The following is a 144,179-nucleotide window of genomic DNA, read 5'->3' on the forward strand; positions in this document are numbered from 1 at the left end:
TATAACTTCTAGCTCTAACCCTTAAACAAATTGCTATAAAGAATAGTATATAAAAATTATATGTTATTGCAAAGTAGAACTTAACCATTTTTAAAAATATTTATTCATTTTTAGAGAGAAAGAGAGTGTGTGCCAGGATGGGCAGAGGGAGAAGGAGAGAATATCCAGCCGACTCACTGCTGAGCCCAATGTGAGGCTCAATCTCATGACCCTGAGATCATGACCTGAGCTGAAACCAAATGTCAGGCACTCAACCAAATGAGCTACCCAGGTGCCCTTATGCCATTTTTAAAATACGAACAGAATGGAGAGATAACAGGGAGAGTAGAATATGTTCCTTATTGTTGTATAAGCAAATGACAGAATTCAGTTTATTGCAGATTTGTTAAATAGAATAGTCAAAATATAAATGAAGTAGACTGAAGAGATTATATAAAGCACTAGTGTAAATTTTTTCTCTACTAATTTACACTTCTTAAATACCAAAAGCAACAAACTGATTACATACAAAGGAGAAAGGAACAATACTAATAATTACATATATATATGTTACATATACATATAAAATATGTATGAGGTGTGTGGGGGTTATTTTGATTAAAAATAAAATTTTAGTTAAAAAGTGTCAGGAAAGTGATGCTTGGGTGGCTAAGTAGGTTCAGCGGCTGCCTTAAGCTCATGTCATGATCCCAGGGTACTGGGATCGAGTCCCGCAACAAGCTCCTTGTTCAGCTGGGAGTCTGCTTCTCCCTCTGCCTGTTGTTCCCCCTGCTTGTGCTCTCTCTTTCTCTGACAAATAAATAAATAAAATCTTTTTAAAAAATGTTGGGAAAAATAATCTAAAAAGCTGAAAATGGTTTCTTATAGGGATTGAGTTGGAATGAGGTTGAAAGGATGGGATTTATTTACTTATTTATTTATTTATTTTTAAAGATTTTATTTATTTATTTATTTATTTATTTATTTATTTATTGAGAGAGGGAGAGCATGAGTGGTGGGAGAGGGACAGAAGGAGAGGGAGCAGCAGACTACCCACTGAGCAGGGAGCCTAATGCAGGGTTTGATTACAGGACCCCAAAATTACAGCATGAGCTGAAGGCAGATGCTTAACCGACTGAGTCACATATTCAGCCCTGAAAGGATGGGAATTTTAGTGAAACATCCCCAAATATATCTTTTTTATGTAGTTTTTATATTTGAAACATCAAAATGTTTTATAAACTCAAAACTGAAATTAATGAAAATGAAAGATCAAAATTTCTACAGACAGAAACAAATAAACCTAACTATGTATCAAACTGATAAGAACTAATTTAAGAAACTTCTGGATAAAATACTCTGATCATCTTCTGGGGTTTTAGTTTAAGAACTAAAAATCTGCAAAAAATCTTGAATTTTACTATTAGATTTGCTGTTGAAAGTGGTGTTGGTAATTTGTGTAATGTAAGAGAGCATATGAAAAGTATATTGAGTTCTCACTGTGGGAGATTGGAGAAGTAAATGTGGAGTGACAGAAGATGCAGAAGAACCCAGGAGTATTGGATGTAAAATATAATTTTGAACACAAAATTTTAAAATGTTATATATATATTCCATATATATGGCCATTGATGCAATCACTAGTGTCCATGTTTACTAAAACAAAACAAAGAAACAAAACCCCACAAGGTTTTTGAGAAATGTTTGAGTTCAGATCTGGAGTAGAATAATCCTGAGCACCTTATTGTGCTAAAAACAAAAGAAATACTCAGATTGATAGGGACAACCCAAAAGAACACAAAATCGGCTTGAAGGGCCCCAACTTGCCAAATTTGGGACAATTTGAGCACTAAAAAGAATAATGATGTAATGTATATTGTCATATTGAATAAAAAGAAAATCCATGATTCCGTATTAATTCTAAAGAAAAATGGTGGGTAGGAGGAAAGCTCTTCTTTACTAAAAAATATAGCTAATAGATGTAAAAGGAATGGAGGGAGAATTGTTGTACAACCACCAGTGTAATGTTCATTCAGACAATAATCACACATAGATACAAAAACGAGTAGGTAAAATGTGAAATATTTATTCAATTCTCAAAGCACCACTACTCAAATTACTTATTAAGGACAACAAACATTTAGAATGGGGAAATCTAGCATTAACCAAGTAGTAAAACTTAGCATTACCAATAATACAACAAACTACTAAATGTGCCCGCTTTGGTGATGCAAAGAGTATGTAACATCACCTATATATCAGTTCCAAAAATATATAATGTGAATCTCATCATGAGGAAACAATCAGATGAATGAGAGTGAGGATTCCTATAAAACTAGTGCTCTGATATCTTTAAAGAATCAAGGTCATAAAAGAAAAAAAATGTTATGCATGGTTTCTAGATAAATAAGGACTAAAGAAACATGAAAACTAAATGTGTGTTATTTAATTGGGTCTTATCAGAGAAAGACAAATGCCAAACGGTTTCATTCATATGTGGAATTTAAGAAACAAAATAAATGAACAAAGGAAAAAACAGACAAACAAATGAAAAAGACAACTATAGAGAACAAACTGATGATTACAAGATGGGTGGTGGGTATGGGGACAGGTGAAATAGATGAAGGGGATTAAGAGTACACTTATCATGATGAGCACTGAGTTAATTGTGGAATCAGTATGTTGTACACCTAAAACTAATATAACACTGTATATTAACTATACTTGAAAAAAAACATAAAAATCTATAAGCAATATTATTGGAAAAATTGGGGAAACCTGAATATGGATTGCATATTAGATAATATTATTTGGTCAATGTTAAATATTATATGGTGTTCTGGTAATATATAAGAATGCCTGGGGCACCTGGGTGGTTCAGACAGTTAAGTGCCTGCCTTCGGCTCGGGTCATTGTCCCAGGGTCCTGGGATCAAGTCCAACATCAAGCTCCCTACTCAGTGGGGAGCCTGCTTCTCCCTTTCCCTCTGGCTTGTGCTCCCCCTGCTTGTGTTCTCTCGCTCTCTGTCAAATAAATAAATAAAATTAAAAAAAAAAAAGAATGCTGGTGTTCTTAGGAAAAATATGCTGAGATATGTAAGAGTAGTGTCATGACGTCTGTAATTTGTGTCAAATGGTTCCACAGAGATAATAAATAATTGAGCAAATATAGCAAAATATAAGCTATTGTGAAATCTAGGTAACAGAAATGTGTGTGTTGACTGCACTATTCTTTAAGCTTTTCTTTAGTGTTAAATAATGACTAGAAAATGGGGAAGTAAGAGCAAGTATGGTATGTTTCATATGAGAAACATTTGACGTGAAAGAGAAATAGAAAAGTTACTGGGAGCTAGTGAGTAGGTGTCCCAAGTTTGAGAGGTCTGAAGAAGTTCAGACTGTACGTAGCAGAAAAAAACTTCTGGATGAGAGGAGATTACAAACATTTAGGTAATAGAGTATAATATTGTTGGTACTCAGTGCTAACTGTGAGAAGTGCCACAAAAACATGGCAATGAAGGAATATAAGATTGCCTTTTGAGTGTTACACTTTTGGATTAGCCACATACTGGGCCAGAGGGCATAGGCTGGCATAAGTCACTTTTTAAAAAAGGAAATTGGTTTCCAGGCCTGCAAGACATAACTGAAATGTGACATTTCTAAAGAAGGGGGCCAGTCATCGGTGGAAAAATCGAATAGAGTCAGACTAGGAAATGCTGGCTATAACTTTCTTCAGGGACATTGGCCAATGAGCTCAAATATTCTCATTCTTCTGTCAAGATGATTCTTTGGGGGGGGCACAAAGCAGTAGAGGGAGAGGGAGAGAGAAAGAGAAAATCTTAAGCAGGCTCTCCATGCCTAGCACAGAGCCTGACATGGGGCTTGATCTCACAACTCTGGAATCATGACCTAAGCTAAAATCAAGAGTTGGATGCTTAACCGACTGAGCCACCCAGGTCAAGATGATTCTTAATGGAAGTCAAGCTTCATAAGCAAGTTGCTGTTATTGAGGACTCTGTATGTCTTCTTATAGGGAAAGAATACTCTATTCATATGCACTGCCAGTATTCCAGTCCCTGTAATAGTTATTTCTCAATTTAAATCAATAAACTGGCATTATAATTTTAAAATTCCATCTCTTCAGCTTAGTTAATGTTAATTTAGTTGGTGAACTGCTCACATAGGCTTCTAAACCTGCAACCATGAGGGCCATCTGAATGTGGTAAATGCATCAAATTTGGCTCATTTGTCCCTTTATTTGTGCATTTATTCGTGTAACAGATGCTGTTGGAGACCTGGGTCTTATCAATGTAGTACATGCCAGTTCTAGTTCCAATTGACAGCATTTGCCCCCCCCCCTTTTTTTTTTTTGCTTTGGGCACTCTCCGACCAGCTGGAACTGCCATGCCCCTACCACAGCAAGCCAGCAGTGTGAGTACTCACTGGGATAGTCAGTGCACAGTAACAGCTCCCTCTCCTTACTGACAGGATAATTGAAGTAAATATTCTACACTTTCTCCCAGAGGTCCTTAGCAGAATTAAGTACTAGTTGCCCACAGTGGATACTTGATTGATAACGCACACTTTATTGTTTGTCCTCCTCCTCTAACTTACTTCCTTTCTCCCTTACCAAAGTTTTTGGGATCACCTCCCAAAGAAACTACTTGTACTCAAATTATTGTCTCAAATCTGCTTCTGAGGAATTCCAAATTAAGACCATTTCATCTACTCACCCATTCATTCATTAACATTTACTGAGCATTTATCATGTGCCAGGCACTGAGTCAACTCCTTAGCAATGCATGGTCTCTTTCATCGTTATTCATATCAACCTCTTTACAAAAGAAGAAATTGATGCTTAAAGAAGTTAAGCAGCTGGTCCAACATCACAAAATAGGACTGAGTGATGGAAGGGAATGGTGGCAGGTCAGGTTGGCTGAGGCTCAGAATCCGAGTTTTTAGTTGAACAGTATGGAAAAGGAGGTTTCTGTTGGGGTAACAAGTTGAGAATATTTTCTGGTATTTTTCTGCTTTTGGAAGCTCATATTACACCACTTTGCTTTTATGAAAGACGCACATTAGCACATACCTAATTTTACTGACTGAAAGAAATCTGAAGATTTTTGCTTTTACAAAGAATGGTGAAGAGTGAAAATAGTGTTCAGTATTTGTTTTGCAGCTAGCCATGATAGAAGCAGCACACACCCAGAGCAGTGACAGTGTCACCACCCAGCTTCTTCTTCAGGAACTACACTCAGCATCTCAGCATCAAGCTGCCATAACTTTGAACTGTGCCTATGTGTTTTAACTCCATTCATTGTGTGCATCCATCGGCAAGATGTGTCCTAAGGTATCAGAAAAGAGAGGTTCTTTTTTGGGGTCTGGGAATGCTAAAAAAATTTTCCATGTAAATTCATGGTATTTCCTTTTTTGCTTTCTGTCATTTCAGCTAATGAAAGATTTCATGGAAACATTCTACTTTTGAAAAGCAGGGAAAACCTGTAATACTGTTAGGGATGACTGACTTAAAAAGCACTTCAGTGAAACATTTGAAATTCAAAAAAAATATTTTCTAGGAAAGCAGCAACAAGACAGACAGTCGCGCGCGCGCGCACACACACACACACACACACACACACGCACACACACACACATCTGGATTTAAATCCTACATCTACTAGGTTTCAGCTGTAAGACATAGACAAGTTACTTATTCTAAGCTTAATTTCCTAATCTGTAAAATGTGTAATACTCGAAATTGTTGTAAGAATTAATGGGATTTATTCAGGCAACTAGCACCTAATGGGTGCACAAATGTAATCTGTGGAAATAATCTGTCATTTCAGAAAGTCTATGTTAAGTACTAAAATATAGATGCAGTTGGTACCATGTTCAACCAAACCAAAAAATAAATAAATAAAACATGAATAATATCTACATTGTTATCTTTAAAAACCTTTATCTTTCTATATCATGATGATGGTTTACTGTCACGAAGCAAAACTAAAAACAAACAAAAAACAGGCAAGCGTTAGGTATAAAATTGTTTGAAGCAATTTCAAAGAGCCCAACAGTAAATTTTATCATTTTGATAATTCTGTATTATTTGTTACTGCCAAGCAAGAATAAAAAAATGAAATATTATCAGTTGAAAACTATACTCATGATTCTGCCCTAGCCAGATGTTTTCTTTTGTCGAGATATTCTGAAGAAAAAAAGTGTAGTCTGCACCATTTTAAATGAATTAATCACTTTTTTATTATTTTTTAAAGATTTTTATTTATGTAAGAGAGACAGAGCACAAGCAGGGGCAGTGGCAGGCAGAGCAGGCAGAGGGAGAAGCAGTCTCCCTGCTGAGCAAGGAGTCTGATGTGGGACTTGATCCAAGGACTTGGAGATCATGACCTGAGCTGAAGGCAGACGCTTAACCGACTGAGCCACCCAGGCTTCCCTGCACGATTTTTAATAATTGATTTTATTTAACCAATGCACTTTCTTAGATTTAAAGAAGTATTTTGTTAGAATTCCTGTTAGAATGAGTATAAGTATTAAAAATAGTATTAGACATATGAATGCAATGTGAATGATTTCAAAGAACTAAAAGACGCACCTGTCAGAAGGCAAGATTTCTAAGGATGGCTTCATTGGTTTCAGTCGAACTGTTTTATTCAGAACAGTTCAGACTAGCAGCAATAGCAGCAGCTGGTAGTCAATGAAACCTTTTCCACCTACTCTCCTGCTGGGTTTAAGGTAGGCACAAAGAGACTGAAATGACCAAGGTCAAAGTATGATACACTTCCAGGTTTTTTGCTTGAATGACTTTTTTTTTTTAAATTCCAGTATAGTTAACATACAGTGTTATATATTAGTTTCAGTTGTACAGTATAGTGATTCAACAATTCCATACATCACCCTGTACTCATCACAAGTACCCTCCTTAATACCCATCATCTATTTCACCCATCTGCCCACCAACCTACCCTCTGGTAACCATCAGTTTGTTCTCTATAGTTGAGTCTGTTTCTTGGTTTGTCCCTTTTCCCCCACTTGTTTTGTTTCTTAAAGTCCATATATGTGTGAAATCATATGGTATTTGTCTTTCTTTGACTTATTTTGCTTAGCATTATACCCTTTAGCTCCATCCATGTCATTGCAAATGGCATGATTTCATTCTTTTTTATGGATGAATAATATTCTATAGATATATAATCACCTCTTATCTCTTCGTTTATCCATGGACTCTTGTGCTTCCATAATTTGGCTATTGTAAATAATGCTGCAATAAACATAGGGGTGCATGTATCCCTTTGAATTAGCGTTCTTCTATTTTTTTGGTAAATAGTAATGCAATTACTGGATCGTAGGGTAATTTTAACTTTCTGAGGAAACTCCATACTGCTTCCCACAGTAGCTGCACAGTTTGCATTCCCACCAGCAGCACAGGAGGGTTTCTTTCTCTCCACATTCTTGCCAACACTTGTTTCTTATGTTGTTAATTTTAGCCATTCTGACAGGTGTAAGGTCGTATCTTCTTGTGGTTTTCAGTTGCAGTTCCCTGATGAGTGAAGTTGAACATCTTTTCAGTGTCTATTGTCCATCTGTAGGTCTTCTTTGGAGAAATGTCTGTTCATGTCTTCTGCCCATTTGTTTATTAGACTGTTTTTTTGGTATTGAGTTGTAGAAGTTCTTTGTGTATTTTGGATACTAACCCTTTATCAGATATGTCATTTGTAAATATCTTCTTCCATACTTTAGGTTGTCTTTAGTTTTGGTGTTGAAGGGGATTAAGAGTACACCTATCTTGATGAGCACTGAGTAATTATATTGTAATTGTACTATATTGTATACCTGAAACCAATATAACAGTTAACTACACTGTAATTGGAAAATTAAGAAAAAAAAAATGAAATTGCATGCAAAGAGCTCCAAATGACTTGTTAGTGTTTAAAGTACTTCTCCAGCAATGGATTCATGTGGGGAGTGGAAGGAGTTGGGGCTGGAAGGGATGTAGGGCCTACATCCAATGGGGGTTGGTCTTGGAGTCTATACATTATCCAGAAAGCTATAAAGAACCAGTGATAGAGTTAAGCAAGGATGCAATGAAACCATATTTGTTTCTTTTAAAAACATTCTGCAATGAGATTCAGTAGCAAAGTACTGTAATATGGACCAGCACTGTGTTGGGTGTAGGGGATATAGTAATGAATACAGTAGTATGACCCTGCCTTTCCGGAGCTTACATTTGAGTTCAAGTAAGAAGAACAAAGGATCTAAATTAAGGTAGTATCAGTGGGATCACATAGAAGGAAATGGATGTTACAATAATAATGAACATAATAGCTAATTAATAATAGTATTTCTTACCACTTATTGAACATTTCCCATATGTCAGGCACTAAACACTTCACATGTGCTGTCCATTCTCCACACAACAGCCAGAATGATTCCCATGGGTTGAATTTGTCATATCTCTCTCAAACACTTCTAGGGACTTTCCACCTCATTCTGTGCAAATACTCATGTCCTCAGGATGAGGTACAAAGCCCTTGCTGTGGCCCACCCTGACTTCCCTGAGCTCATCTCAACGCCTTCTCTTATTGCGTTCCAGCCACCATGGGTGGTCCAAATTTCCTAGGGGATCCTAGACTGCTGTAGGAACCTTTCCGCTTCAGGGTCCTCTCTGTCTTGAATGCTCTTTCCCTTATATTCCACATCTTATCCTGTCTCTTCTGTCAAGCCCCTGCTTAAATATCATCTTTTCAATGACACCTCTCTGGCCAACCTGCATGATATAACACTTGTGGCATTCTCTATCCTCTTCACCTCATTTTATATTTCTCCTTAACATTTATCACTTTCTAACACACCAGATTTGTTTTGTTTTGGTTTTTTTCTCTACTAGTACTTAAACCCCATGAGGGCAGGCTTTGTTCACTGCTGTATTCTTGACACCTAAAACAGTGCTGGTACATATCTACCTAATAAATATGTATTGAATGGATGAATGAAGGCTTACGGTGGCCCTATGAGGTCAATGCGACCATTTTTTCCCACTTCATTGATGAGGAAACAGAGACATCAATTGAAGGTTTATTTAATTGAAGGTTCTGTATCTGGTGTCAGAACTGGGATTTGCATGGAATTAAAAAAAAAAAAGCTCACTTTAATTATTACTTGCCCAGCACTATTATAAGAGCTTTACATATATTAACACTTAATCCTCACAATAACCCCATTTACAGATGAGAAAAATAAATCCAAGAGGGATTTATGATTTTGCCTGGCATTTTTGCACTTGCTAATAAATTGGGAGCCTATACTCTTAACCATTTTGCTATGTTACCTAATTTTAAAACCGGTGCTTTAAGGAATATGTGACTTTGCCTCCTAATTGCCAGGAGAGTGAGACAGAGGAAGAAATCTGGGATTACTAACATTATTATGATTGAGGACCGCCACAGATGGAAGAGTCATCAAGTCAGGGAATGTAGGATGAGCTGGTTTCATTCTCCCTTAACTCCAGACACCCACATCCAAATGCCTCCTTGATTTCCTCACTTGGATATTAGGATACAAGGTCAGCTTCAGTAAAAAGTGTCTAGAATAACCATACAGGTTATAGTAGTTAGCCATCTCACACCAAAGCTCAACCTGGTACACAAGCTCTGACTCATGAAGTCTTCAGGGACCCACCTTGTTGTAACTCCAAAATAGCTCACAACCCCTCTCACATTCTGATCATCAGAAAGGGAGAAAGGGAAAGAGTCATCCTATTATTTTAGAGTATCATCTGGAAATTGCTTACATAATTTTTTCTCACATCCCACTGGCCAGAACCTTACCGACATGGCCGTATTTAGAGAATTAATTATAGGCAACCATGTATCTGGCTACAGAACTCCATTATCATGGATGAAGAGGAGAATGCATAGTAGAGGTCAACTAGCAGTCAATCTCTATTACAGATATCCACTACAGAGATATAGGTGTCTGTAATTTAACATTTGCAAAACCCAATTCCTGCTTGTTCTTCCAAAACTTGCTCTTCTCCAAAATTATTCCCACTCAGTTAATGGTGGAAAATGGAACAAAGGAGTTCAATTTTAGACATGCTGAGTTTTAAGGTGCTGTAGAACATCTAGTACAAATTTTTAATAAGGGGTTGAAGATATGTCTGTTTTTGAGTGAGATCAGTGTTCAAGATTCAGCCTTGATCCCTGACTGAAATAAATGATAGAGGAAGAGTGTGTGTATATGGTACTGTCAGAGACTATATAATACAGTAGGCAAAAAGAACCAAGGATGGAGAAGAACATGCTGCAAAGTAGACTTGAAGAAGAGGGCCCAATACACAGGAACCAAGGGAGCAGTTTCCAGGAGGCAATAGTTAGCAGTGCAGAAACTTGAAAAAGTTCAGATACCATGAAAATTGAGAAGTGACTTTTAGATGTGGCCAATGTGCTATTACAGACGTTAATACAAGCAGTGTATATACTAAAATGGGGGCAAATGCTAAAATTTCAGTAAAGAGGGACTTAGAAATGACAATCCAAGCACAGACAACTCTTCTAAATAGAAGGGACAGAGTTAGTAGAGGAAGAATTTATGAACAAGAGAGGGAACAACCAAGGGACTGAGTCTTGAGGGTCCTACCACTCACCTGCCAGCCCCCAACCCCCCCCCCCCAAAAAAAAAGCCTAGAAAGAATGGCTCATTCTTTAAGACAGGAGATCAGGGTGAATGCAAATTTAGGTAGATCTGTAGGTATTAAGGGTGGAGGTGTGAAGGAGTTCATGAAATGTGTAATGCTAAACAGTGGTATTGATAATACTAATACTACTATTACTAAACCCTAACATTTACTAGGCACTTATGCCATCAATGTGCTAGTAATTTTTATCAGCAAACATCACAAAATTTGAAAATGGGTTAAGACGAAGAGCACAGTGGAGTCTTGAATCAGGTCTGACACTAATGTCACACAGAATACCTATTAATGAACTAAAAAGGCCTATGTGTAATTTCTCCATATTCAAAGGAGGAGCTGGGATCCTTCTTGATTTTAGTAAAGACCTGGATAGTCATTCTGACATTTAACTGAGAGCAGATTTATTTCTCTTCAGTCTTTAATTTTTTTGGTAAATACTCAGGAATTTGTTCCATTTTGATGCACCAGGTTATATAAAATTAATTTCATTTATTCAGGCAATTTCTACTTGAGAATAGTTAAAAGTATCTTCACAGGCTAGATACTGCAGTAAAATTTTGCTTTGATTATAAAAAAATCTTTAAAGATTTTCATTCTCATTTGCCTATTTTGATAATATGGAAAAAAAAAATCCTTAGAAGATTACGATTTTAACTAGCCTCTTCTATAATATATAACTACAAATTGTTTCCAAATGAGGATCTGTAATGGGGGAAAATGAGAAAAAGAATGAGGAACTAAGTTAAATTGGACATGATTTAATACTGTCATTTATCATAAATTGTCCTGGGATGATTTAAATTCCACTAGCTTATTTTTTACAGTTTAAGTTTTTTACAGTTGGTTATAACTGGGAAGCAGTATACATAAATATATCCTTGCCTTACAATGTTCTAAGAATGGCAGCTAAATACACTGCTATGTAAGATTGTTGATTTGAAAAAAATTCTTTGAATACTAGATGAACGGGATCTCATATAGTAGTATTTTAGGGCTTAGCAGAGTTGCAAGCCGTTAAGACTATAACTTGTCAGTGATTCCACTGTATTTTCTAGTTAAGTATCGCAGAGCCCTAAAAAAAAACCTTTTAAATAAAATGATGACCTTGATACTAAATATGAAGACGCATGGCTTTAATTGGGTTCAGTTGTCATATGGATCAAAATTAACATTCATCCAACTGGTGTTAACCAAGAGGTCACAATCTCTTTAACAACTAACAACCCACCGAACGTCAGAACTGCGAGACGGGCTTTCATCTTCTAGTGAACTAACGACATGGTATTGGAAAGAGGCCTAAGCAAATGACCTTGGTCCCCTGAAAGATGTCTCATACTCTCGGGGTACCTCTGCAGTATTTACAAAGGCAGCACTGGACCGAAACGGGTTGGGGTCGGAGCCTGGTATCCGGAGGCTGCAGCCTTGCGGTAGCGCTGGGAGCTATCAAAGCCACCCCCCTCCCTCGCCGCATTTTCAGAGCCGATTCGTCTCCCTAAATTCGGGGGCGTTTAAGTCCTAGAAAGTTCCTCGACTTGGGTATACCAGGGGGTCTCCAACACTCCTGGGGGCTCCAGGGGGCTTCCGGCGTGTACCCTCTTCTTTCGGTGGGGCCACAGACAGTCGTGGCTCAACAGAAACACTGAGCCTCTGCCAGATCCCAAAATGGCGACCAACCCTGCTAGGACTCCAGGGAGCCGCGAGCAACTTCCCCTTCCCAACAGCCCCTGCGCTGGCGACGACGGCAAGCAGGAAGGGGGAGGAGCCGGCAAGAGAGGGCGGGGCACAACGCTGCGCCCTCCCGCGCGCACCCCGGCCCCTCCCCACGTCTCTGCGTCCCGGCCCGGAGCTCTCGCCCGACCGGGCGGCCCGCGCTGCCTGCTGGGATACTCGGCCCGCCCAGCCAGTCCTCCCGGCTTGCGCTGCGGCCGCGAGATCCGCGTTTTTCCCAAGATGGTGGCGCTGGGTTCGGGGTGACTGCAGGAGACGACAGAGCCTGAATCCCCTTCGCCAGAACCTCGACACACCGCCTTCCTCCCGCTCGCGCACCCCGCTGCCACTTAGCCATCCGCTGGCCTGGGCGCTCGCCTTCCGCTGCCGCCTCCGACTTGAGCTTCATCTCTGCGGACCCAACGATTACGGCCGCGGGCAGCGGCGCCTCCCTCGGCTCCTCCTTGGGGTCGCGCTCGGAGCAGCTCGCAGCCTAGCCCCGGCTCGGCGGGCCCCGCAGCTCCCCAGTGGGGACAGGCAGCGGCGGAGCAGCGGCTGGCGACGAGCGCGGGGTTTTCTGCGGCCCCGGCGCCCCCTTTCCCGGCCTTAGTCTCCGGAGAAGGAAGCGCGGGTCCCGCATGAGCCCCGGCGGTGGAGGCAGCGAAAGGGAACGAGGCGGTGGCGGGCGGAGGCGGCGAGCGAGGGCGACTGCGACCAGTGAGGCAGCCGCTGCTGCGAGGGCCACAGCCCAGGCGCGGGGGCGACAGCAGGTCAGTTTGGCCGAGAACCGGGCCTGGGCCGGGGAGGCTGGGCGGCATTTCCCTTCTGTCTGTCGCCCAAACCACCCTTCGGGGCTGGCTCTGGACAAGGTAGGGACGCTCCCAACCCGCGCCACGGAGAGTGTTTGGGGGCGCATGGTTTGGAGGGGTCGGTGCCAGAAGTAGGCCTCTGGTAGCAGCGGGTGCTGCTACCGTAACTGTCAGTCCTGGCTGAGGGCCGGAGGGAGGGTTTTGTCGCCTAAGGGGACGCGAGCGGGCCCGGGGCGGGGCGTGCAGGGCGTCGAGAGTTGGCCCTCCTTGGAGCGGAGCTCGCGGAGCAGGCCTGGGCCCAGGCAGGGTAGGGCTGGCCTTTTCCTTCCAAGGGGAGCTCTTTTTTCGAGGTTTTGGCCCTGTTGGTGAAAAATGCTTAGACGTGTGCTTTGGTGGATTGGGGTTTTGGGGGTAGACTGGTGGGGAGGGAGGACGGATGAAGTGGGAAATCAAGCCCAAGGGTTGTGTTCACAGATTATCGGCCTTTTCAAATTAAACGTGAGCTACCGGGTTTGCCAGAGATTCTTTTAAATGCAAACCTGCAAACAGTTGGCATTTTATTATTTTCCCTTTTCAGTTGAGAAAATGAAAAGGACTCTTTCTTCGTTATGGCGTGGAGGTTTTGTTGGTAAAGTCAGAATTGAATGTTGGCTAATGCTTTAGTCCATAAAATTGTTAGAAATAATTTTAACATAGACACTGAGCTTAGAATCTTTCAAAGATAATTTAGTCTCTGAATTTTTAAAAACGTCCTATGGTAATACTAAAATAGAAGCATTACTAAATCTGTCTGGGATATTTATTAAGTGGTTAGGGTGCTTTTGAAAATGTAAACGAATAGCAAAATGAGATTTACAATCCAGAGTTACCCTCCGTAAATCATGAGGGAATATAGATATGACCCATAATTTTGGAGAATTCCACTGCCTGCAGTATTGAAAGAAGCAGGAAATTATTCCAGAATATTCTGGGGGGTGGTGGTGGAAGGGGGCTTGAAATGGAAATGACCTAAAGTTTGGAAGTGTAACTGTTAAAAAGTTACCTGTCAGAGTCACAGTAGATACCCAGTAAATCTTGAGTGAATTAGACAAGAGGGATGAGAAGTATTTACTTCATAACCTCTTCATAACCTCTGAGTAGTGAGTACTCTTAGTTAGTAGATTACTGTGTAAACCAGGTAAAAAAGTTTAGAATCTAGGAAGATAAAAAATAAAATTTTTGCCATGGTATGTGTAGTGGAAATAGTTTTAGAATTAGATCTTGCTTATAAATCTGAGTTACTTACCACATTTGTAATAAAATGAATACAGTATTAATGATGGTGCTGATAAGCCCAAAGAATGACCCAAAAGCCCTCTAAAGAAAGTAGTAATCACAACAAAAGCAAGAAACAGATTCAAGAAATAATGACCCTCTCTTTACAAAATTAGAATTGGAAACTAAGAAAGTCTTTTTGTATCAATATTTATTAACTAGCATTAGTATGCTAAGTGTTATGTACACTGTTGTCTGGACATTGCCTAGTTCCTGAGGAGTTTAACTTTACACAGAGATACAACTTACAGTGCTTTGATTTCTTTGTAGAGATTTTGTAAGCCGTTTTTATTTTACCTCTCTTAAATTGTACATTTTTTTTTCATGGCTTAAAAAATATCTTAAGTATACTTACTAGAAGTGTGAGGAAGACACATTCTCATCCCACTTGTTCAGTTCATCTAATAAGAGTTATTGGGTACTTAGAGTATCTTGGATATTTAACCTTTAATCAGTTGTATTTCTTAAACTTTAAGTCATTTTAAAAATGATCTTTCTTAACTGAGGGCTTTAGAGGGGAGGGGTGTGGGGGATTGGGATAGGCCGGTGATGGGTATTAAGGAGGGCACATATTGCATGGTGCACTGGGTGTTACATGCAAGTAATGAATCATGGAACTTTACATAAAAAACTAGGGATGTACTGTATGGTGACTAACATAATATAATAAAAAATTATTATTAAAAAAATGATCTTCTCTCCCCTCCAACCCCCTCCCCCCCAGTGTGAAGAAATTTGCTGTTTCAAATAAGCAGTCAGTAGGATAATCCAAAACTGTGGATCATATCTAAATTTTTCAACCCAAGCACTTGAAATATTTACAGATGTTTATTTTCTTAAATGATTGCTGGTTATGGTCTTCTCGTGTTGCACATTTTTGTTTAGACCTAAACTTGTATTGGTCAAAACATGAAGACATTACGTTAAATACACATGGAGCTGTTAAAAAGTTTTTTGATTTTTATGAGTGAAGACAAATTTTCTCTTTTCAGGATAATTCAGGATAACAGGATTTTGGCTGATTTTGACTCCCCCCACTGCAAATGTAAAGATAAATTCAAAAACATTGCAGTATGTGCAGTGAAAATAGCTTTGGAATTAGATCCCATTTTTAATTCTGGGCTCACCTTAGTTGTCTGATCTTGGCAAGTTGCTTAGTCTTGGTGAGCTGCAGTTTTGTCATCTGTAAAATGGGATAGTGAAACTAACTCAGAGTTGTTTTGAGGATTAGAGTTTGTAAATGTCTAACACATAGGCCCTTAATAAGTATTATCATTTGAAGTCTTCCTACCCTGTTATTTATTTTGTTCTCAAAGCACCTTACATTCAGTGAACTCTAGCATGTTATCCTTTACATTGTTTTCATTCTCACTAGCTGTGAACGAACTCTTCAAGGGCATGGACGGACTCCTAGTGTTTACCAGAAAGTGTGTTGCCAGCATATGGATGAATTAGTTATCAGTAAATAGTCAACATTTATTGGGTACCTACTGTGACTGCTATGAGCTGGGTTAGGTGTAGGAGCTACAAAGACAAGAATCATGTCTGTTGTTTGGAAGCTTATAATCTAGTGACTTTCTCAACACCATTTTTTGTGAAATCCTGTCACGTAATGGAACCTCATTTTTCTGTGCTCTTCCAGTCTTAGGGAAGTTCTGTGGACTCAACACTCCCCACCTGCGGCTGCTATTCTAAAAAATGTTGTTTTTACCTCTTTATACAACTATTTGGCATATGTGAAATACTTTATATTTTTACCTTGGTCCTACTCTAATCCAAAATCTGGCACATAGTGTGTGTGTGTGTGTGTGTGTGTGTGAATGGGTATGAAAAAAAAAATTACTTGGCAGTTTCCTATAAATACTTTGATGTTTTTCTGGGGTGATTATCATTCTGTCATCTGGTTCTAGATTTATAGAAGTTTCAAACCTGAGTAGGACTGTTCCTGAGGCCAGTCGCTCCATTCATTTTACACATGAAGAAATTGAAGTACAAAGCTTTAAAATGATTTTCTTAAAGTCATCCAGGTGGCAGAGCCAGAACCACAGTCTGAGTCTCTGGACTAGAGTTCAGGACTCTTTGTATACAATGGCGCGTGTTTTGTCCTACCTGTTGAGAGTAGTAGTTTGCTTCATTTGAATGTTTTCTACGCTAGGAGGCAGACTTTACAAGATGCCATCATTGTGCCTTTTCTGAGCATAACAGTTAGTGCAGGAAATGGGGCTTTTTCTTCTAATAAAGGAAGTCAAGTAAAATTACAGTAAATAGAAATGGTGTTAATTTACATATTCTATGTCCAGAACAGATGTATAAAATACTTAAAGATGCTATATAATTTCTTAAGTGAAATAACTTACTAATAGAGATAATAAATTTCTTTGCCAACTTTAATTTTCATTTACTCTCAGAAATGTTACCTGTAGTGTGCTTTGATCTAAGTTATCATAAATAAGTAAACATCATTATGGATAATAAGTCAAAATGAAGTTTTTTTTAAAGTTTGAGGACAATCTGAGAATGAAATAAAGCTAATACCTTTTTTTTTAATATTCCTTTTTCTAAGTGAGATTTAGCTGGCATTTGTTTCTAAGCTTCATGACTGTGAACTCCCTAAAATTATATATAAATTTTAAGTTTCAGACTCTCAACAGGTTCAGTGAACAAAAGCCACCAAGAACTACTGATGAGGAAGCACTAACTTTGGTGTCAGAAGATCATGGGTTCATCCTTCCAATCTAGCTTCCTAGCTGGTCATGAGCAGGTCATTTATCTTTCAAAGCCTGTGTTCTGTTAACTTCTGTTAAATGAAGGTGATACTTACTTGGTCTGTTTCAAAGGGTTGTTTTTCAGATGTGTTTATTCTCAAAAAAGTAGAATAATACTGTATAAAATGACCTTATATGTGACTTAGTGACTTGTTCAAGAAAAGTTAGTTAGTGGTAAACAAGTGATTGGAACCTTGGTATATTTTCATGCTTTTCTCTATAAACATTTTTAACCTTTTCATACTTTCAGAAGTATTGTTTTGGGAAATATTTAATGTGTGAGTTTATTTTAAATTTGTTAACTACATTTGAAATAAACAATAGATCTTGATAATTAGTGATGCTCTATTCAGTATTATTAATCCTTAGACCCCTTCTGTAATTTGCTTTACTTTTTTTTTTTTTTAAGATTTTATTTATTTATTTGAGAGAGAGAGTGCAAAAGAAAGCACGAGGCGGGGGAGGGTCAGAGGGAGAAGCAGACTCCCCGCTGAGCAGAGAGCCCCGCACAGGACTCAATTCCAGGACTCCAGGATCATGACCTGAGCTGAAGGCACACGCTTAACCGACTAAACCACCCTGGCACCCTAATTTGCTTTACTTTTGACCTCTCCTGTTAATTTGATAAATGGCAGGTTAATCATAAGGTTGACCTGAAAGGAAAAGGGGTTTTGGAGACGTAGATTCTTATTGGATAAGATTATTCCAGAAGTTCCATCCTAGGAAGTCTGCTAGAATCTATAAGATATCACGTGTGGATCATAGAAAAGAATCCTGTATAAGACTTTACTGAAGTCAGCATCTATGCCACAAATAAAAAGCATAGAAGTTGCATTTGAGCCCTGAACACTTACTATACAAGTAGGATGAAATGTTCCTTAAATGAAACTCTTGGCTGGCCAATATGGAGCTTAATATGGTGACTCTTAACAGTTAAGTGTGTTATAGAAGTTGACCATCTGTACCCTTCCGGGCTAATTGAGGTTAGTCAAGCACATATCCTTTTATATTACAGAAATAAAACATGAAAAAATTTTTTGACCTGTGTCTTTGTGGTATGCAGGCTTGTAACTCTTTGTTCTTAATGTGATGACTTTCTCCTTGTATCAAAAGCAATACCTTATCCGTTTCCAGCTTCTAATATAATAGACTTCTATTCTTGGATGTGAGAAGGTAGTCTTAGAATTGCTTTTGTGGCCTGTAACTACTATCCTAACCTATTTACTTTATATTCTTTGTGATGCAGAATAAATTCTGAATTTTCCCTCTAAAATATGCAGACAGTCCAGAGAATAATGTAATAATCATGTATCTACCATTCAGTATGGACAAATGTCACATTTTGTCATCTCCTTGCACTCTTTAGCTCCATCTTTAAAACTGGTGCTCTTTATTTTCTTCTGAGATGATAATTCTAGCCCTGCAGCTACCACTATGGGAATTTCTTCATATGGCCAACAAACACTTCCTTTCTCTTACCAGATGTAAAGCATAATCCTGTTCTTTGGAAGGGAAAAGATGAAATGCCCACCAGTGTTTTCTATATAAAGCTAATGGGTCATAGGGTGAAATATGGGTATTTCCAGCTTATTAATTATTTTAGTATTTTTTCTTATGAATTCTATTTATTGTGTCTCTGTGTGTTTATGTGCTAATATTGATACCTTATAGTGTGCCATAAATAAGAATGTTAAGTATTTACCTTTGTTAAATAAAGTTTTTGTTTGGGGGGAAATACATGTCTTTTGAGCACCTATTGTATGTGATGTGTATACTGATCAATAAATCCCATTTCACACAAAAAATAATTGGGTAACATTTTTCTTTTCTAGTTTTCTGAAGTGGGCTTGGGCTGACCAGTGCATCATATTCCATGTTGGTGATAGAAACTATGCTGTTTAAGATATTCTAAATTTAGAGCTTCTAAGAAATGGAAAATTTCCCTGATTACTTAAGCTGCTTCATTCATATTCAATTTCTTACACATTTTGCTATGTCGGTGACATACTGCTATAGAGTGAATGATTATGGCCTCTCAAAATTCATGTTTGGAATTGTAACACCCATTGTAATGGTATTAGGAAGTGGGGCCTTCCTGAGGTGATTAAATCATGAGAGTAGAGTCCTCATGAATGGGATTAGTGCCTTATTAAAGATTTCAGAGTTCCCTTGACTCTTCTGCCATATGAGGACCCAGCCAGAAGACAGCTGTCTGTGAACCAGGAGGCTGGTTCTTGCCAGACACCGAATCTGCCAGCACCTTGATACTCGGCTTCTTAGGCTCCAGATATTTGAAAAATAAGTTTCTGTTTATAAGCCACCCAGTCTGTGGTATTTTGTTTTAGCAGCCTGAAATGGACTAGGACACATTAAACATGCTTAAAGAACAGAGAGGGAAAATAGAAAATTAAACGGATAAAGTTTGGTAGCTAAAGTAGGAATACACTGTGCCTGAGAGAATGGAAGTGCTTAAAAGTTGACCATAGTGTTTAAATGAGAACACTTAAGGAAGATGTATTAGAAAAAACAAGCTAACTTTAGTCTTTTAAACACACAAAACTAAATTTCTGCATTCCATATATTATTGTATATTTCTTTAATTACTGCCCAGTGTACTGTATTTCAAATGAAAAAGTGAAGTGTTATGGTCTCATCTAACTCAGTAGGGAGTCAGTTCACCCCACCTAAAACTCCTCTTCCATCTTTTGGACTAAATGAAAGGCAAGGAGGGGTGAACTTAAAAATAGTTGGATCTCAACTGGAAGATAGGTAAGTCACTTACCTCAACTGAAATTAAATCCTTCTTCCTAGATTGAAGATTCAGTGAGAATAATTTCTGTGTGTCTCTTTTTTTTTCTTCTCACGTGCAGTTTTATGTATTTGTAAGTGCCTGATGAATGAACTGCTTTCCAGTTCGGGACTACTTTTAGGTGTCTGCTGTGGGCTGATAAATAAGAATCATCAGGAACAAAATCCTCTAGGCTTCAGAACTTTTAACTAATTTTAAGTAGATAAAGGACTAGGAGTCAGCCTGGATAGTGGGCCAAAGACATACCTGTATTACAGCCCCACTTTGCTGCCTCTGCCTGTGCTGAATTTGATAAGGCTTTCCTAGGAGGGGTGTGTTTGTTGTGTTCTCCATATTTCTAGCTGACATCAGATTTTGAGAAATTGAGGCTGATCACTGTGGCCTACAAGTCTCTTAAGTGATCAAGATTTAATTCCCCTAAGTGCTATTTTGCTATTTTAGACATTGTAGCATATGTTTAAAACTGCCGTGAGTACAATAGTATTCATTCTATATTCTTACTCTGATGTGTTTTCTTTAATAAAGTAAGTACGTTGGGTTAGATGATCTCCAAGGTAATATTCAGTTTATATAATATATATTCATTTTTTTCTTTTTGAATATATGTATATATCTTAATTATAAAATATTTAAAACTTACAGTAAATAATATAGGAAAAACACACCATCCAGAGCTATAAATTCTGCTACTTTTGATTCTTTGGTAAGTAAATGCAGTCTTAGGTATTCACTTACAGCAATGTCCTCCCAATCTTTCCCAGTCCTGTCACCCTCTTTAAGGTAATAACTATCCTGAGGCTCTTGAGTATACATCGTATTCTTGTTTATACTTTTACTGTGTCCCTGTACAAGTAGCCATAAGTGATAAGTGTTTGTGTTTTAAATTTTTACAAAATGGTACTATATTGTACATAATTTTTCATCAGATTCCTTTTTTTAAAAAACTTAGCATTTTTTTAAGATAATACGATATATGTATTGTTCATTCAATTTGTTGTATGGTACTCCATTGTATGGATATATAAAATGTATGTATTTCACTATTGATTGATATTTTGAGTTATCTCCTTTTTTGTTACCATAAATAATGCTGCAGTGGTTGCTTTTACACATATTTTGGTGTAGGTGTTTAGGAAGATTCATGAAAGTGAATTGTCTGGGAATAGGTTGTGAATAACTTTGACTTTACTATATATTTCTAAATTCTTTAAAATCATTATGCTAGTGTATACTTTATATGCGCACTTTGTTTTCCAGCATCCTAGCCCTCGCTTGGGATTGTCCTATTTGAAAATTTTTGCAAACTTGATGCATGTGAAATGATAACTTTTTTTTAATATGCCTCATTTTAATTTACATTAAATGGTGTAAATGGTGGGTAAATGGATTTTATTATTTTGGCATCTTTTAAGTGTTTATAAATTAAAGAATTGTTTTAAAAAGAATGAGACATTAACATACAGTATTTATGTTGTAAAGGACCTTGACTCATCTCATCCAACCTTCTTTTATAATGCAGCCATGGAAGTTATCAGAATACGGATAAAATACTGCTGTTTGCCTATTATGGTATTTCTCTTTTGGGATATAGAATCTCAACGTTCAGTGTTGAAATCATGAGACTTTTCCTTTATGATGTGAATTTTTTGTTCAAAAATTCTTCATATTGTCCGCTAATAGTTGAGAGGTTTATGTTTTTTGTTTTTGTTTTTGCATTTAGGGAGGGAGTTGGGAATCGGATTTTTTTTTCATATGATAAGTGACTTGTCCCAACATTAAGTATTGAATTCTTCCCCCATTATTGTATTATTTTGTAATTGTCATCTGTATTATCTGCCATGTGCTTGGGTTTGATTTTAGTTTCTTTGGTGTTTTTGGTTTTTTTTTTTTTTTGTCTTTCTCTTTTTTAAAAAACACCAGTACTACGTTGTTTTATTTTAAATAAGCTTTTTATATTAAGCTTTGAAATCTGAGCGTACAGGCCTCCCCTTTATTCATTTTCAGAACTGTCTTGGCTCTTAGACTTTTATTCTTTCATAATAATTTAAAACCAGTTTATCAAATTCCTTTGGGGATATTATTTGGAATTGCATTGAATATATAAATTGAGAACTGATATGGCTTATCTTGCTATTTATTTGATTCTTCAGTATTTTGCCGTTTTCTTCATAAATGCCTTTTATACATACTTTATTAAATTTATTCTTAGATATTTGATTAATTTTTTTGCATTGTAAATAGCATCCCTTTTTAATGACATTTGATCATTGCTGGTATTGATTTTGTATCCATCAGTTTGGGTGAACTCCATCATTTCTAATAGTTTGTAATTATTTTGGATTGTGAACAAATACTTGTCTTTTCAAGTGATCTTTTAAAAATAGAATTCTAACCTTGTAACTTTCTATTTAAAATTCTTCTTTGGTTTTCCATTGCTTTTAGAGTAAAATTCAGAATCCTTTATTAGTTTATAAAGTCCCACATGATCTAGATTTTGTACTATTTCAGCCTTACCTTTCTCCACACTCCTCATTGAGCAGAACCATCTAACAGTATTGGCCTTTTCAGTTTTTTGAGCTTTCTAACCTCTTTCTGTGCCAAACCCTTTGCCAGTGTGTTTCAGGTTGCTTGGAATACAGCTAAACAACAAATTTCACCCATCCTTTAGGTCTCAGGATGTTGCTAAATATTCCCAAATATTACTTAGGGAAGCCTTCCCTGAGAATCTCCTTGCACTCATTGGTTTTAGTGCTTCCTTGTATTATGCTGTTAATGAATTTTGCTTTTCCTGAGTAAGTATATAATTTCAACTGCAATTAAATAATTTCTTTACTCCTGAGTTGAAGATTCTATGAGAAAGGTAAATGCTTGCCTCTATTTTATTTATTTAAAGATTTTTTTAAAGTAGTCTCTGTACCCAGCATTGGGGCTCACCCCAAGATCAAGAGTCTCATGTTCCACCTTACTGAGCCAGCCAGGCACCCTCTCTCTCCTTTTTAATGTGCAGTTTCAGGCATTTGTGAGTGCTGGGTGAATGAATGAATGTTCGTCTACTGATTGATCTAGAAATACTATTCCAGTTGGTAACTGCTCAAAAGAATATAATCAGGCTACTTTGAGGTATTTTACTAGACATTCATAGAAAATTAAATGCCCTCAATTTTTATTATTTAAGGCCTTCAAGTATGGCTGGTCTTTAGAACAACAATTTTCTGTCTTTTAATAGAGGCAGTCTAGTTGACTTAAAATTATATGTAGTAAGTTTTCTTAAGAGCATTTTGAAGTTAAATTAGAAGCCAGTCTCTTGTTATCCTTAAATCAGATTTTACGAGTTTAGATACTACATTTGATACACAGATGAAATATAATAAACCTGAAAATAAGTGTTCATGATTATTTCAAGGAAAACCCACCTACCTTTAGTTATTTTAGTATCTTCTACTATACATCTTTATTTGTGTGTATAACACAGGCTGAAAGCTAGCGTAATTCTAGGTTTAATTTTAGGTTAGGCACTATATAAGATTGAACTCAGGTGAACTGTAAGTGCAAAAAGAACCCAGGGGAAAATTTCACAATAGTAAGCCCTTGGAACTATGTATAGCACATTTGTTTCTGTTTTCAGATCATAGAATTGTTGACCAGAATGAGTGGTTTATCATTAAAGCCAGGAAATTGAAATAATTCTGGTAATTTAGAATTTCTAAAGGATCTCCATAGATGACATTTGATCTACAAGTAGATAAGATACTCCTAGTGCTAGTGCTAGTGCTAGTGCTAGTAAGCCATGTAGTAAAACACTTAAATAAAGATAGCTTATGGGGGGAAGAGAGCATTTTAATATTGGCCAATCATGAGTGTACTTTCTGTAGTTATTCAGGTAGGTAAATAAGCATAACTTATTTAATTTCTGAACTGTTCACAGAACCCAGAGGGAGGGCCGGGCCAGTTGTCATTTGGAGCGTTCAGTTCTTTTCCAGTGCACAGTGGTTGTGATCCCAGAGTTCTTTTCCTATATATAACTGATTGTACAACCTAGATTTGCAGCACAGCCTCAATTTTAAATATTAGGTTATTCTCATAAATCATAAAACCAAGAATTTTAGCATTTTCATATTTCCAGAGAGCCTCTTATATTTCCTGTTGTATTTCCTGGTTGGTCCCTCTCCCTGCCTTAAATATTGGTATGTAGAATTATTTTTGAGTGAGGAAATACAGGTAGATAGCTTTATATTTTTAAGCACAAAAATAAATGATAGTTTCCTTTTCCTTTCTTAGCTAATTCTAAAACAACAGTTGTTAAATACAAGTGTAGAAAAGCATGAAATTGCCTGGCAAATACCAAATAAGTGTTATCTGTGTAACTACAGATACATGTAGCTTTTTTCCTTTTTTGAGAGGTTTAAAAAAAAAATCGCAGCATAGTTTTTACAGTTTCCAACTTTATTGAGATATAATTCACATACCGTAAAATTCACCCTTTTAAAGCATACAATTAATTTTTAGTGTATTTGTATTTAGTATATTTGGGTTTTCGTATATTTACCACCACTAATTTTAGAACATTTCATCATCTCATAAAGAAACTCTATACCTATTAGTAGTCATTCCCTATTTTTCTGTCCTCCAGCCTCTGACAACCACTAATCTGCTTGCTTTCTATATGGATTTGCCTATTCTATGTACATTTCATATACATGGAATTATAAAATATGTGCCCTTTTGTGTATGGCGGCTTTTACATAGTATTGTATTTTCAGGGTTTGCTTGTAGCATATAACAGCATTTTATTTTTTTTGTGGCTGAATATTACACTATGAATATATGCACTGTTCATTCAGTCATCAGTTGATAACTATTTGGATTGTTTCCATTTTTTGGTTATGAATCACGTTGCTATGAACATTCATATACAAGCTTTTGTGTGAACATATATATTCAGCTCTTGGATATATCTAGGAGTGAAACTGCTGGGTCATAGGGTATTTTTGTTTAACATTTTGAGGAGCTGCCAGAATCCTCCCAGTGGCTGTACCATTTTACAGTTGCATCAGCAATGTATGAAAGTTGTTTCTGACAGCTCTACTTCTATGCCAAAGTTGATCGTCTCTTTATTTTAGTAATTTTTACGGTGTGAAGGTATCTCTTTGTGGTTTTGGTTTGCATTTGCTTAATGATTAATGATGATAACAACATTTCATGTGCTGATTGGTGCTCTTTGGAGAAGATCTATCCAAATCCTTTGCTGTACTTTAATTTTTTTTTTTTTTCTTATTGAGTTTTAAGCATTCTTTATATGTTCTGGTTACAAGTCCCTTATCAGATAGATGATTACCACACATTTCTCCCCATTCTGTAGGGTTATCTTTTCACTTTCATGATTGTGTTTCCTTGAAGCACCCAAGTTTTAATTTTTGGTGAAGTCCAACTTATGTATTTTTCTTTCGTTGCCTTTGGTGGTGTTATTTAAGAAACCATTGCCTAATCTAAGGTCATAAAGGTTTATGCCTATTTTCTTCTAAGAATTTTGTAGTTTTAGTTCTAAATTTAGGTCTCTCATCTGTTTTAATTTTTGCATAGGTATGATTTAGGTTTAGATCTGGATTGCATTCGGCATGTTTTTGGATATGGCATACAAATAGCTACCTTTTATTTTTTTCCACTTGGGTAGCTAATTCTCTAGACCACTTGAGGGATCCTTTCCTCACTGACTTAAAATGGCACCTTTTTCTTTTATTCAAAGATTATTTATTTTAGGGAGAGAGAGGGAGTACCTGTGTGTGTGAGCAGGGGAGGGGCAGAGAGAGAGGGAGAGAGAATCTCAAGCAGACTCTGTGCTGAGCACCCAGCCCGACTTAGGGCTCAGTCCCACAACCCTGAGATCATGACCTAAACTGAAACAAAGTGTTGGGTGTTTAACCAACTGAGCCACCCAGGTGCCCCAAAATGCCACCTTTTTATATATTAAGTTTTCATAAACTAAAAAAATGAAGTTTTTTGAGGTATAATTTATATCCTATAAAGTGTACCCGTTTTTAAGTGTACAGTTTGATGTATTTTGATGCATATATGTATACCGTAGCAACTACCACAATTAAGAGTAGTAATGGTCTTTTCTCCCTTTTGGCTCTGGGCAACCACTGATGTTTTGCGTCTTCTAGAATTGCATATAAATAATATCATAAGTTATATGCTCTTCTTTTGGCTTTGTTCCTTTAGCATGTATTTGAGATTTTTCCATTTTGTGTTTATTACTTTTTTTAAAAATACAGTATGGCTATGCCACATTTTTCTTCTCATTTTTTTGGTGAACGTTAGATTTTTTTTCCAGAATTAGGCTGTTGTGAATAAAGGTACTCTTTGCATGTGTCTCTGTGTGAACATATTTTCATTTCTCCAGGGTAAACACCTTAAGTTGTAATTACTGGATCACATGACAAGTTTATGTTCAAATTTATAAGGTATTATTTTCCAGATACAGAGTTTTGCATTCCCATGAGTAATGTATGAAAGTTCCAGCTCTTCCAAATCCTTGTCAGCATTTGATACTCTCAAATTGCAGACATTCTGATTGGTGTGTGGTGGTATCCCATTAGTTTCTTTTTCTTTAACTGTAGTAAAATACACATAACATAAAATCCATAATTTTTTTTTTTTAAAGATTTTATTTATTCATTTGACAGAGTGAGAGAGAGACAGCCAGCGAGAGAGGGAACACAAGCAGGGGAAGTAGGAGAGGAAGAAGCAGGCTCCCAGCGGAGGAGCCTGACGTGGGGCTTGATCCCAGAACGCCAGGATCACGCCCTGAGCCAAAGGCAGACGCCTAACAACTGAGCCACCCAGGCGCCCCAAAATCCATAATTTTAACTCTTTTAAGTGTACATTTCAGTGGCATAAAGAACATTCATGTTTTTGTGCAGCCATCACTTACTCATCTCTGGAACTTTTTCATCATCCCAAACTCAAATTCTGTACTCATTAAACAGTAACATTCCCTTACCCCTGTTATCTTCCCCCTCCTTCCAGCCTCTAGTGACCACTGTTCTACTTTCTGTCTCTAAGAATTTGATTATTCCAGCTACTTAATATAAGTAGCTGATGCTCAAGTGACTGAGCCATCAAGGTGCCCCTCCTTTTAAAGGCTGCATAGTATTTCATTGTGTGCAAAAATACCACATTTTGTTTAACCATTCATTCACTGGATGCTTCTTCCTTTTGGGTATGGTGAATAGGCTGCTGTGAACATGGGTGTACAAATAACCGAAGTCTTTAAGTCCTTGCTTTCAGCTCTTGGCATGTTTGTTCTTGGGTATATATACCTAGGAATGGTATTGCTGGGTCATATGGTAATTCTGTTTAATTTTTGGGGGGGGGGGGATCAACATCCCATTTTCCACAGTAACCGTACCCATTTTACATTCCTGCCAGCAATCACAAGGTTCCAGTTTCTCCACATCCTTGCTAACACTTGTTATTTTGTTATTTTAAAAAAATAATTTTCCCACTAAAGGGTGTGAAGTGTCATGGTTTTTACGTTTCCCTGATGAAGAATGATGTTGAGAAGTTTTCATGTGTTTATTGGCCATGTGTATGTCTTTTTTGAGTGTCCATATGCTTTGCTTATTCTTTTCAGGATACAAACTCTTTATTAGATATATGTATTTCTTCTGTTATATTATAGGTTTTTTGGTTTATTATTTTATTAATTACCAAGAGAGAAGTATTGAAACCTTCACTGTAATTATGAGCTTGCTGTCTTTTCTTTGAGGTCTGTCCATTTTTGCCTCGTATTTTGAAGCTGTAGCTATTAGGTGCATTCACATTTAGGACTGTTAGATCTCTTTGATGAATTGATTCTTTATTGTTACGAAATATCTCTGTGATTCTCTGGTAATGTTCTTTGTCCTAAAGTCTACTTTGTCTGGTGTTAGTATTACCGCTCCTCCTTTGTTATGATTCATGTTTGAATATTGTATCTTTCCCAACTTACCTGTATACTGTCTTTCTTTTAGTTTGACAGTGCATAGTTGCATCTTGCTTTTTGATTGATTTTTACAGTTTCCTGTTTTCTGAGTGTTCAGTGCATGCATTTATTATAATTGACTGTATGGTTGGGTTTAAGACTACCAAGTTTCTGTTTGTACCATCTGTCTTCTTTCTCCCCTTTCCTGTTTTCTTTTGGATTGAGCATTTTTACAGAAGTTTGTTTGATCTTTGCTATTACCTTATACCTTATTCTTCCTCTGACACGAGTGGTTGTGCTAGTACTTACAGTATCCCTTACTTTATATCCGTCTACTTTGAGAAATATACCTCTTAGAGTATATTGTGAGAATTCTAATACAGTATAAATTTGTTTACCGTCTGTCATCCTTTTTGGTATTGTAGTCTTATATTTTACTTCTGTATAAGTTATAAACTCCACAGTCTTATTTGTAATTATTTCTTTTAAACGGCCAATTTTTTGTAAAGAAATTTAAAAACCAAGAAATACCAAACCAAGGGGCGCCTGGGTGGCACAGCGGTTAAGCGTCTGCCTTCGGCTCAGGGCGTGATCCCGGCGTTCTGGGATCGAGCCCCACATCAGGCTCCTCCGCTATGAGCCTGCTTCTTCCTCTCCCACTCCCCCTGCTTGTGTTCCCTTTCTCGCTGACTGTCTCTATCCTGTCGAATAAATAAATAAAATCTTAAAAAAAAAAAAAAAAAAAAAAGAAATACCAAACCAAGTTATTAAACCAAATTTATCAACATTTTTTGATATTTATGCTCATACTTACCATTTTCACTTTACTTTGTGTAGATTTGTATAGATTTCTTTATGTAGACCCAGGTTTGAAGAATTTAGACATTTTTGAAGTGCAAATCTGTTGGCCAAAAAACTTTCAGGTTTTATTTGCATGAAAATGCCTCTATTTCACTTTTATTATTTTATTAGGAAAAAATACTCAGATTCACACAGGTGTGAAATAACTGTAGAATGTAATTCCACAATTAGCATTTGCTTTGTGTCATATCTATCCATCTATTAATTTGTTTTATTTTTTTGATGCTTTTCAAAGTAAGTCGTAGTTATTAGTATTCCACATCCTTCAGCATGTGTCTTGTCAACTAAAACTTAGTAATTTATTATTAATTAACTTTCGTATATTGAATTTAACTGATTTTAGTATATTGTTCCAGTTATTTATTTCCATGTGACAAATCACCCTTAAATGTCAGCATTTAGTTTGCTTATGAATCTGTGCTTTGTGCAGAGACTGGAAAGCATAGCTTGTTTTGGCTTCAGACTTGTCAGAGTGGCTTGATAACTGTTGTAACTTGATAATTGGAGGCTGGATCCATCTGAAGGATGGCTCACAAATCTGGAGATTGATGCTGACTGTCAGGACTTCATCTAGAGTTCAGGTCTAGAACACTTACATGTTGCCTTTATACGTATGTCGTTGCTTGGCTTCCTTGCCAAGTGGCTGACTTGCTCAATATGTGGTGGCTAAATTCTAAGAGTATCTCAAAAGAGCAAGGCGGAAGTACATGGAGTTTTTATGACCTAGCGTTAAGTAAGTCACAGAGCACCATACTGTCTTGACTGAAAGAATCACAGAGGCCACTCAAAGGAGAAGAGACATAGACCCCACCACCTGATGGAGAATGCCGTGTTGACCTTGTAAAAAGAGCATGTGTGATGGATTATATTGTGGTGGCAATCTTTGGAAAATAAAATCTGCCACATACATCATTCCATGAGTTTTGAGAAATGTATACATTTTTGCAGCACTTAAGTCCTATCAAGTTATAGAACCTATACCCATTCCTAGACAGTTCCTGTTCCCACATGACTTCTTTAAATCAATCCTTGTTTTGATCACTTTCATCCTATGTTAGTTTACCTTGCAGAATTTGTATGAGATTTGTTTTACTCAACAAAATATTTTTCAGATTCATTCATGTTACTGCCTGTATCAGTTGTTTGTAACTTCATTGTTGTACTGTTTGCAGTTCCTAGCTGTTACGAATAAAGCTAAAATGAACAATTATTTGAAAGTCTGTGTGGCTATATATGATTTCTTTTGGATAAATGCCTAGGAGTGTGATTTTTGGGTTATAGGGTAGTTATAATACCAGATCTTTTCTCCAGATTGGTTTGTCTTGTTTTACACTCCTGCCAGCAGTATATGAGATTTCAAGTTGCCCAATGTCCTTGTCAACATTCAGAGCTGTTAGTTATTTGCATCTAGCTATTCTGGTAGATTTATAGTAGTTTCTCTTCATATTTTGAAGGGTATTTTCACTTGATATATAATTCTAGATTGACCTGTTTTTCTTTCAGTCTTTGTTGTTTTTTTTTTAAGATTCTATTTATTTATATATATATATTTTCAAAGATTTTATTTTAGTGTGCACACGTGTGTGAATAGGGGCAGGAACAGAGGAGGAGGAAGAGGGATGGGGAATGAATCTCAACACACTGTGCTGGGCATGGAACCCAATGCAGGGCTTGATCCCATGACCCCAAGATCATGACCTGAGCCGAAACCAAGAGTCTGATGCTTACCCAGCTGAGCCACCCAGGTGCCCCATTTTAGCTTTTGTTTCTGATGAGAAGTCTATGGTTATACTTATCTTCCTTCCCCTGTACCTAAAGTCTTTTCTCTCTGGCCCCCTTTTAAGATTTTCTCATGATCACTGGTTTCCTTTGTGATTATCCTGCTTAGGATTTATTCAGTTTTTCTGTTTTTGTTTTTGTTTTTTTCATCTGTGCATTTATGGTTTCATCAAATTTGAAATAAGTGTCAGCCATTATTCTATGTATTTTTTAAATCACTTCCCTTCCTCTTACGTGGTCTGTTTTTCCTGGGACACTAGTTACATGTGTGTTAGACCATTTGATCTTGTCTTCAGGTCATTAACATATTATTTTTAGTCTTTTGGTCTCTCTGTGCTTCAGTTTGCTTTGTTTTCTGTGTCATTGTTCCTTTTTATCTTCCTATAGTGTCAAATACTTTCAGATATCTTAGTTTGTATTTCTGAAACTTCGATTTGATTTGTTTTTGTGTTTTCCATTTCTTAACTCAAATAGCCTTTGAATTTTTCAGCATATATGTAAGAGTATTTGAAAGCCCTTATCTACTGGTCGCATCAGTTCCTTCATTTCAGGGTCCATTGATTGGTTTTTCTTTTGATCCTGGGTCATATTTCCCTGTTTGCATATTTAGTAATTTCTTATTGGTTGCTGCACATCATAATAGTCTGTTGTTGAGTGACTAGATTTTGTTTTCTTTTTAGAGTATTAAACTTTGTTTTGGCAGCCAGCTAAGTAACTTGCTGGTCACTTTGATCCCTCAAGGCTGTATTAGGGTGTGTCTACTAAAGTCTTTATTTAAGGCTAATATCTTCTACAAAGGCATGGTCCTTCTTAGTTTTCTACAAAATATCCCCAGTGTCAGTATATTCTCTTCACTCTGGTTGGGGAGAGTTTAGGGATTTCCCAGTCCTGTATGAGCACGGGGAATATTTTAACACACTACTCCTCTTTCTCTAGCTTCAAGGAGTCTCTTACCTTACGGTTTAGGAGCAGAATCAAAGGACTGCCAAGTGGCGGATTTCTGGAGCCTTTTCTCTGCATAGCTGCCTTCCTCTCATTCTGTTTTACAAATTCTGCCATTCAGCCTCTGGAACTCTTGAGTTCTTGGTTTTCCCTTTAGTGATACTGTTGTCCTCTGATTAGATTTCCCCTTCTTTGGCTACAGACTGGAAAGTGCCTCCAGACAGAAATCTGAGCATTGGGGGGGCTCACTTCATTTCTGTTGGTTCTCTCATGGATCACAGTCCTGCACTGCCTGTTATCCAGATCTGAAAACAGCTGTTTCATATATTTTTTTTTCTTTTTTTTTGACAAGAAGCAACGGTTAACATACTTTGGATCTCTGGGCTTACCTTTTGTTTCGCTTACCTATCTATCTAATGCTTATACCTTGCCTTAAAATAAACTTGATTGAAATATAATATACATACAGAAGAGTGCACATAAGATGTACATAGCTTGTAAACCTTTCTCACACTGAGCACATGTTTAGCCAGCCGTCAGATCAAGAAACAGCAGCAGCAGCAACTCTGATGCCCCTTATACTCTTTGTTACTACTTCTCTTCTCCCAAGAGTAGCCACTATCCTGACTTCTAACAGCATAGATTAGATTTTTCTTGTTTTTATGCTTTATATAAGTAGAATCCATCATATTTAGTTGTGTCTGTCTTCTCTCACTTAACATATTTATGACATTCATCCATGTTGTTGGTTGTAGTCATCGATAGTTTATGATAGTTTTTGTATAGTATTCCACTTTAGGAATATACCACAATTTACTCATTGTGCTGTTGATGGACAGATAATTTAGTTATTTTTGGATTGGGACTACTTAGAATATTGCTGTTCTAAACATGCCACTAAATAGGTACTCATTTCTGTTTGATGTATACTTAGGAGTGGAAGTTTTAAGTCCTAGGGTATGCATGCATTTAGTTTTAAGTAAATACTGTCAGATTTTTGAGAGTTGTACTGATTTTAATTATACTGTTTAATATTCTGTGGTTTAATCTCTGGTAGAACAAGTTTCTTGGGAGAGAGAGACATTATTCTTCCATTAAAAAGTGAAATTTTCTTGGTTATTTTGGTATGCTTGGTCTTCAAACTTTTTATTAAGTTGGCATTGGATTAAATTTGTGTTAATTGGGCAAAAATGATACCCTTGTTTGTTTATACATGAATTCCATTTGGAACTAGCCCAAAATGCTTTGTCAGGATGCTGATTTTTTTTTCTTCCTTTTTTTTTTTTTTGGTAGAGGGGATATGTGTGGTATCAAGAGAACATAGTCTCCATTACTATGGGAATAAAAATATGGATATGATGAGCCATACCATGAACCAGTTTACAGCTAGAAGCACTGATAAATGTATACAGATAGCTATAAGGTAGAAAATAATAAATACGGGGTAGAAATTAATAAGTGTATTGTGTTAGTAACATATCATAAGACCCAAAAGACAGTGGTTATTTACAGAAGATCTTAGAGAACCCTGTGAGATACAGCCTTTAGAATGAACAGAGTTTTTAATAGGGTATGGTAGATTGTTGGGAGATGGAGTTTAGTTAGCAAAGGATAGGGAAGTATTTCTGAGTGAAGTGACCTGAGAAACAAAACACTGAAGTCAGAAATACTGATGGCCAGCATGTAGTAACCAAAAATCCAGTGATGGGACTAGATCATCAAGTACCTGGTAGTAATATTATGTAGTGGGCAGTAAGGCTTGTATAAATGGGTAGGGAGGGATCAGTGACAAGGACCTCATATGATCGTGGAGTTTGAAATTTATCCTGTAGGCATTGGGGAAGCATAGAATATCTTGAGCTTGAGAGTGATATGACCAAAGTCGGGAAGATAATTCTAGCACAGGAAGTAAAGAATAAAGGCAAATGGGAAACCAGGTGAAGTAACGAGGGTCTGTACTATTTTGGTCTGGATGGAGGAAAAAAAAGAAGCAAGAGGTGTTTCAAAGGTAAAATTTATAGAATTTGATTATGAATTAGAAGTGTGGTACAATGAAATGAGCATGGCCTTTAGAATCAGACAACTTGTGTTTGAATCATAACCTTTATTTACTAGTTAAATGACCTAAATTAAATGACCTAAGAGAAAACTCTCCTCTCTATGAGCATCTTCAAGCATTAGAAGTATAAAAATGAATGATCCAGAGTCTGGACTGGCAGGTTTGGGCCAAATTGTGTATGAGCTGAAATGTTTGGGAGATTTGGTTTTATTCTGAAAGCAACTAAAAGTCAACAAAGGAAGAATTGGGGGTAGTGTTGGAATATGGGGGATTTCTGAGATAGAATTGGTAGCACTGGGTGAGCAATTAGCTGTATGGGAAAGAGGGGGCCTTCTAGAATATGACTCAAAAATTTCCAATTTGGGCAAATGGACTGATAGAGCCATTTTTACCTCACAGAGTTTTTCTTATGTGTGATAAGTCTTGCTCATGCCTCAGAGCTTAGTTTATATGTCACTTCATGAAGAATGCCTTTCCTGTTTTCCCAGATTAAGTCAGAACTCTCTATACACTTACCATATCCTGTGTTTCTCTCTCATAACACTGAATTATGCATTGCAATTGCATAATTTATTGTGGTTTTTATTATTTGTGCCCATTTTGCTTATTACACGAGGACAAGAGATTATGTCTAATTTCTTTAACTGTGTTTTTATCCACTTCATAGGCACTCAAAATCTATTACACTTTTTTTGAGATATAATTGATGTATAACATTGTATTAGTTTCAACTAGTAGACATTTTTTTGAATGAATGAATAAGAATTTGAAGGTTAGGAAGTATCAACCCGCATAGTGGTTAGGCTAAATAAAAAGGAGGGAGAGGGAGAAAATAAAGAATGGCAACAATTTTTTCAGTCTTTAACTAGAAGAACAGCAAGGTGAGACACATTTAAGGTGGAGTGAGTTTTTTGGGAGTTTGATTTTAGATGCTAAAGATACATCAAGTGTATGTGTACCATTGGTAATTGAGAGTAGCAGGCTTAAAGATGTAGAGTTAGGTAGGGATCCTAAGTGTAGAGGTGCTATAGAAATGGGTGGAATTGCACAGATAATTTAGGTTAAGAAAAGGGACTAGTGCAAGAAACTTGAGTGACCAGGAATGAGAGCTAGGAAGATGAACTAGCAGAAGACTTAGTTGCTGTCAGGGGTAGAAGAATGTAGGTAGGTACCACATTATGGAAGTGAGAGGAGGTGAGGAACGATTAGTGGTGTGAAATGCTACAGAAATAGAGTAGGATTAGGGGCCACAGGACTTAGAATACACAGGGATGATGACTTCTGTAAGAACAATGTCAGTAGGTGGAAGGTTTTGTATGTCAGCTGCTGAGCTAATGGTTTTCAGGTCTTTCAGCAGTTAAAGGAGGGAAAATAAGGAGCTGGTACTCAGGGGTTAATGGAGTTGAGGGGATTATGTGGGGAATACTATTTGAAAGCAATATTTAAACATTTTAGTCTGACTACAGAATGGATGAGAACTGTCTTTGGTCAGTTGTGAAATTTATAAATGTACAGAATTTAAGAGTTTCAACAGGTAGCTTTACCCGTAAATTTAAGACATAACCATGGTGCAAAGGAGAAGAGAAGTGCTAAGGGAACACAACAAAAAATTGATAGAAAAAGTAGTCTGTGAAATTAAGTTTTGACCTAGGTTTAGAATGTGAAGGAAATAGGCTATTGGAGAGGAGATGAAGCACATACCAGATGTAGTAATAATAACATAGAGACACATGTATATACGTGTTATGTATACATTGAGTGAGTGAGAGTTGGAAGATGGACCATTTTAAGAATAATGAAAAGGTTAGAGGGGCAGATAAATGTAGACCAATAAAGGCATTTATTAGATTGCATTTCTCGTTCTTAGATTATTATTAGACTGAGCCCTCTGTTGGAGAGGGACACAGAAATAAAGGCCCCAGGTCCACTCTCGGTGCTAATGGTAAATTTGCAGAGATTACCTAACATTTCTGGTTCTTACAGTTCATCTTACTTATCCTGTATCATTCTTGATTTGGTATATTTCCCTGTGATTGTGTGTTCCTAATCTTCTAAGGCAAAGTTTCTCAAATTGGGATCTATGCATTGCCTGAAATGTATGTTAAAAATACACATTCATGTTCCCCCACTTTGTGCACTAAAAGTAGAGATCAAGTATCCATTTTTTATAGATTTTCCCAGCTGATTCTGTTATTGAATAGTTTGAGACTTGGTCCTCCAAGGTCTTAAAACTTGGTTATTTAAAAAAAAAAATATATATATATGTATATTTATATATATATATATTTATATATATATTTTTTATATATATATATATAAAAATATATATATATATATATTGAGCATTCATTTTCTACCATCAACCTGTAGGGCACTGGGTTGGTTTCTTAATCTTTGGGAATTGGTTTCTTCGTATATGATGAGAGGAAATGGATTAAAAGATTGCAGTTCTTATTCCACTGAGAAATGCTCTGATCATATACAAATGAGTTAAGAATTTACAGTGATTATTTGGGTGCATGCTTCAAGCTCAGAATTTGGTTTTTGGTGAGTTAAATTTTAATAGAAATGTTAAATATTTGATTTAAGAAATAGTCATTTCTGCCATGTATTGAGCTCGTGTTATGTACCAGGAAGCATTGTCCTATATACTTTGAAAACATTTTCTCTAAAACTCGCAATGACCTGATGCCTGAGACTCAGAGATGAAAGGACCTGCCCAAGGCTGCTAATCTAGGGGGTGGTGGACAAGTGGCTGTAAAATGTACCTCACTAACATAGCAGATGCTCAGCATAGAGAATTTAATTAAAAGCTAAACTGTTACAGGTATCTGAAGGAATTAGAGGCATATAGTCAAATAGTTTTCAAACACTTTCTGCCCTTTTGGAGGGAGGGAAGGGTAAAGAAATGGCAGGCTCTAAGCTCTGTGGATGAGTATGGGAAATATGGCTGTGCCCTCTGAAAGCACTTGAGGCAACAGTGGTGGTGGTGTCTAACCACCCTTGCATGCATCCTGGCAGCAGCATTAGGGACACTTGTCTGTATGTTTTTGGATATTCATAAATATTAACAAAATGAATTTCCTTTTAATGGATTTGGGGAAAATTTCTTTTGAGTTTATCCAGTTGTTTATGTGAAAAGAATTGAGTGAGGTGTTTTATATTTTAGGTTAAAAATCTGTAAGAACCTGATTTTAGAATTCACCAGCTCCTCAGAAGTTTGGCGAAATATGGTATGTTTCTGTTTTTATTTTTTGGAATTCAAAATTGCATGTATATCTTAATGTCATAGTTAGAATAATGACAAACATTTTCAGCAAATTCAGGTGCTTGCCATTTTTAAAGCATTGTGCTAGGTGCTAAATCACTGTGCTACCAGGTAGACTATGAGGTACATAAGTGGGATTCTGAAAGAAATCAGAAGACGTTAGTGTGTCTTGAGAAGTGAAATCTTATGCATGGACGGGGCAGGTTTGGCTGTTAGACTATATGAGTTAATAATAGCTTCCATTTGTTGAGCTCTTACTATGTGCCAGGCACTGTTCTGAGCAATTTATATGTTGGTTTGTTCATCCTCAGGACAGCCCTCTGAAAAAGACACTACTATCGTCTTAGTTCTCCCTGTGAATGAAACGAGGCTTGGAATGGTTAAGGGACTTGCCCAAGAGTTGCCATCTAGTAAGTGACCAAACATGGACTTGAATCCTGATTGGCTCTGGAGCTTGTTTGTGCTCTGTTGAGCACTGGACCTTATAAAAAAGGAGACTAGTAGAGAGAACTTGACTCAGTAGTTTTCAGAATACATGTAGCTCTTTAATGACTTAATTTACTTCAGTTGATTAGTTAAGAGGTATTTTAACTTTATTATTTTTATGTTGATAGATTAGAAAGTTAGACTTCTTTGGATTTTCTAAATTTACATACACATTTAGTCTTGTGAAAGAGAACCCAAGAGGGAACATTGTTCATTTCAGGGACGTCATTGCCTCTTCCTCATGTGGCCTCTGGAATGTCCTAGACTCTTACTAAGAGACATGTAGCTGTGATAGGGAAATTGTATTATTTCTTCCAGGGATTATAAGTCACATTTATTGAAGTCACCTAAAGTTATTTATATATACTAAGGCCAACCTTCACCCTTATTTGAACTTGAAGCCCAAGTTTATAGGCTGCTGCAGAGGTATGGGCCTAAGCACTGGTATTTAAACTCTTCTCTTGGTATTCTCAGATACCTTACTATTTTATATTGAGTTCTGGGTCCATGCTGGTAACTACCATCTATAGTTGTCTCTTGTCACTCTGGAAGTGCTAACTATCAAGGGTATTTTTTTTTTCTCCCTCTTAATTTTCTCATTTTTCTTTAGTTCACTTTCCAGATTTGGCCTGGATATACAGTTTGGTAGGGAAATAATTAAGGGGAAAAACTAGCTACACAAAATGAGTTCTCAATACTGGGATAGTTCAGATGTGTATCTTTGACAGAACTATATAGGATTAGGATGCGTGATAAATTTAACCGTGACAATCAAGAACGTTCAGCTAAGGCCAAGTAAGGGAATCAAAAGATACTAGATTGAGGGAGGAGGACATACTTTTTTATATTTTGCCAATCTCTCTCATAAAATTGAGTATTAGTAGATTTATGGCTGAGAAAGAATAGAACACATTTTCATGAAGTACCCAAGAGGTTTGGGCCAGTGTTAGATTACCCTACTTAAATATAGAATAAATAGGACTAGATTTGAGTGTATGTATGTGTGTGTGTATGTATGTGTATGTATATAATTATCTCTTAAGCATTTGGCTACTTGGAAAACCCTATGACTGTTAGTCTCATTTAAACAGTTGCCATAATAGTGGGATCTCAATCCATATTCTAAATCTTTGCTCAATTGCATATACTTAACTTATGAATCTCTCGTACAGTAAAACTAAGACCAAAAAATTCTAACCCTGGATAGGAAATCAGTAGATCTGAGTTTTAATCTTACCTTTAACACTAATCTAAAATCTTGGGCAAGTCAGTTAATCACTCTAAGTCTGCTTAATTTGTTTTTTGTTTGTTTTCTTAAATTCTTACTGTAGTATCTGCCCTGATTAGGTAGAGCCAAAGTTGTCATGAGATTCAAGCAAGATACTATTGACCAAAGTGCTTTGTAAACTGTAACACTCCATAAAAGTACAAGAGAATATCACCACATTTTCTCAAGAGGAGAGATCATTTAAGGGGAAAAAATAATGCTGGAAAATAGTCCTTAAAAGCATTTATATAATAATTACTTTTCTGATGAATGTTGCATTGACACCTAATTTGAAGCTTTGAAGATTATTTTTTGAACAATGGATTGGATTTATATATTAAAGTGTTCTAACTAAAGATTTGTTTAATTTATTAGAGTTATTAAACCTACGCTCAGATCAAGTTAGCAGCTAGACTGGTGTGACAGCCTGTTTTTAATCAGTGACTCAAAGCTGTGATCACCCTGATGTCACCGAATGGCCACAGCTTGTAAAAGGTAATTTTGAATGTTATTTTACAGCCTTTAAAAGGCTGTTACTGTAAAGTAAAATACGTGCTGTAAAAAATGAAGAAAATGTATAGTTGGCAGGAATAATGTGAATAGTTTACCTAAGTGTTAATGTGCTTCTCTATTTAATATCCTTCCTAAAATATTTTATGCTTTCCCTCTGCCCCAGATCTATGTATATAATAAGTAAGCAGGAAAGTTATTTCTCAAAAATTTCAAGTTTTTAAATAAATAAGTTATTATGAACATTATAAAAACCATGAAAATTCTCAGTGTGCATTTTATGTGGTGAGAGTTTTAATTAAAATGCTTCTCTAGAAATTTTTACAACTTTAATAAAACTGGTATAATTTTCTTTCCTAAAGAGTTTCAGTGAAGGTAAAAGGAGTGGCTTGCAGGCTGGACAAGCTGCACCCGTTATTTTTGGAAGTGAGCCTCCATTTGAATGTTCTGGCTCATGCTGCAGTATTTAGATTAGGAGGCATTTTGTGATCACTTTTCTGTGTTCCAAGTCAAGACCTAAAATAGAGACTTCCAAGATTTATTTTCTTTTTTCTAATGTTACTTATTGTTTGTTTTAAAATTTCTTTTCTGGTTTGTTGTCACAAATTTAGGTTAAGCTAAGTCAGTACTTTCTGTTTTGTTTTTTTTTTCCCCCCTTTGATTATGTCCTGAATTTGGTAAAGTTACAAGCACGTACTAGATCCTTACGTCCCAAAACTGGGCAGTAATGAATAAAGAGACTCTTTAGTGGCCAAAGTAAATCTTGGAAACAATTGCTAGATGTTTGATAATTTCATAGTTTTGGAAAGGAATGCTAACTTAGGGTATTTTTTGGTAAGTTATTTACAATATTACAGAAATATAAGCAGAATGACTAGAAATTTATTCAGACATGTACTATTATTACTGCAAGAAAAGTGTTTGTTCTTTGTATATTCACTTTTCTTTTAATTAGAAACAGTTTCCAGTTTGAGTAGAAAACAACTTGGGCTAATAACCATGTTTAAGAGATCCAGGATAGACCTGTTTTAGGGTAATACTCTTTCAATTCTTTCTTATTCTTTTGTCCTTCTGTTAGACTGAATTGGTTTAAATTACTTGGTTTGACAAATAAATGGTTTTTTGTAGCTCACTTGAATATATGTTAATATTAAATGATAATTACTATATTTATAATAATTTGGTGACAGTTTGATGCTAATGTTTACATATTCTCTTGTTTAGGGAACAGAAATTAGAAAACAGTGTAGTTACCATTTGATGATGTATTTAACTTCTATCCCATTTCTCAAAACTTTGTAGCAGTTATATATTGTGCTTCTAAGACTGGGATTTGTTTTCCTTCTGCTTGTGTCTTACCTTTTTGCAGTAGTATTTTAATTTTCCTGTCATTGTGTCCTCATTTTTTTCCCTCTCTCTTTCTCTTTCCCTGTTAATTTTGAAAGTTTTGCCGCCTGCGTGTTTGAAAGCTTCTAATCTGCCTCTCTTCCCTTAGTGCCAGCAGGTTTATTTTTTGTTTTGCAAGCCTGCTCTGCCTCCTTACAGTATGACATCTGATGCTGGAGGGTCGCACTTTCAAAAATGAGTCAGCTGGTACATGGGGTTATCATCAGTTTTTAGCTCTTCTGTCTGAGACATACAAACAAGTTTGGAAGCAATCTTGGGGTACTTACCCACAAGGCTGGTGGAGACCAGGTGTGTCACAAAGGTGATTTGCTTGCTCCCTGGGGGAGAGGGTGGAGTGAAATTTTTGCATTTGTGTCAGTGCCAAGTCACTGCCACCTCCAGCATGCCCCAATTTTTAGTTCTAATATAACTTCATGCAAAATTTAAAGTGTAAATATACTGCAAAGAGGATCTATAATATTTGAGCTGCTGGAGTCTCTCTCTCTCTTTTTTTTTTTTTTTTTTTTTGGCATTCTTGCCCTTGGACTCTGAATGAACTGCAATGAGGGGTAATTTTGAAAGTCTAATAAAGAAGTAAGATTTTTAAAAGCTAAGAAATGTGGAAAACAGTTTGTTTTTGTTTTTGTTTTTTTATTTTTTTGCTGGTGGCTCTGATTTTAAGATTCTTTTATTAAAGTTGTTCAGAATTAGAAGTCCCAGGTCAGTGATGAATTTACAGGTCAGGTCGTTGTAATGTCATTTAGAAAATTTAGTTTTTGATATCTAAAAAAATTTTGAGAATTGGAGTGTTAGCAATCAATATTGTTGATTTAACTTAGTATACATTGACTGATGCTGTTTATAAAACTGAATAGGGTAACAGGGATTTATTTTTTTAACACCATGGTAGGAACAGGCAAAATTCATTCATACCCCAAAATGAAAATAAGAGTTTTTAATGTCTTAGAATTTTGAATATTTCTATGCAAGAGAGTAAAAGTATATTTAAAAATAATAGACAACAACTGGCAAAAATTTATAACTGAAATCAGTTCACAGTTATCCATAGTAAAATTTTAATACCCCAGCTTGGTACACTTTTGATAGGTAGTGCATCTTGCCAGTACATTTTCAGGGAAGGTTAATTTATTGTTGAACCAAGACAATCATGATTAGAATGGTAAATCTGACTTTTATTAAAGTGTCTTAAAATTCACTAAGGCTCTTAGATTAAAATTGGAATTATCTAGAGCAGAAGTTAGCAAACTTTTTCTCAGTGGGCCAGACAATAACTACTTTAGGCTTTGTGGGGCATATGTCTCTGTCGGAGTTTTTCAGCTCTGCTCTTGTAGTGTCAAAGCAGCCATAGATGATACACGTAAATGAATGAGTTGTGGCTGTATTCTAATAATACTACAAAAATAGATGCCTGACCCAGGCCTTAGTTTGTTGTCCCAGGAAATAGTTTGCTGACCCCTGATCTAAATGTAGTTTGGGACTGTGAATACCAGTGAATACTTTTGATATTTTGGATAACCAATAGTTGGCTGTAGAAAGTTTCATAGTTGTATGTTTTTATTATAAATATTTGAATTTGTGAATAATTATGATTTATTATACATTTTACTGTTTTGTATGTTGGTATCTAAATACAGTGTTTACAGTTTCCTTTCCTTAAAAAAATGCACTGACGTTTTTATTAGTCCAGCTTTTATAATAAACGTGTTGAATGGCAATCTGATTTGATCACTTTTTTCTTCTGTTGAAATCTTTAGTTACTTTAAAAACTGTTAACGATTAAATCTTGTTTTCAAATTTGTCTACTAATATAACATGTCTGCCCCTTTTCGGAGTATGGAATATTTTGCTTAACTTTCCTCAATTGCATTTTACAGATCGCCAGGAGAACCTCAGTCTGACGACATCGAAGCTAGCCGAATGTAAGTGTAACTTGGTTGCGGCTGTGGTGTCTTTTAAGTTACTCTAGATTGCTTTAAAGGTATTAAATTATTTGAAAATAATTTCTAGTTATGAGAGTAATACTTTAAAAAATAACTTGGGAGAGAGGAGTGTGCGTACTGTTTTTCCTACCAAGTGAATACCTCTGAACTTTGGTACCATGTCACTGGATTTCTGCTTTTAGGTAGATAGTTGTATACTCCTGGATTCTAATGTGTTTTTGGTACCTAGCAGTTGTGGGGAAATAGGGGAAAGAGTTCAGGTTAACAATCATTTATTAAATATTCACTATTCAGCTGGTAATGTGTTATGGATACAAAGATGCGTAATAATTAGTTCCTAACCCACAGAATTTTATAGTCTACTCAGTGTGAAAGACAGAGAAGCAAATTAGTCATTGTGGTAGAAGGATACCCAGGATGCAACAGGAACATAAAGGAGTACTGGGCTACCTAGGTATACAGTAGGAGCCTAATCCATGTGGCAGGGAAGTAGGGGTGGCAAGGTAGGCCAGATTAAATCTTGAAGTGTAAATGGGAGTTAGGTAGCAGAAAGCATCGGCAGGGTTGTTCTAGGTGGAAGTATGGGTGAAGTTATAAAGTGGCATAGTGAGCATAGGGAACAGTAGGCAGTTGAGGATTTTTAGATCATGAGCTGACTGAAAGGCAGGAAAATGAAGACGCTAAGACTTGACAGAAAGGGCTAGAGCCTTGAATGCTATGTGAAAGACCTAGGCCTGTCTCATAGGTATTTGGGAGTCAATAAAGAATTTACTAAGGAACGGGCAGTAACCTTGTTAGACATAAAATTTTAATAGTTTTGGCAGCAGAGAAACTGAATCGAAGAGAAGTGTGTGGTGGTAGGGTGACCAGGGCTTCAGCAGTTCAGTCAGTGAAAGGCTTAAGGGCAGTGACATAATGGGAATTCAAGACAGCATTCTCTGGATGTAAGAAAAATATTTGGAAAGTGAAATACGTAAGACTTTAGTGATTGCTTGTAAGAATTTAAGAAGTTTAAGATAATGGGAAGGTGGTAATTATTGAGGCAAAGTTTTTGAGGTAGTTAGGGTTGGAAAGAAGAGATAGGTATAGGGATTGCTCTTGAATAAGAGCAAAGACCCCATCTTGTGAAACTAGGAGGTAAAGATGGATATGTGATGTTAACTGTGTTTGTAGGTGAGAATGGGGAAGTCAAGGTCATTTTTACCTGAAGTATTTTTCTCAGTAAATTCGTTTAGGTCTGCTACACACACTGTTTCTGTCTCCTTTGAGATGATACTAGACTCTTCTTGTAAAGGAGGTTCAATTGTTGAGTAAGTTTGGCAACTGCAGAGTTAAACAGGTTTCTTTACTGGAAATAATAGAAATGTACTTTGAAGTGCTGATACACATTGTGAGTCTCCAAGAAGGGACTATGAGATTTATTTCTCAAATTTATGTATCTATGTAACTTTCCTTTTTTTTTTTTTTCCAAAAATTTTATTGTGGTAAAATACACGTAACAAAGTTTACCATTTTTATTATTTTTAACTGTGTAATTCAGTTATGTTAATATTGTTGTGCAACCGTTGCCACCATCATCTCTACAGCTCTTCATCTTGCAATACTGAAACTATATCCTTTAAACAATAACTCCCGATTCCCCCTTCTCCCCATCCTCTGGCAACCATCATTCTACTTTCTAGGTCTATGATTTTGACTACTCTGTCTCATATAAATGGAATCATTTATATTTGTCTTTTTGTGATGGCTTATTTCACTTAGCATAATGTTCTCAGGGTTCATCGACATGGTCACATATGTGAGAATTTTCTTTCTTTTTATGGCTGAATAATATTCTGTGTGTGTGTGTGTGTGTGGCATTTTGTTTATCCTTTCACCCATCGATGGACACTTGGGTTACTTTCATGTTTTTGCTATCATGAATAATGCTTCCATGAACATGGGTGTACAAGTATCTCCTTGAGACCCTGCTTTCATTTCTTTGGGTATATACCCACACGTGGGATTCCTGGATCATATGGTAATTCTTTGTTTAATTTTTTGAGGAACCTCCATACTATTTTCCATAGTGACTGTACCATTTTACATTCCATCCAAGGGTTATAATTTTTCCACATTCTCGTCAGTACTTGTAATTATCTGGTTTTGATAGTTGCCATTCTAATGAAGTGATTTTTTTTAATTGTATCTTTGCGACTGTGTAACTTTTTTAAGAAATATGTTTTAATAGTATTTTGTGGAACACAGAGTTTGATTAGGGAACTTGAGGAGACTATGTAAACTTGGAAAGTGTCTGGGGAGAATGGGTAAAGAAGTAGACCAAATATTATTGAGTCTCATGTTATTGAGTGGCCGGTTGAAGTTAGGAAACTTACCATAGTTGGAGTTTAAAGACTTTTCTTTAATAGCCTGAAAAGAGGCATGGTATTTCAAGGTTGGGTGTTAGCAGAGCAGATAGGACAGAACTACTAATGGCATGTGCATAGGTTGTTAACACTGAAGTAGTTGAATTTATATGTGATTGGTGATGGCCATGATCAGATGGGTTGTCGGGCCAGGTAGAAGTGTTGGGTTGGTTATAAAAAGCCTGATAGATCAAAGTGATAGTTCATTGTAAATGAAATTTTTAGAAGGATAGATGATGATGATCAAGGGTTGGGTGTTTAGGGGCGCCTGGGTAGCGCAGTCGTTAAGTGTCTGCCTTCGGCTCAGGGCGTGTTCCCGGCGTTCTGTGATCAAGTCCCACATCAGGCTCCTTGGCTGGGAACCTGCTTCCTCTCCCCTGCTGTGTTCCCTCTCTCGCTGGCTGTCTCTCTGTCACATAAATAAATAAAATCTTTAAAAAAAAAAAGGGTTGGGTGTTTAATATGCCTACGGTAGTGATTGGCTGACATAGAGAGGAGGTGAAGACTTTTGAAGAAAGTTAAGTATTTTGGGTGAGAGGGGGCTAAAGTGTTGGGATAGAGCATGAACACAGACATCGAAGGTGGCATGCCGGTGATGTAACTGGGGGCAAAATGGAGCCTTTAGTATAATGGGTATAATTTACCTGAAGAGAAGAGAAAGGTATTCAGGTGGGTAACATGACTTTCAAAGTGTAAGTTGTGTAGGTGTTATGTTTTATTTTGTTTAGGTGGGCATTGTTTTAAATACAAGGAATTAGAAGAATAATAGTGGATTTAATGGGTTTTAGTTGTCTGTGAAATAGTTCACAGAAAAGGGATACAAGATTTTCTTTTGGGTTAAGCCAGGCTTTAGTGAAAGCTAAGAGGTTGGGGAACCACTATATAAAGCAGTTGAAGATTAGGGACAGCCTGTATTATAAATGGTTTTCTAGAGATCTTAGAGTTAGATTAGTGGGACAGATCAATAGTAAAGAATAGAAAAGGGTAGGTAAAGCTTGGTACTTTGTAGTAAAAATCAAGGATGGCAAGAATGTGAGGCATGATAGGATATTTTTCACAAGATTCCAGATGAAGCTCTGGTATTAAGTTCTGGTTGAATTCAGCAAGCTTACACTGTTTAACTTGACCATGTTAAGGTAAAATAGCAGGATATTAGACCTACCACGATGTCTCGATAATGGTGTGTAAGGTTGCAGACATAATCGAGGTAATATAGGTCTAATTCTTCCTTTCTGCACCCATTTCTCAAATTCCTATACCTGTGGAAACCATACTAGGCAGTAGTTTAGTAAGGTGAATAGGTCAACATTTGTTCTGCCATAATTTTGTGAGTCTTGATTTACAGAATAGATAATGAAGGATTCTTGGTTTTACCTAAGAATTAGCTAGGGTCTTTGATTAATGGCAGCATCTTACATTTATTGAAGTATGATTTTTGGGGCACTTGCAGACACATTTGCATTTGGCATCTTTTAACTAGGAAATGTCTTGGGTGCATTTTAAATGATAATTATATAAAATTAAAATTAGAGCATATACCTGTTTGTTTTTAAGAATTCTTAATGTTGTCTATTCTCTAGGGTGCAGAAGAACATAGTAAAAATTTTTAACATTTGGGGTACCTGGGTGGCTTAGTTGTTTAAGCAACTGCTTTCAGCTCAGGTCATGATCCTGGAGTCTCAGGATCCAGTCTCAGGCTGGATCATCTCATCAGGCTGCCTGCTCAGCGGGGAGTCTGCTTCTCCCTCTGACCCTCCCCCCTCTCATACTCTCTCTCTCTCTCATTCCTCTCTCAAATAAATAATATCTTTAAAAAAAAAAATTTAACATTTGCATGCCATTCTGTAGTTTAGCCTAGAAATACAACTAACACAATAACCCAGATCTTTTTATCCATTTGTATGTATATATTCTCTCTGTATTTTGTTTAAACTTACATCTTGTGGTTTCTTTTCGCACATAATAACTTAGACTCTTTAATTTTTTAAATTATTTTATTTTGTTTTTTTTTTTTAAGATTTTATTTATTCATTTGAGAGAGAGAGAGAAACAGAGCACAAGCCAGGGGAGAGGCAGAGGGAGAAGTAGACTCCCTGCTGAGCTGCGATTCCCGACATGGGGCTCAATCTCAGGACCTGGAGATGATGACCTGAGCCGAAGGCAGATGCTTAACCATCTGTGCCACCCAGGTGCCCCTTAAATGATTTTAAAGCAATTTCTAGTAACTTCAGATTTCTCATCTTTTGGTATTTACTCTCCACCTCTATCCTTAATGCTTAGATTGTTTTCAGGTGTATAACAAGACAGTAAATGGAACAAGTGATTTATGGTTCAGTATATATTTAAGGCTGTTTAAATAAATACTTAGTTTTCTCTAAATGTTTGTATGACCTAAGACCCAAGTCTCAGGCCTATCATTATCTGTTCTCTCTAGGTAAGAGCTTTATCAGCTCTCATATTTCTGTCTCCAACTCTGACTTACCCTCTGAATTGTAGACTCATAGATCCAATAATTGAATGTCTGATTCTCAAACTTAATGAGTCCAAAATAGCTCTTGATTTTCATCCTCTCAAATATGCTTGTCTTTTTGCCATCTCAGTTGGTAGCAGCTCTTTTTTTTTTCTTCCAGTTTATCCAAAACTTTAGAAGCATCTTTGTCTCTATTTGTCTCACTCAGATTATCAGCAAATCATGTTGGCTCCACCTTTAAAATATCATAATTCATCACTTGTCTTTTTACACTATTTCCACTATTATCACTCTGATTAAAGCCATAATCTTTTGCCGAAAGAATGAAATTGTTTCCCAGTAGTCTTGCTGCTTCCATCATTGTCCCTTTCAGTGTATTTCTACGTAGCAGCCAGAGTGATTTTTTTAAAAGATTTATTTATTTTAGAGAAAGAATGAGAGCAGATGGGGGAGAGGCAGAGGAGAGAGAATCTGAAGTAGACTCCATGCTGAGTATGGGAGCCAGACTCAGGGCTCGATCCCACAACCCTGAGATCATGACCTGAGCCAAAACCAAGAGTTGAATACTTAACCGACTGCACTACCTGGTCAGTCCTCCCCAGAGTGATCTTTTTAAATCAAAGTTAAACCATGTTGTTTATGCTCAAAATCTTTCAAGGCCTTCCTATCTTAGAGTAAAATCTGAGGATCTGCAAGGCCCTGTATGAGCTCCCTTGCATTTGTGTGGCCATTTTGTTTCTCTTGCTCATATTTGCACTGGCTCTATGGTCTTGCCCTGACGTTTTGATGTTCTTAAGACTCGTGCCTATTGTTTGTGACACTTCTCTGATATCTACATGGCTTCCTTTTAGTTGCCTCAGAGCTCTCTGCTCAAATGATGCCTTATTAGAGAAGCCTTCATTGACCAACTTCATCAAAGAATGGTCATGTCCTGTGTTGTCTATTACCCTTACCCTGTTAGATTTATCATCATGGGATTTAATGTCACTTGACTTGTTGCATATTGATTTCTTTGTTGCGTATTGATTTCTTTCTTGTCTGGTTCATTTAATTCTAGAGTGGAAGCCTAATGAGAGTGCCTGGTCTACAATAGGTAGTAAATACTTAATATATGAAAAAGTGAAATTACTAAATTAATGCAAAATGTTTATTTCTGCCTTTTTAATTCCCTTACAGGAATGTAGGAAGAATTTTCTGGCACCAGTTTATGTGTAAATAAGTGATAAATATGTACACAGCCCATAGAACTTGTGTAGTAGGACCTAACATCTTGAACACTTAACATTATGACAAGCCATTATGCTCAGTATTCTACGTGCATTCTGTCATTTGATAGGAAAGGTGAGCCTTCTTTAAAAACAAACAATAACTAAAATATTTTATTAATTTCTTTAGGTATATAAAGTTTAATTTCTTAAGTTTGCATTTTATTTATTTATTGACATGTAGTTGACAGTCATTAAATTCAGGGTTACATTAAATTCAGGTATAGAGCATAGTTATTCAACAACTTTCTACATTATACCATGCTCACCACAAGTGTAGCTACTACCATTTGTCACCATACGGTGCTATTACAATACCATTGACTATATTGCCTGTGCTGTATCTTTCATCCCTGTGACTTCTTCACTCCATAACTGAAATCCTGTACCTCCCACTCCCCTTTACCCATTTTGCTCGTCCTACTACCCTGCCCATCTCTTCTCCCCCAGCAGCCACCAGTTTGTTCTCTGTATTTATGGGTTTTTTTTCTGCTTTTTTGTTGGTTTTTGTGTGGTTTTTCATTTTGTTTGGTTTGGGTTTTTTTTTTTAAGATTATATATGCAAGTGAAATCATATGGCCTTTGTCTTTCTCTGATTACTTCACTTAGAATAGTGCCCTCTAGGTCCCTCAATGTTGTCTTAAGTGGCAAGATAATGTTGCTTTTAAAGCTAAGCCTATGGAGATACAGCTTGTATCCTCTGAGACCGCAGGGAACTGGTACAATTTCTTCCTTAAATTTTTGGTAAAATTCACCAGTGAACCAATCTGGTTCTGGCACTTTCTGTTTTGGAAAGGTACTTACTTATTCAGTTTTCATATCAGATATAGGCCTATCAGTTTGTTTCTTTTTGTGAGTTTTGGCAGATTGTGTCTTTCAAGGAATTGGTTCATTACATCTGGGTTATCAAATTTGTGGGCATAGAGTTATTCATAGTATATCTTTTTTATCCTTTTAATGTTTGTGGGATCTGTTGTGATGACCCTGTTTCATTTGTGATACTAGTAATTTGTGTCCTCTTTTTTTTTTTTTTTCTTAGTTGGCCTGGCTAGAGGAGTATTGATTTTATTAATCTTTTCAAAGAATCAGCTTTTGATGTTGATTTTTCTCTGTTGGTTTCCATTTTTCAATTTCATGGACTTGTGTTATAATGTTATTTCTTTTCTTTTGCTTACTTTGGATTTAATTTGTTCTTTTTCTGGTTTATTAAGGTGGGTGTGTAGATTAATTTTTTTCTTTGTTTCTAATATATGCATTCAAAGTACAAATTTCCCTCTAAGCACTGTTTTCACTGCATCCCACAAATTTTGGTAAATTGTGTTTTCATTTTTATTTAGTTCAGAAGAGTTTTTAGTGTATCTTGGGATTTCTTTGTTGACTTAATTTCCAAGTATTTTGAGATTTTTCAGTTATGTTTCTGTTACTGATTCTGGTTTAATTTTATTGTAGTCTGAGAGTAGACTTTGCATGATTTCTATTCTTTAACATTTGTTAAGGTATATTTTGTGGCCCAGAATGTGATATATCTTGATGCATGTTCCATGTGAGCTTGAAAAGAACGTGTAATCTGCTACTGTTGGATGAAGTAGTCCAGAGATGTCCATTATACCTAGTTGATTGATGGTGCTGTTGAGTTCAACTATGTCTTTACTATTTTCTGCCTGCTAGATCTGTCCATCTCTGATAGAGGGCTGTTGAAGTCTGCAACTACGATAGTGGGTTGATCTGTTTTTTCTTGTAGTTCCATCAGTTTTTATGTAGTTTGATGCTCTTTTGTTAGGTACGTACACATTAAGGATTGTTTTGTCTTCTTGGAGAATTGATCTATTTATCATTATGTTGTGCCACTCTTTAACGGTGATGATTTACATTGCTTTGAAGTCAGTTCTGTCTGAAATTAGTATAGCTACTCTAGCATGATAATTTTAGCATGATAATTTTTCTCTCTCTTTTTAAACTGTATCTTTATGTTTCAAGTGTAAATAGTATATAGTTGGGGTCTTATTTTTTGATCCATTCTGGCAATCTGTGTCTTTCAATTGATGCATTTAGACCACTAATGTTTAAAGTGATTATTGGGGTGCCTAGGTGGCTCAGTTAGTTAAGGGTCCAACTCTTGATTTCAGCTTGGATCATATTCTTAGGGTCCTAGGTTTGAGCTAGGGTCCTAGGTCTGCCCTCAGCATGAAGTCTGCTTGTCCTTCTTTCTCTGCTTCTCCCCCACTTTCTTTGTGTCTCTCTCAAATAAATAAACCAAAAAATAAATAAAATCTTTTAAAAAATTTTAAAAAATAAAGTGATTATTGATATAGTTGGATTAATACCTAACATTTTTGTTACTGTTTTCTATTTATTGCCCTTGTTCTTTTTCCTGTTTTTGTCTTCTACTCTCGTCCTTTTGTGGTTTTACGTAAGCATATTATATTGTTCCATTTTGTCTCCTTTGTAAGTAGAGTTACCCTTCATTTTTACTTTAATTTTTGGGGTTGTCCTAGTGTTTCTGTATCTTTTTTGTTGTTGTTGCTGTTAAGACTTATTTATATATTTTAGAGAGAGAGAGAGACTATGAACAAGCACACAAGCAGGGAGGGGCCGAGGGAGAGAACTCAGGCAGGCTCCCTGATGAGCTTGAGATCATGACCTGAGCGAAAATCAAGAGTTGGCCGCTTAACCGACTGAGCTACCCAGAGTTTTTTCTATCTTAACCTTGTCTACTTTTAAATAACACTATATTATAAAGGGAGTGTGAGTAACTTATAATTATATACACATATAATTATATATATAATATGTATATATGTTATATATAATATATGTAATTATATAAAGCTTATATAATTGTATGAGTTTATATAATTATATGTTATATATAACCTATAAGTTTTGTAAATAATAACAAAATAATCTTAATTTTTTCTTTGATTATTTCTAGTTTGAAAATGATAAGCCTGAGATTAGGTTTTTGGTTTGGGTGTATTTTTTTTTGTGGGTTTTGGTGTGGGTTTTTTTGTTTCTGTTTTTTTGTTTTGAGGAGTTTTGTTTCGTTTTGTTTTTGTTTGTTTTTTTACATTTATCCTTCTTGGTGTTTTCTGAGTTTCCTGGCTCTGTGGTTTGGTGTCTGAGATTAATTAAAAAGGAGGCATTCTCAGTCTTTATTGTTTCAGATATTTCTTCCCATTCTGTCTTACTTTCTTCTGATATTCCCATTATGTGTAGGTTCTGCTTTTGTAGTTTTCCCACAGTCCTCGCATACTCTGTTTTTGTCAGTCTTTTTTTCTCTTTGCTTTTCAGTTGTCGAAGTTTCTTTTGACATCTGCAAGTTCAGAGTTTCTTTCTTCAGTTTCTTGTTCATTATTAAGCTCATCAAAGATTTCTGTTACAGTGTTTTTGAACTCTGGCTTTTTTTGTTTGGGTCTCTGGTTTTTCTCTGCTTATAATGCTCAGCTGTTCTTTCATGCCATCTGCTTTATCCATTAGAGCCCCTACATGTTAATCGTAGTCGTTTTAAATTTTTTGTGTGATAATTCCAGTATCCCTGCTGTATTTAGTTCTTATGCTTGCTGTCTTTTCAGACTGTTTTTTTTGCCTTTAGTATGCCTCATAATTTTTCTTGATAGCTGGGTATGATTTCCCAGGTAAAAGGACTTGCCATAAATAGGCCTTTAGTAATATTTCTTGTTTTTTTTTCCTCCCCTCTTAATTGGAACAGGATGACTAGAGTGGGCTGGAGTTGGATGTTTCTCTTACACAGGTCCATTAGGCTCTGAGAATACCTGGCAGATTAGGCTTGGGTTAAGTAGTTTCTTCTGAGGCCAACCCTTATTAAGAATAAAGTGCTCTGGTGTATCTTACAATGGTTCCTTTTTCGCTCCCCTGCTAGAAGCGTGAGGGGATTTTTCTCCAACGTTTGCTTTGAGAACGTGATCACGCTTCTTGACGTAAATATCACAAGATTGTGGGGGCTCTGCTAGGACTAGGTCCCCCTGGAGTTTTTAACGATTAGACTTTTCTGTGCTGAACCTCCAGGAATTTGTGCATGGAGTTTAGGTTTTCCTATCCCATCACAGGTTCTTCTGGCAATTTCCTGCTCTCTGGTTCAGTAAGCCATGGCTCCCTATATTTGCCTTTCTGTCCAGTCTTTGGGGCAGCAGTTTGTTCTGTAGTCCTCTCTCTTTCAGTAGAGGAAGAGTTGTTAATTTTTTAGTGTGTTCAGCGTTTTACTTGTTATTAGTTTGGAGTAGCAGCTTCCTAGCTCTTCTATATGGAGCTGAGAAATGAGAAATTGAGATACAGCTTGGTTGCTTTTATTTTCTATATGGAATGGGAGAAGATGTTTCTGTATGACTTTCAGTTGAGGTATACTTAATGTGTATAATGGCATTTATGGATTAAATAACATCTTAAAGTACATTCTGAAGTAAGATACAAACTCTTTAATCAAATAGAGATCCTTTTTCAAGATCCTCTCCTGTAGGTTCTGATATCATGTTCTTTCCTTTGCGTATTCTTTTTATACTTCTCAAATACCTATGAAACTGGGAGTTTTTTTTTTAATACATACTTTTATTTATTTTTGTTCCATTTTGTTTTAAATTCCAGTATAATTAACATACAGTGTTAGGTCAGTTTCAGATGCAGTATAGTGATTCAACAGTTCTCTGCATTACTCAGTGCTCATCACAGTAAGTATATACTCATAATCCCCTTTACCTATTTCATCTCTCCCCTACCCTTGGTTACCATCCCTCTGGTAGCTATCAGTTTGGTCTCTGTAGTTAAGAGTCTGTTTTTTGGGTTGTCTCTTTGTTTTGTTTTGTTTTTTTAATTCTGTGTATGAGTGAAATCATATAGTATTTGTTTCTCTCTGACTGATTTATTGCACTTAGCATTTTACCCTTTCGTTCCTTCCATGTTGTTGCAAATGGCAAGATTTCATTCTTTTTTTATGGCTGAGTGATACTCCATTGTGTGTGTGTGTGCGTGTGTGCGCGCATGTGTGTTTAGATACTAGATGTATATTACACACACCACATCTTTATCCATTCATCTGTTGATGGATGCTTGAATTGCTTCCATATCTTGGCTATTGTAAATAATGCTTTAGTGAACATAGGGTGAAAATATCTTTTTGAATTAATGTTTTCATAGGGTAAATACCCAGTAGTGGAATTACTGGATCATATGTTAATTCTATTTTAAATTTTCTGAGGAAACTCCATACTGTTTTCCACAAGTGGTTGCACAGTTTGCATTCCAACCAACAGTGCACGAGGGTTCCTTTTTCTGAAACCTGGGGTGTTATGGTTAAATACTAGAAAAAGGTAGGGTTAATTGACACTGTTATCTAGATTATATCAGAAGAGAAATTGAAGGATCTTTATTAAAGTTTCATACTTTGCTAGGTTCTGAGAATATAACTGTAAAGAAGTTATTTGGTTATGTGTCTCAGGGAGCTTACCGTTTAAATAATAGGCAGTTATAATGAGGTGTACTGAGAGTAGGTACAGATTGCTGTGGGAGCAGAGAAAGGCTATGTAATCATCTTGGAAATTATATCTAAGCTGAGTCTTTGAGGATGATTTGGTATAAATAAGGATCATAGTATTCTAGACAAGAAGAAAACTTTTCTGAGACCTAGAGCCAGTGAAGACAGCAAGAATAACTCCTTTGAACTGTAGGAAGTTCGGTATTGCTGGAATGTAGATTTAGGAGATGAGGGGAGATTTGCTAAAAAATGTAGCTGGAAGTAGAAAGTCTAGATCAGATAGTGAAAGGCCTTGACACTACTGAAAAGTCCTGGGTTTTCTCCTGATAGACATAAGAGGTAATGAAAAGTGTTAGCCATAGAAGTGGCCTGAATCATAGTCTGTTTACCAACATCATATAAGCTTATATATACATTCTCTTTTATCTTTTTGTTTTTGTTTTTTTTTTTTGAGGGGGGCAAGAGTCAGAAGGAGAGAGAATCTTAAGCAGGCTCCATGCACAGTGTGGAGCCTGCAGGCTGGATCTCACAACCCTGAGATCATGACCTGAGCTGAGATCAAGAGTCAGACACTTAACCGACTGAGCCACCCAGGCACCCCTATACATTCTCTTTTAAATAGAAGGTATCATGCTTCTTGTTCATGGTAGAGATGGATGAGTAGATGAACTGCCTCTGGCTGAGTCTTCTCAGGAAGTAGAATGAGCAAAACCTGGTTATTTTTGTTGAGGTATTCTAATAAAAGGGTTGTTAGAATCAATGTGAATTATGCATTTTATTCATTATATCTTATGTGTCCCTAAAAAGGTTTTAAGAAACATTAATAGGAATGGTGTACTTTTATTACATAGAACTTGTTACCTGTAAATGGGATTCAAAGCTAAAAGAGGTCAATGAAAAGAAAAAAATGCTATTCCCCCTAAATTACTTAAAAGCAGGACTTTCTGATTTACTAGGTCCTTTATTGCCTTCTCCATTCTCCTTCCTGGGATAATTGTAAGTATTAAAAGACACAACATAACAAAAACCATTCACTGTAGGTTAATGAATGTTCATTGTTTTTGTTATTTGTTTGTAGCACTACCTTCTATCCAGTTGCCCATGACAGAAACCTAGGCATTTAGGCCCTACAAACTACATCTTTTGAATATTTCTTGCATTAGTTTCCTTCTATTCATTCCCGATACTAACTGCTTTCTTTCCCTGGTCTTTTACAGTAGTCAACACCTAACTGGATTGCCTGCCTCCACTTTTGCCAGCTTTGATCCCAGTTTACAAAATGTAGTTAATCATAAAGGCAGATTTGACTTAGTCACTGACTTTCTTAAACCCTTTAGTGACTTGTATTGCAGGTGTTCTTAATTTAGTGGTTTATGAAGGGTATATGAATCTTGTGAAAGTTTTTGCAAGCTGGAGTACATGTTCATTTTTATGGGGAGAAAGTCGCCTTTATTAGAATACTCCTCTGCTGGCTGAAATCAGAATTCCTTATTTCTTAGAAAGTCTCATAATCTGACTCCTCCCTGCCACTTCATATTTTTGAGTCCTTTTTTGAACTTTATACTGTTGATCTTAAGTTGTCATAAGAGGTTCTCAGCCTTTGTGCCTTTACTTCCTCATTTCCTTCCTACGAGAAACATTCTTTATTTTTTTGTGTTATCAGCTGCTAGTCATCCTTTGTGACTTATCTTGGCTAAGTTCCCTTTCTTTAAATTGCCATACCTCTGTATTTCCTATGATATTAAAATCATCTGGCTTTCACCTCCTTAAAATAGTAAGTTTCTTGAAGAAAGAGCCCATATGAAGATAGTCAGAGGCCCTTTAATAGTACTAGATTCTCAAGCAGAGATTGAACTGTGCTGAAGGAGGCATTGGAAGTCACCAGGTTTTACCTTGAAAGAAGATGAAACTACCCAAAGGGAGTTTAAAAGAGAAAGTGTCTAATGACTGGTCCCTGGGGATCCAGATTAGGAAGGGAAGGCTCTGAAGAACAACCAGAGAGAAAGGAGGAAATCAGGAAATGGTATCCTGAAAGCCCACAGTAAATTTCCAGAAGGTCTGCATTTCTCAGCAAAGTTAAACAAAATAAGGAGTGAAAAGTGATGACTCGGCAAGAATAGTTTCTACATCACTAGGTGCAGTGAGCCTTGACCTGTTTGTTTCCCACACGCTGGCATTCTTGTTCTCCACTGATGCTTCTGGACTATTGTTCTCTCAGCGAGAAAATTCCTGCTCCTTTGAAGCTATTCCTTCTGGGTATGTCATCCTCTGTCTTTATTCTTCAGTGATCTCCCAGTCACTTCTCAGGCTTTGAGGAACTCATACTTTTCCACTCTACACCAGATCCATGAAGTCTTTGTTTATGTGCTTAACTTCCAACTCCCTAGCATTGAAATTCCCCAACCATTTTATCTTTAATAATCTTCACCTCTGCTTTGCTGCGCCTTCTCATTCCCTTGGGCATTCTAATGTTTATTGTTTAATGTTAATTAAAACACCCACCTCAGGTTGTAGTGTTTGTATGCTTTCTTTGCTTTCTCTCATCTCATCTGTTTTTCCTTGTCTTTGAGAGGTATCCTGTGGCCCCTCTACTGTCTTCCAGTCTAAACCCTCTGGTTCTTCTACTTCCTGACATGGAGTTTCAGACCCAGGAGATGGAATAGATCATATTCCATATTTTCCCTTTTCACTCAGTTGATTGTTCTCTTTGCTATACAGAAGTTAAGTTCACTATAGTCCTGTTTGTCTATTTTTGCTTTTCTTGTGTGTGCCTTTGGTGTTATATTGAAGAATGACTGCCAAATCCAATGTTGTGAAGCTGTTTCCCTGTGTTTATTTTGGGAATTTTATGTCAGGTTTTATGTTTCGCTCTTTAATCCATTTTGAGTTAACCTTTTTTTAATGTAGTGTAAGATGTAAGGGTCCAACTTCATTCTTTTGCATATGGATATACAGTTTTTGCAGTACCATTTGTGGGAGAGACTCTCCTTTCCCCATTGTGTAGCCTTGGCACCTGTGACAAAGCTCATTTGACAATAGATGTAAGGGTTTATTTCTTGGTTCTCTGATGTGTTCCATTGGTCTGTGTGTCTTTATGCCAGTACCATACTGTTCTGATTCCTGTAGCTTTGTAAGATGTTTTGAAATCAGGAAGTATGAGGGGTGCGTGGGTGGCTCAGTCGTTAAGCGTCTGCCTTTGGCTCAGGGCGTGATCCCGGTGTTCTGGGATCGAGCCCCACATCAGGCTCCTCGACTGGAAGCCTGCTTCTTCCTCTCCTACTCCCCCTGCTTGTGTTCCCTCTCTCGCTGGCTGTCTCTATCTCTGTCAAATGAATAAATAAAATCTAAAAAAAAAAAAAACACCGAAATCAGGAAATATGAGACTGGCTTTGTTTTTCTTTCTCCAGATTGTTTTTGATGTTTGGGTTTCCACTGAGATTCCATATCCAGGAATTTTAGATTTTTTTTTTTTTTAATTAAAAAATGCCATTGAGATTTCAGTAGGACTTGAATGTGTAGATTGCTTTGGGTAGTATGGACATTTTAACAATATCAAGTCTTACAGTCCAGGAACACAGGATCTTTGCATTTATGTCTTTAGTTTCTTTCAGCAGTATTTTGTAGTTTCATTATTAGTTATTACCGTTAGTCTCTTAACCATGGCTAATTTATAAATTAAATTTTATCATAAGTATGTATTTATAGGAAAAAAACAATATATATAGGGTTTGGCACTGTTGTGTTTCAGGCATTCATTAGAGGCCTTTGAATGTATCTCCCATGGAAAAAAGGGGGGACTTTTATACAAGTCTTCCACCTCCTGGGTTAAGTTTATTAGTAAAGTGTTTTATTCTCTTTGATGCTGTTGTAAATCAGAATATTTTAAAAATTTCCTTTTGTTCATTGTTCATAGAAAACTGGTTTTTGCATTGGCTGACTTTTGTATCCTACAACTTTACTAAATTTGTTTTATTAGTTCTGATAGTGTTTTTGTGGGGTTTTGGAGTTTTCTAGATATAAGATCATGTCATCTGCAAACAGAGATAATTTTGTTTCTTCCTTTCCAATTTAGATGCTTTTATTTCTTTTTCTTGCCTGATTTCTCTGGTTAGGATTTCCAGTACTGTTTTAAAAAGAAATGGTAAGAGCGGGAATCCTTGCATAGTTCCTGATTTTAGAAGGAAAGCTTTCAGTTTTACACATTAGGTATAATCTTAGCTTTTCATATATGGCCTTTGTTATGTTGAGTTAATTTTATTTGTCTAGTTTGTCGAGTGTTTTTATTATGAAAGGATGTTGATTTTTGTCAGATGCTTTTTCTGTGTCAGTTGAGGTGATGATGTTATTTTTGTCCTTCATTGTGGTAATTGAGTGTGTTAGATTGATAGATTTTTGTATGATGAAGCATTCTTACATTCCAGGAATAAATCCCACTTGGTAATGATATAACTCTTTTAATGTATTGTTGATTTCTACTTGACTAGTATTTTATTGAGGATTTTTGCATTAGTAGTCAGGGTATTGGCCTGTATTTTTCTTTTCTTTGTCTCATTTCGGTATCAGGGTAATGCTGGCCTCATGGAATGAGTTTGGAGGTGTTTTCTTCAGTTTTTTGCAGGAATTGAAGAGGGATTCTTATTAATTCTTTGGTAGAATTCTCCATAGAAACTATCTGGTTCTGTGTTTTTCTTTGTTGGGAGGCTTTGGGTTACTGATTCAATCTTTTTAATAGTTAGAGGTTGCCTCAGGTTTTTTATTTCCTCGTGATTCTGTTCTGTTAGATTATATGTTTCTAGAAATATATTCGTTTTTTCTAGGTTATCCAGTTTGTTGGCATATATCGTCGGCAGTAGTCTCTTAGGTCCTTTTTATTCTTGTGGCATCAGTGTAGATATTCCCCATTATTGAAAGTTGGGTGTGGAAATGTCCTATTACTGTGTTACTATTTATTTCTCTCTTTAGTTTTTTGTCATTGTTTAACATATCTGGGTGCTCTTCTGTTAGGGGCACATATATTTATAATTGTAATATATTTCTGATGACTTAACCCTTTTATTATTATATAATGTGTTACTTGTTTCTTACAGTTTTTGACTTGAAAGTCTTTTTTTCTAGTGTGTGTGTGTGTGTGTGTGTGTGTGTGTGTGTGTCTCATATATGTATTTGGTATATATGTGTGAGACCATTCCTTCTCTTCTTTGGTGATTATTTGCATAGGATCTCTTTCTCAATCCTTTCATTTTTCCGTCTGTATATCCTTTATCTAATGTGAGTCTCTTACAGGTAGCATATAGCTGTTTCTTTTCTTTTTGTAAATCCATTCAGCTACTCTGTGTCTTTTGACTAGGGAGTTCAATCCACTTACATTTAAAGTAATTACTGATGGGGAAGATTAATTATTGCTATTTTTTTTGTTTTTTATATATCTTGTATTTGTTTTTTTCTTCCTGCCTGTGAGGTCTTCCTTTGTGTTTCATTGATATTTTTTGTGGTGACATGCTTTGATTCCTGTCTCACTTAATTTTGTGTATTTTATATAAGCATTTTCTTTCCATTTACCATGAAGATTACACAAGACATCTTACAGTTGTAATCTGTTTAAAACTGAGAGCAATTTTAGTTGCATACAAAAACTCTACTCCTTTACATCTCTCCCCCCTTTTGTTATTGATGACACAAATTACATCTTTTTATGTTTTGTGTCATTCACCATATATTTATAGTTCTAAAAAATGTTTTCATCTTTCAGATCTACCTGAATTTATTTACTCACCACCATTACAGTATTACAGGATTCTGTATTTGTCTATATATTTACATTTACCAAACATCTTTACACTTTTGCATGATTTTGTATTGTTTACAGTCCTTTTTTTTTTTAAGTTGAAGAACTTCCTTTTGCATTTTTTGTAAGGTGGGTCTAGTAGTGATAAACTGTCAGCTTTTTGTTTATACTTGGAGGTCCTTATTTCTTCTTCATTTTTGAAGGTCAGTTTTGCCAGATATAGTACTTTTGGTTGGTAGTTATTTTTTTCAGCACTCTGCATATATTGTCCCACTTCTTTCTGATCTCTGTGCAAGGTTTCTGCTGAGAAATCTGCTGATAGTCTAATGCTAGCTGCCTTATACCTGACTAGCCATTTTTCTTTTGCTGCTTTCAAGATTCCCTCTGTCTTTGACTTTTGATAGTAATTATAGTGTGTTTTAGTATCCATCTGTTTGGGTTCATTATACTTGGAGCCCTTCAAACCTTTTAAAATTAGGTGTCCCATTTCCTTCCTCACATTTTGTGTTTGACCATTACTTTTTCAGGTGAGCTGTCTGCCACATTCTCTCCTCTAGGATTCTCCTAATGCATATATTGGTCAGCTTGGTGGTATCCTATAGGTGTCTTAGGCTTTCTTCGCTTTTCTCATTTTTTAAAATTTCCTCTGACTCAGTAATTTCAAGTGGCCTGCCTTTGAGTTTATTTTCTTCTGTTTGATTAAGTCTGCTGTTGATCGTCTCTTGAATTTTCAGTTCACTTATTTTATCCTTTGCCTCTAGAATTTTTGTTTGGTTCTTGTTTTCTGTTCTCTTTTTGTTGGTAGTCTTACTTTGTTCATGCATGGTGATTTCATCTAGTTGTCTCCTGTGTTCTCTTGTAGCAAATTGAATTTCCTTAAGGCAATTATGTTGCATTCTTGTCAGGTAATTCATAGATATCTTCATTTTTTTGTTTGGGTTTTTTGTCTTTTGTTTTGTTTTGTTTTTGGTTTTTTGTTTTTTTTTTTTTGAGAGGGAGAGAGAGAGCGCACAAGCAGGTGAGGGACAGAGGGAGAAGCAGACTCCCCACTGAGCAGGGAGCCCAATAGGGGCTGATCCCAGCACCCTGACCTGAGACAAAGGTATATGCTTAACCAGTTGAGCTGCCCAGGTGCCCCAGATCTCTGCTTCTTTAAGGTCATTTCTAGAGCTTTATTTTGTTCCTTTGATTGGAATTGGACTGTGATTTCCCTCTGTGTGTGTGTATGTTAATGTGCCTTTGAATTTTTTTGTGTGGATTTTGCTTTTAAAAAAACAGCCACCTCTAACAGTCTCAATGAACTGGCTTCATAGAGGGGCAGACCTTCATTGGAGATTTTTGGTATCTCTAAAACCTTTTATTAGAGTGTATCTTCTTTGGACTTATGCTTGTAGTTTCCCAATTGAAGTGGTTTGTTGATTTCTTTTTCAAGAGCTTATAGTGCTCCAAGTCAGGCCAGACAGAAACTAGTCCCCTTCCGCAGCTCCCTTCACCCCCCAAAAAACAGGAATGTTGGACATAATTGCAGTGGGTAAAGCTGCTGGTTGGGCTTTTCATCATGATAATTAACTGTGCCAGCTTGGGGAGGGATTGAAGCAGTTGAAATGAAACAGCTGTTCTTACACATTTCTGGCTGTTTTTGGCTTTGAGCTTGTGTTGGGTACTGCAACTTTCTAACTGGTAGTTCTAGAGGTCTCATAACGGGTTTTTAGACCATGTATAAGTTAGCGTTTCTGTGAGGGAATAAGTTCTGGGGCCTCTTTTTCCTCCGTTGCTGACATCGCTCCTTGGTTGGCTTTTTATCTTTGTTCAGATATTTCTCCAGTTTAGTTGGAGAAAATGCCAGAAGATTCATTTATCATCTATACAGAGCTAACTTTGATGTACAGTAACTAATCCTTAGTACAGGTTCAAAGATCTGTTTTAAGGATTTTCTCATTATAACACTGAAAGAACTCTACCTGTTTCCCAAATAGTATCTATAAAAGCTGTTATGTTTTCTGATCACTCCAAGGTTTACTCAGCTCCCTAAACCCCTAAAAAAGATTTTTTTAAGAGTGATCCAAATCTTTATAATGCAAAATAATCAGTTTTTGAACTCTTTATCACAGAATTCATAACATATTGCTGGTCAGTGGTAGATACTCAAGTATATAATTAACCAAGGAATAAATTTTCTGTTTTGATTCTATTTGAATCAGGAAAAAAGATCAAACACTGTATTTCATGATTATCACAGAGAGTTGATAGATGTACTACACTAATGCCAACAAATATTTTGTGTTTCTCTCCTTTTAGGATCTTATTGGAGGGAAGTAGATGGATGTAGTTTGTTTTTGTTCATTATAACTTCATTGTAAAATGTGACACTTTTTAAAAAACAAAAACAGGGTAAAGTTGAATAATTTTATATAAATATTTAGTTGTACAGTTTTACTTCATGTTTAACATGTAACAGGCACTCTGGGCATTGAGATGATAAACCTCAATGAAGTAATGCTTAGGGATTATTATTATGTTAAACGTGTTTATTATAGTAAAAATACTGAATTATAATTACAATTTTTCCCTGAAAATTGTATCTTACTCTATAGTTAATGGCTTTTTGGTTGGATATGGTAGTAATGACTTCACAATAATAGATTCGGTCTTGAAATAGTCTAATATTTCATGTAATTCCATTGTAACAGACCCAACTTTAAACCTACCATAACTGTCACAGATGTTTTATGTCATCCATTTCTAAGAGGTGTAATATATCTAGGATGCCATTGTTCACTTTCCAAAATTTTTATGTTAAATGCAACTTTGAGGGAGGGGGTGGAGTGCTTACAAAGGCAACATCCCGGAAGGAATAAAGAGATGTACTTTGGGAAACCACTGAGTAAGTGGTTACTAGCTTTATAGACATTATACAAGCCTTTTTCTCTGGCTTAACTTGTCACATCTTTATTTAACTTCATATTCAATTAAAGTCACTCTGCTTACATTGACATTTTTTTGATCTTTGCCTTTTTATCTCCTTTAATTATCCTGTACTTTATCTACCATTAGTTTTTAATGTTGCATGTTACAATTACGATTTCTTCTATTTTCTATCATTGTTTTTAATTCTGATTTCAATCTTCTTTGCTCATTATTCACTAACACATCTTCACTTTTTAGACAGTAGCAATTTTTGTGGCTTCATCTTCTTCGTTCCTGTATTCATTATTTATTTTCCAACTACCTGTTAAGTTTTAAGATCTTTTTTCAACTTTCATCTTCTATATTGTTGGCAGCCATTTCAGTGGTTCTAACACCAGTGGCTTGCCATTGATACAGGAATATTAAACATACTTTCCTAGTATTTGTCTCCTTGATGAGTAGTTAAGTTGCTATGCATAGTTACAGTCATAACTTTTATTTTTATCATTATTGTAGGTGGGGTTTTTTGTTTGTTTGTTAAATACTGGATTGATCAAAAACTAGAGTTAAAGTCAGAAAACACAGTAATAGTGCCATTGATGACATGTTGGTTTTCCTTTTTCAGCTACTGATGGCTAAAACCATTTCTTCTGCCCGTTAACCACTCTAAAAAGTTATAGTATGGTGACAGTATTTTCCCCCAGTGGTTGTTTTTTTTTTTTTTTTTTTTAAGATTTTATTTATTTATTTGACAGAGAGAGACAACCAGCGAGAGAGGGAACACAAGCAGGGGGAGTGGGAGAGGAAGAAGCAGGCTTCTCAGTGGAGCAGGGAGCCTGATGTGGGGCTAGATCCCAGGACCCTGGGATCATGCCCTGAGCCGAAGGCAGATGCTCAATGACTGAGCCACCCAGGCGCCCCTCCCCCAGTGTTTTATTTTGAAAACTTAACAAACATGCAGCAAAGTTGATTTTTGCAATTGACACAATATGCTTATCATCTAGATTTTACTAACAATATTTACCTTGTTTTATCACATATCCTTTTGTCCATCATTCCATCTTTTTTTTTTCCTCGTGCATTGCAAATTGCAGACCTCAGTGCCCTTCCCCCTCAGGGGAAACTATTTTTTAAAGATTTCTGTCAATTTTTCTAGAGTAATTTTGGCCCATCACATGTAATTCATTTGTAGAACTGTCTCACTAATTGAGCCTTAGAAATAAAATAAATAGAAAGTGTTGTCTGTTTTAAATGCAGTTGTCTACTTTGAGAGCTTTCTCACTAGAAGATCTCACTTGCCCTCTATCATTATTGACTCAATAAGAAAAGTCCATGAAATGTAAGGAAATTATAGGAAGTAAGCCATATTTTTAACTTTTTGTAGAACTTCAATATTGTTTTCCATAGTGGCTGCACCAGTTTGCATTCCCACCAACAGTGCAAGAGGGGTTCCCCCTTCTCCACATCCTCACCAGTAGCTGTTGTTCTTTGTGGTGTTGATTTTAGCCATTCTGACACATGAGGTGTGATACCTTATTGTAGTTTTGATTTGTACTGCCCTGATGATGAGTGATATTGAGCATCTTTTCATGTGTCTTTTGGCCATTTGTATGTCTTCTTTGGGAAAATACCTATTCATGTCTTCTGCCCATTTTCAAATTGGATTTTTTGGGGGTGTTTTATAAGTTTTTTAGATATTTTGCATACTAACCCTTTATCAGATATGTCATTTGCAAATATCTTCTCCCATTCCATGGATTGCCTTTTAGTTTTGTTGATTGTTTCCTTTGTTGTGCAGATGTTTTTTATCTTGATGAAGTCCCAGTAGTTCATTTTTGCTTTTGTTTCCCTTGCCTCAGGAGGCATAACTAGAAAGAAGTTGCTATGACCAGTGTCAAAGAGGTTACTGTGTGCGTTCTTCTCTAGGATTTTTGTAGTTTCAGTTGTACTGCTAGGTATTTACTCAAAGAATACAAAAATACTAATTCAGAGGGATACATGCACCTCAATGTTTAAAGCAGCATTATCTACAAAAGCCAGATTATGAAAACAGCCTTAGTGTCCATCGACTGATGAATGGTTAAGGAAGGTGTGGTATATATACACAATGGAATATTGTTCAGCCATAAAAACAGAATAAAATCTTGCCGTTTGCAGCACCATGAATGGAGCTAGAGAGTATTACGCTAAGTGAAATAAGTTAGAGAAAGACAAATACCATATAATTTCACTCATATGTGGAATTTAAGAAACAAAACCAAGGAACATGAGGGGATAAAGAGCAAAAAAAACAAGAAACAGACTGTTAACTATAGAGAACAAACTGATGGTTACCAGAGAGGAGATGGCTGGGGAGATGGGTTAAATAGGTGATAGAGATTAAGGAATGTACTTGTGATGAGCACTGAATGTTGTGTGGAGGTGTTGAATCATATTGTACACCTGAAACTAATATACACTGTATGTTAACTAACTGGAATTTAAATAAAAACTTTTTTAAAAAGGAAGTAAGCCATAGCTCCTCTTCTTGTAGTTTTGATTATGAGTGGCAGATAAGGTGTCCCTAAAGGGATCTGGTTAAGGAAGGAATCTCTCTTCATTTCTTTCCTTTTTTCTATGTCATTTTATTCGTTTTCTTTTTTTTTTTTTTTTCTCTTGTCCTCCTCCTTTTTCTTTCTTTCCCCTTTAATCATAGTTAGGGAAAAGTACACATTTTGCTGCATTGATTTGCTGAGGAGAAAGAGTGAGCAGGCCATGTGCTTAGATGGAAATGTCACTGGAGAGCAAAGAACAAGACTCTAAATTAAGAGTTGGGAAATTTTTTCTGTAAAGGGCCAGGTGGTATTTATTTTAGGATTTGCAAGCCGTACAGTCTCTTAAAACTACTCAACTCTGCTGTTGTAGTGTGAAAACAGGCATAAATAATAATTAAATTAATAATCTTATGTTTTAATAAGACTTTTAGTCACTGAAATTTGATTCCCATATAATTTCTGCACTTCACAAAATATTTTTTTTCTGACTTGTCAGACATTTAAAATTGTGAAAACCATTTTTATCTTGGGGGCTACAAAAACCAAGTGGCAGGCTAGATTTGGCCCACAAGCTAAGATTTGGTGACTTCTACTATATAGGGATTAACCCTGCACACCTTATTTATTTAAATGTCATTATTCATGTACACATTCCCAACATAGAGGCCTTTTATATGCTATAAAATAGGTGGGGATACAGAATTGTACAGATAATTCAGGTTATCATTGGTGTGAGTAAAGAAGAAAAATGTTTAATATGGTTGATTCCCCTGATAACATGGAGGTTCTGGCATGGCCTCCTTTCAGTCCTGTCTCATCTGTGTAGCTGCTATTTCTAGGTCTTGGGCAGAGAAGCAGACTAAATAGAGGGGCCTACTTTCCTCTGTCTGGTATTAAATCTCCCCTTAGTGGTATTAAAAACCCAAGTTTTGAGTTAAGCCTGGGCTCAAATCTCTTATTAGTTGTGTGACTTATTATGTAACTGCTCTGAGCATCAGCAGAATGATGGTTTATATACTCATAGACTTATGAGGATCTTAGTAATAATCATAAAGGTAATAGCAGCTAACACATGGTGCTTACTAGGTGCCAGGCAGTGTTCTAACTACTTTATATATATTAACTCATTTAATTCTCTCACAGCCATGATAATTGTTATGTATACCATCACTTTAATAATGAGGAATCTGAGACACAGAAATGTTAAGTAACTCATTCAAGGTCACATAGTTAAAAGTGGCAGAGCCAACATGTGAACCTTGGGAGTCTGGCTTCAGAGTGCAAGCTCTTAGCTGGTAGTGTTTATAACCTTTTAAAGTGGGAACATAACATATAGGTTCTCAAGAACTTAGAGATACATTAACTTTACAGAATATGGTGGTATCTCTTCCTCAAAAAACTTGGTGTACTTGTGAGATAGTAGATTCACATAAATACGAGATACAAATTTTGATTTTTCAGGGTTTTTGCTTTTTTTCAGTTACATATTATTTATGGGATTTTTTTCTATAGGAGTTTTTAGTACTATTGTTAAGAATTATTTTGAAATGAATCACTTTCTGTGCGACAATATAGTGGAAATAACTTAGACTCCAGAGCCAGAAGACCCCTAACTCTCGTTCTTGTCCTGATTCTGCATTTTCCTTCATATGATCTTGAGTACGTGATTTTACTCTTTCACTTCTCTTTTAGCTGTATGAACTGAAGATAATCCTCATCATGGGATTCAAATGAGATAACCTATGCCAGAGTGCCTAGTATGTTACCACTCATCAAACACTAGTGCAGTGTTTGCCTATTGCATAGACTACCCTAAACTTTAGAACTGAAAGATGGGAAAACTGAGGCTCAGAGAATTACTTGTTTAGGATCGTACAGGTTATTAGAGGCAGAAGGAGATGTCACTTAATGCAGATCTGCTAATTTCTCAGTCTTGTCCTATTTTTACTGTTCATACTCCTTTATGCATTACATACAGAAGCAGTATTTAATATGACTGGGTTTTGACAAAACATGACATTAAGAAAATAACTAGTGTTTAGTATTTTGAATTTTGATAATTATTAAAAAGTCATATGGACAATTTAATAAGCCTTGAGGCTATTCAGATCAAAATGTTAATACATTTTCTCCATATTTATTTATTTTTAATACACAAGTAGCATGTTTATTATAGAAAAAATAAATTAGAAGCAAAAACATGGAAGAATTTTTAAAAAATCCATTCAGTCACATCCGTTAGAGAAAATGTTAACACTTTGAAATAAAAGTGACCTCATCTTACAACTTTGTAACTGATTTTTTATCAATTAGTGATGAATGAGGAAGACTGTTCCTTGCCAGATTCATAGGTTGGTAATGTTCATTTATTCCAGTCTCTGAATGGTCATCAGTTCATTTAAGTAATCCCTATTGTTGGGCATGTCATTTTTTCCAGATTTCAATGTATTGTAGAAACAATGTATTTTTACAAAATTGTCCAATTATTTTCACTTGATCTCTGATTTGTATGATTCATTCTCCGTTAATTTTTAAGACTTTGATATATGTTCATAATTTTCCTACAGAGTAGAAATACATTCCATTTACATTTTCTTTAGGGAAAGCTACTGTATTTCAGGAGAGGGTGGTATTATTAATCTCCCATTCTTTGGTAAAGGATAGTAACATATGGTATAAATCTTCTGGATTCTATATTTCTTTTTCTTTACATGTTGTCACTTTAATACTTTGCACAGTGATATATCTGGAATAATCATCTTTAATTTTCAAAAGTTGAATTATTTGTAGCCACATGTAATAAAATAACTATTAAGTGATGCCTGTGCAGTTTTTAAGTGTGTTTTGTAGGGTTTTTTTTTTTCTTTGCATGCATGGATTTGCATGGAACATTTGAAAAATAGAAGCATCAAGGTAAATTGAATGTTTTTGAATTACAATTGACCCTTGAACAACATAGGTTTGAACTGTGTGGGTCCACTTACATGTGGGTTTTTTTAAATAGAAAAAATAAACTTAAGTACTGGTAAATCCAGTATAGTACTGTAAATATATTTTGTCTTCCTTAAGATTTTATAAATACTTCTCTTTTCTCTAACTTTAAGAATATAGTATATAATACATATAACATGAAATACGTGTTAATTGCCTTTTTATGTTATTGGTAAGGCTTCTGGTCAGTGGTAGACTATTTGTAGTTATAGGGGAATCTAAGGTTATACATGCAGATTTTCAACTGTGCAAGGGGGTGGCACCCCTAATGCCAACATTATTCAAGGGTTAATTGTGCTAGTTTTTGTCACTTACCTTGATAGTTTAGAGACAAAGTTCTATTTTTGAGCCAAAATTGGACTTAATATGTGCCTTATTTACTTATTTGCCTTCTTGTTCAGTTTCTCATGATTAACAAAATATATCTCACAATTAACAAGATGTGAACTTCATTGCCATTTAGTCTTACGTGTTAGTAAAATAATTGTAGGAACATTTTGAGAGGTAAATTTTTTTAATAGTTTTGATTCTTTGTAGTTTTTATTCCCATGCATGTGACTTTGAGACCAAAAGGAAAAACTATGAATTACGTTTCTTTGGATCCAGTAGACTACTTTCTTTAAATTCTGGCAATCTCACATCATCAGACAGTAGAAGCATAGATTTGAATAAACCGTGGATATAGCCCATCTTCTTGCTTGATGAAATAATCTCTTCAGTATCTTTGGAAGCTCTGCTGGACCAGCCAGTTAAGAACATGAATCTACATATTTTAGGTTCACAATGAACATAGTGAAATGTAAGATTTTGCCCTAAGGGAACTTGAATATTCCATGTTCTTAATGACATGGGGTTAATGAGCAAGTTCAGTGACATGTTTTGGGTTCAAGATTGTATGCTCAGAATCATTTTCTTGCAGTGTAACACAGCTTTGGATATTTCATTTATAACTTTATTTTTATTTATTTATTTATTTTTTTAAAGATTTTATTTATTTATTCGACAGAGATAGAGATAGCCAGCGAGAGAGGGAACACAAGCAGGGGGAGTGGGAGAGGAAGAAGCAGGCTCATAGCGGAGGAGCCTGATGTGGGGCTCGATCCCATAACACCGGGATCACGCCCTGAGCCGAAGGCAGACGCTTAACCGCTGTGCCACCCAGGCGCCCCTATAACTTTATTTTTAAATCTCTCATATGGTAGATAATTGGAGAAAAACTTTCTTTCCAGATAGAAGTTCCGTGTTAACTATAAATCAGGTATTAAAAACTATTAAAACAAAATAGCAATTACATAAAGGGAAGTTGGATTGATACTTTTAACTAGACTCTCATTTTCTTAATGTTAGTTTTTTAAAATGATAAAGTACTAAAACTCTTAGCCATAAAACTTGTGATTTTCATCTGTTGTGCTAAATAATTTAAGCATATATACCATCAAACGAGTTTTTTTTCTCCCTTTTTTTAAACCAAAAAAAACCATATTTTCATTGCTGTTCTTTTCATAGTATCTTAGGCAGTATTTTATCAAACATTCTACTAGTTAAAAGTTTTGTATAAACAGTGGGTCTCCATTTTCTGCACCTCATCTTAATATGCATTTATTACTTTATTGCTTGACTAACTTGCCTTAAGATATATTAAGCTTTTTACATGAGAGCTATACTAATCTTAATCACTGTGCTTATTGTTTGAATGTTTGCTACAGGAAGCGAGCAGCTGCAAAGCATCTAATAGAACGCTACTACCACCAGTTAACTGAGGGCTGTGGAAATGAGGCCTGCACGAATGAGTTTTGTGCTTCCTGTCCAACTTTTCTTCGTATGGATAACAATGCAGCAGCTATTAAAGCCCTCGAGCTTTATAAGATTAATGCAAAACTCTGTGATCCTCATCCCTCCAAGAAAGGAGCAAGCTCAGCTTACCTTGAAAACTCGAAAGGTGCCCCTAACAACTCCTGCTCTGACATAAAAATGAACAAGAAGGAAGGACAAGGAGCAAGAGATGATTTTAGAGGTAAGATGTTCAATTTTTAATTGAGAATTTTTGACTGAAAACCAGATTGGAGATTTATTAAAATGTGTGAGGTTTTTGTTTGTTTTGTCTAATTGTGTGACATTAGGACATGATAGTATAGTGTAGTGGTATTTATATATCGATTGATTGATTGATTGTGGTAAAGGACAAAACTAATAATTGAACTAATGATTTAACAACATTTTAGTTTTCTCATGGTCCCTAATTAGAAGCAGATTATATTCCAAAAGTTCCTTTTTTAATGGATTGATTGGAAGTTTTGAACATTTTCCACTAGGAAAAATGTATTAAGTGGTAATCTCCTAAACGAGACCACAAAATCTAATTAAATTATCAAGTAGCTGGACTTAATATGTGGAATGAGTTGTAGAACCTTAGTACTATGAGGTGAAGGAAGCAGAAAGAAGTGTTGTCAGTCTTTTCCATTTCTGAGGGCAAAGCAAAAATAAAAATTTTGTAGCTGTTACTTGAGAAATAATTCGATTTTTCTTTCTAATATGCTTCCCATATCCTGCTCAGATTCTTCTGGGCATTTGGCGCACTCATGCTGCCAAGAATCATCATCACCTACCAATGGCAGTCTTCACCTAAGCCCTTGTTTTCTAAATGATCCTGTATTCCAAAATTGTTTAATATATATATTTTTTAAAATCTTCAAATCCAAGCTTTCTTTTCCTCAGTGAAGATAATCAGTGTTAGTAACAAGGTAATTGAATTTCTGAATCACTGACAGGGCTCAGCCCTACCAAAGGTAATTCTATTTTAAAAGAGGAAGCTTTTTATAGTAGCATGATTTAAATGCAGATTTAATTTAATTGGTGACATAGAATTGTGTTTTATCTTTTACTCTAACCTCACAGTAAAGGTGTTTTCATAACTTGATAACAACTTTACACAGCTTCAAAATGTGTGGTTCCATTACATGATTTAGCTCACACGCTGTGGATAAAGTAGGTGAGTGTTGTCAGTATGTGTAATGGGGAAGTTCCATCGATTCCATTATGCACATTTCTCCAGCAGGTGTGCACCACAGAGTAACAGTTATTAAATGTAAAATGTGCTGGTGCAGTTGAATGCAGCCAGCTGTAGGGGATTATAGTACAGGGTGGATGGACACATCTTTTTGTCTATGTGCTTCATCATAGGTGCTTATTGAGTGGTTTTTCCCAGTGTTTCTTTCCTATTTTTGCTCAAGTCTGTGTAATTTAGCAGTTCCTTATACTTTCTTACAATATGCTACTCTCTCCTTCTGCTCCCTTTTTTCTGTAACTTTCTATTTACTGTAGTATTTTTCTACTAGGAATTACAAATGCATTAACTACACTAGTACTTTGGATTGTTAATTGTATTTGTTGGTTCTTGTTACAAAATTCTGTATGTATTGGATAGTCTGCCCCAAACTGTTTTTGCATAAAAATTTTCTTAAGTGTAGAATTTTGTAGATGAAGTGTATTTTCAAGAATATACATACATTACAAAATACACAAGATATACCATACAGGAATGTCTCTTCATTTAACATTTTCTTAGTAGAACATCTCTTTTTCTTGATAAAACATTGTGAATGTTTTTATCTCTAATTATAATGTTCTTTAAACTAATTTATGTCTGAAAAACTCAGTTCAGCATTTTAAACAAAATACTATCTAGAGAAAGTATTGGTACGTTTATATGGAATTAGTACAATGTCAGAATCACTTGAAGGCATTCTGAACAGCATGTCAACAAAGGATATTGGGGTCTAGAGTGTTGCTGTCCCTTAAGGTAGGTCATGTTATGCATGAAAACTTTTTGTTACTAAGTTTACGATTTGATGATTTAGGAAGCAGAGTGTTTTGTGTCTTAAGCTAGTTACTTATAATAGTTATTTACTCTTTTGGCTACATTTTAGGAAATAAGGGGTTTTTCGTTGTTTTGTAAGAAGGTGTTATAATTTTTTCCGATTAAAATAATGAGAAATAAGCTCCCAGGTAGTAGTTTTAACACTTTTCAGGAAGAGATTACTGATGTTTAGCAGAAGATGTCTGTACAGTTTCCCCCACTATCTGAAAGTAGAGCATTCCTGTGAAACTTTCGTGAGACAAAATGGCATACTCAGTGAAGAAGCAATTACCATTAATTTATACGGAAAACATTTTGAGGTTCCCTTATTCACAAAATAGCCTCTCTTCGCCTTTTCTGATACCTTAGGACACATCTTGCTAATGGATGTACAAAATGAATTGAGATAAACACAGACGACCACAGACACAGTTTAAAGCTATGGTGACTTGAGGCTGAGATGCTGAGTGTAATTCCTGGGGAAGGAGATTCTTAGTGCCACTCTTGGTCCTCAGAGTAGATGTTGCCTCTATAATGGCTTGCAGTAAAACAAACACTAAATGCTTTTTTGCTTTTTAACTTTCTTACTATAAGTGAAGTAGCCTAGTGGGAACTTTGGAAAAGCAGAGGATATCTACATGTCATAATAGAACAAATCTAAAGATTAACTCTTAGAGAGTTAAAGCCCATAAAAGAAACTATGGGTGTTGACAGTCTGGTAGCAGGGGCCAAAGATCAGATTCATGGTTTGGTAAAATTTGGTATTTTTGTGGTTGAACTTTTACAGCTGTTCATTTAATGATCATTTGCATATCTTGTCTTTTACTATGGAACAAATATTAAAAGAGGTAGAAATCATATTAAGAAATTTTATATGTTGTCCATTTGTCACAGTGAAGATTGAATTACCTATGTGCCTCTAAAATTATCCTCTGCTTAATTTAAATACTTGTTGACAGCCCTGCCACTTCCTTGATAGATTAAGACTTTTGTCAGTATTACAGTGTATTATATTTGACCAATATAATCTCCATAAAATTAATAGACAAAATATATCAATTGTTCTCTTTCCTGTAAAATAATTTCTCTGAATAGTTTTTTCAAAATGCAGATACTATTTGGGGTGCTCCATTTTTATTTCTTCCACAATTTGGTGGTGCTTTTATTAACCTGTATAGTACTGCCTAATGGAAAATGGTCTTGAAATATTAATAAACATTGTTTTTTATTTTTTAATTTGAAGGACAATATTTTATAATTTGTAGAGACATGTATAGCTTTTGCTTAGATAATTTGAAGATGATATTAGCTTATTTTATATACTAATAAAAATTAGGAGATTCTTTTGTTGTACTCACAATGAGTTAATCATGTTTGACCCCATTTCTCAGGAAAATAAACCCTCAGAAGTTCATCAGTGGACTTCCACTTAGGTAATTGGCAGACCTGGGCCACATGTCATCCTCCAGGTGCAAATGAGGATTGGAATACTAGTGTTTAGTTTTTACAGTTATCTGTTATGATGGCATGTCAGAGAAGAGGGGTGAATAGATTTGTTGGAGTTAGCCAGTCTACAATGTCTGCCCAGATATATTAGAGAGTTGGAGGAAGACCAGAGTTTCATAAGATCACCTTTTAGATACTGATGGTTAATAATAATTCTAATTTGGAATTAGAAATAATCTCAGTAGAAAATTTAAGTTGGCATATTCATGTGAACTAAACTAGTATAACTCAGGATACAGAACTCTTGGGGTACTATCCAGCATTGAATGTTGACATCTTTATGTCAGTTGAAAATGATGTCCTTTGGTCGTTCATTAATGGTTTCATATGCTTTTAGTAATTGGTTAGTCTTAACCTGTCTACCAACATTTGAATACTTTAGCAATGTCAGAAATGTGCGATAGTCCTTAGGGATCACAAAAAAACACACATGTACAAATAAGTAACATAGAACTTTCAAGTTTTTTGAATTATCTTTGCCCAGAGCATTCATTCTTCCTTTAGCTGTCAGAACAGGTGATATAGTTGATTTGTAAAGTGAAATTCGATTATCTAATGTTTAAAGGGTATTTTCACTTCTTTATTAATAGGTCAGAATATTTTTGTTTCTGTATTTTCATTTGAAATACAGTCATTTATGTTCTTGTTTGAATATTAAAACAGTTTATTTTATCCCCAGTTACCTGATATTCATGCATGTCATAAGAAAAAAAATAGTGTTGTCGAGGTATATTTCTCAGCTTTGGTAAGGTGAAATTTTGTGATTATTTAGCTTATCTCAGATTATAAGTGAGAAAATGAAGGGTGGGGTTTTGTTTTTCTTTTGAGAATAGATCGTGAGAGTGAGTACATGAGAGCTAAGCTAATTTTAATTTTAAAATGCTCTTTTTTTCCCCTTCTTTTTTAAAATTGAAAATCATGGTAAGTACCAGGGAGTTTATTATTTGAGGTGTTGAATCTATGATTTGTCCAAGCATTGAGATTTACTACTCCTTGAGTTGGAATGTTTTACATGGTTTTTCTCTTTGATCACTGTATTCAGTGCTTTCTATGAAAAAGTCAAATGTTATGAAAGCTCAGATTAAACTATGTGAAATAAATTAACATTTGAGTAGAAGATGACAACTTGGAGTTTTAGACAACAGCATGTTAAAATTCTTTTTTGTGTGTGAGTAAGCAAACCATAAGAGAGAGAACACACATGGACTTTTCCTTTTTTGTTCTAATGTGTTTAATCCAGTAGCATTCCCATTTGGGAGTGGAATGCTTATGCATTCCATAACCTCCAAACTTACTCTTCATTCCTCTCAAGGGGATATATGTGTATAGATTTAAATTTTGATGGTGAAGAGAATTAGAGCCATTTGTTTATCTGGTTTTCATCTGAAAGGTAATAATGGCAAATATAAAAGTATTTCAAAAGGTGATAATGGAGGTCTAAGCTACTGTTTAGAGACAGATGTGAGAAAGAAGTAAAATGAATGCCAGCAGACTGCTATAGACTCTTTTACCACTCCGGTAGTCCCTGGTTCCAGAGATTTTTATCTCAAAAATCCTTGAAATGTTCTTTTCTTTGTTTCTTCTGTGATTTCATTAGAATTTCAGCTTGTTAACATTACTATAAATCTGAAAATGTGTAATAAATTGATATTTGGTCTGGCCTTTCATTGCCTCCTGTCATTTTTGCCTCTTACGGTGGTTCTTTCTTTATGGGGGAGAATGGATGTGATAGAAAAACAAAATAAAACTCCCTTGGATTTAAGTAATACAGACTGCAAAAATAATGGTAATAAGCTGCAAAAACAATCAGCTTATGTCACTTATAAAATTTTTATTACTGGAAAAGGATCAAGAAGGATTAAGCATAATTTAGACAGTCCACTGGTATTTTAAAGACTTTGAAGGCAAGGTGGGGAAAGGTGAAAAGCTTCTTTCTATATTAGTAAGGATCAATTAGACTGCAATATTAAGTACATACCAGAAAGAGCACTAGTTTATTGAACAAAGTGGAAATTTATTTCTGGCTCATCTAATAGCCATGGTATTCTAGGTTGGCAGAGTTCTGCTTCACATAATCATTCAGAAATGCTGCTGTAGTGACATTGTTATCTTCAGCACATGGCTTCCAGAGCATCCTGGGAACATCATCCCATTAGCCAGAAGGAAAAGCTTTGTCCTGAAGTAGCACTTAACCTCAAAAACCTGGGAAGTCTGGAAGATGTGGTCCAAATCTGCCCAGAAAGGAGAGGAAAAAGATTTTGGTTTCACTTATCTGCTTATAAGTTGCCTTCTATCACTCTTATTATTACTTCATAACTATTTCCTTTTTATTTCAACCTGATTCCTGACTACAGATGGCAGTGTTTGTCAACTTCAGATCTTATGAGAAATGGTATAGTAATTCTTTTCAATCATCCACAGAATTGACCACCCTGGAAAAAACTAAAAGGGAAGACTCAAAAGGAACCAGTTTTATTTTAAGATATATAAAAGTAAGACAAGGGCTGTTTCCCAAAGCAGATGCTGAAGGAACCTTTCTTGCCTTCCTCAGTCTTTCAAGAAGAGTAGTGAAATAAGAAGGAAACCTCTCGGAACAGTAGTGTTTCTTCACTAAAGTGAGGTTGTAAGAGGTGTATTGTGATGAATCAAGTCAGCACATGATTTTCTTGGTTCAGATTTATAAATTAAAGCTACATGTTAATTTCCACTATGATTATGAAAAGAGTTTGAGCTCATTAAAAGCTACATATTATTGAAAGAAAGTAAAAGAATGGGTGAGGTTGTTGCTATTAATAATAGTTCATTGACAAAAATAAGGAAATATATTTTGTTTGTTGAATCTAAGTATTAGATATGTTTTAAAAGAGTTGTAAGTCATAAATGGTATTGAGTACAAAATGGCTGTTTTACTTTACACTAGAACTAAAAGTAAACATACTTACAAAAAATAAACATTCTCCTTTTTTTTCTCTAATTTTTTAGATGTGACTTACCTAACAGAAGAGACGGTATATGAAATTCTTGAATTATGTAGAGAGAGAGAGGATTATTCCCCTTTAATCCGTGTTATTGGAAGAGTTTTTTCTAGTGCTGAAGCATTGGTACAGAGCTTTCGGAAAGTCAAACAACACACCAAGGAAGAACTGAAATCTCTTCAAGGAAAGGATGAAGACAAAGATGAAGATGAAAAGGAAAAAGCTGCATGTTCTGCTGCTGCTATGGAAGAAGATTCAGAAGCATCTTCTTCAAGGATAAGTGATACTTCACAAGGAGATAACAACTTACAAAAATTAGGCCCTGATGATGTGTCTGTGGATATTGAGGCCATTAGAAGGGTCTACATCAGATTACTCTCTAATGAAAAAATAGAAACTGCTTTTCTCAATGCACTTGTATATTTGTCACCTAATGTGGAATGTGACTTGACGTATCACAATGTGTACTCTCGAGATCCTAATTATCTGAATTTATTCATTATTGTAATGGAGAATAGAAATCTCCACAGTCCTGAATATCTGGAAATGGCTTTGCCATTATTTTGCAAAGCAATGAGTAAGCTACCCCTTGCAGCCCAAGGAAAATTGGTTAGACTGTGGTCTAAATACAGTGCAGACCAGATTCGTAGAATGATGGAAACATTTCAGCAACTTATTACTTACAAAGTCATAAGCAATGAATTTAACAGTCGGAATCTAGTGAATGACGATGATGCAATTGTTGCTGCTTCAAAGTGCTTGAAAATGGTTTACTATGCAAATGTAGTGGGTGGGGAAGTGGACACAAATCATAATGAAGAAGATGATGAAGAGCCCATCCCAGAGTCCAGTGAATTGACACTTCAGGAGCTTTTGGGAGAGGAAAGAAGAAACAAGAAGGGTCCTCGAGTGGACCCACTGGAAACTGAACTTGGTGTTAAAACTCTGGATTGTCGAAAACCACTTATCCCTTTTGAAGAGTTTATTAATGAACCACTGAATGATGTTCTAGAAATGGATAAAGATTATACTTTTTTCAAAGTAGAAACAGAGAACAAATTCTCTTTCATGACATGTCCCTTTATATTGAATGCTGTCACAAAGAATTTGGGATTATATTATGACAATAGAATTCGCATGTACAGTGAACGAAGAATCACTGTTCTCTACAGCTTAGTTCAAGGACAGCAGTTGAATCCGTATTTGAGACTCAAAGTCAGACGTGACCATATCATAGATGATGCACTTGTCCGGGTAAGTTGGGCCTATGCTTAAAAATTAGTACTAGAATAAATACGTAATATTGGGGCGATTGTAACACAGTTCAGTGGATTCATTTTACATGACCGTTTGAAAAAAAATATGGCATCATATGGTATAGGAGTATATGGATGTTTTTATATTGTAAGTGTAAATATTATACTTTTGTTATTCCTGTCCAAATTTATAAATGTGTTCCACAAAGTATCGATTGTCTTGAATAAGGCTGACTCTCTCTTTGAAAAAGAATAGATTTTCTAAATATCAACAACTAACCCCAAAAGTTTCTTCTCTATTCAGAAGACAAGTAGATGTTGGGAAAAGACCAGAGCACAGGAACAAGGGGAATGTAGAGATACCCAATAATAAGTGTGAATGTAAAATCTTAACTGGGAAAAGTGGTACAATAAAATCATACATAAAATAGTAAGTGGTATCCAAAAATTCTATGGCATAAAATTTAGAGTTAAGTTATTGTGAAGGTGAAGCTATCTGGGCAGTTTAATGGGTGCTGCTAGTAAGGGTTCCTGCTGGATCCCTCTGAATGCCCCTGTGTAGCACTGCCTCATTGTGGTATTTTCTTACTACGTAAATATCTTGGAGTTGGTCGGAACCACTGGGAAAACAGCAGCCATTCCAGGAATCTTGAAATTTATGGTGCTTTGTATCGTCAACCCAATCCAGGGAGATAGAGCTGGGAGAATATTGGGAACACAGGTATCTACCTTCTAACTTCCTGTTTCTCCAGATTGGCTGCCTTTTGTTAATTCCTTGCCTCCACAGAATATAATATTTGTGTCCCCATTTAAGAATGCAGGCCTGGGCAAAAGACAGAAACCAGTTGCCAATCACATACCAAATTTGCATTTGCCCTAGGGTGCTTTATCACAGGTTGTGGGGTTTTTTTTGTGTGTGTTTTTTTTTAAGGTTTTATTTTTAAGTAATCTCTACGCCCATGTTAGGGCTCGAACTCACAACCCCAAGATGAAGAGTCCCCATGCTGTATCAGCCAGGTACCGCCCCCTTTATCACAGGGTTTTATTGTGTATTCATCATATACATAACCCATCATTACTAGTTCCTTTTTTTTTTTTTTTTTAAACAACTTAAAATTTGATGTCAGGTAAAATTAAGATACGGTCAACCTTCCATACTAATAGAAGATAAGAACCCGTGACACAACTAGGAAATAGTGATACTTATTGTAAAGTATATTTTAGTTTTAGGATGGATTTGTCTAAATCTGAGTATTATAAAACTGTAAACCAGTGGAAAAAGTTGTTTGACATTTCAGAAATTTAAAAGTTGCAGGGATTGTGTGTCTCTTTTGTTACTGGTTTTTAAAAATACCAAATATGTTTCTAGTGTTAAGGAAAGATTATACATTATTTAAGCAACTCAAGCAGTTTTTCAACAGAGGCAGAAAGAGGCATTAGTTGTTTGGAGTAATTATCATTGCTTGCTTTCTGGTGCTCTTTTTATTCTACTCTTGTAGTTTGGGGCTACATAAATAATTAATGTACTTAATAACTGATAATCAGGCAGCCAGCAACTTACTTTACATAGTTTAGCAGAATGGTAGGGTATCGTAATAAGGATGTGAGTGATGTTTTATGAAAAGTACATTGAGGTCTGTATGAATTTCGGTTGTTATAGCAGAACTGCAAATCCGAAGACCATACAATTTTATGTTTGGCTTCTTGGGTTGGGATCCTTTCACCTATTTCCTGTAAAAGCTATGCCTGGCCTTTAAAAAAGCAGTGAAGTTACTCTCTGTAAGATTAATCCAGAGTTAGAAATTAAAAAAAAAAAAAAGTTGTCCACCTTCCTTATCTGCTGTAAGCTAAGAAATCTACCCAACCTTATTTTCCTTCCTCTGCCTTGTTTCCCACCACCACCCTCTCTTAGTAAAGCAAGGCTAAGAACCAACAAAACTTTAAGTACTTGTTGTATACTTACTTTATCATCTAGAATTTTGAGGAAACAGTCATTTTGGTTTATAAGGCCTTTTTTAAAAGCGGGTTTTAGAGTAAAACTGTGGACTTCTTAATTATACTAACAGTGGTTTTTTTAGTGAGTTCTGCTTAATTCTGTCAAACCTGAATATTATAATTTGACGGATTCACTAGATAATATCTGTACCTGAATATTACCTGTCCACAAAAGCAGTTTGCTTTAGAAATCTTGTGTGTGCACTTTGCTAAGCAGTAGAGATGTAAAGATGAATTATGACGACTGAGAAGCTTCTTAGGGGTGCTGAATGCTCATACTAAACAAATTTTACTCGTCTTTCCTTTTTTCTTCTTTTTTAATAACAATGTGAAAAGGATAGAAAAATAAGAACATCAAAATAGGCCTTGTGAGTGAGTCAAATTGATACTCTTTTAAAAATAATACTCATAGCTGGTGTGATTATGATAAAGTCATAGTATTTTAGGAACAAAATGTAGAAGGTTTAGGGGCGCCTGGGTGGCTCAGTCGTTCAGCATCTGCCTTCGGCTCAGGGCGTGATCCCAGGGTCCTTGGGTCGAGCCCCGCATCGGGCTTCCTGCTCTGCTGGGAGCCTGCTTCTTCCTCTCCCACTCCCCCTGCTTGTGTTCCCTCTCTCACTGGCTGTCTCTCTCTCTCAAATAAATAAGTAAATAAAATCTTTAAAAGAAAAAAAAAGTAGAAGGTTTACAACAAAACATAGTTTAAGGTCATCCTTTCAGCTGAACTCTCAAAAGTACTGATGGATTTTTAACATCAGGGATCTACTTGCTTTTTTAAAGCCTTTTCTGTAACAGTTTGACAAACAAAATAAACCTATTGACTATTTTTTATGACCTTCTAATTTGAAGTACAGAGTAGGGTTGGGGAGAGAAGAGGAAATGAGAATTGTGGTGAGCTCAGGATTAATAAATAATTAAGGTTATAGAGTCTTAGACTTCTAAGAGCTGAAAGGAGCCTTAGAGTTCATCTACTTAGTTTACAAATGAGGCCCAGAAAATAATGACTGCATATATGACACTCTTGAGTATGTTTTCTGTTAGGTTTTACTTTTTAGTTATTAATTGTAAGGCTAACGGGCATGGTGGAAAAGGGAGGAGTAGTACCTTCCATTAATGATTATAGTTTGTTTTTTTTTAAGATTTTATTTATTTATTTGACAGAGATAGAGACAGCCAGCGAGAGAGGGAACACAAGCAGGGGGAGTGGAAGAGGAAGAAGCAGGCTCATAGCGGAGGAGCCTGATGTGGGGCTCGATCCCGGAACACCGGGATCACGCCCTGAGCCGAAGGCAGACGCTTAACCGCTGTGCCACCCAGGCGCCCCTATAGTTTTTTTTTTTTTTTTTAGAGAAACTGTGTTCCTTACTTTACCATGTAATTCAAACCAGATTAGCAAATTATTTCCTAACTGGAGTTTTTAGAGGAACTGGGTTTTGTTTGTATTAAAGATTTTATTTATAAGAGACAGAGAAAGAGAGCATGAGTGGGAGGGGCAGAGGGGAAGGGGAAGAGAATCTCAAGTTGGCTCTATACAACAATGCGGGGCTTGAGATCACGACTTGAGCCCAGACTAAGAGTTGGACCCTTAACCAGCTGTACCACCCAGGCGCCCCTAGAGGAACTGTCTTCGATGACAGCTGAAGAATTAGTCTTTACAGTATTTTATTGAAACTTAGATACTGTTGATTGTAGGATACACTATTACTCTTACTACTTTTAGTAGTAGGAAAAAATGCTGCCAATTAGTTGTGAGATCCTACCGGTTTTATGGTATATCCTGATTTCAGAGATGTTAAAATGTGAAAACAGAAATTTTAGAATCAATGAGATATGGTAAAATATAAGTTGCCTTTTCACAAGTAGGTGTCTCAGAGTCATTTAAGAACTACCCCACATTTGTGAATTATTGCAGTATTTCTTCCTAGGACTTATTTTCACTATTTGTTGTTGTTGTTTCTTAGAAAATAGTACAATGACACTCATGAGCTCACTTGAATTAAAACAATCCAAACGGCTTTTACAGTATTTTACTAATAACATTTATCTGTTTGTGTATTCCTTTAAAAGTAGATAATTTGTCATTTTTCTTAGACAAAGCATTTCCAAAGGAAAAGGGTATGAAAAAATTTTTTCATTACTTTTTATTTTAGGAGATTATGTTAGGAGAGGACAATATCATGGAAGACAATATTGCCATCTGTGACATAACCAAAACTGCCTTCACATCTGAACAGGAAATATGTTTTTTTAAAAAAAATAGTCCAAGGTTCTACCTTCTAGAGATTCAGATTAGGAGTTCTGGTGTAGGAATTAAATTTCTCATAGTGCCCCCCAGATACTCCCTGATAAAGCCAGACTGCAAACCAGTATTTGGAAACATGGCTATTGGTACAGTTTATATATACATATTTATTGAGGCCATTTTTATATATAAGCACATGTTTAGGAAACTGGCAGTCTTTGAGAGGATGATGAAAATAGCAGATTTAGAGTAAGGATTTACAGTGGTGTGGGACTTGGTTCAGATTAGTCAGGGAATCCTAGAATTCTGACTAGGGATCTAAGGACTGAAAAGAATGGCTGAAATGGAGAACCATATAGGAAAATCCAAAAATATGAACCAGAACAGATCAAGGTGATAGACACAAATGAATAGCCCTACTACCAATTGGTTCTGCTCAATCCCCTCTAAAAAAACGATTAATGTTTTTTTCTGGCTCTAACAGTGCTGTCTATCCCAGTCCCCACCATTTTCCTTGGCAAACACCCTTAGTTATTATTGAAATAAAACTTGATTCTTTTATTTAACAATTGACCTACAGTGCTTTAAGAATAAGATTATCCTGGGGCGCCTGGGTGGCACAGCGGTTAAGCGTCTGCCTTCGGCTCAGGGCGTGATCCCGGCGTTCTGGGATCGAGCCCCACATCAGGCTCCTCCGCTATGAGCCTGCTTCTTCCTCTTCCACTCCCCCTGCTTGTGTTCCCTCTCTCTCTGGCTGTCTCTCCCTGTCTAATAAATAAATAAATCTTAAAAAAAAAAAAAAAAAGATTATCCTGTGCTGCTCTGAATATGATATAGTGTATCTTGTACATTCAATATGTTGTGCTTAATGCGATGACCATTATTGTTTCTTATAATTTATTCTAAATGAAATGAAGAACTTTATGCCTAATTTATAAGAGAGATTAAGAGAATGAAGTAGATCTATTTAGATTCTCAGCATCACATAATAATCTGAAACAACGAAACTTGTCAAACTCCTTAGCTTTATATGTGAGAAAAAAGAAATTCAGAGAGATTCTGGCCTACAGAAATTAATGGCAGAATTGGAAGTAGAACTCAGGGTTCCTGGCTCAAAAGCAGATGTGATTATGTGATATGGTTGTTACCCAAACATCTCAACTTTATATGTGAGTTTTTGAGATGTTTATATGTGAGATATATGAGATGAACTTTCCTTCATCTGTTTTTAGAGAAATAAAAAAAATTAAATATATCTGAATAATCTAAAGGTCTTATTCTAGGCGGTAGCTTAAAGTTATAAACAAAGTGTTTAACCATAGAGTCTAGTAAGTTGACCGAAGTTACTTAAGCCAGCCATTCTTAGAGATCCTAGATATTCTTAAGTCTTAGGTCTATTTTATGTGACTACTACTTCTGCTTAAATGTCTGTACCATTAAGGAATTTTTTTTTCAATTATGGATAAAGATGACTTTATCATGAATAATAGTAGCCCAGAATCCTGTAAGATTTTAAAGGATGGGGTTTTCCTTTTGACTTGTAAATCTGGCAAGTGGGATTTTTTATATTAAGATGTTATCCTACCTACGTATTCTGGGAATGCTTTGATACCAGATCAATTTTTTAAAAAATGATCTCTCTAGGATTTCATCATCATGGCCAATTAAAAGTTCAGAAATTGAAAATCGTTTTGTCCAACAATTGATGAAATCAAGAGTCTTAGTAAGAAGAGGAAGTCATATAAGGAAGAGGTAGATGTCATTACATCCAGTCTTTTTTTGTTGATTTTTCCCCAGCAGTCTGTCTTTTGCCAGTCTCCATATTAAATTAATATACCCCTCTTTAAGAAAATCTAATATAAAAATACAGGTCTGTATACTAAATGATTTCAGTTCAAGGATGCATACAAATTCTCCTTTTCAGAATGAATGTTCACTGACACAGTCTTTTAAGTTTCCAAATATCCTACTGCATTCAGGACAGCTTTTGGTTTTCAAAATTCTGTTTTAAATGGTATGTATGTATTATAGAAAGTGATAACACCTGTACCGTTCAGGTCTTAAATCATTCTCTAATTGAATAATGGGTCAGAAGTTGTTGTTTTAAGAAAAATAAAAGTAAGTGCAATCCGTTACTTAATAATGGCCTTTGTCAAAATGATATCTGGTAAATTTTGTTACAATTGAAAAAAAATTGTTCTTTAAAGGTAGGCTACCCATGTATACAGAAATGATAAAAGTATTACAGAACCACTTAATATGTACCTGAGAATTATAATCTAACATAGATAATAATGGGAAATTTTTATCTGCAGTGTTCAGTTGCTACCTATTTTTCAAATCATTCTTTTACATATTTGCATTTGATTCTAAAATATATGTTTATTGTAAAAAATAATTAAAAATATACAAAAGCATAAGGAAGAAAATAAAAGTTACTTGTAATCTCAAAAAAGATTATTGCTAGTCTTTGAGGGGAGCAGGAAGGCATAGTAGTTAAGAGCTTGCTGCCTGGATTAGAACTCTGTTCTACCATTTACTGATACTGAAACCAAGTTATTGAATGTCTCATTACTTTGGGGTCTTCATCTGTAAAATCGGGTTGATAATATTACTGGCCACATAAGGTTGTTGTGAAAATGAAGCAAATTGATATATGTAAAGTGCTTAGAATAGTCCCCTGATACATAAGTGCTATATATTGTTGTGTTATTGTTACTGAATATTCTTTTTCTGTAATGTCTGGGTTGTTTGGTTTTCAGGCAAGCCTGAAAAAATTTTTAAAGTAACAGTAACAACAAAAGCTAGTACTTATAAGGCATTATTGTACAGGGAATTCATCTAAGTGTTTCACATGTTTATTTCTTCTTAATATATCATTCTCATTTTATAGATGACAGTAACAGAAAGATAAAGCTATATGTTTACAATTATAATTATAGAACATTGCATTGAATTATTTTTGGCAGTCAGGGTGGGGAGCAGAGTGGAGATTGGTGGGGATGGACAGAAATGTAATATTTAATATTAAGAATAAAGATAAATTTGTTTCAGTGTCATGTAAAATGTCTCTGGTGAAGCTAAGACTGCAACACATGGTCTCTGAATCCTGTAGAAACACCACCAAATCCTTTAAAAGATACAGTCGCATTGATAATGGAGTCAACTCTCATTTATGAATGTTAATGAGGAAGAACTATAGGAAGCATAATTTAAATATCAGATAATCATTTTTTTCACCTTGGAATGCATTATACTTTTGATGTAATAAGCAGGTTTGTCTTTGTGTTATAAGGGCATATATAAACATTGACTTATATTCCTTTAACACCTAGGCAGGTGGGAACTGGAAGAAGGAAACTAGGAATGCGTTCCATGGCAATATGGGATGTTGGCGTGATGGGTAAACCACATTGGAGCTGATAATTCTAATTTAGTTCTCAGCATTCTTTATTTTCTGTGGCTTGAAACAGGTTTCCAACTGGAACTATTTTCCCCCAAGGTTATTTTCAAAACTTGGGACAAGGCTATAAAACCAAATTGTGAATCTTTTCTTCAAAGATCAAAGTTGTTTTAAAAGGTTGCAACATGATGTGTTATCTTAAGATTGCCCACTCTAGAACTCTTTGTTGTATATTTTTATTAAGCCTTCACATCTTTCCAGTATGAAGAGTACTGTTCCTTTTTTTTCTTTGCAGATGAGGAAACTGAGGCTTACCTGAGTCGCTTGCTAAAATTTAAAGTTTAAAACTTAAGTGGTAGTTGGAACTAGTACAGAGTATTCTGTCTCGGTCTCCACAGCACTCTGTCACAAAAATAAGTTATCCTAGTACAACTTGGCATAAAAATGATTTTGTAAATATGAGAGACCACTGTTGTACAGGACATTTTTAAAGCTAAAGATTCTAAATTCATAGAATTATAGAATTCTGAAGTTGAAGATAGATCTAAGAGATCATTTCATCCCTTGTTCTTAAAACCTTTTTGACTGTAATCCCAAGTAAGATATTTTGCATAGCATAGGTACATGCGTGCATATCTGTCTGTACATACAATTGAAATAGAAGTTTCATAAAACAGTAGATGCCATTACTGTGTGGAATACATTCTGACTTTCTCCTCCCATTGTTGGTTTTAAACCACTAAATGAATTGGGCTACCCACTAATGAGTTTCAGTTAGCAGTTTGAAAAACATTGATCTAGGGCAACTGGCTTGATTTATGAATTCACGAGATTTTATTTTTAATAGATCTGCTGAAATGTCCAAACCAGTGCTGTTACCTAAAGTCATTACTTTAGGACTTTAGTACAGTTACTTTGATGATGTTTGCATTGCTCAAAACCATTTTTTAAATTCTAGGTGGAATAGTTACAATAACTTGACACACCCTTAAATATTCTGTTTTGGCAAATATAAAAATTTTTTAACAGCCAAATGGCATTTAAAGTCAATGTAGCAAATAAGGTGGGTGATCAGTCAGGCATTCTGTTACTAAACTTCAGATACATTAAAAAAAAAAAGCAGTGTAATTATTTCACATTAGAATCTAGTGTGGGTTTTCTGATTAATCTCTTAATGACTGAGATCAGTTACTATGTATATTATTCTATAGATACAAAACAGTATCTGGTAAAGATTTATAGTTAAAAAATGCTAGATACTAGATTTGATAACTTTAGTAAGGAATTAAGGGTAAGGATATGAGCAAGCGTATGTCTCATCTGCTTTCAAAAAAAAGTGTACATGAGATGTGTTGTGATCCATTAAGAAGTGGCAATTTATACTAAGCACTATAAGAGACCATAAATTGTTTCCCTATTTATTCAATGTGTTTTTTCTCTTAATTGAAATTATTTTATTTATGGCTGAATGGATTAACAAGACCTAATTCCTTAGTTTCTGTTCTATTAAACATAAAGAAATACTAACAAACATTTCAAGTCAAAACTTCTACACTCCATTGTTTTTGTTGAAATGATTTAGTTTGAGTAGTCACTTACGTATTTGGCTGTCTTGACTTCTTTCCATGTCCTAACCTTACAGCCCAGGTTTGTTATACAGAAGTAACAAAAAAATCTAATTTTAATTTTCTACTATATGGTAATTTCATAACAAATCAGTAGTTAGAAAGTAACCTTTTATAAATCTATGCTGGTTTCTTTACTGTTCTATTTTTCCATTATCTGTGAGACTGAATCTTTGCCTTTACTGGCTTTTTACCAGTTTGCTTCCTGTTTCCATTTAAAACAGACCAAAAGTCAGTATTTTTTATTTGCTCCATAGCCCTACTCCTTGTTTTTATTTTTTGCTTCTCCTTATTTTTATTTTGCTTTCATCCTTAAACTGGCAGTCATCTTCTTTTCACTTTTATCTTTTCACTCATTAGCTAGAGATGATCGCTATGGAAAATCCTGCAGACTTGAAGAAACAGTTGTATGTGGAATTTGAAGGAGAACAAGGAGTTGATGAGGGAGGTGTTTCCAAAGAATTTTTTCAGCTGGTTGTGGAGGAAATCTTCAATCCAGATATTGGTAAATATTTTAGTGATGTGATCATGATGTCATATCTTTTTGAATTAAGGATTTGTTAACCAGGGTTTATAAAATTAAATATTCTCAGTTACAAAGAACAGTAATAGGTTTTGGTATGGATTTCCTAGAATCACAGATAATGATTGAATTTGTGGCTTTGGGGGACTGATTTCCATCACTCATTTATTCAAGTTCTTACTAGATTACTTAGACAAATATTTTACTACAGGAAGTTATCTCTTAGGTAAATAAATTGAAAACACTTTCGAATGGTATGATTTCCTTGCTCTTTTTACTCTTTTAAACATTCGTCAAAATCACAGCATTTCTGAAATAAGAGTTCATACAACAGTGGTCTGAAGAATATTGAGAATGTCTCACAAGTGTACATGCTCAAAGTTTGGAAACCCTGACTGGTATCAAATTAATTAGGCTTTTATTTGCTACAGGATTTCATGGGGCTTAATATTACAGTGTTTTCCCAAACTTCTTGAACTCCAGAACCATTTTTCCACCCCACATCTAATAAAATTTTTCTCCAAGTAATGTTTCTTATTGAACAGTTTGGGAAAAACTGATCTACATATGTCAGTCTGAAAGTGAAGGATTTGAGCTTTACTGATAGACAAAGTAGATAAAGTAGAACTGGTAAAAGACTGCAGCTTCTTGGGTTGTAGTCTTAACTGGGTAGCTGAACTGATTGAGTTTCTATAATACAGCCACTAACTTGGTTACTAGGTTTGCTTATTTTTAAAAACTAAATGCCTAACAATTACAGGAAAAGGATTCCCCTAAAGGTACTGTCAGAATTGTGAAGAATGTGACATAGAATAATGCAAATATGATTTTCGTTAAGCTTTGAGAATTGAGCTTGTTGATTCTCCGTGTGTACATTGAATTGACTTTTCTGTTATTCTTAGTTGGTCGTATATATACATATATGTAAATGGAAGTAGATGTTTGAGTTCATGACATATAGTTAAGACTATTTTAGCTAATGTTTATTAATCAGAAGCCTATGTAATTTGCATGTAATTTGTTCAAAGTAAATCAGAACACCTAAAACCATGCCTTTTTTGTGATAGAAAATTAATTTGTGAGCTTCTTAGGTTTGGTAGACCTAAACTCTGGGTTCCTTCGTGTCTCGACACATTAAACATTGGTCGTAAATCATACTTAACGTTATACACAGAAATACTTTTAAGAGAAAAACATATATCTAATAGTTCCACTTGATAGTAAGGTAATTGAAATGGTAGCAGATAAAACTATCAAAAATGAATATTTTAGAAGAGCCACTCTTTATGGTGCATTTCTTCCAGGGACTGGCAAAAATGTGCCCAAAATGGAATCACTTTGAATCTTAAAATTATCTTTCATATGCAGAGATGAGAGTAATGACCTCTGTAATTTATATTCTGATTAATTTTTAGTTTATTGCTCTTGAGACCAAGGACATACATTTGTGAGATTTCACTAGATTTATTAATTAATTGTACTTATTTTTGACGGTTCTTGACTCTGTTAATAACATATTTACAATCTAAATGAAGTTTTAAGCACTTCAATGAATCTTGTAACTTGGGTGTGTAAAAAAAGTTTAGATCTAAAACAAATTCAGGTAAGAATTGGGTAATTTTCAAACTTTTATTTCATGAACATTAACTTTCATTTAAAAAATGTCCTATCTTACTTTATACTCTTATGATCCAGGGAACAAATCACAGTTCCTTTTGTATTTAAGTTAAACTAAATGTGAAAATAAAGAAACATTTTAAAGCTTTCAAAAATCATATAAATTGATGTATTTATGTGTCATATTGATTTCTACAGTTTGTTCTATTGGAAATTGCCCTTTTCTCAGACCTAATTCTTAAAATATTTTCATTCAGTTGCACAGTAGCAATTGAAAAACATTTTAGCAAAGTGAGAAAAGTCATAAATTCAAAAAATATCATGTATCCTTTTCCTTAGATATTCTATTTGTCTAAAGGGGGGAAGATAATTCTGCCTTAGTAATGGTATTCAGATAAGTAAAACCAAACATTCCTAGTTTTCAAAATGAATGATACAAAAAAGATCTCTAAGCTTGGGTTTTGAATAGTGAAGACCATGTGAAATTGAAAGAAAACTACAAATGCAAGCTATTTTTATTAGCTCACAGTTATGTGTAAGTATTAAATAGCTTTGGATTTTGGATATAATCTAACTTCATTAGATTTTTTAAGCTTATGTACTTGGCTTCACCTGACTTTGAAAGGTGCTAGAAAAACTTCATGGGATCGTTGTGCAGTTTTGAAAAAACAGAAACTTCTTTAATGAAATTCAGAATTGTTTTTTGAAACCACATGTAGATTAAATATGTTTTAATAAGTTTTTATGAAGCTTTTTTCCCTTTGGTTTTGTATTTATTTTCAACCATTCAGTGGATAAAATATCAATACAAATTAATTTATTGTTTGTATTAGTAGAAGATTAGAGAACTTTAATGAACATTTTCCCTAACTTCTTGGAAAATGCAACCAAAATTGCTCATTGCTTTGTTTCCGTGGCTTCTTAAAATGACGTACTACCATTTACCACAATTTGTAACGATCATATATAATTGAACTTTGATATCTCAAGTGTTAATGTAATAGAGAAAAAAATTTTGTACACCTACTACATATGAATTGTCATTATTTTATATTTATGTTTGTATTGCTCATCAGTAATAAAATATAAAAGTAATTTATTTTTTAAAATCATTTTTTATAGGTATGTTCACATATGATGAATCTACAAAATTGTTTTGGTTTAACCCATCCTCTTTTGAAACTGAGGGTCAGTTCACTCTAATTGGCATAGTGCTGGGTCTGGCTATTTACAATAACTGTATACTGGATGTACATTTTCCCATGGTTGTCTACAGGAAGCTAATGGGGAAAAAAGGAACTTTTCGTGACCTGGGAGATTCTCACCCTGTAAGTCTGTAATTTTTTATTTGATGTTTAGATTTTATTTAAAAGCAAAACTAAAATTTAATTTATGTAAAAAATTTAAAGTTTTCATTTGGAATCATTTTCATTTTTTAATATTTATACGTAGTAAGATAAGGTTGTTTTAATCTGTTGAAGTACCATGAACACTTAAAAACTCAAAGGGGAAATTTAGTATAACAGTCAGCAAGCAGGTTTTGTAGGATTGATTCTGTAGAAAAGGGTTTTTAAACATGTCGTTTTGGTTTTGGGGGTTTTTTGTTTGTTTTTTTTTAATAAATGAAACCACATGAGATTGCCAGGTGAAATCAGAGCTGCTCTGGATAAGGGGTTTGCTGGCTACAGTTAGTAAGTCTGTTTCTGTCTCCAACTCCTCCCTAACTGAGACACCTTTGAGGTTCTCTCATAGAGCACAGTGGTAAAAATCCATTGCTAAATTGATTTAGTGGTAAAAATCCATTGCTAAACAACGCTGTTGTTTTCTCAACAGAGAATTGGACACATCAGTAACTGTCATTTTTTCTGTATTGTAAACTGTTTGGGGGACAGAGAGGATACTTTCCATGCTTTAGTTCTTATTGTCAATTTTTTTTTGCTTCCAAAGAAGAGGGATACAAACTGTTGTATTTTATAGTTCTGTGGTAACCTAATTTTTCATTTCTGGTTGTTAGGTCCTATATCAGAGTTTAAAAGATTTATTGGAATATGAAGGGAATGTGGAAGATGACATGATGATCACTTTCCAGATATCTCAGACAGACCTCTTTGGTAATCCCATGATGTATGATCTAAAGGAAAATGGTGATAAAATTCCAATTACGAATGAAAACAGGAAGGTAATAAGTGTTTTAATATCATCATTGTCTTGGTCTCTTTATTAACAGTTTTAAAGCATATATGCTTGTAATTTTTAAAGAAGTATCTAAGGTCATACAAAACTCAAGAAATCAAGTAATCAAATTCTTATAAAAGAAATAGCCACAGTTTTCTGAGTCTTGGCTATAAGCTGGTATGAGAGCCTGTAGTTGGGCACTTAACCCCTTTTTAAGAAAGAGGACAGGACTAGGAAATAGTGAATGACACAGTGTGGTTGTAATAAAAAGCAAGAAACAGTGTATTTCTGATACTAGACTGTACAGGGGAGGGAAACAGGGAGCTCATGATTAAGGTCCTTCTCACCCAACAAATGATCGTTGCCTTTAATGTATACACATACATATGTGACTTAAAAACACTAGTGAAAAGTGTTAAGTCAGATATATGTTTTCTGTATGCGTCTGGAAACGGGAATAACCCAGAACATGACAGGAAAATTAAGATAAATATATACTAAGCTTTTAAAAACAGTTTATAATAATATAATTTTTGATAAAATATTCTCTAAGTTAGGATACAAAGTGCATTTACCTTTTATGGTTTGGTACAATAGCTTATGTATCAAGTAAAACACCAACATTTTTGCTGAACTGGATATAGTAGGCAGCTTCTCAAATATTCTAGCATAGACAACATGAGGCTTCCTGGTTTGCTCAAATCTGGTACCTTGGAATCGTTAGCTTTTATGAATAGATGTATACATGGTTTAAATGTCTCTTGTGTTTGCATATCTGGTTGAGAGACTCAAAATTGTATTGAGGCCCAGCTTTTATATTGTCTTGTTTATATAATATCAAAATTGAAACATATGTATATTTAATGTACGTTGACCTTTTTATAGTTCAATATTGGCTATTGCAGAGAGCTGTGAAATTGTTAAAGATACAGGCATACCTTGTTTTATTGCACTTTATTGCACTTTGCAGGTGTTGCTTTTTTTTTTTTTTTTAAATAAATTGAAGATTTATGGCAACCCTGAGTTGAGCAAGTCTGTCAGCACCATTTTCCAACAGCATTTGCTCACTCTGTCTCTGTCTCTGTGTCACACTTGGGTAATTCAGACTTTTCAAACTTTTTCATCATTATTGTATTTCATCTGTGCTCAGTGATTATGATTCACTGAAAGCTCAGATGATGGTTAGCATTTTTAGCAATAAAGTATTTTTAAAATTAAGGTATATACATTGGGTTTTTTTGACATACCATATTACAAACTTAATAAACTACAGTATAGTGTAAACATAACTTTTATATGCACTTTGGGAAACCAAAAAATTCATTTGACTAGCTTTATTGCAATAACTTGCTTTATTGCAGTGGACTGAAACTGGACGCACAGTATCTCTGAGGTATGCCTGTATTTTCCTTTGTATGTGTAAAGTTTGAATCTTTAAAAATACTCTTGAATGTTCCTCTTTCTTTGGGAAAATAAAAACAAAACAAAAGGATATGTAGCCCAGTATCTCGTTGTGTTTATTATAAGAAGTTCTTGTGGTTAATGTTTTCTGCAGGAATTTGTCAATCTCTATTCTGACTACATTCTCAATAAATCAGTAGAAAAACAGTTCAAAGCCTTTCGGAGAGGTTTTCATATGGTGACCAATGAATCTCCCTTAAAGTATTTATTCAGACCAGAGGAAATTGAATTGCTTATATGTGGAAGCCGGGTAAGAAAGCAAAGTGTCTGCAAAAATATCCTATTGATTTATTGTTTGTAATGGTGTGGTAAATATGTTAAGACATATTTTCTTGAATTTGCAGAATCTAGATTTCCAAGCACTAGAAGAAACTACGGAATATGACGGTGGCTATACCAGGGACTCTGTTCTGATTAGGTGAGGTGCTTAATTCTTAAAAGGAAGATTTAATTCATCAAAGGGGTGTGTAGTTCATGCTTTAGACTTAGCAAATAAGCAAACTCACAGGTTCTCAATCTATAATATTAGAAGTGTATTTGTAATATAATCACCATTTTTATTGTTATTCTTATGATTTTTTTTTCTTGAATGAAGTGTTTTATGTAAGTCACATGTTTTCTTCTGCATTTGGGATTTAAATTATCTAATATTCCTAGTGATTCTGACTAGTATGTGCTTACTGATGTTTAGAAAATGATGGAAATAGAGCTACCGTCTGAATATTTCTCCTTTCTTTTGAATGCTGTGTTTGTGAACTGTTACTCTCTACCCCATATGAAGCACCTTTTGTGTGAAATGTTACTTTATTTAATCTTCATGATCACATGCCAAGATACATATTAGTATTTCTTTTACCCCTGAAGAAACTGAGCCCCAGATTGTCATAGAAAAATGCAAAGATTCCCAGTCTTTTCTGTTTCCAAACAAACGCTGTTCCTACCATACTATCTGCTTTTCTGTACTACACTATTCAATCTTAAAAGACATAGGCTTCTTCCTCCCTTGTGGAGATTGGTAAAAGGGAACAAAGATGCTTTTTTGATGCCCACTGGTGGGATAAGGTGGGAGGAATGCAAGCATAACTTCCTGGAGGTTGTCTCTGAAGGTTATTGCTCTAAAACTCCAGTAAGTGTGAACACCAGAATGAGTATCAACTGTAACTAGAGATGAGTAATATTTTATGTTGTTTTATATTATGTTACATTATTTTCTAATGTTACTTATTTTGTTCTTCATCCTGGTGTGTAGGAGGTTACTAAGGTTAGTACACCCTAAGTCATTCCTAGTAGCAATTGAGCTTATTTACTCTAAGCAACCATTATTACACTACTTCCCTGAAGTTTCAAAATTGACACATGAAAGGGTTGAGAACATGATAAAGAAAATCTCACTTGTGAGTCACAAGAAATTCGCAGTAGTATCTCTGTTAGTGATGTTGATCACAGATTGGATTTTGTAGCCTCTTAATGTTTCTCTGAGAATAGTTGGAAATATTTTGTGTGTTCTTTATGGAAAAATTATTTTTTAAATTAAAGTTTTAATTTTATTTCTAGCTTTTAATAACATAATTCTTGATATATATCTTAAGATCATGTTAATGTGTGATTTGAAAGGCAAGTGAAAAAGAGTTACAGTAACTTCCAAATCGTTCTCACCATTAATGGTATTCTAAAATCTTTTTAAACAAAATTCAAACTTCTTTTTTTGTCGACCTATATATGAAAATATTAATTTATTAAATAGAATCTACAACTAGTAGGAAGTTGAAGACTTGGAATAGTTATTACAATACCAGGGAAAAATTGGCAATATTGGTATCTTGGTTGGTATTTCATTTAAAATATTCAGAATTCATTGAAGTGAAATGCTGTTTAATACATTTCAGCTAAAAATTAGCATAACATTTGGTGTAATATAAAAAACCTATAGAAATATTTTAGTTTTTAATATTAAAAATATAATTCTACCACAACTTTTACCACTAATAAAGTTAATGAAAATAAATTATTCAGAAAATAACTACATGTAAAACATGAACATTTAAAAGTCTCGCATTAATAAAAATAAAATGTGAAAATGTTGACTCTCAATCAAGTTTTTGTGTATATGTTTTCCAGTTGCTGATAAAACTCTCCCTGATTTCATTTGACTACTGAAAGACTTAGAAGTATCTTTTTAAATGGTCCTCATTAGTCTTTTTGGGTGAGAGGCAGGGACTGCAGTTTCTTTTTAGTTGATAGTGAGTTTCTGTTTAAAAAGGATTGGTCAAATTCAGGTTTCATTAACCTCTCCTCACAGTTAATGTGATTCATTTAATTTTTCAATACTATATCAGCTTTTTATTTCTAGATAAGCCTGACTTAGCTGTGGCCTGTTAGTTTATAAATATGTTGCTCTGTTTATTTTATTAACATTTTGTTAAGGGTTTTTTGGTCTCTATTCATGAGGAATATTGACCTGTAATTTCCTTTTTTTTAAATACTCATCAGGTTTTTGCTACCCTTATAAGTGAGTTGAAAAGAGTGCTGTTCCTTTTGTAAGATTGGTATTTTTTTTCTCTTAAATATTTGCTCAAATTCACCAGTGAGACTGTCTGGGCCTGGACATTTCTTTGTTGGAAGGTATTTTGGTTTTGGGTTCTTTTTTAAATTTTATCTTAAATACCTATAGATTTATTGGAATTTTCTTTTACAATACAGGTTGGAGGGGCGCCTGGGTGGCTCAGTCGGTCAAGCGTCTGCCTTCGGCTCGGGTCACGATCCCAGGGTCCTGGGATTGAGCCCCACATTGGGCTCTCAGCTGAGCGGGGAGCCTGCTTCTCCCTCTCCCTCTTCGCCTGCCTGTCTCTGTCTCTCTCTCTCTCTCTCTCTCTCTCTGTCAAATAAATAAAATCTTTAAAAAAATAAATAAAGTACAGGTTGGTCCCGTGTACCCTCCATCCACTTTCCCACAGTGGTAACATTTTACATTACTGTAGCACAGTATCAAATTCAGGAAATTGATATTGGTTCAATCTATGGACCATATTCAGATTTCATCAGTTTTTCACGCACTTATTTCTATGTATGTGTAGTTCTGCGTACTTTCATTACATTATATAGATTCGCATAACCAGTATTAACAATCATTGTGTACAACTTTTTCATCACCAGAAGGGTCCCTGTTGCTATCCCTTTGTAGGCATACTTATACTTCTCCAGCATGATTCTCCTGAGATCCATCAAAGTTTTTACATGTATCAACAGCTCATTCCTTTTTATTGCGGCATAGTATTTCATGACAACATTGTACCGTATTTGGTTTAACCATTGAGCTGTTAAAGGACACTTGGGATGTTGTCAGTATTTGGCTATTAGGAATAAAGCTACTAAACATTTAAGCAAAGATTTTTACGAGAGCATGTTTTCATTTCTCTGGTATAAATAAACGTCCCGGAGTGCAGTCTTGGGTCATATGATAAGTACGTGTTTAGTTTTTTAAGAAACTGCCGAACTATTTTCCAGAGTTGCTATACCATTTTAAATTTCCCTGGGAATTGTATGAGTGATCCACTTTCTCCATATCATTGCCAGCATTTGGTGGTGTCAAAATCATTAGCTTTATCCATTCTGGTAGGTATGTCATAATATCTCATTGTACTGTAATTTGAATTACCCTTAATGGCAGTGAGTGGAAAATCTTTTCATGTACCTATTTGCCATCTGTATATTGTTTTTGGTGAAATGTCTGGTTTTTTTTTATTGTTGAATTTTGAGTTCTTCATATATTCTAGTCCTTCTTGAGGTGGGTGATTTGCAAATACATTCTCCTACTCTTGTGGCTGATCTTTTCATCTTAACAGAATCTTTTGCATGGCAGAAGTTTTTAATTTTGAGCTTTGATTTTTCCTTTTATGGATCATGTTTTTGGTGAAGTCATACATAAAACTCTTGGCCAGCCTTAGGTGCTGAAGATTCATTCTCTCTCTCTCTCTCCCTCCCCGTCTTTCTCTTTTCCTAAAATTTTTATAGTTTTACATTTTATATTGAAGTCTTGGTCCATTTGTAGTTGATTTTTATATAATATGTGAGATTTAAGTCAAGATTCACTTTTTTGCCTATGGATGTCCATTTGTTCCCATATAATTTATTGAAAAGGCTATCCTTCCTTTACTGAATTGTTTTTGCATCTTTGTCAAAAATCAGTTTATAATGTTTGTGTGAATCTTTTTCTGAATTCCCTATGGTCTTCCCTTGATCTGTGTGCATATCCATCCCTCTGCCAGTACTGTACTGTCTTTATTAGTACAGGTAAATAGTAGGAGCTCCAGTGGCGCAATCGGTTAGCGCACGGTACTTATACGACAGTACAGGTAAATGGTAAGCATTAACATCAGATAGAATGCTTACTTCCATTTTAAATGAAAGATTTCTTGTCTTTTCCACATTTTAGCTACTCTTTGCTTTAACATATAAATTTTATATTCACTTTGTTTATGCCTACAAAAAACCTTGATGAAATTTTGATAGGAATTACACTAAGATCAAATTGGGGAGAACTGGCATTTTTACTACGTTGACTCTTCCAACCTGTGAATACAGTATAGTTCCCCATTTATTTAGGTATTTTTTTTATTCATTTCATCATCATTGTAATTTTCAGCATATAGATTCTGCACATGTTTTGTTTGATTGTGATTTCCTTTGTAGTGATTGTAAATGGTATCGTATTTTTATTTTATTTTTTAATGGCATTGTATTTTTAATTTTGGTTTCCATATGTTGTTAGTATATAGAAGTGTGATTGATTTTTTTTTTATATGTTGACTGTATATCATTTGACCTGGCTGAACCTCACTTATTTTAGAAGGTTTTTTGTTTTGTTTTGTTTTTTTATTTTTGTTTTGTTTCTTGAGACATCTTGGGGTTTTCTGTATAGACATTCATGTATTCTGTAAATAGGGATAGTTGTGCTTCTTTTTAAATTTGTATGCCTTTTATTTCTTTTTTCCTGCCTTATTATGCTGGCTAGAACTTTTAGCACTGTGCTGAATAAGAGTAGTAAAAGCAAAAGCCTTGTTTTTGACTTGTTCCCAAATTTAGGAGAAAGCACTTATCTTTATTAAGCTTGATATTAGTGTAGTTAGTGCTATCTCTACAAATTCAAGGAGGTTCCCCTCTATACCTTGCTTGTTGAGTTTTGTCGTGAATAGGCTTTTCGTTTTTGTCAGATGCTTTTTCTGCATCTATTGAAACAAGTATGATTTTTCTTTATCCTCTATTTGATATGGCACATTGCATTAATGGATTGTCAAATTCGACTTGGTAATTGGTTGATGATTTTTGTGTCTAAGTTCACAAAAAATACTGGTCTGTAGTTTTTGTCTTTTTTTTTTTTTACGTTGTCTTGGTCTCTTTTTAACATCATGGTTAATTCTGACCTCATAAAGAGTTGGGAAGTGGTGTGTTTTCTAGGAGAGATTGTGTTAAAGTGGTACTAATTATTTCTTAAATGTTTGGTGGAATTCTCCAATGAAACCATCTGGGCCTAGAAATTTCCTTTTTGGGGGTGCATTTTAATTTCAAATTCCATTTCTTCACTGTTTATAAGACTATTAAAATTTTCTTTCATATTCGGTGGGTTATGGTAATTTCCGTTATTCGAGGAGTTGATCCATTTTATTAGAGTAGTCAAATTTATGTGTACAGAGTTCATAATATTCCATTTTTATCCGTTTGATGTCTGCAGATCTGAACTGATCATACAGTTTTTTTTATTCTTCATAGTGGTAGTTTGTGTTTTTTTTCTTTTTTAAACTTGTTAGTCTTGCTTGAGAGATTTGTTCAAATTATTGATTATATTGAAAAGTCAGCTTTTTATTTCACTGTTCCTGTTTTTAATTTCATTGATTTCTGCTCTTTATTAGTTCCTTCCTTGTTTTGGTTTATTTTGCTCTTCTCGTTCTAGGTTACTGAGGATAGAAACATTGATTTGAGACCTTTCCTCTTTCCTAATGTAAGCATTTAGTGCTTTAAATTTTATTCTCATCCTTACTTTAGCTATATCCCATATTTTTTTATATGTTGTATTTTCCCTTTTTTTCCTATGTATGTGTTTCTAAAATTTATTTTGAGACTTCCTCTTTGTTATTTAAACAAAATTTTGTTTAATTTCCAGGGTTTTCGGATATTTTCCTCTTCTCTGTTACTGATTTCTAGTTTGATTCTTTTCTAGTCAGAGAACTTAGTCTTCATGACTCCTAATACTTTGAATTTGTGTATTCTGTGTTGGTGGGTGGAATATTCTATAAATGTTGATTTAGATTCTGTTCGTTGATGATTTTACAGGTTTTCTGATCTGTAGTTCTACCAGTTGCTCAGAGAGAGGGGTGTTGAATGCTCTGTAATGGTGGATGTGTCCCTTCCTCCTTTCAGCTCTATCAGTTTTTACTTTATGTATTTTGAAGATCTCTTGATTGGTACATACACTTTGAGCCTTAGTATGTCTTTTTGGTGGATTGATCCTTTATTGGTATGTGATGTGGCTCTCTGTCTCCACTGATTTTCTTTCCTCCAAAATCTGCTTATCTGATCTGTTAATCTTCTTTAACACTTTTAAAAATTTTTTTTATTGTGAAATAATTACAGAGTGGCATACAGTTGTAAGAAATCACACAGAGACCCTGTGTACACTTTACCATTTTTCCCTCAGTGGCAAATTTTTATAAAACATTATTTCAATATCACAAGTAGGATGCAGTCAAGATACAGAAAAATTCTGTCGCTACAAGAATTCCTCCTGTTGCTCTTTTATAGTCAGTCACACTTACATACCCATACCTTTACCCTATCCCTATTCCTACTCTGGTCTCTAACCCCTGACAACCAACCACCCATCTGTTCTCTATTTCTTTAATTTTGTCATTTCAAGAATGTTGTATTAAATGAACCACATATAATACGTCACCTTTTGGGATTGGCTTTTTTTGACTCAGCCTTGAATTACCCACATTTTTTCCACATATCAACAGTTTCTTTTCATTGCTGAGTAGTATTTATTCCTTGATATGGATTCACCAGTCTTTTTAACCATTTCACTGTTGAAAGACTTCATGGTTGTTCCTAATTGGGGCTGTTATGAATAAAATTGCTATAAATAATCAAGTGCAGTTTTTTAGGTAAACACACATTTTCACTTCTCTGATAAATGCCAAGAGTGCACTTGATTGTTTTTTACTGTTGAGTTTGAGAGTTCTTTGCATAGTCTAGACATACTACTTTATCTTTCCTCCAGTGAATTACTTTCTCACATGTCAAAAATCAGCTGAGCATATTTCTGTAGGTTACTTCTGATATTTATCTCTTCTTTTATCTCTGTCAGGTTTTGCTTCATGTATTTTGAGGCTGTGTTTTGGTACATACCTTTTTTCTTTTTTTGGACATACCCATTTTGAGTTATTTTGTCTTTTTATCATTACATAAGGTCCCTCTTTATGATTTGTAATTTTCTTTGCTGTCAATCTAATATGAATATTTTTTAATGTTTGTATGGTATCTTCTTCTGTTGTTTTACTCTCAACCTATCCATTGCTGAATTTGAAATGAATTTCTTAGAAACATCGTATGGTTGAGTCTGTTTTTTCCTTCATCCACTCTGTCAGCCTGCCTTGTAATTGGTATATTTAGACAGTTCATACTTAAGGTAATTATTGATACGTTAGGGCTTATGTCTACCATTTTATGTTTTCTGTTTCTGTCTTCTTATGATTGCTTGTTTCCGTCTTTTTGCCTTCCATGAGTTACTTAGTTACTCAAACTTTTTTTTTTATTTGATTTATTTGTAGTGTTTTTTGGGTTGTATTGTTCAGTATAGCGTTCTTCCTGGTTGCTGTGTGCTTATGTGAAAGTGGATCAACATCTCTTCCAGTGAAGTGTGGAAACCTTGCTTACATGTTATGTTGAATATTAATACTATTATAATTTTTGTGCTATAATAATTTAATGCTATAATTTTTGTATCTGTCATCACATAGGATTTACAAAATTGATGAGAATGGTAGTCTGTTGTATATACCTATATTTCTGCTATTTCTCTTTTTCTTTCCATTTGCTTTAAGAGTCCATCTTCTGTCACTCCTTTTAGTCATTCTTCAAAGACCGGTCTGCTAATGACAAATTCTTGTAGTTTTCCTTTGTCTGGTGATATCTTTATTTCCGCTTTATTGCTGAAGAGTGGTTTTGTTTATGCCATTTGGGGTTTGTTCAGCTTCTTCAATTTGTGGGTTGGTTTTTTGCCCAACATGGGAGGTTTTCGGCCATTATTTCTTCAAATACTTTTTCAGCCCCACTCTCCTTTCTTTCTGGGCCTCTAGTATTACCAGTGTTCAGTCATTTGTCATTGTTCCACAAGTACCTGTTTGGTTTTGTTTTTGTTTTTTTGTTTTCCAGTTTCCTCTCATTCGGTTTTTTATCCTCTGTCATCTTTACTGTTGAGTCCATCCAGTATTTTTCTCTTACTGTGTTTTTCAGTCCTATAATTTGCATTTGCCTCTTTTTAATTATAACTTCTGTTTCTTTTGTGAGATGTTTTGTTGTTTCATTTGTGAAACAATAGAACTTTTATTTGTAAAATCATTTTTATGATGACTGCATTAAAATCCTTGTCGGGTAATTCCAACATCTTATTTTTTCTTAAGATTTTATTTATTTATTTGAGAGAGAGAGCACAGAGGGAGAGGGAGGAGCAGACTCCCCGCTAAGCAGAGAGCCTGATGCGCGGCTTGATCCCAGGACCCTGAGATCATGACCTGAGCCGAAGGCAAACGCTTAACTGACTGAGCCACCCAGGTGCCCCAGTTCCAACATCTTAGTCATCCAAGTGTTGACACCGCTTGATTTTCTTCCTTCGTGTTGTAGTTTTGGATTATGTCCGTTAGGAGATTCTGGGTCCTATTTGCACTTTTTTACTTCAGCAGGCAGTCATCCTCTTCCAAGTGTAGCATGCAGGTCCTGGCATACTTTTTGTGGGTTGTAGTTCCAGTGACAAATTTAGTTTTCAGAGCCTTCGTGGCACTACTCTGCTTTATTTGTCTCACTCCATGGGGGCTCCCTGTGGTCCATGATGGTGGTGTTGCTTGAGGGATGCGAATGAATAGCTTCTCCAGGCTGCGTTGCATGGTGTCTCAAGCCCATGGGGCTGGAGAGCTCTTCCTGGGCTCTGTGCCTATTGTGGCAGGATCCCCTTTGCTCATGCTGATGGCCATTCAGTGTCTCTGGGTTAGGAGGCACTCTGGGGCTCACAAGAAGGGGAGCACTTCCCAGGCCAGCACCAATTGTGGCAGATGTCCCCTGCCAACTGTGTCTCTGGGTTGAGAAGGAGACTGTCAGGCATGGCTTCTTTTCTTTTTGATTCAAGTAATTTTTATCTTCTATTTCTGTGATATTATCATTGTGCTTATTTATCCCTATGGTTCCTCTAGATTAGTTTTAGTTTCCTCCATTTGACATTTATTTTCTTTTTATTTACAGTTACTCCCTAGTTCTGTCATATTTTCCAAAATCTTTTCTTTAACTACCCTTGTTCTGAAATTTTGTTTCTTAGTTGCCCTTTCATAGCCTCTATTATTATTTAAAAATTTTTAGCTTCATTGAGGTTTGTTTCCAGTTTTCATATGTTTTGTTGGCAGATCTCTCGGTGTAATTTTATTCTCTATAAAGACATCATTCTCATGCACACACGCACATATTATTCCTTTTTAGTAACTCTCTTAGTGTTTGTGATCTTTTTCTGTTGTGCCTTTTTTTTTCTTAAGTGAGATGAATTTTCTCATGCTTGGAGGAGGTAGAGATAGGCCAGGGCAGCGTTTTCATGCTTCAGGAAAGCTCTGTGCATTTTGTTTTTGCAAAATGCTTTAAAAAAGAAAAAAAAGTACATAATGTATAGCCTCGTGTCTTCTGAAACTGCCTATTCTGCTCTCCTTTCCCACATTTATTTGAATTTTTCTTGGCCTTTTTATTCTTGATTTGGTGAATTTGGACCTTATTTCCAGCAGTTTCTCCTCAGTTTTAGAAGGGAATTTTGGTGTTTGAGAGCTTTAAGGGCCCAGACCTTTTACTGTATCATGATCCCCTTGCATTTGCCTACAAATTGAATAACTCTCTTTTAGCTGTCTTCTCAAATTGGCCTGTGCTTTCCAGTGGGTTGGTGGTTTTGAGGTTCCCTTGTTCCCAGGGCTGTAAGAAACCAGTTGCCTTCCTTTTGCTTCGCCACCCAGTGACACGGATACCAGCTAGGTATTCTAGCTGTCAGTGGTGTGTTCCTTTTCATTTACATGGAAGAATTTGTGGGAGGATATCTTGTCACCTAGTTTTGGAGGTGTTATGTGTAGGTCTTCCATTTTCCATCCAGTTAGCTCTGATTTTATGGGAGAGATTAGGAAGATTGAAAAAAACCGAAAACAAAATAACTGTGCCACCATCATCTTCCCTAAACCCCTTAGTCTATGTTTCTTCTGATTTTTCGTATCTGTTAGTATCCTTACCTGAATCCATCGTTTCCCTGGGGGTTGCAAAATGGTAATTGGGAAAAAAAATTTCTTCTGTTCATTCTGTATATATACCTGCTATTCTTTTTCCTCATTAGGTTTGCTATTTGATTACTGTGTAAAAGTTTTACTGAAAAAGCACAATAAAATGTAATTAAATATTTTAGAGTAAGAAGTTAATGTAATAATTTCAATAGTGACGGTTGAGTTTGGAGTTCATTTAATTGTTTTTTGTTTTTTTGGGGGGGTTTTCATTTTTGGTTTTGTTTTTTTTCCTCTTTCCGAATATTGTTTTGAACTGATGGATTTTTATATATTGATTGTGTTTCACAGTCATTATTCTTAGTAATATTCAAACTGCTTAGTCTTGGTATGCTTTTAACATCACTTCATTTTACATTTTGAAATTTTTAGCTCACCTTGAGCAGTTTTAACTCTTAAGCCTGAAATAAATCATTTTTATAAGAAATTATTGGGGAATGGCATCTTTAAAAGTCAGTTTGGGGTAAAGGTATGACCTTTGTTATTAAATATTAGTGCATGTAGACTTCTTCCAGGGGACAGAGCAAGGAAATTTTTTTCATTATATCCTGGAAATGACTCCATAGCAATGTGGAGATATCTTCCATGTTCTTTTGTAAGGCTGAATACTGTCACTGTGTGAAAGCAATATAGATTATTAATATTCATGAATGTAGTGTTTATTTCCAGTCTTTTGCTATGAGAAGTAATGTCACAGTAAATCATCTCATACATGGATTATTCCATATGTATGTTCCAAATATATATATTTTTTCTTGTTCTTTTGTTTCCAATCTCTGTGTCCCTAGTAGAAATTTTGGTCAGACTACTTTTCCTTTGGTCACCTTATAAGTGAACCTTCTGTTTCCAAATTTATTTTGCATATTTCTTGAGTGTATTTAAGTATTCTCATTTCTGTTTCAGTTTTGTTCATGTCTAAGTTTTGTATTTCTAATTAATGGCGTTCTTTTCTATCTGCTGTTGCATTTTCTCTTCATGTTGGAATATGGGAATTAAGGTTTTCCATTCTTCACTGAATTTTTCAAGTATACTTTTTTTCTGCTAGATAATTTAGCTTCTTATTTATTTGCTGGACTTGTTTCATAATACCTTTATTTGGATTTTGGAATTCTGTTTCTTTGATTTCTGTTTCTATTGGTTGAGTTTTTCTGGACCTGCTATTAGTAGATCTCATGGTAGAGTGGGGAGAAGTTTGGGTGGCGTTAGTGGTCTCTTGATTAAATGGTCCCCTCTTTTGTTATTAGGGTAACAGCAGTTTCTTTAATATATGGTTATGTGGCCTAGCACCTTCTGATTCTTCAGTTCTAACTTGTTTAATTAGGGCCTCTTTCATTAGCTGCTTCCATTCCTTTATAGCGAAGCTACTTTCAAGGGGCACCTCTGTCTCCCAGGGTGCTCCCCATCACTTCCAGGCATCATGCCTATATGTCATTTCTACCCTGGTACTTTTCCAAGGCCTGCCCTTTTAGCCACCCCGTTGCCAGTGCTCTTAACATTTCCTTAGTAGTTCGCTCTTGGGGTAGGGCTCTGCCCTTCATAACTTAATGTCAGTTGGGAGTTTGCTGCTCTGTTTTCCTAGTTTTAATCTAAGCTTAGGTTATGGGTGTTTTTATTGGATTTTCTCTCCTTTTTGATCTGAATAGGTTTTAGGTGATGTAAATGGGATATGACCCATAAAGCTGCCACTTAGTGTAGAAATACAGAAGCTTTTTTTCATTTTCAGTTTTCTAAATAGTTGTTCCTAATTCAGAATTTTAATATAGAACATAGCACTTACAGGAAGAGAAGAATTTTGCCCAGTAAATGTTTTCATTATATAAACTGATAGTAACCCCAGTATTTTAAATTCTAATTTTAAATTATAGAAAGAACCAAATAAATAAATAAATAATGTAGGCAAACTGGTCAGGGTACCCTTCTATCTGCCTTTTCAGGTGTGGCTGGTTCAGTTAGGCTTCAGAGCACTCTTACAGTGTGAGAAGACTTGATTACCACCCATTTGCAAGGGAGCCATTCTGCCCTGGTAGAGAGCTCTGGGACACAGGAGACTTACCTTTTCTTGTCAGCCACCCAGTAGGAATGATCTAGACGGTGGAATGATTTTAGTTCTTCCTGAAAAATGCATCTGCAAGTTCCATGTCTAATTTTCTGTTGTTATGATGTAGTTCTTTATTGTTTTCTCTAGGTGAATGGGAGGTTTGTAGGAACTGAGGAGGATGTTAGAATGTCAGGGAAAAGAAGTGGGAAGACATTGAAGGAGAGCCAGGAAGTCTAATAAAGCTGTTAACCCTGTTAGAAGCATTGGCATTGCACCAACAAAAATGCCCGCATTTTAATAATAGAAATTGTGTACTGGAATACTAGGATATCAGAAACTAGAATTATAATTACACATGTAGGAAGTGTGATGTTCTCTGCCAAGATTCTGGAAAGAGCTTTTCAAATAAATATTAAAATGTATTCCTTGACCAATTAACATTTTTTTCTAAAATCTTGAAATTTTTCTAGCTGAGGATTAGTGCATATGTTAAATTTATGGATACCTCATTATTCAGACAAGCATGCCAAGATTGCTCTTAATGAATTGCATTTTGTTTTTAGAATGAGTATAACAAGCATCGCTATAACAACATGACTTTTATCACATAGGTATTAGGAATGCCAGGGACTAAATCATTGCATATAGCAGAAATATCAAAATTATCCCCATCCCCACTTCCACAGTGACAAAACAAGTGTTCTGGTTTATATAAAAAACGTATGCCTACTATTACGAATGTTTGTGTATGTTTTTTTTTAATTTTGACCTTAATCTTTATCACCTTTTCCCCCCAAAATCTCATATTTTCAATTCACACGATTGGGTTTTGGGTTTGTCTTTTGTTTGTTACTGATTATACAGTATGAGTATACCATAGTTTTCATAATTATTTCCTGTTATTGGACACTTCGGTTTACCAGTTTTTACTGTTCTAGGTAATGTCACCATGAACTATGCTTTTAAGTATTTCCATGAGATAAATTTGCATAAGTAATTTGTAGCTCCTTGACCAACAGGAATGAATGTTTAGGATTTCTGATATAACTTCCAAGTTATCTCTCTAATACGGTTTTAATAAATCATAAACTCATATTAGTACTAGTTATAAATGAATGCCAAACTAAAATTAGTACTCTTATCTTTTCTCATTAGGGAGTTCTGGGAAATCGTTCATTCATTTACAGATGAGCAGAAAAGACTTTTCTTGCAGTTTACAACAGGCACAGACAGAGCACCTGTGGGCGGACTAGGAAAATTAAAGATGATTATAGCCAAAAATGGCCCAGACACAGAAAGGTAATTATTAAGTTGTGACTATATACCAAAAACCGTACATTCCATATCACGCACATGGGAACTGCCCAGGAGCTTCTGAGCACTGTAGAGTTTTACATGGAGCTCTCCAAATCATATGAACTAGTAGTTCAGAGAATATTTTGCTACTGTTGTTTGAGGAAATATTTAAAACACTGGCCTAGTTCTAAACTGTTACAGGGCTCACTTGATTTGGAATTTTGCAAATTGATATGATTCATCCAGTTTTTAGTTCAGAGTTTTTTTAATTGAAAGCCATATTATGTAATCTATTTAAGAATGGTTAAATTGAGGCTCAGAAAATTGTTCAGCACTAGATTTCATAATCTTAACATTTGAATCCAACTTCATAATCTTGACCTTGAATTTTCTTTCTTCATTGTAAAAGTTAACGTTTTTGTTGAGTAAGTGTCATACATGAACAGTAGCATATTTAAGGGTTTGAATGGAGACATTTCTATTACAGTTTTCCACATTATTTTGATGTATAATAGCTTTAATGTAAATTTATTTATATTTGTTATTAAGTCATTTATATAAACATATTCCCAAGAATATTTCCAACTGGCATTAAAGAACACAGACTTTGACATCTCGAAAACCAGGTTTGAGTATTATCTCCATCTTAGAGTAAATTAACTTCTCAGTGATGTCAACTCTGTAGTGGGAATAATGATAGGTTTATTGTGAGAAGATTTAGTTAAATGAGATCTAACAGTTGAATACCTAAAACAATATCTGGTATGTCATAATAACTCAGTGGATATAATATGTTATCAGTCATCATCATCATCATTAGTATTAAATAATAGATAAACTGATATTTGGTAGTTGCACAGGAAAAACAAAAAGTTTATGGGTTTCATTAATGTGTACTCTGCATTGCAAACCATCTCAACTATACATACCATCTAAAAGGATTTTTTAATACTGCGCATATTCTCCATGATTTATTTTCCTATTTTTCCCCCTTCTCTCTGTTTAGGTTACCTACATCTCATACTTGCTTTAATGTCCTTTTACTGCCGGAATATTCAAGCAAAGAAAAACTTAAAGAAAGATTGTTGAAGGCCATCACTTACGCCAAAGGATTTGGCATGCTGTAAAAAAAAGAAAAAAAAAAAAAAAGAAAAGAAAAAGATAAAAAAGAAAAATGAAAAAAAAAGGAAAAGAAAAAGAAATTTAAAATTTTAATAAATATAACAAGAGGGATAAAATTGGTGGTGATAGTGTCCCAGTACAAAAAGGCTGTAAGATAGTGAACCACAGTAGTCACCTATGTCTGTGCCTCCCTTCTTTATTGGGGATATGTGGGCTGGAACAGCAGATTTCAGCTACTTATATGAACAAATCCTTTATTATTATTAATTTTTTTTTTTTTTTTGCGTGAAAGTGTTACTTATTCTTTCACTTGTATGTACAGAGAGGTTTTTCTGAATATTTATTTTAAGGGTTAAATCACTTTTGCTTGTGTTTATTACTGCTTGAAGTTGAGCCTTTTTGAGTATTTAAAAAATATATACCAACAAAACTACTCTCCCAAGGAAAATATTGCCACCATTTGTAGACTGTGTAACCTTCAAGTATGTGCTATTTTCGTCCCTGTATCTAACGCAAATCAGGAACTGTGTTGTTTTTCTTTTTTTTTTTTTTTAAACAATTTGCTTTGAAACTTGAAGTCTTGAAAACAGTGTGATGCAATTGCTGCTGTTCTAGTCCCCAAAGAGTTTTCTGTGCAAAATCTTGAAATCAATAAAGATGGAAGGGAGAACTTGGAATGTTTTAACTGCAGCCCTCAGAACTTTACTTTAGTAACAGCACAACAAATTAAAAACAACTCATGCCACAGTATGTCGTCTTCATGTGTCTTGCAATGAACTGTTTCAGTAGCCAATCCTCTTTCTTAGTATATGAAAGGACAGGGATTATTTTGTTGTCGTTGTTGTTATTGTTGTTGTTGTTGTTTTAAGTTTACTGGGGAAAAGTGCATTTGGCCAAAAGAAATGGTAGTCAAGCCTGTTGCAAGAAGGCTAGGAAGTTTGTTGTTTATTATAAACGCAAAGCATGTGAAAGTGCACTTAAAATAAATTTTTTATTAATTACTTATTACCTGCATTTTAAATAGACAATCCAAAGTCTTCCCTTCATGTTGCCATCATCTTGTCTAATCAGCCATTTTATCAAGGCACATGATCAGTGTTGCAACATAATGGAAAGGATGGCTATTGTGCCTTGTTTTACTTAATCATACATTAAGCAGACCTGGAAATGAATGGAACTATTACTCTTAAGTCCTATTTACATTGTATATCCCCAAAGATTAAGTTTTACTTCAAAAAGTGTTAAATTTTACTTTCATGTACTGTGGAAAAGTACAAATAGTTTTAAATTACTGGACATTCAGAAGTAAGTAGTTTCCCCTTTCTAGTCTTCTGTGTCTGTGATGTTAATTTCTTTTATTGCAATATAAAATAAAAGGATTATGTATTTTTAACTGAGGAGAGACATACGGTTATATCCTTTTACTGCAAGCTACATACAGCTAATGTGCTGAGCTTGTGCTTTGATGATTGTTTTAACAGACTACGATAGATCAACCTGATAATTTGTTTGAAATTGGCAGGAAAAATACAGCTTTTCAAATCACTGGAGGGGAAAAAGGATATCTTTCAGGATTATTTTAATTATTTTAGTAATTGAGACAGATCTGTTATGTACCATAATGCTAAATAAAACAGTGACATTTTTCATCATAATTTAGAGGAAAAAGAAAACAGTGCTTTCCTGTGATAAGGTAACTTTTTTGTTGTTGTTGTTTTCTGGGCCAGCCTTTAGAACACTGTTAAGGTATGTACACTACCTTGATGCAAGGGACTCTCATGATACTACAGTCATCTTAAAGAGCGTCTCATCCATGTGCTTGTGTATAATGAAAGAAGGAGAGAAATCAAATACTCTGGGGGCATTTTATATAATAAATTCGTGAAGAAATGTGTGCTCTTCAGTTCTCAAGTTCTATTATCACAGTATTGAAGTTCTATAATTGTATTAACATATCTGTATGAAGTTTGTGAATGGTAATTGAGTATAGGTTATCAGATATAGAATTCACATCAAATAGACTTTTAACAAACAGTTCAAAATAAACCTACCCTTAAAAATATTTTAAGAGAAAAAGTCATTGGTTGTCCATACTAGCTGCTCTCACTTGCTTAGTAATTAATTATCCTGGGCATGTTACCACTTCTCTTACCATTGCCTCCTGTTCACTACTGTTTACTAGAATGCCATTGAACAATATCTCAAGTAAGAGGAAAACAGAAATCTTGACTATAATGACTACTTCTTCTACCCTAAATGTCTTATTATTAAAGTACTTTTTTGTCTGGACACTCTTACATATTTTGGTTATCTGTGAATCAGCCCACAGTCTGCAGGAAGCTCTGGGGGAAAAAATGAACCATAAACTAAAATAATTAGCTTTCCAAATGAAATAGAAGCTTTCTTTTACGTTTTACTATTTTAGAAAATTTCAAACATACAACATAAAAATACAACCTGCTGTCAAACTTTTCGGGAGCCTGGCAGCTTCAGCAAATGAGTTGCATTTCCTCGCCCTCTATACTACTTTCCTAGGTTGTGGTTAATTGTGTGATAACATACAACTCCAACTTCCCTAGCTTTATTTTGGAATGCATACCTGTGTAGGGAGGTAAATATCCAAAAAACAAAACCTTGAAAATGAGGTTTCAAACTGAACTTGCTGATGTTCATTCGTTGGTTGTGATCTAGCAGCATCACTCCCTGTTCCTATAAGAACACAACTCCTGGCATTTCAGGCCCCTTTTGGGTTTTCAGGAATTTCATAAGAGTCTCTTAGGAGAAGGATTGTTTTCCCAAGGCTACTTTATTTGTAGTCTTGATCCCCTTACCTGCTCTCTCACACATACACATTCTCTCTCCCTCTCTCTCTGTCTCTATATATATATTTCTTTTTTAACCTCTGTCAGCTCCTTGAGGATCATTTACCCTTCACACCCCTTCCCTGAGCCACCAAAGAATTAAAACAAACTTCTATTTGTTCCCTCTCATCTTCTACTCTGTGTTGTTACTCTATAAAGAATTTCCTGGGGAAGGCTGTATTAACAAATTCAAAGTCCCAAGGCTTTTCCCCCTTCCCTGTTCAAATCCAGTAGGTTGGCCTTTGTTAAACGCTGAAGATTTTGATGCAAATGTCTCACTGTGAGAAATGCTGCTAATCCATTTCTGTGCCACTGAAAATGCTCTCCTGAAGGAAACTCATAACCTCTTCAATTGCCAGTGTGAACTGTGTAACCTTCCCAACACCTCGAACTTAATTTGCTACTCTGTTCCTTTTTCAGTTGGGTGTATACCATTCAGATCTTGGATGGATACTATAATTCTACTTAAAGTTCTTGTCTCGTCCAGTTCTCTCTGGTCAACCTCAACCACTCCAGAAGATTCTTGACTAAATCCATATTTTTTGCTCAGACCCTATCCCCAGGATAATCGTTCTGGTACCTCAAAGTTAATATCAAATTTCATCTTGCATCTCTACCTACTTGTTACTTGTTTCTTCCTTAAAAGGATCACTGTCAACCCAGTCATCGAAATCCCTCATCCCTCAGCTGCCACAGCGTGTATCAATTCCTTCCCCCGCCCCCCAGTCTCCCCAGTTGTTCATCATACTTCCTTTCAGGCCCTGGTCCATTGAATCACCTGGTTGCTTTTAATAGCTTCCTAACTAACGGCCCTGAGTATAACCACCTCTTCCAATCTTTCTCATTCTGCTAAAACAATTTTGTTAATTTAAATATCCTCCGCTTCAAAATTTGCTCCCCTTTGAATATTCTTCAAGCATGGCATCCAAAGCCTTCCGTAACCTGGGCCCCAAATGCTTTTCCAATTTGCCATCAGTTATAGGCACTTCTCTCCCTGCATCTCCACCCAGCATCTTCAGTTGAGAATTATTTCATATCCTCAAGTACCCTTCAAAACGAAAATTTAAAAAGCACTTCACCCATAAGAACTTCCTGAACCACCAACATGGAGCCCCAAGTGTCTGTGTGACCTCGCAGCAACCCACACTCCCATGGTAGTTCCGCTCCCTGGGGCACATTCCTTATTTAAACAGTGAGGAGTACCCAGGGTTTTCACTCCGTCTTCCCCCCCCCCCCACCCACACATAACCGTTACCCAGGATGTGAGCACATTCATGATAAAGATTGTGGTTTTTTTAATCATCTTTCAACCAGCTTGTCACCACTTGGATGATTAAAAAATGGCTCAGCCTACAATGAAGCTTCCTGTTTTTTCACTAAAGATGACCTCTTTCTCCTTGTCTCCTGTCACTTCTCCCCCCTCAAAAAAGTTTTGTTTGGTTTTTTTTTTATTATTATTAAATATTTAAATGTTTGTGGCTAAAGGACTTGCTTCTGGAGGAAGTGGCTCCCCTGGATCTGACTGTTCCAACCCATGGAAAGACAGTAAGAGGGAAAGGATGAAAAGGACAGATGTCCTTGAGAGCAAGATTGTGTGACTTCCTCAGCCTTACGCTTTGGATGTGCTCTCACAACAAGGAGCCTCTGTGCATACACGTTGTCTGTGGCCACACTCCTCTCCCATTGGAGATAGGGGCAGGCATCTTACACCACCTCACTGTGGCCAGCCCCTCATGTCTATGAAGGAACAATCCTCTACCAAACCCTGCCTTTTATACTAAATGAAGCACCACAATGAATGATTGCCTGTTTATCCAGAACCTCATAACCATTCAACCATCCAACAAATCAACCCACAAGTCAGGATTCTTAGGTTCATTTGAACAGGACCTGGAATAATTATCCTAGCTATCTTCTGGTCTTTAGAAAACCATAGAAAATGGGATAAGCATGTGTCTGGTAAATGGTACACAGCTGTCAAGGGTACAACCTTCAGTGTCAAATGACTCTGGGTCCTGGCCCCATCCTTCCCTCACCTTGGATTATCATACCCAAGCCCACCTCATTGCTAGTTATTAGGATTCAATGAAATTGAGATATAGATGCTTGACAACCTGGTGTAAGAGAGACTAAGATAAATTCTCTCAATATTTGCCAATTAAAATGAGTCCATTGAGAGGTTGGAGATAATTATGATATCTTTTGCAGGAGTTGACCCTCCCTCATCCACCTCAAAGTGGAGGAGGGGTACTTCCCTAATTTTTGTTTTTGTTTTAATTAAGATAAAATCCACGTAACAAAATTCACCCTTTTAAAATGTGCACTTAATGGCTTTTAGAATATTCACAAAATTGCAATCATCACCATTATACATGGAGCATTTTTATCACCGTTAAAAAAAAAAAAATCCTCTACCCATTAGGAGGGACTGTTTATTCTATCCTCAATAGTTTCCCCAATGCCTCCCCCCCCCCCCCCCACACACACACACCAAAGCCCCTGGTAATCACTAATCTTTCTGTCTATAGATTCGCCTGTTTGGGACATTCCACATCAATGGAATCGTATAATATGTGGCCTTTTGTATCTGACTTTTCTCTTAGAACACTGTTTTCAAGGTACATCTATGTTGTAGCCTGTATCAGTATTTCATTCCTTTTTATGGCTGAATAATATTTCATTGTATTGATATACCATATTTTCGTGCACTCACGTGATGGATATTTGCATTATTACTGTTTGTTGGCTATTATAAATACTACTATGAACATTTGTGTACAGGTTTCTATGTGGATATAAGTTTCTATTTCTTTTGGCTATGTACATAGGAGTGAAATTGCTGGGTCGTATGCCTACTCCTTTCAAGGAACTATCAAACTTTTTCAAAGTGGCTGTACTATTTGACATTTCCATCAACAGTGAGAGTTCCAATTTCTCTACATCATAGCCAACAGTTATTATTGACATTTTTATTCTAGCCATCCTGGTGGAGGTGATGCATTTCATGGTTTTGATTTGTATTTCCTTAATGACTAATAAGGTTGAGCATCTTTTCATGTGCTTTTGGTCATTTGTTCATCTTTGGAGAAATGTCTATTCATATCCTTTGCCCATTTCTTAATTGGGTTCTTTTTATTACTGAATTATTTATTCTAGATGCAAGTTCCTTACCAGATAAATTACTTGCAAATTTTTCCCCCATTCTTTGGATAGTATTTTCATTTTCTGGGTGGTGCTCTTTGAAGCACTTAAGTTTTCAATTTTGGTGATGTCCAAATTCTCTCTCTCTCTCCTTTTTTTTTTTTTTTTTTTTTTGATAAAAGAAAAAAATAACCTACTGCAAGTCATACCTGTTTTCTTTTAAGTGTCTTATAGTTTTAGGTCTTTGATCCATTTTTTGGATATTGTATGTTGTAGGAGTCCAGCTTTGTTCTTTGGCATATGGATGTCCAGTTGTCCAAGCACAGTTGTTGAAAGACTTGTTTCCATATGAATGGTCTTGGCACCATTATTGAGAAGTAATTGATTGTAAATATTAGACTTTATTTTTGGACTTGCAATTTTATTCCATTGATCTATATGTCTGTCCTTATGCCAGTACCACACTGTCTTGATTATCATAGCTTAATTACTATAGCTAGGTTTTGAATTTGGGATGTGACAGTCCCCCATCTTTGTTCCTTTCCAAGATCATTTTGTCTATTTGAGGTCCCTTGCAGTTCCTTATGAATTTTATAATCAACAAAACACACAACTGGAATTTTGATAGGGATTGTGTTGTGTTTACAGGGAATATTGCTATTTTAACAATATAAAGGTTTCCAATCCATGAACATGGGATGTCTCTCCATTTGTTCAGGTCCTTAATTTTTTTCATTGATGTTTTATAGATTTCAGTGTACAAGTCTTGGCTTCTTTGGTTAGATATTTTCCTAATTTGTTATTTTTGATGCTACTATAAACAGAATTGTTTTCTGAAGTTCATTTTTGGATTGCTAATTGCTAGTATATAAAATATAAATGATTATTGTATATTGATTTCCTTCCTTCCTTCCTTCCTTCCTTCCTTCCTTCCTTCGGAGTTTGTACAAACAGCATCATGCATCTGTGAATAGAAATAGTTTTACTTCTTCCTTTCCACTCTGGATTCTTTTTGCTTGTTCTTGCCTAAGTGCCTAGCTAGCACTTCTAGTATAATATTGAATAGAAGTGGCAAGAACAGACATCTTTGTCTTATTCTTGATTTTAGGAGGAAAACATTCAGTCTTTAACTATCGAGTGTGATGTTAGCTGTGAGTTTTTCATAGATGCTTCAGGTTGAGGAAATTTTCTTCTAGTCCTAATTTGTTGAGTGTTTTTATCAAGAAAGGATATTGGATTTCAAAAGCTTCGGCATCTAAAGGGGTATATTATTACATTGATGGATTGAACCAACCTTGCATTCATGAGATAATCCTACCTGTCCATGGTACACAAATCTTTCTATATGCTGCTGGATTTGGTTTGCTAGTATTTTTTTTTTTAGAGTATTTGTATCTGTGTTGATAAGAAATATTGGTCTGTAGTTTTCTTGTTATATCTTTGGTTTTGATATCAGGGTAGTACTGGTTTCATAGAATGAGTTGGAGGCTTTTCTTCATCCTAAACTCAGTGAGGTATGTTTCAAAATAACTAATTGGAGACCTTGACACTGTGATCTTTAGATTTGGGGAACACAAGGATGGTACTTGACTCTTCCTGGAAAGGGTCCTTCGGTAAGATGTGGCTGACAGGGCCTATGACAACTGAATAAAAGGCACATTCACCAATAATGGGGCAGAGGTGTATGTTTCCCATATGCCACATGTGGTTGTAAAAGATGAGCCATCTTGCAAATTGCCCTACATATGTTGGCTTCTTGCATGTGGCCAACCACCCAACATCTGAACACCATCAAATGTAGAAGCTTTTAGGGGAAAAGAATGGGAAGCTGCCAGCCAAACTAGAGATTCTCAGTTGGGGTTCCCAGTAGGACATATTTCATGAAAGAAAGCTATTAACTCCCACCTCTCCCTGAAGGTCCAATACCCTATTATAGCTGCACCAACTGGATATGGCAGAATCCTTTTCTCTAAATCCCTCACTTCCAGAAGGGCCAGAAACAGCTGTTTAGTAAGAAGAAAGGTAAAGGGAGGAAGAGAAAAGAAACTGGTTGGTCCTATACCTATTTTTAGGCTTCCCACCTATAGGAAGACCTGAGTGAGAGTTATGTTTTCAGTTAAGAGAAAGTTTCACTAGTGTAGACTTAATACCAGAAATGTTACATGACCTGAGATTTCATCCCTGAAAAAAAAAATTCAGAGCCAGAGAGTAGGTTTGCAAAAAGAAAGTTGTCTTCTGCTATTCCACACTCTCCCCCATACACACACACAGTCCTTATTATTTAGTAAATCAGACTGATGGAAAGAACTTGGGACATAAGGTGATGATGATATGATAAGGAGAGATTTCTACCGGAGGTACCAAACACGCATCTTCTCCTGTTCTAACTGAAGTGTGAAGTTTATTTTTTTCCCTTTCATTAACACTTACTAATAAATACCAATTGAATGCTTGCCACATTGCAGGTTTGTTGGAAGTTTTAGATGATTGATTCAAAACTGCTTCGTCTATTATGGGGAGACAATCTAATAGGCAGACATGTACAAACCACTAAGGGTAATAGAAGTATGTAAAGGTACAATTTGGGCAGAGATTTCAGATCCAAAAAATTTTCAACTAGGAGATAAAGGTTTAACTCAATCTTAACAGATGGGTAGGTATATACTAGGCAGATAAGTGGAGGGTGTTCAATATGCCTGAGTATGAGGCATAAAATGGTCAATGGATTGGAAAGGACAATGATAGGTCAGATCATGGAGGGCCATACCATACCAAACATTTGGGACTTTATTTTGCAGACATTAAGAAGCAAAGATAATCAGTTTTTCATTCTATATCTATTTTATAATATAAACTGGAGGAGCTTAAGTGCCATGTGGTCTTTGTAGTTAGGAAACTATTGACAAAATGCTAGAAATGCGTATTAGAGCTGAGGATAGAAGGGACGGAACAATATAAGACATGTTAGGGACTGGAACCAGGTGACTGATTAGATATTCTTGCATGGGACAGAAAGGAGTCATAAGAACGACCACATTTCTGATTTGGGTAACTGGGTAGATAGTGGGGCTGTTGGGTCTAAACAGAAAATGAGCAGATTTTGGAGGGAAAGCTAGTACAGTTGGGTTTAGTTGTTTTAGTTGAAGTATCTGAAAGATTTGCAAGTGGAGCTGTCCAGAGAGAGTTAAATATATATGTGTCTAGAGAAAAGCATACACAGAAGATAAAAATGTTGTCTCTTCAGCCTATAGGTCATATAGGTCATAGTTGAACCCATAGGTAGGAACCAGGGAAAAGGAATAAAGGGAGGGAAGAAGAACATGGTCAGTATCCCCAGAAAATGGTAGCATTTGAGTTACACAAGGAACTTTCAGTAAAGGAAAATTGTTAATGTTGATGTTGTTCTTGTTCGTTTGCTCATTTTTATCTGTGCTCCACTAGAAACCAAGCCCAATGAAGGCAGGATTTTGTCTTATTCATGGCTGTGCCCCCAGTGCCAACAGCAGAATGTAAACATGTTTTATGGAGCTACACAGCAACCTTGGTGTCTCAGAAACTCCTCTCCATCCTCACTGTGGTACCTTTGCACACCACTGACTGACACCCTCCCCTCAATTGCAATTCCTCTTACAATTTACCCTTGCTTTTAGGAAGGGTATATATGTACATCACATGAACATAAATCAGCCAGGTGAAAATATTTCAAAACTTTTGAAATGTGGTATATAAACTCCAAAATTAATTACATCAATTATCCACCTTTCAGGACCTGTCACTGCCTGACACTGCTGGGTTTGATCTACTTCTCAGTGAGCCCTAAAGGGAACAGTAGTGATATCAAATCTGTTGCTTGAGGCAAATAAGAATTAGGTTTGCTCCAGAGATAACACCAATGGCAAGAAGATAACCTTCAAGTGCTTCAAGCTGAGATGGAGACAATCCTAGCTCACCACAACTAGACAGTGTATACTTGCGCCTGTCATATGGAAGTTATTTTATCTAAAAATGCATTTCAAAATTGCCCCCATTGTGCTTGCATTCTGTGAATGCAATCTAACCCAGAGAAAATGCCATTTGACTTCAATATGTATTATTAATAGGACCAACATATTTTTCAAATTTAAATTGTGTTCTCCAAAATGTTCATCATTTCTATAGTGCCTATCACAATGTATTCTTTTGTTTGCTTCATTACTGCCTAACTCCTTTCTTAAATTGTAAACTTCAGGAGAGTATGAACATGTCTGTTTTCTTTACCTCAATGTCCAGTACATAACTGTTGAAGGAGTGTATGAATGAAATTGTATTTGTGAAGCTGAAGGGCCTGATTTGTCAACTGGACTTCCAGATCTCTATAGAAACTACCAGTAAAAGATAGTGTAAGAATTGTTCCTGAATGTGAAGAAGGATCTTGGAGCTTTTCTGGCATTCAGGCGCTTCTCCCACTTTCTTTCCACTGTTCAGGGGCAACACAACCCTTATGAATGTAGCTGGTTTGGGAAAGCAGTAAGAGGAAAACCAGTTTGTTTTCCATATATTCCTAAGAACATGGTGAGTAAATAGATCATATTTTCCTAAATGACTTTAAAGAGAGCAGCTTTATTCCTCCCTACCCCAGTTCTCCACCTAGCCCCCCCACTCCAAAATCACTCTTGTAATCACATTATTTATTTAAGGATGGCTTTTTGTTTCTCATGATAACCATCTGAGTGTTTTCAATGCTTCTACTCAAGTAACCCATAGAGGAAATTAATAAAATTTACATTGAACCCACATGAAGTGGAAGCAGTCATTTGGGAAAGCACAGACTACTGCAATATTTGACAGGAGTATCCTCTGCCTGCAAATGGGACTCATTTCAGCCATCTGATTTTCACAGGTGACACTAAACCTGTGATTAAAGAGCCATGTGCTGGGGCGCCTGGGTGGCGCAGTCATTAAGCGTCTGCCTTTGGCTCAGGGCGTGATCCCAGCATTCTGGGATGGAGCCCCACATCAGGCTCCTCTGCTAGGAGCCTGCTTCTTCCTCTCCCACTCCCCCTGCTTGTGTTCCCTCTCTCACTGGCTGTCTCTGTCAAATAAATAAATAAAATCTTAAAAAAAAAAAAGCCATGTGCTTTCATGAATTCCACTTTCTTAGGTTACCTTTGTTGTCATCATGGGACTTAAATATTTAGGAAATATACAGAAATAATATTTAAAGAGAGACCAATATTTATTTAAATGTAAAGTTACCACCTTATATATTTATCTCATTACCATCTAATTGATAAAAAAAAAAAAAGATTTTAACTGCCTCATGTTACTTCAGAAAAAAAGTCTGAAATACTAACATCACTGGAAAGACCACTGGAGGGACAAAAGACTGAAGATGTTTTATTTTCCTCTAAGGGCAGCCATCCAATATCTGTTTTTGTGACAAGTCAAAGTAATTGTACTGAGGAAGTTTAGGGGTAAAAGTGACCTAAAAGATCATACTGTCTAACCCTCATACTATAGATGAGGAAACAGGTGTCAGACTGTGAAGCACTTTGCCCAAGATTACTCTGGCCATTGCCTTTATATAAATAAAGGTAGAAACAGAGCCTCTGCCTCCCGCTCCATGCTCTTTCCACATTATCATGCCAACAAACTTCAGCCTCCTTCCGTCAGCACTGTCTTTGCTTAACGAAATGTAAGGAGGCTCCCCATAAGGCTCTCAGGATGAAGGTTTGGAGGAGGAAAAGAGAGAAAGAGATTTCTCCTAGTTTTCAGGTCAACTAGTTTTCATGTGTTTGTTTTTATTATAAAAAGGTGAGAAATTAGAGTCAAGTTCACATTCCCACTCCCTCTCCATGCCACTGAAGAAGCAAATTTGCTAACATTTCCCAAATTATTGTCTTTCACTCTTTTTTTACAGTAAAAGCAATACTGGCAAAAAGTTTTCCAGAATCATGTTCCTCTTACGCCTTGAGAAGTGTTGTTTGATGTGGAGATGAAGCCTGATGTGGGAAGTTCAAGATGCCCTGGTCCCAGTGTAGCCTGTGCTCTCTGCTTGTTTCTATGTCTTCATATTCAAGGGCTGCAGAGCCTCGTGACCCACATCCACTTTCTTGCTGTTAAATCCTGCCTCAATTGTCATGTTTTTATAGAAGAGGAAAAAATCATTTTCTCCCTGAGTTCAGAAGCAGTTTGAGGTCAGGGGTAATATCTTTCTTTGTTAAGTATTAAGAAATTTTTGCTGAATGATAAACGGGTAGAAAGGGGAAGGATACCTTAGGAAAAAAAAAAGTGTTTGTTCTTGGTGATGGAATTGCTTCAAATTTGTTTTCTGATCTCTTCAAGAATGATTTTCTGCTCTCTTCCTACACCATGCGTTCTGATTACTGGAGCATGCAGTACTCCCTCACTTCTTTTCTCCAAGGGACTGTTGGAAGAGCAATCTTGAAAGAGAAAATGTGTGGGCTGTGGCAGACCTTGGATTCTGTTCTCCAGATATGTAGCTCTTTCACTTATGAGAAACTCTTGCCTTAGGAAGGCTTGAATCTGGGTCAGCAGTGCTGGGTCCATTTGCACACTTTCTGAGCCATGGGGGTTGTTCCTGGGTCTTGGCATTTTCTTTTTGGGGTGTTCCACACTTCTGTCTCCATACACTATTTAAGACGTTTGCCTTTTGATTTCCTGCCAAGGGCTGAATCTTGGAGATGGCTCTGCACAATGCTTGATGGCCTGCTGGAGAAGTCCCTCGTGACTCCTTCCCTGTCCAGCAATGGCCTGCTGTCTACATGAAGATTTTTCTGTTTTGCTTCCTGCTGTGGGCTATTCAGAGACTCTAAAGATAAAACCAGAGCTGGCTTGCCCTCCTCTCTGGAAGGAGACCTCCTGATTTTTACAGTTGCCCTTACATTCTCTTTCTTGGAGTTTGCTGTTAAAGTTGCCCTGGAAGCTGGCTGGGTCTCCACCTTCTTTAACAGACTGCTGCTGAGAGGTGGGTAGAGTCTGTTCTTATCCAGTCTAAGTCTGAGATCATCTTGTTCTTCTCCCACCGTCTCCTATTCTGGACTATTGCCTTCACTGCTGCCTCACTCTCATCCACCAAGGTGGAGGTGTAGTTGGACAACAAGTTCTTGGAAGTGAGCCTTTTGACCAGGTCCTTGTTGCCTAACAACCGGGCATGTCCTAGCTCTGACCTTCGGAGCTTCAAGTGGCATTGTTTATAAAAGGCTTTCTGCTCCATTAGCAAGGCATTAGCTTCATATTTCTTCATGGACTCCAGAAAACTGAGTTTCTTTTTCAACAAGTTCTCTTCTTTCCAGTTGAAGGACAGAATTGAGTAGGACTTCTCTGTTTCCATAAGCTTTACATTCTCTCCAACCGTAGAATAGTGTCTGTTTCCCTGATTGCTGATGCTGTCCAACAAGTTCTGATAATCGCTCTGCTGGTGGTTTCTCCATAAGATACCCAGTTGGACCTGGGGATCAGACATTTCTCTTCCTACCTGGGACATGGCAGCCAGTATTCTGTCAGGAGACCTGCGATGGTGCTTAGTGACATGTGGGCACTATGATCAAAGGGTTCTATTCCGGGCTTCAGTGTTTGTTTTTAAGAACTCTGTGGATTATCAGGGCACACAGTCTGGTTGTCAAGAGCTTCTCTCAAGAACATACGGAAAACATATTCACTGGCCTGTTTACTGCAAGCCCAGCTACCACCTGAGAACTGTCCCTTTTCCAAGGGGAAGGGGGCTTGAAGACCACCTATCCTGTCTCTGTGTGACTGGACTGAATTCTCAGAGGCAGGACTGAAAGGTCCATGTGTTTACTTTTTAGTAACTTATAGGTGTTAGAGATTTCTTAAATTTAGTTCTCTCTATCTCCCTGGGAAGTGACGATAGGGAAGTTTTTAATAAGATTATTAACAAAGATACGAGATTTAGCAGCATTATCCACAATAGCTAAATCGTGGAAGGAGCCGAGATGCCCTTCAACAGATGACTGGATTAAGAAGATGTGGTCCATATATACAATGGAATATTACTCAGCTATCAAAAAGAACGATTTCTCAACATTTGCTGCAACATGGACGGCACTGGAGGAGATAATGCTAAGTGAAATAAGTCAAGCAGAGAAAGACAATTACCATATGGTTTCTCTCATCTATGGAACATAAGAAGTAGGAAGATCGGTAGGAGAAGAAAGGGATAAAGAAAGGGGGGATTATCAGAAGGGGGAATGAAGCATGAGAGACTATGGACTCTGAGAAACAAACTGAGGGCTTCAGAGGGGAGGGTGGTGGGGGAATGGGATAGGCTGGTGATGGGTATTAAGGAAGGCACGTATTGCATGGTGCACTGGGTGTTATAGGCAACTAATGAATCATGGAACTTTACATCAAAAACGAGGGATGTACTGTATGGTGACTAACATAATAAAAAAATTATTATAATAAAAAAGTATAATCTAATAGGAGAATGTTTATGTAGGTGATTGAAAAAGGTATTTTATATAGTTATATTATGTGAACCTCTCAAGGATGAAATTGGTCAGTTGGTTGAAGTTGGACCCCTTCAACTGTGATATATACGAATTTTATCTAAAGATGAGACCTCCCAAAAGCCAAGAAAAAAAGGGGGGGGCTAGGGGAGAGGTGGAGAAGGAGGAAGAAGAGAAGGGATAAATGAGGCTCCTCTTGTTGAAGGCACATTGGCTGTTAACAGTCTGCCCCTGGATGCTGAGCTCAAGAGATGTGGCCCTAACTGGATGTCAGACCTTCTCTAGACAGCCTCAGACAGGGTCACAGCAGGGTGTGCCACAGAAGCCCCCAGATAATGCTGGTGCTGGCCTTCAGAAGCCCTAAATTTTTAACCCCAGCTCTTTTTTTTTCCCAAAGATTTTATTTATTTGAGACAGAGAGAGAGAGCAACAGGTTGGGGGCAGGGGCAGAGGGAAAGGGAGAAGCAGATTCCCCGCTGAGCAGGGAGCCTGACAGGGGGCTCAATCCCAGGACCCCAGGATCAGGACCTGAGCCATAGGCAGACACTTAACCAACTGAGCCACCGAGGTACCCCTGAACAATGATATTTTCAATAAAGGGGAATATTAAATACTATATAGAAAACTTGTATTTGCAAAGCAGATAATTGGCAATGATGATACATATATTAAAATATGTGAAAACATAATCACAGCAACTGTTTTTCTTTTTGGCAAAAGAGGCATATTGGAGTGCTTAAGCACTATTTCAATTGGAATAGATAGACATTATGCAGAAAATACTTGATTGCAGAAGAGCAGATATTAGTATGTGTGTGAATGTGTGTTTTCAATTAATGCATTTTCATTCATTGAGAAAAGAAAAGAATGCCAGGTTTACTTTAAATGTGACACTGTGAAATGTTAAAGGGCCATTCTTAGACTTTTTCTGCTGCTGCTTTTCCTTTAGCATTCACCAAAAAATGCCATCTTATCATTCATCCAAGTTAGACATCTAGAAGCAATCCCAGGATTCTCACTGAAGGGCGTTCTACTTTCATGTTCCCCACTCAATAAGTCACAAATTCCTGGCCCTTCTATACCAGACAGCTCTCTCCAATGTATGCCTGCTCTTTCATTCTCTAGGCCCAGCATCTCTGCCTCAGCCTCCTACTGGAGTCACTTCTAGTTCACTGTGAGCAGGATCATTTTTTAATTTTTTTTTGATGATCAGAATTCATTTTTTATTTATTTTTATTTTTTTTATTCTTTCTTGTTTCAAGTTTTTATTTAAATTCTAGTTAGTTAACATATAGTGTAGTATTTGTTTCATGAGAAGTTAGGGATTCATCACTTACATATAACACCCAGTGCTCACCACAAGTGCCCTCCTTAATGCCCATCACCCATTTAGTCCATCCCCTCCCGTCTCCCTCCAGCAACCCTCAGTTTGTTTTGTAGAGTTCACAGTCTATTTTATGATTTGCTTCTCTATTTTTCTTTACCCTATGTTCATCTGTTTGGTTTCTTAAATTCTACATGAGTGAAATCATATGGTATTTGTCTTTCTCTGACTTATTTCACCCAGCATAATACATTCTAGCTCTATCTACATCGTAGCAAATGGCAAAGTTTCTTTTTTTATGGTTGAGTAATAATCTGTTTGGTGTGTCATCAGTTGGTGGACATTTGGGCTCTTTCCATAGTTTGGTTATCGTGGACATTGCTGCTATAAACACTGGGATGCATGTGCCCCTCTGAATCTGTATTTTTTTATCCTTTGGGTAAATACCTAGTAATGCAATTGCTGGGTTGTAGAGTAGTTCTATTTTTAGCTCCTTGAGGAACCTCCATGCTGTTTTCCTGAGTGGCTGCACCAGTTTGCATTCCTACCAACAGTGCAAGGGGGTTCCCCTTTCTCCACATCCTTACCAACACCTGTTGTTTCCTGTGTTGTTACATTTAGCTATTCTGACAGATGTGATATCTCACTGTAGTTTTTTTTTTAATTATAATATTTTTTTATTATTGGACAGCTACATGCAAAAGAATGAAACTTGACCACTCTCTCACACCATACACAATGATAAACTCCAAATGGATGAAAGACCTCGATGTGAGACAGGAATCCATCAAAATCCTAGAGAGGAGCATAGGCAGCAACCTCTACGACATCGGCCATAGCAAACTCTTTCATGACACATCTCCAAAGGCAAGAGAAACAAAAGATAAAATGAACTTGTGGGACTTCATCAAGATAAAAAGCTTCTGCACAGCCAAGGAAACAATCAAAAAAACTAAGAGGCAGCCCACGGAATGGGAGAAGATATTTGCAAATGACACTACAGATAAAAGACTGGTATCTAAGATCTACAATGAAATTCTCAAACTCAATACACGAGAAATGTTCATAGCAGCATTGTCCACAATAACTAAATCGTGGAAGGAGACAAGATGCCCTTCAACAGATGACTGGATTAAGAAGTTGTGGTCCATATATACAATGGAATATTACTCAGCTATCAAAAAGAACGATTTCTCAACATTTGCTGCAACATGGACAGCACTGGAGGAGATAATGCTAAGTGAAATAAGTCAAGCAGTGAAAGACAATCATCATATGGTTTCACTCATTTATGGAATATAAGAAGTACGAAGATGGGTAGGAGAAGAAAGGGATAAAGAAAGGGGGGGTAATCAGAAGGGGGAACGAAGCATGAGAGACTATGGACTCTGAGAAACAAACTGAGGGCTTCCAGGGGGTGGGGGAATAGGATAGGCTGGTGATGGGTAGTAAGGAGGGCACGTATTGCGTGGTGCACTGGGTATTATACGCAACTAATGAATCATGGAACTTTACATCAAAAACCAGGGATGTACTGTATGGTGACTAACATAATATAATAAAAAATATTATTTTTAACCCCAGCTCTTATCCCTCAAACTGTAGCCCCATTTACATAAGCACCTTCAAGTAAGCTGTTACATTTGTTCTACCAGGAATTTAGAGTGTGTGTGACCCAGCCACTTTGCAACTCAAAACTGTTACTTGTAAAGTTTTGCTTCCTCTCTCCATCTGTCCCTCCCTCGCTCCCTCCTTTCTTTCCTTTCTTCTTCTTCTTTTTAACAACTAAGCTTTTAACAACTATAATCTTCCTCTCCTTAGGGTCCATTAAGTGTTGCCCATGTAATATGTAAGTCACTTGTCCCCATCCTTTTTTTCCCACCCTCTTGCTCCTGTTTTCCAGTCCATTCTCATTTTTCCTCAAGAAAGCAGACATCAAAATCCTAGAGGAGAATGTAGGCACTAACCTCTTTGACATTGGCCACAGTAACTTCTTTCAAGACACATCTCCAGAGCCAAGAGAAACAAAAGCAAAAATGAACTTTTGGGACTTCATCAAGATAAAAAACTTCTGCACAGCAAAGGAAACAAGCAACAAAACTAAGAGGCAACCCACAGAATGGGAGAAGATACTTGCAAATGACATTACAGATAAAGGGTTGGTATCCAAGATCTATAAAGAACTTCTCAAACTCAAGACTCAAAAAACAATAAACCCAGTCAAAAAATGGGCAGAAGACATGAACAGACACTTCTCCAAAGAAGACATATGAATGACCAAGAGACACATGAAAAAATGCTCCACATCTCTTGGCATCAGGGAAATATAAATCAAAACCACAATGAGATACCACCTTACACCAGTTAGAATGGCAGAAATTAACAAAACAGGAAACAAAATTGTTGGCAAGGATGTGGAGAAAGGGGAACCCTCTTACACTGTTGGTGGGAATGCAAGCTGGTACAGCCATTTTGGAAAACCGTATGGAGGTTCCTCAAGTGTTAAAAATAGAGCTACCCTATGACCCAGCAATTGCACTACTGGGTATTTACCCCAAAGATACAGATGTAGTGAAAAGAAGGGGCACATGTACCCCAGTGTTCATAGCAGCAATGTCCACAATAGCTAAACTATGGAAGAAGCCAAGATGCCTATCAACAACTGAATGGATAAAGAAGATAAAGTTTCAGCCATCACAAAGGATAAATACCCACTATTTATAACCACATGGATGGAACTGGAGGGGATTATGCTAAGTGAAGTAAGTCAAGTAGAGAAAGACAATTATCATACGGTTTCACTCATATGTGGAACATAAGCAATAGCACCGAGGAGGCAAATCTCAAGGGCAAGAAATCAGAGAGGGAGATGAACCATGAGACTATGGACCCTGGGAAACTGAGGGCTTCAGAGGGGAGGGGGTAACAGGGTGATGGGTATGAAGGAGGGCATGTGTTGTTATGTGTAGTTATACATAACTAATGAATCATTGAACACTACATCAAAAACTAATGGTGTACTATACAATGGCTAACTGAACATAATAGTAATAATAAAAAAAGGAAGCAGACACCAACTTCTTTTATCCAAACCCTGTATTCCTAAAATAGAACTGTGTCTTCCTTTAGCCCACTAAACCTTCTTGCAATCTTAGATTTCCCTGTGTTTGTTCTCCTTCCTTAACAGTTACTGCTTTGCCAAACCCTACTGTGTAAAAACACAAAGCTTTGATTGCTCCCCCACAAACCTGGACCTTATCCTTTGCTTACATTTAGAGTAGAAGTGGTATTTATATCAGTATAATGAAATGTATAAAAGTGGTTTCTCAATGAGAAGATATTAAATAAATCTAAGTGAGTTTTCATAAATCCAGATTGCTCCCAAACATCCAAGCCACCCTTCCTCTCTGAATGGCTATATGTAGTTTGGAGAGCTGACCCCCAAACTGTGCTCAGCTCCAGGGATAAGAAGATTTATCTAAGCCTATCAGGGTAATGCAAAACCTGTCTTGCCATAGTGATTGGTTTGAGTCTTGCTGGCCAAAACCGCTGTGAACCTGTAAGATATGACAGAATGTTTAGTACAGCTTGGGGAAAAATATGCTTACTTTGTTGTTGTTGTTGTTGTTGCTGTTGTTGTTGTTGTTAGATTTATTTATCTATTTGAGAGAGAGAGAGAAAGAGGTGAGGGTGGGGGTAGAGGGAGAGGGAGAGAGAATCTCAAGAAGACACCCAGCTGAATGCAGAGTCCAAAGTGGGGCTCCATCTCCAGATCCTGAGATCATGGTCTGAGACAAAATCAAGAGTTGGATGCTTAACTGACAGAGCCACCCAGGTGCTTGCTCTTATATGAGTTTTGGGAAGCAATACTCTACCTAAATAAGGAAACTTATTTCTCTAGTTTCTCTTGGCTCCAGTTTCTATTATCAGCCTTCCTACCACCAACGGCACCCAGCCTTCAGATAATGCTGACCCATGGATGGCTGTTGAAGGGACAGAACACAGATTTTAAATCACGTGGTTGAGGTGTATCATCCAATCATCCTAGAAGTCTTCAGCTAACAGTATCTTCACTGATAAACTCCTGTAACTGACTTAAGAAAATTTTATTTCTTAGTGAAGTACCATAATTTGTTTGAAAGAAAAACAAGAGGCCTTGTAAAAATTATGTTGATCCACTGCACAATGTACAGGAGGGTCCCTCTTTGACCTCATCAGCCTTAAATAGCAGGATGACCATCATAATGGCTTGGGCAATGCCTTATTGCAACTGGTGAAGGGGCTGAATTTACCCAGTTACACCTGACTGTCTCTCCCTCCGTCCTCATGGTGGTTTCTCCTAGTCTGAGCCTTTGTAGATCAGGTTAGAAACATTAGTTTGTTGTACAGTAAACAGAGCCCAGCCCAGCACTTTAAAACATCCATAGACAATCTCCAAAAATTTGACAATGTGGCACCAACCAACTGGAATAGATGCTGGATGTAAACAACCATTGCAGCAGAAAACCCATCAGCCCCTGAAATACTGCCTTTAATTAGAGATGTGTCCATAGTTGTCTATTAATGTGTCCATATAATAGAACAATTTTACTACTGTAAGGGATCTTAGAGATCAATTAGTTTAACACATTATTATATGAGGATTAGCTGTGCAATGACTTACTGATGTTGGAAAAGAGAGGAAAGGGCCCCAAAAGCCCTTGTTGGAGGTGAACACCACCAAAATGGGGAACAGCACCAAGTTCTAGATGAATAACAATAGCATTATCCCACTGTGATTATGGTAGTGACATTTACACTTACCACTGACATGACACCAATCTATGTGATTTTCTCCTGGAGTCATAGGACTATTAGCTCAGATAATCAGGTCACCATACCCTTGAGATCCATGAAATAAACACATTGAAATTATGGTTTATTTCAGTGACTATAGACTATACCTTAATCTCATGTTGATGCTTTCTTAAATAACATGTTACCTATGTTGGGAACCTTAAAGACATCTCCAGCTCTTTGTTTCTAACCACCCCCTATTTGTCCCTCTAGTCTTATATATATCATCGCAGAAATGGTCTTAATATCATCTCTTCTCTTTGGCCACCACTCCAGTTACCATCACATAGACTAAGAGGCCTTTGTGACCCTTCAGTCTATCTTTTGCCCTGTTTCTGGGACTTAGGATCTGAGTGCCACAATGTGGTCATCCTTGATATTTCACCGCCCTATAGAATTTGGAAATATGGAAATAAGATTAACAAAGCAGGATTCCCAGACCTATAACATGACACAATACCCTGACCCTTCTTGTGAAGGCCTGTATCAATGAAAAGGATTAAGCAGCCTCAGAAATCTCTACAGAAAGACTGAAAGAGGCTAGCTCTGGAGGAACCAATGGCCAAGAGGACAAACTCTTACCTGTGAAGAACATAGCCCTCGCTATGAAGTATATACCTATAAGGAACTGGTACCTTGAGTTAATAATATCTGATGGCATCAACCACTAGGATCTTCTGACTCACTCTTTATACTGTAGCTTTTTCTGTCTGTGTTGTGTTTACGTGAGTTCTGATCTCATAGAAACTGAGAACTTCCTTATGGGTTAATCCTCACTTTATTCAGGCTCTGAGATTACAGAATATAAAAGTAAGAAAGGCTTCCAGGGATCACACAGCTCAAATGATGAGGGGGGTGAAGGCCAAAAAGGTTATGGGACTTGCCAAGTTTTCACATAGAGCCATATCCAGGGATTAACCCAGTACTCTGTACTATACTGGGTTGCCTCTGCTTATAACCTTGTTGAGGAGATAGCTAACAAAATAGTGGGTAAGAGTTATCTCTGCCCCATTACTTTGTTAGCAGTTTATAAAAAAGAGCCAGTGTCATATTAAGTTGTGCCATAGACATTAATTAAATCACATTTCTTAGCAAGCACACATAGGAATGTTCACATAAGAGTTACTGTAAGATCTCCATGCTTTCAAGATTTGCAACCTTTCGACTTACATGAAAAGTTTTTGTGAATCATTTGTAAGTGATTCAGAGACAGGCTTTGCCACCTATCAAGGTAGATAACTGCTGATCCATGGAGAGGGTCTCTAAAGTATTTTAGCCAGAATACATATCTTGAATACCCTCAATTTTACAAATGCAAGCCAATTTTTTATATCACACTAATTAACAAAACACCATTTTTAACCAATAAAAATCCATTATTAACATTTATTATGGCACTGGCAAAGCTTCTGATGTACATTGGATATAAAATCACTGAAGCATGTATAGTTGCTTCTTGTAGAGCAATGCCCTTGAACATATAGTCAGCTGACTACCTGGGGATAAGTTTCTGAGTGAATACTAGCAGCACCCAGGGTATAAGGCCAACAGAAACACAGATAATTTTAAGCTTTTTATGCTGTAGTATTTTTATAACAGCTTTCTTAAGATATAATTAGTATACCATACAACTCACCAATTTAAAATATACAGTGGTTTTTAGTATGTTCAGAGTTTTATATCCACTGCCACATCAATTTCAGAACATTTTTATCACCTCAAAAAGAAACTCTATACCCATTAGTTATCACTCCCCATTAGCTTTTAACAGTCTCAGCTGTAGGCAACCAAGAACCTATTTTTTCTCTCTACGGATATGCTTATTCTGGACATTTCATGTAGATGGAATCATAATATGTTGCCTTTTCTGTTTAGTTTTTTTTCATTTAGCATGATGTGTTCAAGTTTTATTCAGGTAGCATGTGTCAGTTCTTCACGTATTTTTATTGCTGAATAATATTCCATTGTATGGATATACCACAATTTGCTTATTCATTCATCAGTAGATGGACATTTAGGTGTTTTCTACTATTTTGCTATTATGAATAATGCTGCTATGAACTTTAGCATTCATGTTTTGGGTGGACATTTGCTTTCATTTCCCTGGAATACATACCCAGAAATGGATTGTATGTCAGATGGTAACTGTTTAACCTTGATCAGAAATGCCAATTGTTTTTCAAAGTGCTGAACCATTTTAGATTCCCACCAGTGATATATGAATGTCTGATTTCTCCATGTTCTCACCAACACTTGTTATTATCTGTCTTTTTGATGATAGTAAGAGTCAAGTGGTATCTCATGGCTTCAATTTAAATTTCCATTGTGCTTAATAATGTCAAGCATCTTTTTTAAGTACTCATTTTTCATTGGTATAAAAAAGGGATGTTAGAATTCACACATAAGGACATTAAAAAACGTTATAACTATATTTCATATGTTCAAAAGTAAAGACATGAAAGATATTTTTAAAGGACTCAAATGAAATTCTAGAGATTAAAACAATAATGTTTGAAATGAAAAATCCACTGAATGTGGTTAACAGCATATCATAGATTACAAAATAAAATATTAATAAACTTGAAGTTGTAGCAGTAGAAACTATCTAAAATGAAACAGAAAAAAAAAAAGCCCTGGAATAACTTCAACAAGCCTGATATGGGTAGATGTAAATTAGAGTTCCCTAGGGACAGGAAAGGCAAAGGGAAAATTAAAAAGATATATATTTAAAGATATAATAGCCAAAGATTTCCAGATTTGATTTTAAAAGCCCCTAAATTCACAGAATCAAAAATATCACTGAATTCCAAGTACAAGAAGAAAACAATACCAAAACACATAATAATGAAATGGCTCAAAAAGAGTGATAAAGAAAAAAAATCTTATACATAGCTTTCAGGCAGAAGGAGTAGAAACCAAGTGGGAATATGAATACACAAAGAAATGAAGAGTATCAAAACTGGTTACTACTTGAGTAAATATATATTTTTTCTTATTTTAATCTCTTTAAAAGATAACTGACTTCTCAAACACAAATGGCATATTTTGGGATTTATAAAATAAGTGTAAATCAAATTATGCAAATTATAGACTAAAGGCCAGAGAGAAGAAATGGAATATATTATTATAAGCTTCTTAAATTATACAGGTTCTTAAACTATACAGATATTATATAGGTATAATACTACTTGAAGGTAGACTTTGATAAAAATGTATACTATAAGCCCTAAAACAACCACTAAGTTAACAAAGCAGAGTTGTAACTAATAAGCCAACAAAGGACATAAAATTAAGTTATAAAGTTCATTTATTATGAGTTAAATTGTGTCCCCTAAAAGGATATTTTGAAGTCTTAATCCCTGATAAGTGTGAATGTGGCCTTTTTTGGAAATAAGACCTTTGCAGATGTAATCAACTTAAGGTGAGATCATTAAGTTCGGGCTGAATTCAATATGACTGGTGTCCTTATTAGAAGAAAACAGAGACCCATATGGTGAAGATGGACATGTAATGATGAAGGCAAAGATTGGAGAAATGCATCTAAAAGACAAAGAATACCATGGATTCCTGAAAAACATCAGAAGCTAGAAGAGACAAGGAAAGATTCTCTCTTATAGATTTCAGAGAGAATATGACTTTGCTGACATTTTTATTCAGATGACTACCCTCCAAAACTGTGAGACAATGAATTTCTTTTGTTTTGATCTATTCTGTTTGTAGCACTTCATTACAGCAGCTGTAGGAAACTAATACAAAATCCAAAAGAAAGCAGAAAAGGGAAAAAATAACCCCAGGAGACAAGTAGAAACCAAATAATAGGATGATAGACTTAATATTAGACATAACAATAATCATATTAAATGTAAATCATATAAAAACTCTAAGGAGAGGCAAAAAATATCAGATTGGATTACAAACAATTTTTTAAAAAGACCCAACCATATGCATTCTGCAAGAGATGCACTTTAAATCTAAAGACACAAATAGGTTAAAGGTTCATAACTGCAATATCCATAATAGCCAAACTGTAGAAGGAGCTGAGATGTCCTTCAACAGATGAATGGATAATGAATGGATATGAAGCACATCGTTATATATACAATGGAATATTACTCAGCCATCAGAAAGGATGAATACCCACCATTTGCATCTACATGAATGGAATGGGATTATGTTAAGTGAAATAAATCCAGCAGAGAAAAATTATCATATGGTTTCACTCATATGTGGAACATAAGAAATAGCACAGAGGATCATAGAGAGAGGGAAGGAACTCTGAACAGGAAGAAATCAGAGAGGGAGACAAACCATGAGAGATTCTGGACTCCAGGAAATAAACTGAGGGTTACAGAAGGAGGGGGTGGGGTGATGGAGTAACCAGGTGATGGGCATTAAGGAGAGCATGTGTTGTGATGAGCACTGGGTGTTATATGGAACTAAAGAGTCATTGAACACTATATGAAAAACTAATGATATATTGGCTAATTGAACATAATAATAATAATAAATAGGTTAAAGGTAAAAAGATGGGAACAGATATACCACGCTAACACTATTCAAAGAAATCTGGGATGAGTATATTAATATCCACAAAGTATGTTTCGGAGTAAAGAATATAAGTAGTGATAATAAAGTTTACTTCAGAATCATAAAGAAATAGATTTAACATGGCCATAATAATCTGAAGTGTTTGTTCACCAAATTGACTTTGAAAGACTTGAAGCACAAATTGATAGCAATGCAAGGAAAAGGCAAATCCAAAATTGAAGTCAGAAATTTTCATAAATCTCTTTCAATTATCAATAGAATAAATGGGCATAAAATCAGCAAGGTTATAAAAGACTTAAACAATACTATCAATCACCTTGATTTAAGTGACATTTCTAGAATACTCCATACAACAGCAGCACAATACACATACTTTTCAAGTGCACATGGAATGTTTGTCAAGATAAATCGTATTTTGGGCCATAAAATAGGTATAAATATATTGAAAGGTAAGTACATAACAGTGATGTCAGCAAAATGGTGGACTAGGAAGCTCTAAACTGTGGTTTTCCCATGGAGACAACAGAAAAGAACCAGAAATTGTCTAAAACAACCTTGTAGGAGTTCTAGAAAACACATATAAGTCTATAGCAACCAATCAAATGCCCAAACAAGAAAAACAAAACAAAACAAAAAAACCAAACATGTTCTAAATGGTAGGAAATTTTATAGTAGTTTTTTTTTTTTTTTTTTTTTACTTCCACTTGCCCCACTACCTTCTTGGTACAGTATGCTCTTGGTCTGGAGAAAGTGAAACTCAGTTCCTAATGCCCACCCTTAAGCCAGAAGGAGCAAAACAGACCTTATTTGCAACATTCTAACCTGCCTGGGGGCTCCCTAGAGGACTGATCTCTGTCTTACCTAACTCAGATCTCAGATAGGAAAATGCAGCAGCCACTGGTGGTGAAAGCTGCAGTGGTATTACAGACATGCAGACAACTGGGGTAAGAGATGATAGGTGGAAATATACAACAGACCATACAAACCCTTGAGGAGAAGCTGAAGTGAGGTGAGACTTCTTGGGAAATTAAGACATTCAAAGCTGTGTATGTATACAGGGGAATTGAGAAAGTCACACACAGGCAGAGTCAAGAGACATGCTTTGGAAAGCTTTACCTCAGCTGACCCCTAAACTCAGAGAAGCTCCAGCTACTCAGAGAAGGACTGTTCTGGCACAGAAACAGTCTACAAAGAATGGGAAAGCTGGCTGTTTTCACAATTGCCAATTTTCAACAACAACAAAATCACAAGGCATATATATAAAGAAACAGTAAAAAGGCAGACAATTAAAAAGAAGAAAGTAAATTTGGCAGAAACTATCACCAAAGAAGTACAGAAATTGGACTTAGTAGATAAATATTTTAAGAGAAGTCTCTTAAATATGTTCACATAGCTCAAGGAAAGCACAGGCCAAAAAATAAACAAATAAATCAGGAAAATTATACATGAACAAAATGAGAATATCAACGGAAATAAAAATTATAAAGAGGGACCAAACAGAAATTCTGGATCTGAAAAATACAATACTTGAATTGAAAATTTTACTAGGGGGTTCAACAGCAGATTTGAGCAGGCAGAAGAAAAAAAAATAGAAAAACTGAATAGAGGACAAATTAAATGCTCAAGGAGCTAAGAGAAAAAGATTGAGGAAAAGAGAAGAACTTAAAAGACTTGTAAGCCATCATTATGTAAATCAATATAGGCATTATGGGGTTCCCAGATGGAGAGGGAAATATGATTTTTAAAAAAATGCCTGAAAACTACCCAAACTTGTTGAAAGACATGAATCTATAAAATCCAAGAATCCCAACAAACTCCAGGTAAGATACATTCAAAGAAAGAGACCCACATCAAGGCACATTATAATCTGTCAAAAGGCAAAGACAGAATTTTGAAAGCAGTGAGAAGCAACTCATCATCTACAAAGAATCTTCAATAAGATTATCAGCTGAATTCTTTCAAAAAAAAATCTTGGTAGCTAGATGGCACTGGGATGATACATTTAAAAGGCTGAAAGAAAAGAAATCTGTCAACTAATAATTCTATAAACAGCAAAACTGTCCTTCAAAAATAAAGAAGAAATTAAAACATTCCTAAATAAAAACTGAGGGATTTCATTATCACTAAACTTGCTGTACAAGAATTGCTAAAAGGAGTCTGTCTGGTTGAAATAGAAGGACACAACACAATAATTCAAAGCTGTATGAAGATAAAAATCTCTGGTAAGGGTAAATACATGGATAAATATAAAAATGTCTATCCAGAATATCTAATTAACTCTTTTAACAATTCTACAATGAAGGGACACTTGGGTGGCTCAGTTGGTTAAGCATCTGCCTTTGGTTAGGTCATAATCCTGGGGTCCTGGGATCAAGTCCCACATTGAGCTCCCTGCTCAGTGGGAAGCCTGCTTCTCTTCTGCCTGCTGCTCCCCTGCTTATGCTCTCTCTCTCTCTCTGAAAAATAAAATAAATAGTTGGAGGAGAAAAGATGGCAGAGGAGTAGGGGACCCCTTTTTCAGCTGGTCCCCTGAGTCAACTGGATATCTACCAGACCATCCTGAACACCCGCAAAATCAGCCTGAGATGCAGGAAGATACATCTGGATCTCTACAAACAAACATCTCCACCGCCCGGTATTGAGGTATGAAGTGGGGAGCCGTGAATCTGCGCACAGATATCGGAAGATAAACAGATGGGGGAGGGAGCCCCCACCCTCGGGCACTGGGAAGCGGTAGGCACCTGCACTGGGGAGGTGGCCAGACTCCCGGACTGGCACCTGCTAGAAAGCAGACTGAGACCGTGAGCACGGGAACGTGCATGACCAGACTGAAAACTGAAGCTCTGGAACACTCACTGGAACCGGACTGAAACCAGGGGCTCGGGGGCGCACACGCATCCAAACTGAAAACAGGAGCTCCAGAACGCGCACTTGAGCTATACTGAAACCAAAAGCTCAGGAGTGCACGTGTGACCTGACTGAAAACCAGAGCTCCAGAGCACTCACTGGAACCGGACTGATACTGGGAGCTCAGGATCGTGCCCAGTCAGACTGAAAACCAACACTCTGGAGCGCCCGCGAACCACACTGAAACAGGGAGCTCTGGAGTGTGCGCAGGAACCAGGGACAACTGACAGTGTCAGAAGCACAAAGGACAGAGACGTGCTGGCCCTGAAAGTGAGGGCTGGGAGAGCTGCTGTGGGCGCACGACCCAGGACACTGCAGAGTTTTTAGCAGCACCGACAGAAACAGAGTTAAAGTGGCCAGGAGCGCTCAGTGGAGAGCAGACTGCGATCTCTCTGTTCTGAGATAGAGGCTGGGATACGGCCATTGCTGCTCTGACTCTCAGAAGAGTCACAGGAAACAGCAAGGGAAAGCCACCAGAGAACAAAAGCCCAGAAATACCAGCTCACATTGTGCCCATCCCCATACCCCCTCGCAGGGGACAGGGCACCTCTACCCAAACAGGGTTGCCTGAGTATCAGCATGGCAGGACCCTCCCCCAGAAGGCAAGCTGAAAAATCAAGAAGCCCACATCCCTAAGATCCCTATAAAACAAGTGCACACTGCCTGGGTCCTGGTCAATAATTTGGCATCCCCGCAACCCCTCCTCATCAGAATGACAAGGAGGAGAAATCCCTCCCAGCAAAGGAGACAGAGTGTGTGGCCTCTGCCACAGAACTGATGGATATGGATATAACCAAATTGTCAGAAATGGAGTTCAGAGTAACAATGGTCAAGATGATGTGTAGACTTGAAAAAAATATTAATGAAAATCTTAACGAGAATATAGAATATCTAAGGGCAGAAATGAGAGCGAATCTCACAGAAATTAAAAATGCTATGAATCAATTGCAGCCTAAACTAGACGCTATTATGGCCAAGGTAAATGAGGCAGAAGTACGAATTAGTGAACTGGAGGATGGGATGGTAGAAGGGAAGGTAAAAACGGAAACCTGGCTCAAAAAAATCCAATCTCAAGAATGTAGTTTACAGGAGATTACTGACTCAGTGAAATGTTCCAATGTCAGAATCATCGGCATCCCCAAGGGGTTGGAGAAAGAGAGAGATCTAGAAGAGATACTTGAACAAATTGTAGCTGAGAACTTCCCTAATCTGGTAAAGGAAACAAGCATTCGTGTCCAAGAGGCAGAGAGGACCCCTCCCAAGGTCGATGACAACAGACCTACACCACATCACATCGTAATGCAATTTGCAAATATTAGATCCAAGGAACAGTATTGAAAGTGGCCAGGGAAGAAAATCCTTACAGAGAGGGGAAAATATCAGAATAACATCAGACCTGTCTACAGAGTCCTGGCAGGCTAGGAAGGGTTGGCAGCGTATTTTCAAAGCTCTGTTTGAGAAGAACATGCAGCCAAGGATCCTTTATCCAGCAAGGCTGTAATTCAGAATTGATGGAGAGATAAGGACCTTCCAGGATTGGCAGAAACTGACCGAATTCATAACCACCAACCCAGCCCAACAAGAGATATTAAGGGGGGGTCTTTAAAAGTAAAAAGGCCCCAAGGGTGAAACAGAACAGAAATTTATAATCTATAGAAACAAAGACTTCACAGGCAAAATGACATTATTAAAATCATATCTTTCAATAATCACTCTCAATGTGAATGGCTTAAATGCTCCCATAAAATGTCACAGGGTTGCAGATTGGATAATAAGACATGACCCACCCATTTGCTGTCTACAAGAGACTCATCTTGAACCTAAAGATACATCCAGACTGAAAGTGAAGGGACAGAGAACCATTTTTCATGAGAATGGACCTCAAAAGAAAGCTGGGGTAGCAATTCTGATATCAGATGGATTAGATTTTAAACTAAAGACTGTAGTTAGAGATACAGAAGGGCACTATATTATTCTTAAAGGATGTATCCAACAAGTGGATATGACAATTATAAATATCTATGCCCCCAACAGGGGAGCAGCTAGATACACAAGCCAACTCTTAACCAGATAAAGAGACATATAGATAATAATACGTTACTAGTAGGGGAACCTCAACACTCCACTCTCAGCAATAGACAGATCACCTAAGCAGAAAATCGACAAAGAACCAAGAGCTTTGAATGACATACTGGACCAGATGGACCTCATAGATATATACAGAACACTACACCCCAGAACAACAGAATACTCATTCTTTTTGAATGTACATGGAACTTTCTCCAGAATAGACCATATACTGGGTCACAAAACAAGTCTCAACCGATACCAAAAGACTGAGATTATTCCCTGCATATTCTCAAACCACAATGCTTTGAAACTGGAACTCAATCACAAGGAAAAATTTGGAAGAAACTCAAACACTTGGAGACTAAGAGCCATCCTGCTCAAGAATGATTGGGTAAACCAGGAAACTAAAAATCAATTTAAACAATTTTTGGAGACCAATGAAAATGAAAACACCTTGGTCCAAAACCTATGGGACACTGCGAAGGCGGTCCTAAGGGGGAAAATACATAGCCACCCAAGCCTCACTCAAAAGAACAGAAAAATTTAAAATGCAGTTTTTATATTCTCACCTCAAGAAGCTGGAGCTGGAAGAGAAGAACAGGTCTAACCCACACATGAGAAGGCAGTTGATCAAGATTAGATCAGAGATCAATGAATTAGAAACCAGGAACACAGTAGAGCAGATCAACAGAACTAGAAGCTGGTTTTTTGAAAGAATAAATAAGATCAATAAGCCACTGGCCAGACTTATTCAAAAGAACAGAGTAAGGACCCAGATTAATAAAATTATGAATGAAAAGGGAGAGGTCACAACCAACACCAATGAGTTAAGGATCACTAGAAACTTTTATAAACAGCTTTATGCCAATAAATTAAGCAATCTGGAAGAGATGGAGAACTTCCTGGAAACCTATAAACTACCAAGATTGAAACAGGAAGAAATTGATTATTTAAACAGACCGATTGATTATGAAGAGATTGAAGCAATGATTAAAAACCTCCCCCAAAAACAAGAGTCCAGGGTCTGACAGATTCCCCGGGGAATTCTACCAAACATTCAAGGAGGAATAATACCTATTCTCCTGAAGCTGTTTCAAGAAATAGAAAGAGAAGGAAAACTACCAAACTCATTCTATGAGGCCAGTATTACCTTGATCCCCAAACCACACAAAGACCCCATCAAAAAGAATAATTACAGACACATATTCCTGATGAATATGGATGCCAAAATTCTCAAAAAGATCCTAGCTAATAGGATCCAACAGTACATTAAAAGGATTATCCATCACGACCAAGTGGGATTCATCCTTGGGATACAAGGGTGGTTCGACATTCGCAAATCTATCAGTGTGCTAGATCACATCAACAAGAAAAGAGTCAAGAACGATATGATCCTCTCAATTGATGCAGAAATAACATTTGACAAAATACAGCATCCTTTCCTGATTAAAACCCTTCAGAGTGTAGGGATAGAGGGTACATTCCTCAATTTCATAAAAGCCATCTATGAAAAGCCTACAGCGAATATCATTCTCAGTGTGGAAAAGCTGAGATCCTTTCCCTTAATATCAGCAGCATGATAAGGATGCCCACTCTCCCCATTATTATTCAACATAGTACTAGAAGTCCACAGCAATCAGACAACAATAAGGGATAAAACGTATCCAAATAGGCAAAGAAAAAGTCAGACTGTCTTTCTTCGCAGATGATGTGATACTCTATATGGAAAACCCAAAAGAGTCCACCTCCAAATTATTAGAACTTATAGAAGAATTCAGTAATGTGGCGGGATACAAAATCAATGCTCAGAAATCAGTTGCATTTCTATACACGAACAATGATACTGAAGAAAGAGAAATTAGGGAATCCATTCGATTTACAATAGCACCAAAAATCATACGATGTCTCAGAATTAACTTAAATAGAGAGGTAAAGAATGTATATTCTAGAAACTACAGATCACTGTTGAAAGACATTGAAGAAGACACAAAAAGATGGAAAAACATTCCATGCTCATGGATCGAAAGAATAAACATAGTTAAAATGTCTATGCTACCCAGAGCAATCTACACTTTCAATGCCATCCCGATCAAAATACCAATGACATTTTTCAAAGAACTGGAACAAACAGCCCTTAACTTTGTGTGGAACCAGAAAAGGCCCCAAATTGCCAAGAAAATGTTGAAAAGGAAAAACAAAATTGGGGGCATCACATTGCCTGATTACAAGCTATAGTACAAAGCTGTGATCACAAAGACAGCATGGTACTGGCACAGAAACAGACACATAGACCAAAGGAATAGAAGAGAGAACCCAGAAATGGACCCTCGGCTCTATGGGCAACTAAATTTAACAAAGCAGGAAAAACATCCAGTGGAAAAAGACAGTCTTTTCAATAAATAGTTCTGGAAAAAATTGGACAGGTATATGCAAAAGAGTGAAACTTGATTACTCTCTCACACCATACACAAAGATAAACTCCAAATGGATGAAAGACCTTGATGTGAGACAGGAATCCATCAAAATCAAAGAGGAGAACATAGGCTGTAACCTCTTTGACATCAGCCACAGCAACTTCTTTCATGACACATCTCCAAAGGCAAGAGATACAAAAGAAAAGATGAACTTGTGGGACTTCATCAAGATAAAAAGCTTCTGCACAGCCACGGAAACAATCAACAAAACTAAGAGGCAGCCCACGGAATGGGAGAAAATACTTGCAAATGACACTACCAATAAAAGGCTGATATCCAAGATCTATAAAGAACTTCTCAAACTCAATACATGAGAAACAAATCATCAAATCAAAAAATGGGCACAAGATATGAACAGACACTTTTCCAGTGAAGACATACAAATGGCTAACAGACACATGAAAAAATGTTCAAAATCATTAGCCATCAGGGAAATTCAAATCAAAACTACACTGAGATACCACCTTATACCAGTTACAATGGCAAAAATGGACAAGGCAGGAAACAACAAATCCCCAACAAAGGGGATCCCTCTTACATTGTTGGCGAGAATGCAAGTTGGTACAGGCACTTTGGAAAACAGTGTGGAGGTCCCTCAAAAAGTAAAAAATAGAGCTAACCTATGATCCAGCAATTGCACTACTGGATATTTACCCCAAAGATACAGATGTAGTGAAGAGAAGGTCTATATGCACCCCAATGTTCATAGCAGCATTGTCCACAATAGCGAAATTGTGGAAGGAGCCGAGATGCCCTTCAACAGACAAGTGGATAAAGAAGATGTGGTCCATATATACAGTGGAATATTAGTCAGCCATCAGAGGGAATGGTTACCCAACATTTGCAGTAACATGTACAGGACTGGAAGAGATTACGCTAAGTGAAATAAGTCAAGCAGAGAAAGACAATTATCATATGGTTTCACTCATTTATGGAACATAAGAAATAGCAGGGAGATCAGTAGGAGAAGGAAGGGACGAACGAAGGGGAGGTAAACAGAAGGGGGAATGAACCACGAGAGACTATGGACCTTGGAAAACAAACAGGGTTTCAGTGGTTAGGGGGGTGGGGGACTGGGATAGGCTGGTGATGGGTATTAAGGAGCACACATATTGCATGGAGCACTGGCTGTTATGTGCAAAGAATGAATCACGGAACTCTACCTCAAAAACCAAGGATGTACTGTATGGTGACTAACATAACATAATAAAAATTTTTTAAAAATAGATGTGGTCCATATATACAATAGCATATAACTCAGTCATCAGAAATGATGATTACTCAACATTTGCATCAACATGGATGGAACTGGAGCAGATTATGCTAAGTAAAATAAGTGAAGCAGAGAGGGACAATTATCATATGGTTTCACTTATTTGTGGAACATAAGGAATAGCATGGAGGATATTAGGAGAAGGAAGGGGAAAACAAAGGGGGGAAACAGAGGGGGAGATGAACCATGAGAGAATGTGGACTCCGGGAAATAGGCTGAGGTTTTTAGAGGGGAGGGGGTGGGAGATGGGGTGTCTTGGTATGGATATTAAGGAGGGCACGTATTGCGTGGAGCACTGGGTGTTATACGCAAACACTGAATCATGGAACACTAAATCAAAAACTAATGATGTACTATATGGTTACTAACATAATAATAATAAAAAACCCTAGAAATAAAACAAAGCAAAACAAAAACCATTGATTGGGAAAAGGCGAGGATCTGATTATCCCAATTTTTTACAAGCAGCGGAGCTCAAAGTCTGAAGTTTAAGAAGTCCATGCCATTGCTGGAGTTGTGCCTGGTGGACTTAACAGTGTTCCTGTGGTGAAGAAGGCAGAGGCCTGGGAGTGGACAGCATGGGTTGCACCAGGAGAAACAGCTCCTCTTCTTGGAATGCATTTGAGAGAGGTGGCAGTGCCTCTCGTGGGCCATAAGAGACAGTGGGCACCATTGACTGGCTACATTAATTCGCATAGCAGTAGAGGCACCTTCTGAAGGCAGCTAACCTGGAAGCCAGCTTTTGGCTGTGCTTTACCATGAACTCTGAGTCCTTGCCAGTCCCGTGACTGCTTTTCTGGGACAAACTGGCACCAGCTACAGTGAGGCAAGACCCTTCCCAAGAGGATCAGCATGAGTCTGCACTGCACCAGGTCCCTAAAATTTGGAGTTTTTGAAACCCAGCCACAGGGCTGAGATAAAACACAAGAGTATTGTGCCTCTAGGTAGGCAGAGGCTTGGACACACACAGGGTGAAGGCAAGGATCAGATGGAAGCCTGGGACATGAGGGGAGATTCTTCAATCTTCTGTTAGGGTTTCCTTAACGGCCATGAGTGGGAAGTCCCCTCTCTCAGGAGAGCAGGGCTATGCCATTTTTTCCCTGCCCATCAATAGGGACAGACTTCAGTGAGCAACACAGTACACTCCCCCACCCCGTAGAGGCTGGAGCTGCTTATACCAATCTCCACTCCACTGTGCCCTGTAGGTGCATCTTTACTAGAGTAAGTCATCCTGAGAACCAACACAACAGGTCCTTTTCCCAGACGACCAGCACAATCCCCCCCCCCAACCTATGGCATGCATGAAGCCTACCAATCAGAGAGTGCTACAAAGCTTTAGCGCTAGTGGAAATAGGATCAGAGTTATTGGAACAAGCAGATCAAAGTTTAACACCAAGTTAGAACACCACATACTGGAGAAGATCCAAACACTCTCCACTGCAGGGAAGGAGAAACTCCACAGAGAACTGACCTGAGGGAAAGGGTAGCCAAAATACAATAGCAGAGTGCACACTCTGAAACACTTCATTGTAATATAGCCAATACTCTCAGGAACAGGAAATACAACAGACTTTCCTAACACACACACACACACACACACACACACACACACACAGAAACACTAACCTAGACAAAGTGTCAAGACAGAGGAGTTCACCCCAAAAGAAAGAATATGAAGATGTCATGGACAGAAATAAAATAAAAACAGATAAAAATAATATACCTGAACCAGAATTCAAAGCAGCACTCATAAGGATACAAGCTGGGCTTGAGAAAAGTGTAGAAGACACTAGAGAATCACTTAGTGCAGAGATAAAAGAACTAAAAACTAGTCAGGCTGAAATTTTTTAAAAAATGCTAAAACTGAGATACAAAACTAACTGGTTGTAATGACCATGAGAATAGATGAAGCAGAAGAAGGAATCAGTGATATAGAAGATAATATTATGGAAAATAATGAAGCTGAAAGAAGAGGGAAAGGAAAGTATTGGATCACGACTGTAGACTTAGGGAGCTCAGTGACCCCATAAATTGTAGTAACATTCATATCATAAGAGTCCCAGAAGAAGAGAAGAAAAGGGGCAGAAGGTTTATTTGAGCAAGTTATAGCTGAAAAATTCCCCTCATGTGGGGAAGGAAACAGACATCCAAATCCAGCAGGCATAGAGAACTCCCACCAAATTCAACAAAAGCCAGCCAACACCAACA

The 144,179-nt window shown here is 36.3% G+C and overlaps 1 protein-coding gene across 11 annotated transcripts; it reads left to right on the forward strand.

Moving 5' to 3' along the window:
• The first annotated feature begins 13,063 nt into the window (after positions 1 to 13,063).
• On the forward strand, positions 13,064 to 110,355 carry UBE3A (ubiquitin protein ligase E3A). 11 transcript variants are annotated; one of them, XM_057303596.1, is made up of 15 exons: positions 13,064 to 13,160; positions 36,861 to 36,924; positions 37,271 to 37,369; positions 39,088 to 39,207; positions 40,718 to 40,930; positions 42,504 to 42,548; positions 70,118 to 70,425; positions 76,756 to 78,002; positions 87,630 to 87,774; positions 90,532 to 90,737; positions 91,424 to 91,588; positions 93,140 to 93,295; positions 93,390 to 93,463; positions 106,804 to 106,947; positions 107,951 to 110,355. In XM_057303596.1, the coding sequence occupies exons 5-15, from the start codon at positions 40,779 to 40,781 to the stop codon at positions 108,069 to 108,071; spliced, it is 2,763 nt and encodes a 920-aa protein (XP_057159579.1). In that variant the 5' UTR covers positions 13,064 to 13,160; positions 36,861 to 36,924; positions 37,271 to 37,369; positions 39,088 to 39,207; positions 40,718 to 40,778; the 3' UTR covers positions 108,072 to 110,355. The 11 variants fall into 11 exon arrangements, with proteins under 11 accessions (XP_057159579.1, XP_048077218.1, XP_044244283.1 ...); XM_048221261.2 differs by lacking the exon at positions 40,718 to 40,930; XM_044388348.3 differs by lacking the exon at positions 37,271 to 37,369.
• The last annotated feature ends 33,824 nt before the right edge of the window (positions 110,356 to 144,179 follow it).

This window comes from Ursus arctos, unplaced genomic scaffold, assembly GCF_023065955.2.
Source record: "Ursus arctos isolate Adak ecotype North America unplaced genomic scaffold, UrsArc2.0 scaffold_28, whole genome shotgun sequence".
NCBI classification, from domain to species: domain Eukaryota; kingdom Metazoa; phylum Chordata; class Mammalia; order Carnivora; family Ursidae; genus Ursus; species Ursus arctos.

Excerpts from the sequence above, each read along its gene's own strand:
- UBE3A (XM_057303596.1), top strand. The coding sequence starts at position 40,779 with ATGCTGGAGGGTCGCACTTTCAAAAATGAGTCAGCTGGTACATGGGGT. Across the intron at positions 90,738-91,423 it reads ACCTGGGAGATTCTCACCCT|GTCCTATATCAGAGTTTAAA; the intron begins GTAAGTCTGTAA and ends TCTGGTTGTTAG. Across the intron at positions 106,948-107,950 it reads AATGGCCCAGACACAGAAAG|GTTACCTACATCTCATACTT; the intron begins GTAATTATTAAG and ends CTCTCTGTTTAG.